General features: G+C 29.7%; 9 protein-coding genes and 1 non-coding gene across 15 annotated transcripts; 6 read left to right on the top strand and 4 right to left on the bottom strand.

The window, feature by feature from the left end:
• The first annotated feature begins 4,462 nt into the window (after nucleotides 1-4,462).
• LOC127256437 (ethylene-responsive transcription factor 5-like) lies at nucleotides 4,463-5,816 on the top strand. The gene has a single exon (XM_051282451.1). It carries the CDS (start codon nucleotides 4,647-4,649, stop codon nucleotides 5,562-5,564), a length of 918 nt encoding a protein of 305 aa, XP_051138408.1. The 5' UTR covers nucleotides 4,463-4,646; the 3' UTR covers nucleotides 5,565-5,816.
• Nucleotides 5,817-17,181: 11,365 nt separating this feature from the next.
• On the top strand, nucleotides 17,182-17,946 carry LOC127256438 (ethylene-responsive transcription factor 1-like). Its single transcript, XM_051282452.1, has one exon. It carries the CDS (start codon nucleotides 17,236-17,238, stop codon nucleotides 17,758-17,760), a length of 525 nt encoding a protein of 174 aa, XP_051138409.1. The 5' UTR covers nucleotides 17,182-17,235; the 3' UTR covers nucleotides 17,761-17,946.
• Nucleotides 17,947-20,320: 2,374 nt separating this feature from the next.
• Nucleotides 20,321-25,346, bottom strand: LOC127256457 (ATP-dependent 6-phosphofructokinase 4, chloroplastic). Its single transcript, XM_051282475.1, has 14 exons — nucleotides 24,946-25,346; nucleotides 24,770-24,816; nucleotides 24,631-24,670; nucleotides 24,483-24,545; nucleotides 24,250-24,387; nucleotides 23,694-23,852; nucleotides 23,568-23,621; nucleotides 23,413-23,481; nucleotides 22,980-23,109; nucleotides 22,853-22,893; nucleotides 22,368-22,592; nucleotides 21,556-21,604; nucleotides 20,984-21,138; nucleotides 20,321-20,784 (listed from the first exon to the last, which is right to left on the bottom strand). Exons 1-14 carry the CDS (start codon nucleotides 25,219-25,221, stop codon nucleotides 20,620-20,622), a joined length of 1,611 nt encoding a protein of 536 aa, XP_051138432.1. The 5' UTR covers nucleotides 25,222-25,346; the 3' UTR covers nucleotides 20,321-20,619.
• Nucleotides 25,347-30,728: 5,382 nt separating this feature from the next.
• On the bottom strand, nucleotides 30,729-34,942 carry LOC127256464 (lipid droplet phospholipase 1). Its single transcript, XM_051282486.1, has 11 exons — nucleotides 34,406-34,942; nucleotides 34,136-34,203; nucleotides 33,469-33,539; nucleotides 33,143-33,385; nucleotides 32,860-33,023; nucleotides 32,702-32,757; nucleotides 32,550-32,602; nucleotides 32,340-32,463; nucleotides 31,910-32,007; nucleotides 31,016-31,144; nucleotides 30,729-30,941 (listed from the first exon to the last, which is right to left on the bottom strand). Exons 1-10 carry the CDS (start codon nucleotides 34,543-34,545, stop codon nucleotides 31,073-31,075), a joined length of 1,089 nt encoding a protein of 362 aa, XP_051138443.1. The 5' UTR covers nucleotides 34,546-34,942; the 3' UTR covers nucleotides 30,729-30,941; nucleotides 31,016-31,072.
• A 4,305-nt stretch (nucleotides 34,943-39,247) lies between these two features.
• On the top strand, nucleotides 39,248-43,141 carry LOC127256501 (uncharacterized). 4 transcript variants are annotated; one of them, XM_051282539.1, is made up of 8 exons: nucleotides 39,248-39,361; nucleotides 39,707-39,885; nucleotides 40,687-40,900; nucleotides 41,207-41,373; nucleotides 41,622-41,737; nucleotides 42,106-42,166; nucleotides 42,582-42,630; nucleotides 42,835-43,141. In XM_051282539.1, the coding sequence occupies exons 2-8, from the start codon at nucleotides 39,718-39,720 to the stop codon at nucleotides 42,918-42,920; spliced, it is 861 nt and encodes a 286-aa protein (XP_051138496.1). In that variant the 5' UTR covers nucleotides 39,248-39,361; nucleotides 39,707-39,717; the 3' UTR covers nucleotides 42,921-43,141. The 4 variants fall into 4 exon arrangements, with proteins under 4 accessions (XP_051138496.1, XP_051138498.1, XP_051138495.1 ...); XM_051282541.1 differs by having other exon boundaries at nucleotides 39,258-39,382; nucleotides 39,704-39,885; XM_051282538.1 differs by having other exon boundaries at nucleotides 39,263-39,382.
• Nucleotides 43,142-46,579: 3,438 nt separating this feature from the next.
• Nucleotides 46,580-48,349, top strand: LOC127256099 (F-box protein At5g07610-like). 3 transcript variants are annotated; one of them, XM_051281931.1, is made up of 2 exons: nucleotides 46,580-46,724; nucleotides 47,019-48,349. In XM_051281931.1, exon 2 carries the CDS (start codon nucleotides 47,020-47,022, stop codon nucleotides 48,271-48,273), a length of 1,254 nt encoding a protein of 417 aa, XP_051137888.1. In that variant the 5' UTR covers nucleotides 46,580-46,724; nucleotide 47,019; the 3' UTR covers nucleotides 48,274-48,349. The 3 variants fall into 3 exon arrangements, with proteins under 3 accessions (XP_051137888.1, XP_051137887.1, XP_051137889.1); XM_051281930.1 differs by having other exon boundaries at nucleotides 46,586-46,777; XM_051281932.1 differs by having other exon boundaries at nucleotides 46,591-46,724; nucleotides 47,016-48,349.
• A 7,899-nt stretch (nucleotides 48,350-56,248) lies between these two features.
• LOC127256057 (uncharacterized) lies at nucleotides 56,249-61,279 on the bottom strand. Its single transcript, XM_051281888.1, has 5 exons — nucleotides 61,220-61,279; nucleotides 59,871-59,950; nucleotides 58,531-58,663; nucleotides 56,807-56,938; nucleotides 56,249-56,727 (listed from the first exon to the last, which is right to left on the bottom strand). Exons 2-5 carry the CDS (start codon nucleotides 59,871-59,873, stop codon nucleotides 56,249-56,251), a joined length of 747 nt encoding a protein of 248 aa, XP_051137845.1. The 5' UTR covers nucleotides 59,874-59,950; nucleotides 61,220-61,279.
• An 11,462-nt stretch (nucleotides 61,280-72,741) lies between these two features.
• On the bottom strand, nucleotides 72,742-72,815 carry TRNAI-AAU (transfer RNA isoleucine (anticodon AAU)). Its single transcript has one exon. It is a non-coding gene; the product is annotated as a tRNA-Ile (tRNA).
• Nucleotides 72,816-85,405: 12,590 nt separating this feature from the next.
• LOC127256383 (acid phosphatase 1-like) lies at nucleotides 85,406-91,242 on the top strand. Its single transcript, XM_051282362.1, has 3 exons — nucleotides 85,406-85,900; nucleotides 89,623-89,832; nucleotides 90,901-91,242. Exons 1-3 carry the CDS (start codon nucleotides 85,500-85,502, stop codon nucleotides 91,076-91,078), a joined length of 789 nt encoding a protein of 262 aa, XP_051138319.1. The 5' UTR covers nucleotides 85,406-85,499; the 3' UTR covers nucleotides 91,079-91,242.
• A 3,870-nt stretch (nucleotides 91,243-95,112) lies between these two features.
• Nucleotides 95,113-97,844, top strand: LOC127256122 (putative kinase-like protein TMKL1). The gene is made up of 2 exons (XM_051281961.1): nucleotides 95,113-95,870; nucleotides 96,636-97,844. The coding sequence occupies exons 1-2, from the start codon at nucleotides 95,339-95,341 to the stop codon at nucleotides 97,223-97,225; spliced, it is 1,122 nt and encodes a 373-aa protein (XP_051137918.1). The 5' UTR covers nucleotides 95,113-95,338; the 3' UTR covers nucleotides 97,226-97,844.
• The last annotated feature ends 6,178 nt before the right edge of the window (nucleotides 97,845-104,022 follow it).

The raw sequence follows: 104,022 nt of genomic DNA, 5'->3' as shown, positions 1-104,022 counted from the left end.
TATAAAGATAATCAACATTCAGGCAACTGTGACATTTATCAGACTAAGATGGTCAGGCATCCTTGCGATGAGGAGTAGAAGAGGGAACTGCCAAGGCCGAATCAAGGATAAGAGCCTTGAGCATCTTGAGACGGGTGTCCTCAAACAAAATCTCCTTCATCGTTGTCTCCAAGGAAGCAAGGGATGACAATAAAGCAAGGAAGCACACACAGAATCATATTATGGACCAAGCTTCATTAAGAGCTGAATCAACCAAAAGTGCTCAATCTATATGTCTGTCTCATCAATGCGATCCCACATAGACTGTATAGTAGAGAGGAACTTATTCATATCTTGGCGTGAGTCATGTGTCAGTGCATTCAATGACCCTATAAGCTGATAATAATGCACGCCTCCAGTGGCTTGATATCGATGCTGCAAATAATTCCAAGCTTTCTTTGCAGTGTCCATGCGGCGAAGTTGAATCTGAATGGACTTGGAAGAGGTATTTCGAATCCAAGTAAGAATAATGTGGTTCTTACTATCCCACTCATCCAAGGCATTTTGATAGTCCGTGAGATCCTTATTGTTGAGGGGCGCCGTAGAAGTGACAACATGAGCAATCGGTGCAGAAAAGTCGTCAATAACATAGTGCCATAATATTTTACCAATCAAGAAACTCTTCATGGATTGAGCCCACAAATCATAATTATCATTAGAAAGACTAATAGTAATCCCGGAAGCGTCTACACGATCCATATTAAAAGCCATACTATGAAGCGAGAAAATCAAGAATAGTATAGCGCGCAAAAGAATCGTGCAGAAAATCAGACTGGACAAGCCAATCCAGTAACAGTCGCAAAATAAATTCAAATCAGATGGCAAAACCGACCATACCAAGATATCTGGGATCGAAGCAGGAGATGGCGGCCGGAAACCGCCGGACGCGGTGGGAAGGCGGCAGTCGCTAGAGAGATACGATGTCTATTTGCGTTGGAGGTGCGTGCTGCTGCCACGCGTCGGCGTTGGCAGCGAAAACAATAAGGATTAGTAACTATGTCTGTCCCAAAAGAAAAATAGGTTCTGATATCATGTTTGAATATTTGCAGAAAAGAGAAATTGTATAATGACCAAAAAAGGGGGTTTCAATGTGCATATATATATATATATAGACATATATATGTGGGCCTCAAACGACAATACATAAAAAAATATGCTAGCAATAATATTTTATTGGTTAGTAAAAGTATTTAAGATGTTTTTGATATTTTTGTCATTTAAATTTATGTATAAAGGAATTGTATGTTTATAATTTAGGTATTGGTTTTAAGTATATGATTGTTTATACCAAAATAGGAAAATAATACTTCGAAGTGTGACATATGAAAAAGGTAAAAATAATATTTTAAATTAGGACGAAAAAAGTATATACTTTTATTAAAATACAAATTAAACACAATCTATATACTTTTTATGTGTACTATTAATTTATTTATTTTTTTATTTTAGTACGTGAACTTTCAATATATTCATTTTGTTAGTAATTATACTTTTATTTTAATAAAAAAAATACTTTTATATTTTGCAATATGACCATTAATAAAATACACGAGTCCGAAGGTAAAAATATATTTTTTTATCATTTATAAATGAGTGTGAAGGTAAAAATATATATATTTTTTTATCATTTTATTCTACTAATAACTATAAAATATAATATTCTAAAATTTTACATAAAAAGAAAGTAAATAATTATATTTGCAGTGATTGAAAATAGTATTTTATCTTTTCGAATAATATCTTTTAAAATCGTACCCAAAACTATAAATAAACACATTCTTAATTTATTCTTCTCACGCATCATCATAGTTATTATATATTCTTCCGTCCAGATACAATGTCCACGTTGCCCATTTTATCCGTACCACGTACCATGTCTCTTTTTTTTTTGGAAAATGATTACACACTTTAATCTCATTTTAAATTTTTAAATTTTATTTTTTTTAATTTTAATTAAACTAATTAGTTATCTTAATATTAATTTATAATTATTTATATTATAAAATAATTATTTTCACTAATATATTCTTAATTATATACTAATTACATCCCTCCTAAAATACCGTATCTACAGTGTAGCCGACACAGTATCTGGGACGGAGGGAGTATATATTAACAAGAAAGGTCAAATTCATGTCGTAATTATCACTTAATTATTACATCAGTTCTAAGATCAAAATAATTCCCAAACCTTTTAAATAGGGTCTAAAATTCTATGCTCACATAATAAAATAATCTAGCAGCCTAAATTAATAGTAAATGGTATTTTTTATAATAATATTTTGAATTATTTTCAGAATAATAAAAAATGAAATTTTAATATAATATTTTTAAACAAAACTTAATATATCTAAATATATATATTATATGTAAAATAGATATACGCCAAAAATTTTATATTGCATGCCACAACAAAGAATGAATAAATAATGAAATAAAATAAAAAATAAAAAAAAATTCACAACTATTTATACTGTAAACACGTTTGTTCTTTTTATCTATTGTAAATTTTGAATTTTATTATTATTTAAATAAAGTAATAATAGAGGATAATATTTTATTTACAAAAGAAAACAATTTTTTGTTGCAAATAGTAAAATGCATAGGAAAAATTATGGTAACTATATAAAGCATAGAAAAAAATATATCAACAACGGGTACATTATTTATTTATTTATTTTATTTTATTTTTTTTAAGCTGTGTGAAATTTTTAAACTTCACAAGTGAGGACAAAATGCACTAAAATAACTTGTGTTGACTTATGAAATTATTAAAGACAAAGGGTGTGTTCTTTTTTTCTCTTTTTTATTTTTTATTATTTTTTTTTTATACATTTTTTTAAAAAATTAATACATAATACATATTAATTATATTTATCTTACTTACATAATCTTCTATAATTTTGAATGACATGACAGCGGGGGGTTACATCAATAATAATATTTATTTAGAAATATAAAATATACACTTTATATTTAAAATATTATATATATACCAATTATCTCATTCAATAATTATTTATATAATATCAAATATTATTGTTTTACTATTATTAAACTTTCCAAAAGACTTTTGAAAGATATATCAAAGCACAATCTTAAATATTAACTCTCAATAATATATCTCTGATTTTTTCTTTTAGCCGTAAACTAAACTTACGTATAACTAATTTGTTACTATTTTTTCTCCCTCTCTCGTACTATATATATATATATATATTTTATCATTTTTAATAATTTTTTTATAATATTTCATTCTACTTTAAGTATTTCATTTTAATATTAAAAATATTATTCCCTCCGTCTCAAAAATAAGTATTCTTTTGTTTTTTGCACGTAGTTTTAAAAATATTAGTATTATATTGAGATATAGTAGAAATAAAGTAGAAATAACTAAAATAACTTTATTAATATGTATGATATAAATGTAATGACATTTGTGTAATATATTGTAAATTGTAAAGATATTTGTAACGTTAGATAGATAGTACAGTTACTATAAAAGAAAATAAATACTTTGTTATAAAACAGAATAATGAGACGGAGGGAGTACTATTCTTACATAATTTTACCAAAATAGTTGATTAAGGGTTTGTTTGGTTTAAACTCCTATAATATATTTATTTATTTTTTTATAATATTCCATTTTAACATTAAAAAAATTATTATTCTTACATAATTTTACCAAAATAGATGATTTAAGGGTTTGTTTGGTTCAAACTCCTAACCCATCTTTGCATAGTGTATTTGTTCGAAGGATTTTCAAAATTTTTTCCTCAAAAATATCAAATTAAACACCTATTTTTTTTTATATTATAGTAAAAATTAATTTTTACATTCAAAATATTACATCAATATATATTAGTATCATATTATACAACTATTCAAATTCAAATTTTTTACTATCCAATCAATCCAAAATTCAAACCTCTAAACCTACAGTATCTAACTTGCATGGTTCTAAATAAAAATACAACATATTTTTTTATAAAATTATAATATCAAAATACTATTTAAATTAAGATCGAAATAAAAAATTAAAACAAAAACACAAATGGAAGTCTAAACAAACTCAAACATGCATACTTTCCTAATACGATGATTAAACTATTAGCATTTCACAGCAAGCAACGAAAAGCAAAGATTGGATTATGGAAACAGCCTGGAAACAGACGATGGAAGGATTTGCAAGTGTCTCTGTGGAGCACACAAGACTAGAACCAAACTCGAAAACGACGCCGTTCCAACTACCCCCCCCCCCCCCCCCCACATATATATATATATATAATCTAATCTGTATATATCACCATCAAGAAACGGCCCCCACAGCATTTTGGACATACCTGCCTGCAGTTTCAACCCAGCCCACATCGCTGAATTCCAACTCCTCCTCCATTGATATGGATTGAACGATGCTTCCCCACACCTCCCAAGAACCCTCCCACGAACCATCCTCCTCCCCCAAATTTCCAACCCTATTTAACCCACAATCCTCACTCCTCATCTTCCACTCAATCCCCAATCATCATCATCATCATCATAAACACAGCACTGCAGGTGATCGATCCACATTCAACAATTTTCTGTGATTGAAAAAGGGGAAAGGAATGGACACAGTGAGCTTACCTGATGAGTGTTCTGCGCTCGAACTCATACGCCAGCATCTTCTCGACGATGGCGCCTTTGCCGAAACTTATGGCAACATTTCCAGGACTTCCAGCAATTCCAGCTCTGTTATCTCCGAATTAACCATGAATTCAACCTCCTGTTCCTCGATTGACCACAGCAATACGCAATTCAACCCTAATTTCAGCTTCTCCGCTGTGAGTAGCCGCGCCTCGAGCATTGAGTTCTCGAGTAATTTTTATACCCCCAAATCTGAGGGCGAATACCTAGAATTCGAAATGAAACCACAAATTGGAACCAATGAGACCTCGATTAAGCGGAAGAACTTCACCGAACGGAAGCCTTCTCTCAACATAGCGATTCCAACTCCGAGCGCGACGGCGACCGTCGATTGGAGTCGAAATCCAGCCGCCGCCGCTGCGGCGGAGCCGAACGTGACGAATGAGGAGTATTCCGCTCAGCAGAGGCACTACCGCGGCGTCAGGCAGCGGCCGTGGGGAAAATTCGCGGCGGAGATACGAGATCCGAATCGGAAGGGAACTCGCGTTTGGCTCGGTACGTTCGATACTTCCATTGAAGCAGCCAAAGCTTACGATAGGGCGGCGTTCAAGCTTAGAGGCAGCAAGGCGATACTGAATTTCCCGCTCGAAATCGGATATTCGAATCCGCCGGTGACTCCCGCCGCACTCGGCTGCCGGAAAAGGAGCAGAGAAACTCCGATCGAACAGAAGCAGAAGAAACAGATCAAGCGAGAAGAAGTTAAAGCGGAAGGTGAATTTCCGTCGACGGCGGTTCCATTAACGCCGTCAAGTTGGACGGCCGTTTGGGACGGTGGAGACGAGAAAGGCATATTCGAAATTCCGCCGTTATCGCCGTTATCACCGATGATTGTTATTTAAAATTTTAGAATGGACCAACCAAATGCACCTGACAGTAAAAAGTCCGGGGTGGTTTAGAAAATTGCAAAAAAGTCCGTTAGGAAAAGATAATTAGTAGACTCTTCCCGGGTCTTAGAACAATATGTGGATATTTGCGATATGCTTGGATTTGTTTATTCGTTCGTTGTGACGACAGCACGCTTCTTATATGAGAGTAGCGACTTCTGTATTATTTTAATTTAATTTTTTAATGGAAAATACGATTTAGCCGAGTATATAAGCTTTTTTCTTTCAAAAATATTAATATACTATACATTTTTTAAAAAAATATTTTTTTCCAACAATCTCACAAAACAAACACATCCGTTAATATTTTTGAAATTTCAAAATGTTTAGTTAGAATATATTTTTAGCAAATGTAAGTAGTAATATAACGAATTCAAATCTTATACGAAATGAATATTGGATAAGGATATTGATATTGATATTGATAGAAATAACGTGATTAAAGACAAGTCACATTTTGAATAAAGTTTGTTTGTTGACTATAACTAGATTGAGACTAATTAGAGTAAGATTAGGTCTCGTTTCAAAAGAGTTTAGGTTTTTGGAGTTTTGTAATTTATTATTTAAAAAAAAAAAAATTAAAATATTAAAAAAATGAGTATTATTATAATGTATCTTTTTCAAAAAGAATGTAAGTTGAAAATGTTACCTTATTACACCATTTTTACCAAATGAGAAGAGCTAAAACTCATGTCATTCTTGTGTGAGTTTTGCCTCACCGTTAAGGAGATTGGTCACATATTTGAGGAATTTATCGAGTGTGAGTGTACGGGTGAAAGAGAAAGATGGAGAAGATGAAAAGATATTGTCCTAAATTAGAAGATGAAACAAACATTATCTACCATATATTGTAATAGACCCCATAGTTAATAAAAAATAAATAAATTGGGACATGTATTGAATTGGGCCATAGTTGGGCTTGAATTTGGGTTATGGGGCTTGTGGGCCAAACTCAATAAAATTCAATTCAATTTTAAATTAATTTTGATATTGTAAAATTTGACTTGAAACAATCTAAGTTAATTTGTTGCAACTGATTTTGCAAGGTGTTTCTAATACTATGGTGGTGGGTGAAAGACGTGTGATTTAAAATAAATATTTTCCTCTTCAATTAAATAATACATCCAAAATTCCTATAAAAGGAGAGCTTCTCTGTTTAATTTCAAAGGCATTCTAAGATTTTTTTAATATGTGATTTTCTGTTCCAAATTTTTTCTCTTGAAATTCCTACTTCCTGTTTCGGTTCCCGAAATATGTTATTCCATTTAATTCGTTCTATCTTGGAAGTTGATGGGTGGCGGACCGAATTCACTTCAAGGAAATTGTACGCGAGGCTCGGATTCGATTTCAATTGGATAATCGATTTCAGAACTTCTGATCAATGATTTCGGTTTTGTATTTACAATGGAGTTTATTTATGTCTTGAATAGATAAAATACGAGGCGAATTTATTTAAATTGGTGAAATTTCTGATATTTATTTGAACTTTTAATATGGTAATGTATGAACTTTGAAGCACGGGTATCTTCAAATTAGAAGATAATTTAATTTTATATACTACCCTATAAGAAGATGAGCTAGAGGAGAAATAGAAAAATAATTATATGAGGCGTGAAAATGTTTAATGATCTGTAGTAACTACTGTGCTGATCCCTACGTTATACAGTTTGTATATATTATTAATATTATATTGTTTAAGTTATTTATTATAAAAAAAATATGTATTTAAAAAAAAAATTAAATATTTTAGATCAATCAACCATTAATACAAAATTAATAAATTATTGATTTTTTTACTTCTTTTTTCTTTTGGATGACGTGCGAGCTGCCACTCGAAAGTGCGCATGGTAAACCCTCGGCCGAACCTAATACCCTGCAAACAAAAATGTTTGCATGACCATTTGCGAAATTATTTTATTAAGCGTTTAATATAATAGTTCCCCCGTCCTATAACTATAGTCTTAATTGGATTGAGCACGGAATTTAAGGAATATTGATATTATATTGGTAGGTGGTAAAAAGTATAGATAAAAGATTTTTTTGCCCTTGTGAGTGTATTAGTGTAAAACCAGTGACAATTGTGTAATAAAAATGAAAAAGTAAATGTAATTTTATCGGTGATATGGTTATTTATGTAAATAAGACTATTGTTTAGGGACGAAAAAAAATAATAAATAAGACTATTATATTGAAACGGACGGAGTATTAAGTAGTTCCAATATTGTTGTTAAATGAGTTGATGAATTCTTTTAATTTTATTTTTATTGTATTTTCCAATGACGCCTATAAGATTACAAGTTAGTCAATATTATAATATTTTTTTCGGGAGCTTTTCTTTATCAAGTAAATTAAGATTTATTATCAATATAAACAAATCAATTTTAGTAACAAAAAAAATAAATGAAAATCTCAATGTAAATATACATATTTAAAAAGACGGCGGTTACAGTGCCGATTCGGTCATCGTGCTATTTTGACCAAATTAGCAAACTAATCTGAAATAATCAACAAATCATCAAACGACGGATAGCATATTATCAAGTTAGGATATTAACCTGAAACAATTAGCAAATTATCATACTGAAGATAACATATGTTGTGTAATATAATGTGTTATATATTATATGAATATTTGTTAATTTTTTTTTTTTTTTATAGATATTTGCTGATTAGATCAAGTTACTATTTTGCTAAAATCATAATATAGTTTGTTAGAAATCAACATATATTTTGCTACATATAATTATATAATGTCCTATTCAAATATGTGTTTAATAAATATTTGCAATTGGATCAAATTCGAATCATGTTGATTTGATTCAATCACCACGGTAATCGAAACGATTTAAAATTTATTTATTTTCAATATTACATACCAAATTTACATTAAAAAGCACTCACGCCTTGTAAGCTCTACAGTCTAGAATATATATATATATATATATATATACCTTCAATCAATTGGGCATGCCTATTATTAACAAGCTTACGTCGAATACAAAGCAATGGAAATATTTAAAAGCATATACTCCCTCTGTTCCGCAAAGAAGGTCGTCGTTGATTTTTTTTTTTATGTTAATATTTGAATATTATTATTACATTAATTTATAGTATAATCAAAAGAAAAAAAATAAAAATATATTTATTAGTCTTTTATAATACAAATATAATGATATTTGTGGACTAAAGTATTCAAATATAAAAATATTTTTAATGTCAAATACAACGACGCAAAAATTAAATAGCAATCTTACAACAGGACGGAGGATGCATTATAACTAATTAGCAACGGTCTAATAATAATAATAATAATAATAACCTACTGTACATAGATTCATGACTACTTGGTCTTTCTACTAAACATAGATTCATGACTACTTAATCTTAAAAGACTGGTTGGTTGTGTTGAGATAACTAAAATGTACCACTTGAGTTTGAATCTGGAAAAAATATTGAGATATTTTAAACATTCAATTTATATTTAAATTTGATCTTATCTATAGATTAAATGGTTTAGATTTGACTTTATCTAAGTCTATTTTATAGTGCTTATATACAAACTTAACAAACCCTTATTTTAATGATTAAATAATGTAACGTTTGAGTTTTCGCAAAAATAAACTAAAATGTGAGTATTTTACGAAAATTCGAAAATTACATTATTTGATCATTAATACAAGGGTCTATATATATGCACTATAAAATAGACTCGATAGACTGAAATCTAAATAATAATATATGAATAAGATTAAATCTATATCTAAACCGAATATTTAAAATATTTCATCATTTCCTAAAATTTAAGTGATATAGCAAAAATCAACTTAAATTTAACAAAAAAAATTGAACACAAACGCAAAATATGCAAACAAAAATAACAATTGTTTGTATGTCATTGTGACCGCCGCTCCACCGTATTAAAGCCATAGACGATGCTCTCAACTGAATTAGAGTCAGAAATAATAAGAGTCTCAAAGAAGTTGGAAATGGCAGGACTCTCACCGAAGTCGGAAACAATAGAACACTCCACAGAGTTGGAAACAACGAGACTCTAAATGAGACTCTAAACAAAGTAAAAAATGACGAGACTCAATGCAGTCAGACACATAGTTCTGGAGAACCATGAAAGACAGATCGCAAATAGATATACAGATAGGACTCTCAAATTACACACAACTCTGAAGAAACACGAAAGGTGGATAGCAAACAAGACTCTCAAATTCAAGCGTAGATGAAAACCAAAACTCTAAGCGGAAAGACAAAATTTTAAATTTTGGAGACCTCCAATACATTCCAAGTTGAATGTACTCAAGTTGAATGTACTCAAATAAACGCAATATATTGTATTAAAATAGACTTTGATATCATGTTATAATATTTTATGAAGAGTAAAAATTGACATTATTTGATCATAAAAATAAGAGCCTATATATAAGCATATTTGATAGACTCAAATCTAAACAACGTATTTATGGATAAGATCAAATATAAATTAAATTAAATATCTAAAATAGATCAATATTCACTCAAACTCAAGTATATATCTAAAATATTTCAATACGTTGCATTCTAGTTAAAAATAGTGTGTCTTTTATTTATTTACTTTTCTTACAATATGAATTATTATTTGGGTTTAATCAGAGGTTTATTAAAAAAAAAAAAAAAATTGCTTCGGAAAATTATAGATGGTGAATTTTACATTATAAAATAATATATTAATTATGACTATTCACAGCTAAATTATGATTCATTCATTCAAATTGATTATTATTATTATTATGATTATTACTTGCTTTTGGAAGTAATAACAAAATACTTAAGTAAAAGCAAAAACTTTTAAGTCCCCGTAAGGGATGGCCCGGCGGTGTAGAAGTTGGATTTGTGACCGTAGAATTATGGGTTTAAATTTTTCGGAGATTCACCCAGTGCGCACTTTCGAGTAGCGGCTGCGGGTTCCTACGTTATATAGAAAAAAAAAAAAAAAAAAAAAAGCAAAAACTTTCAATCTAATTACTTTTTAGAAAGGTAAAAATCAATGTAAAATCAAATTCAAACTTCCAAACTAACTTTTTGACAATAGAACTTGACCAAATCCTTAGCTACATTTCTTTATTTACTATGTAAGCCAATGGGACACCCATAGACTATATAATTAATTAGTCGAGTTGAAATATATATATATATATATATGTATAATTATATTATTGTCATCATATTATAATTCCTATTCATAGAAAATTTCACTTAATTAATTAATATGTCTTTGTAATTGTATTTTTATTTGACTAATTATTATAACTTGGTGTTTTTTTTAATATATTTTATTTGAAAGAGTGGGATTGCATAGGTTTTGTTTATTTGAAAACTTTGACCTAAATTTTAATTATTCATAATTTTTCTTTTAAAAAATTCAATTTAAATATATTTGTTTTATTTTTTATATTATAATAAAAAACAAATTTTCAATATCATATGCATCATACAAGTATTATAATTAAAAAAATTATTATTTAAAACCAAAAAACCGAACATTCAAACTCACAAACAACACACTCTGTAGTTTTTTTATTTTGTTTACAAATTATATTACTATACGGAAAAAAAAAAATTATTATTTTTTATATAAATATTATTTCAAATATTATTAAACCTTTTCCAAACGAATAAATTCAATATCATTCATAAGAATTTAAAATTAAAAATAATAATAATAATAATTTCTTCCTCACTTATTTGATGTAGCTCTTAGTTTTGAGGTGCCATCATTTTAAAAAACAAAGCCGTTTTATCGTTGAAAATAATATGCCGGAAACTGAATGCACTATCAAGACATAACTATTTGAAAAGAAAAAATTCTATTCGATTCGCCTAACCGTCAAATTTATTTATATATTCTCGCATATTTTCTAATAAATTTTAGTTTTGATATAATAATAATAATAACAATAATAATAATAAGTTAGTAAGTAATGTATGTATATCTCTTAACAACAAATTTCATTTATCAACATAAGATTGTTTTTTTGTTAAAGGTAACAAAGCATACAAAAAAAAATATAAGTATGTTCACTTTAGTGTTTTATTTTTATATCTCTTATATAATATGATAAATATATATAACAATATAAATTAATAAAACCACACAAAATATTTTTTTCATATATTTTCATGATTCTTTATGTATCAAAATAAATACACCTAAAGTTATATAAATTAAACAAGTAATATTTATATGTAGATGATGGAAAGTTGGATAGAAGGGGAAAAAAATTCCGAAAGAATGGAATTTAAAATTTATGTGAAACAAGATGAAAATGAAGAGACTAAGGATTCCCACATTCGAAAAGTAACGGTTGCGAGTTCCTGCTTTATGAAAAAATGACAATCTTAATAAATTTTTTAAAAGCCTAATTTTTTATTTTTTATTAATTTCTAAAGAGAACAATACTATTTTTTATTTCAAACAATATTAGAATAAAATTATGTAATATGTAGTTCCTATGGTTATAGCTTGTTATTTATCGAAATTTTAAAGACGGGTATATTAGGATATTGAACAATATTATATGTTGTGTTTCAACGACAGTTATGTATTATGTATATTATTACATTGAATGAGTATATTTTTAAAATATAGCAACTTGAATAATATAATTATATGAAAATAAATAGATATGTATCCCTCTATGTATATAAATAAATTGTATTATTCGACGCAAATTATTACATCTACCTCAAATTCAACTATCATACATATATCTTTGTGTTTATAGTCAAGTCAATAAGGGTGTGTTCGTCTATGGTTTGAGTTTTAAGTTTGGATTTTAAATAGTAAAATTTAAAATTTAAAATAGATATTTGATATAATATATATATATATAGATGTAGAAAAAAAAAATCTAAATAGTAGAAAATCTATGAAGAAAAAAACGAACCAAGAAAAACACAACTTTACCACAAATAACAATCTTATATAAAAATTTATGGGTGTATAAGTGAGTTTGTAGAGATATATATATATATATATATCTTATTTCTTCAATTTATAATTTATATTAAAGATCCATTTTCTAAAAAAATAAAATTAATAGTATTCAATAAATATCTTTTTCATTAATACCTCACACTCAATATATATATTTTTTCATATGTGGTTAGAATGTTAATTAGGGATAAATTAGTATTGTACAATTAGTCTATATAAGACATAAGCTGACAATATATATTAATAGTCAATTACATTACTTGTCGTGATTAATCTTAACACAATAAGTATATTAACATAACACATATAAAATATAAGTTCACAATATGTGGTAATAATTTACACATTATATATTACAAATAATAATTCTCTCCGTCCGGCTCTAAAGGTCTCATTTACCTTTTGCGTCATTGTACTTAACATTAAAAATATCATTATATTTTGTGTAATTTTTTGAACAAATATCCTTCTCCTAGTATTATAAGACACTAATGGAAATATTTTCACAATTTTTTCTTAATTTGTACTACATTTTGATATAATAACTGATATTCAAAAATCAACACGCAAAAAATAAATTAGACCTTTAGAGCCGAACGAAAATAGTATAACCTAAAGTGTATATTAACATAACAAAAATATATATTATAAATTGATAGTATATAACAATAATTCCAGAGTTACACACAATGCATATTAATTAAATTCAAGTAATGTGATGAGAAGTAATTGTTGATCAACACCCAACTGTCTTCATTTTTTATGTATAATTTTTTTTTTCAGTGTTTTAGTTCAAAGTTTATATATATATATATATATATATAAAATTGTGTAAATAATGTAATAGATAATTTTTTGTGAAAAAATATAATACTCTATAGTCTACTTTTTACGCGTAAATTTTAGAATATTATTTATTATTTTATAGGTAATAGCATAATAGAAGGATAAAAAAAATTTATCCTTAAATCAATTTACTTTTTAATGAAATTTATTGTAGTATTGTGTAAAATATGTGAAATTTTTTTTATTAGAGTAAAATGTATAATTATTAAAAAGAAAAAAAGAAAACAAATACATTGAGAATGGACAAACTAAAATAATAAAATGACTACATTGAGAATTGACAAAGGAATATACTTCCTCCGTCCAGCTGGGACGTCCAATTACAAAGTAACCATTTTATTAAATACCTCATTTTTTCCACAAATAACTTTACTTTACATCACATCATTAATTTTATACCAAAAAAATAAAAGTAAAAAATATCATTACACTACTTTTACCTACCCACTATAATTAAAATATTATTATTTCTTAAACTCAGCGCCAAAAGTAAATGTATATTTTTTGCTTGGATGGAGTGAGTCACTACAAGAAATTATCAATTTTGTAATGAGGTTTTTTTGTTCATAAATTCATTTTTCTCATTACTAATGATATTTGAGACAGAATTGGAGATGAAATTACGTTACGTGAACTTTATGAATGGAATTTCGTTACAAATATACTATTTTTTTTTTTTTGTAGTAAGTATTATATATATATATATTGTGAATTATGTTTATGAGCAAACAAACCATCTTCTTTTATATAGTTATATCTAAATTTTATAAGCAGCAATGGTTTATCTTTTTTTTTTTTTTTTAATGAACAAGATTAAAACTGGAATTCTATAAATAGATAAATAAAAGGATAAATTCAGATCATCTTCAAACTTGTGAGTTGAGTTCACAAATTTTAGAATACATTTGTTTGGTAGTTTGCTTTATAGGTCTGTATTTTGAACTTAATAATTTTAAATTTGAATAGTTATTTGATATAATATATATATAGATGTAATCAACCTCCAAACTTCGACATGTTGGAACATCAGTCCACTTCTATCCATTTGACATTCTTTTTCGATTTTCCTTAACAAAACCTTAAAATGTGAAAAAAAGAACTAAGAAAAAGTGATAAACCTTAATTTATTTTTTTTTTAAAAATGGACAAATTAGTATAATCATATAAAAATTCTATTTTTTACACTAAAATAAAAATAAAAAATAAAAATTGGGGGCTAGGGGCTATGGCAAAATAAGCAAGGTCCGAAAGTTCGGTTTGAGCACGGCACAAAAAAATCATGCTTGGGCCTTCAAAAGTAGGCTTGAAAATTTTCAGGCCGTGTTTGGCCTAGAACTCTAATGAACCGGGCCGTGTCCGAGCTCATAAAAATCAGACCGTGCCTGGCCCAGTCTGATTTTTTAAATTAATATTTAAATTTTAATAAATTTATATATATATATTAATATTTGAAATAAAGATAAAAATGACAACATGATTCTTGATGGTAAAGGTGGGTTGTGGGTTCAATTCTCCACTTCTACTATTCAAATATATTTTATTCTAAATTAATCTTAAGTTAACAAAATAAACAAAAAAAAAAAAAAAAAAAAAAAAAACATGCTCGGGCTGGTGCAATCCGACCGTGTTGGCTCAGCACAGTTTGAAATCGGGTTAGACTAGCCTTAGACTAGCCTGGTACAAAAAAAATCAAACCAGTCCAAATTGTCATCTCTACTAGAAACCTTGGGGTAAATTTGTATGCAGATATGATATTTTAAATTTAATATATATATATATATTTGTATAATATAAAAAAAATAATTAATTTAATAATTTTGGGCAAAAATAATAGTAAACATTGTTAAATTAAATCTTCAAAAAAACCAAATATGTCCAAGGTGCAAATATGAAAACTTGCTTAGAAGTCTTTGTAAGAGAATCATCATGTGGACTAAAGGGTAATAAATAATACTCATTCCGTCACCCAATTGTGTGTTTATTTGACCGAATACGAGTTTTAAGAAAAATAGGTAAAAATAAAATTTTTATTTTGTGGTAAAAAAAATAAAATAGAAAAAAATAGTATGTTTTTACTAAAAAAAAAAACGAAAATATATTTGGATAACAATCAAAAAAGAAAAATGAGAATATATTTGAATGTCCGAATAAAGTATTTTGTATGTTTTTTTTTTTTGTATTATTATTCAATGCATTTGTGTAAACACAAAACAAAGTTGTCTTAATAACTTTTGACATTTCATCCACATTGCATTTGATTATATATTGCTCTTAAATTTGAAAATTTTAACTAAGGGTTTGTTTGTTTTGTGTTTCAGTTTGAAGAGATTTTTCTTAATGTGAAATATAGAAAATTGTGTAGATAATATAATATTAATAAATATATGTAATATTAATATTTTTTGGGAAATATGTATTTGTTTTTTCACAAAACAAACAAACCCTAAGACTATGCAAACTTAAACAAATTGAATCACAAAACTCAACATTAGTATGATATTGTCCGCTTTGGGCTGAGCCCGCACGAATTTATTTTTAGATATTTTTCAAAATACCTCAGACTAGTGAAGTTCACTTGAGATTTATAAGGTATGAAATTTTCTTCACAACTTATAAATAATAACAAAATAATTTGAAATCAAAACAAACAAACTTAGAAGGTTTGACATTTATAATAAAAATTTAATAGATGTCCGATCTCGACCGTTCCCAAAATCAATTTTCTTAAGTCTTAATTCCGCACCACGTCACCTTAACAACCTATTAATAACTCATCTAATTATTTATTACGTGATTTATTTAACACAATTTATATAATAAAATTTTTAATATAATATATTATTTATACATTATAGAATTTTATTTAATAAATTAATTTTAATAATCAATTAAAATAATTTATTAAATAAAACTTATATATTACATTTATATTATTTTCTGATATGAATTTAAATGTGTACTATATATATATTTTTTATGTATGATTTTAGGCTAAATTGTACAAAATCCACCCGTGGTTTCACGAAATTGCGTCAAATCCTCATACTTTTAAAACTGCGTCAAACTCCTCGTGGTTTTATAAACTCCGCATCTAACCCCTCGGCGGTCGCTCAAATTGCGAATAAATTTTAGAATTTTAATTTTTAAACCTCTAAAAATTACAAATATATTAATTTTTATATATATTTAGCCTAAAAAACAGTAAAAATAAACTCTTGAGAAAAATAATTATTATTTTTAGTATATTTACTATTTTTTTTAGACTAAATATAAGAAAAATGAATATATTTGTACTTTTAGAGGTTTAGAAATTAATATTCTAAAATTTATTCACTCTTTGGACGCATTTATGTCAAATATCGTTAAATAAGGACCGCTGAAGGGGTTAGACGCAACGTTTATGAAACCACGGGAGAGTTTGACACAGTTTAAGAAGTATAAGAGATTTGACGCAATTTTACGAACAATTTTACGAAATCACACGTAAATTTTGTACAATTTAGCCATAATTCTATTGATAATTCACATTGTGATTTTTTTTTCCATACACATTTTTAGATTTTACTATTTTTAAAAAAAAGAATACTTTTTTTTACCTTATAAAGCGTTCAATGATAATATTATTTTAATTTTATATAAAATATAAATCAAATTTTGCCAAAACCAAATAAAAAAACACATCACCCATTCCTTAAATGCAGAAATATATAATATAATATATATATATATATATATATATAGTTATGGACGATCTGAATAAATATTTAAGCTCAGAACTCATAGGCAGATAATCTAATGGAGGATTTCAGTTCTGCAGATCCTTCCATTTTATTCCCAAATCTCAACCTAATTTGCAGTTTCTCCGACAACATCGCCGGCGAGCCAATTTGGCGACCGGACGCCGCCGCAGCCGGCAACTCGCCGTCTCCGGAGCTATTTGAAGAATTTACCGGGTCGGATTACCCGACCCATTTCGCGCCTTGGGTTTTGAAAACGGAGCCCCGACTAAGCTACTCGAATGCTCAGAAGTCGGCCGGACCCTACCCGGGAAATGGCATCGGGAGGAATTACAGAGGGGTGCGGCGGCGGCCATGGGGGAAGTTCGCGGCGGAGATAAGGGATCCGGTGAGGAAGGGGTGTCGGGTTTGGCTTGGGACTTACGACACCGATGTTGACGCCGCCAGGGCCTACGACTGCGCCGCCTTCAGAATGAGGGGTGCAAAGGCTATTTTGAATTTTCCGATGGAGGCGGGGCAGTCAGGGCCGCCGGAGAAAGCTGGCCGGAAGAGAAGAAGACTGGATCCATCATCGGACGGTTAATTGTGAAGTTGGATTAATCCTCACCGTTGATTAGATCGTATGCACGAAAACAGGGGTTCGAACACCTATGCAAACATGTAAATTTTCTAAATAAACTTCAGTGCTTGGTTAGGAACGTGTTCTAATGTAAATATATAAATAATTAAGGCTGTGTTCTTTTGCCTCAATTTTTCTATAGGTTTTTATTGTTCAGATTTTTTATTTTTTTAAATATCATATCAAATAAATTTTTTATATTATACTATAAATTTATTTTATATTTAAAACATCACATCAACCTCTATTTATATCATTCTAATAGTTTATATTATTAAAATAATATTTGATGAAATATTTGTGGAAAAAAAAAAAAAATTGTATACTTTTAGGGATCATAGGTAATGAAAAATTGGAAATTTTGGGTAAAGAAACCACACCCTATGTTTACAAAATATTACATACTATTGTGTCGTAAAAGAAAAACATGGTGGTGTGAGGTTGAACATATGACTGTAAGGTCATGGGTTCAAACATGTGCCACAAATAATTTTTATATCACCAAAAGAAATTTTTCATATTATTTTAAACAATCTTTTATTTTTATAATTTAAAATAATTTTTTTAAAAATTTTAGAAAATAAAAAAAAAAAAAAAAAAAGAAGATGCAAAGCCTTTTTTTTTTTTTTTTGCGTTGCGTGCAACACTAGAATTGGCGTTGCACTTTAGCAACGCAAAAAAATGGAGCAAAATTTGGCGTTAGTTGAAGACAACCGACACCAAATCATCCAACCCAGCCCCATTTAATGACGTTGGGTTGGAGATGCCCTAAAGGAAGAAAACAAGTGGTTATTGATTGGAAAATTCAAGCGAGGCGAAGTCATCCAAGCTAGTAATGAACAACAATCTTTTGATGGTGTTGAACGAGAATATAGTGTAAGGATGAGATCTAAAGTTAGTAAATATTTCCTCCGTGCCACATAATTTGTCCCTATTTTCTATTTTCGTCCATCCCACATATCTTTTATTTTTTGGAAATATAATTATACACTTTAATCGCATTTTAAATTTTAAATTTTATAATTTTTTTATCTTAATTAAACTATTTAGCTATCTTAATCTTAATTTATAATTATTTTTAATATATAATAATTATTTTTACTAATACACTTTTTAAACTCTTTTACCTTTGTACACATGTATTGACGATAATTTTAGTAGACAAGCATGAGTTGGAACTCCAGACATAGACCAAGTTGAAGGCCAAACTGAGTAAACAAGCTGGATGTTCAATGTTTGTTTGGGGGATTGGATTGGATTTACACTATTCATCCAATTTTTTCCTCTAAAAAATATCAAATCAAACACTTATTTTTCATTTTATATATTATACTAACAATCAATTTTACATTCAAAATATCATATCACACCTATTTATATCACATCATTCAACTATTCAAATTTAAAATTTTTACTATTCAAATCCCAACTCAAAATCCAAACCCCCAAACAAACACACCCTATTTTATTATTTCTACGCAATTGTTCGTCTCGTATTCCACGGCTATATCGATTACTATTTGAATTTGAGGTTTTTTTTTTTTTTTTTTTTCTTGTTGAGTAACATTATTTTTAGGACAATCAATTTGGTGTGCTCATCTGGTTTATAATTTCGAGCATTAGTAATTCATATGCAAAGATTCTGATATTGCATTTTGCTGAATTGTTCTTGAGTATTAGAACCGTAAAACAAGCAAATAATTCCCGAACTTGACTCAGTTTGATTCGTTCGAGCTCGCTAAAAGCTTGTTTGTTAAGCTAAACGAGCCAAATACAAATATAAATTTTGGCTCAACGAGCTCAAGTTTGTTCGCGAAAGTTAGACAATATTTATTTAAAAAATTAAATTAATATTTTGATATTTAATAAGTATATATATCTTCATAAATGTTATATTTAATTCTATTTTTTTTATTTAAATTTATTAATAAAAAATATAATTATTATTAATTAATTTTATTTTTTAAAAAAATTAAGTAAATAAAATAAAAATTCTTTTGACAAACCGAACACGAACAAGAAAATTACTAAATAAACCAAGCTCAAACAAAAATTTCAACTCGTATCTCTTAACGAACAAACACAAACCAAACTCAAATATGACAAATTCGGCTCAATTCGGCTCATTTACAGCTCTACTCGACACATGACGAATTTGGAGCCACTACTAATTATATGTGTGTGGGGAGAGATTGGTAGATTTTAAGTCATATAAAAGTGGCAAAAAAGATTGAGCGACTCTTATATTTTTTAAAATATTGCAAGGAATTACATGCAATGCTTTCAAAAATACAGAGAGGCTTTCATGGAGTTTATAAATTATACGAAAAAATGCTGCCGATTTTTTAAAGAGAATTATAAGCAATTTTGCCTATAAAAGTAAGAAATCGGCAACAAAGACTAGAAGAAGGTTCATCCTTTTTCCCAGGATCAATTGGGAAAACTCCAAAATTTTAAAACAAGTAGGAAAATCAATGTATAATCTTCGAACCCTACGACATAGCGCGTCTAGAGCAAATGTCAATGACAAATGAACAAATGAACAATAATCAATGATGTAGAGTATATCATAAACAGATAAAACAGATTGCATTGCAGGTCAATCGAATAGCAGCAGCATTAAAGCTCATGACTTGCAAAAACAATCGATGTAAATTTTTACCGGGGAATATACTAAAACGGTAGTAATCAAATGTGATGGAAAGTACCTGTCTCCAGTACTGCTTGTGGTCATTTTGAATCGAAGAGAGCCTGAGTCGATGCATAAAAGACGAGCAGTAGGCAGAATAAAAATTTTCCGAGAAAATGATGCACTAGCGAATTCTAGATGGATGTAATTCTCAAATTGTTGATCTCATCGATGGTCTCTCTGTTAACTCTTTCCTGCACAACTTCACAGCCTAGAAAGCTTGGTTGATTTGTGGATGCAAGAAGCCGAGCCCACATCCTATCGGTCAGTTTCACCATGTTTGTAGCTTCAGTTACCCGCTGAAAACGATACAAATTGTAAATAGAAAAACATGTCATTGCCGGACGTCAGAGAATTACGAATAAACAAAAGCAATCTATCAACGGAATTAGGCAAAGGCGACAAACAAAAGTTTTAAGTAGCATTTCCAAGGATCCCAATATCTTATTCATTCCTACAACATTTACAATTGATTAAATGTTTCGGAAAGGAGCCTACCCCGATAGGAATATAGGCATGTCTGTTGTTCACAGGTCCGACGGTGAATCCAGTAAATCCTGCCATGGCTCCGTGAACTGCACTGTGGGCAAGAAGTGTGCAGTAGATGTTGTCTGAGGCATTACTAGGTATTGCCCGAATCATGTAAGTGGGATCTGCAGAAAGAGAAGGTAATAATAACCACAGGTGAGAAGAAGCTTGATTAGTAGTGGTACGAAATATTTTACGATTTCATTGCCAACCTGCAAATGAAAACTTCCAACACTTTAAGCATATCAAGTAATATATACTATTATTCTGTATTTCACAGCTCTTTGGTGCTAATTTATAAGGTGTTTATTCAATTATAGGAAGGAGAATTGATAAAGCTAAATTGCTAAATTACATGATAAATTTCTCTATACAAAAAAGAGATAAAAAATCAATTTAATATAAATAGTGATTGCATATGATATTTTGTGGAATAAAATAGTGTATTATTATAGAGAATCGTGAGGATTGCACAATAAAGAAACTTAAGAAAATATATCAAAGAGAACAAAACCGAAAATTCATGAAAATTTTCATATTACCAATGTATTTCATATAGACTGGCATGTTGCGGGAATTTGTAAAATGGTCCTGTGGAATAATATATCGATGATCAATAGGAAGTTTCCACTAGATAAAAAATTACTAATATGAGAGAATATTCCATCAAATCTGAAATACAACATATGGATGTAACAGTCGCCAAATAACACCTGGTACAGATTGTTCAAACACACCCTTCATTTGAATATGCAGCATTGCATAAAGGAACTATAGAGAATTAAGATTGACCAGAAAATAGACACTCAGCGGCATCCAAAGTTATATATCTTCAACTTGAACAAGATCTAGCATTAATATAAAATCATATCGTAGATGCGTAGAAAGATTGCTATTCTGAAAGTTAATGGTTGAGTGATAAGAAACAATAGGACATCTAATATACATACTTCTGCGAAAAAAACCAAATACCAAGCCACAGCCAAAATTACGGATTATTTAGATGTCTCCTAACCCTATCACACCCTACTTACACTTCATGCCAACGGGGAGCTCAGAATCTAAAATATAATCATTCTAAAGACTTGCGGGTACTTTGGGGGTTGCCTAGTATGAATAAATAATATGGAATATACGAAGCAGCTGACCATATGGTTTCATTTCAGCCTTTTTTACGAACAATTCTTAACTGGCAAGAAATTCACCATGAGCTGTTAACATGACAGCGTAATGGTTGAGAATAGAGTAAACTCGCAATGCATATTGATTGGCAAGAAAGGTTCTTTAATAAGTTAATTTGAATTTTGAGCAAACAAAAGATATGGAAGCATATACGACATTATCATTGAAATACCTTGATCTTTTGTGTTAACCAGAGGCCAACATCCAATAGTAGCCTGTTCCCTGATGCATCTTTTTCATCGGTTGCTTGCAAGCTTTTCGCCAAAAATTCTTGTCCAGCACCTTCAGCCAACACAATCACCATATGCCCATTTTCTTTAATCCTCTGATCGATAAATTCAAACAGCCCTCCCTGGCCTTCCAAGTAGAACGGGGACTCGGGTATTAAGCAACAATCCTGCCACAATAACAAACTGTAAACAGGACTCCATGGCCAGCCACAAATATTTGTCACAAATGAAGCCAGTACTAATTCCGACAACTCAAGCTAAAAAGAACACATTCAACAATAGATGTCTCAATTTTTTAAATATATGCATATATAAGAATGGTTGATTAAAGAAACTTCTAGCCCCCAATAGAAATATTAAAATGATTTAAGGGATTGAAAAGTAAAAATCGTAATAGAAACACAAAGGGTATTCTATGATCTCTCACCACATCACGGCTCGCCAAAGTTGCATGCATAGCGATGAATCCTGTGCAATAAATACACACTTTAAAAGTAAGTTCACAAATAAAGGAGAACATTGCTTCCTTTGGCATAAGCTTAACGGTTTTATACCACTGTATCGACCCATAAGTTTCACGATTCCAACTCCATTTTCTACACTCTCAACTTCAACATGTGCAGCATTTATTGCTCTCTGCGCCTCCTCTACAGCAGTATCAAAGCCAAAAGATTTGTCTATTACCTGTAAAATTAAAACCAGGATATTAACAAAATAGTTCCTTGTAGGTATCATCAAAATCACAATCCAAGAACATGAAACATACATGCATCTATAAATCCGAACATCTAAAAATCCTGTTAAAAATAGACAGGTACCGAACATTGGTTACGGAAAATTCTCTCATAGGATGCTTTACCTTAGTAATCTTAAGTTCTTAACTATTTCCGGATCTAGTAAAGGCCATAATGAAAGATGTCAAATTTTACAAAGTGAAGAGCGCCATTACTACAAATAAAAATAAGATAAAAATTTAGTAGAACTTACGGTAATGTCATTGTCAATTGTTTTGGGAATTCCAGCTACTGCAACTTTCAGCCCACGCCTCTCCACTTCCTTATACATTTTCCAGTCACCATCTCAAAGAAAATGGAAAAATCAAAATAATAGCAGAGATAAATATATACTATTTCTGCAACCACCTTGTAAATTGCGGCAGCCCCTTTTTGAGTACCATCCCCTCCAATTATGTAAACCTGATCATCACAGCTATAATCAAGAATTTTTTACTCAGACACAGAATTTAGAGGGAGAAAATTAAGATATACCTGGTTTATACCGCGATCCTGAATATTGTCAACAATCTTATTTGTATCATGACCTCCTCTTGATGTTTGCAAGACAGTCCCACCACGTTTATGAATATCATTAACAGATCTCGGCATCAATTGGACAGTATTTTTAGAGTAGAACCCTCGATAACCCCCCTGAAAATGTTGTCATCATTGTACTAGCTGATCATATTTTCAAGTACATTATATTCCTCATAAAGGACAAACTTGCAGCCCCTGGCAACTTGGGCACGTCACTTTAGCTTGTTAAAGATTGAAACCATAACTTTACTATTACTATAATAATTCATAAAAGTCATAACAGGTAGCACAAATGAGAAAGAAGACACCGATGTTTCATGAAAAAAAGAACACGAACGTTGCAAATTTGTTAGTGCACGAAACAAACACCTAAATAGGACAAACCAATTATTAACTATGCATATCTAAACAAACAAACATGAGGAAAGTGAAACAATCAATATAATCGATATCCAAGTTTCAATAAAACCAAACATCTGTTATGATTTTGTTCAAAGAAATTGCAGGTTACCTGAATGCCAAGTATCTGATCTACACCATACATATTACTCAAACCACAAACTATCTCTCGTATCACCGTATTAATTCCCGGGCATAAACCACCACATGTCACAACACAAGCCTGAACTTCCTCTGGCTTGAAGTATACCTAAATTGGATAGACCAAACTTTCGGAATCAGATTTCAGTACATTTGCTATATCTACCTAAAATGCTTACTACTCCTTCAAGGAATGTATTGAACCTTCTCACGGGGCCCTGCCCGCCGAAAATGTGTCCCCCGAGGACTTTCCTTCTGGACAACAATCTGAAGAGATGAAAACATAAGACGGTTTTAATTTTACCAAATCCAAACAAAACAGGAGAGGTTATGTATCTGCAAATGGCTTTACATTTTGTGCCACCACATCTTCAGGGCTCACAAATGTCTTCCTATAGACAAAACAGTTATGCAAATAATTCAGAAAATCATGTTATTCATTCTGAGATTCAAGGTAAAATCACGAACTGCAAGTGTAATTTTCGACTTACTTGACAATGGCGTAAGCTTGGGTTTTCTTCAATGGATTGGGAAATGACTGGAACATATCAAAATCATCAAAAAGTAAAGTTATGGATACAATATGAAGCCTCAATTTCATCAACGCCTTAATGTATAAATGGTAATTTACAGAATGAAATTGGGTCGATAACCACAACACCATTACCGGCAAATCGGGGAGGAAATCAGTCAAGTGCGGAACGTCTTCCAGGACAAAATCATCGTCGTGTTCGTCTCTGTTATCGATCGCGCTGTCGGAGTTCGCGCGAGCTATGAACGCACGCTTTTGGCGCGAAATCGACTGCCGCCTGAGATACAATTGCTTCGAGTGGGAGAAATTCGCGTATTTGAATGAAGGAAGTGAGGCGAACTGCGCGGAGAGAGAGGAGGAGTTCCTCGGCAGGGAAAAGGAGTGAGAAACGGAGGAGAGAGCGATTTCCATGGAAGAGCTCGAGCTTCACCGAGAACGATGGCAGACTGGAAATCGGTGATACACCATTAGTGTAACTGCACGAACTGTACACGGAACTGCATGGTTCTGCTAGTCAAATTTTGACCAGTGAGTTTGACTTTATGGGTTGCCTCTACATTGTTGGAACTTGTGTATATGGACACATTCTTATGTGTGTTAGAAAATTTTAACCCATATTTTAGTATTCATTAATTTTTTTCTAAAAAAAATCTTCAATTAAATATTTATTTTTCATATTTTATTAAATACTCTTTCCACGTATAACTTCTTTTCTTTTTTTCGTTCCATAAAAAATTATTATGTTTTATTTTTATAAATTTATTATTTTAAATATATTTAACGAATATAAATTAATGTAATTAAATTTTTAATTTTTTCATGTATGGCAACTCAAAATTTTTTTATTTTTATCACTCTTATCCATAAATAAATATTTTTATTTTTATTTATAAATTTCTCATTTTTTATAAAATTAGTTTTAAATTAATTGTAAATAAATAAATATATTTTTTATTTATATATTATATAAAAGATTATTATCTACAAAATAAGATCTAAAATACTAACAATATCATTCATATAAAAATTAATAAAATAATATTATAATTTATTATTAATAACTTACTAATTTATATTAATCTACACTATTCAAAATAGTGTGCTCCTAACAAAATAACTCATTGTTTGCCTGCACGAAAAGAGTATTAATTTTTTATTCAAAATATTGCATAAATATATATATCACATTATATAATTATTTAAATTCAAATATTTTATTATTCAAATCTTAACCTCAAAATTCAAACTCTTTACCAAACTTTTTAGAGCAAACACAATTTTAGATGACTTCTCTCGAAGCTGCTTCTTTCATGTCACAAAATTCATTTACACAACAATGCACATTTGGAGGGTACTACTTTTTCGGCACAGCTGAGAGCAGACTGGTGCAGTAGATGTCAAGGTCATTGGTTTTTTCTTTTCTTTTTCCTTAAAAAAGACCATTGCATGACTGAAAAATTAAAATCAAGCAGTTTGAAATAATTGGTTGGACACGTGTGTACCTCGTGTGTTTTGGAGGCTGTTTTATGAATATACCACTGCGTTTGCTCTAATGATTTTTCATTTACCACATAGATTCAATTATACCATTAAGAGAATAAAAATCCATGATGCCCGTTAAATAACTTTAAAGTAGAAAGTTCAATTCTCGTAAAAATTTTACTTTGTTGTACTTCTTCTAGAGTGTGATTGTTTGGGGGTTTGGATTTTGAGTTGGGATTTGAATAGTAAAAATTTAAAATTGAAATAGTTGTATAATGTGATATAAATAGGTGTTGATGTGATGTTTTGAATGTAAAAATAATTTTAATATAATATAAAAAAATAAAAAATTAATATTTAATTTGATATTTTTTAAGAAAAATAAAAATTGGATAAATAGTGGCTTTGGGGGAAAATCCCCCAAACAAACACACTGCGTTAGCTATGCCACAAATTTGAATCCCACCAAAGGAAAGTTTGGTTCAAGACCGCACAAGTCCTTAGTTTTTGAATTTTCAATTGGCGAGGCGAGAAAGAGTACAAAGTAAACAATTTGAAAACTCATCAAAGGTTCACAATTATAGACGTTTTCCATAAAACTACATTTTCTTTTCTTGATTCCACGTATATCTATTCTCTATCTTAATTCTCTTATTCCATATCATAATGTGAGTCTATGTATAAACCCAAAATATTTAGCCCATCAAAACAATACTATGACATTTTTCTCTCTACCTTCGAGTTTTAGCAATTCCTCTAAAATTCCTTAGCTTCTAATTTCAGGTCATCCGGCAGTGCTCTTAACTCACTTTAAGTATCTCAGCCTTCTCGTTCATTCATTGCTTGCTCTTTCTCAATTACTTAGAAGATAAAGAAGATCCCTATTTGGCTTAAAGACTATGTTCTTACAATTTGACTTCCACATATCCTCCAATCTTTCATTCTTGCATATGTGTGACACCTCAGCCGACAAGCCATGCAAAGTCGAGCGTGTCGGGATTGTAAATTGACCTCACAAGTCAACACGCACCTTGTGAGACTTTTCAGGGGGTCACTCATCCTTAAATTACTCTAGAGCATCATTCATCTTCAAATTACTCTAGAGCAAACACACTTAAATCTAGAGTTCTTTCAGTAAGGCTTCTGAAAAGGAATGTGCACATTGTTAACACAGATAGTCTATTCAATTCATTTAATTTATATTCAATTTTGGATGACCTGACATCGGCTCACCCACGCGAGTTGGCTTAGCACCGGCCCAACTCCAAAGGTATTATAATATGTGACATTGTGAAATTTCTACTAATGACATGTAGAAACCCACCTATTGTTCTTAAGCTCAACGTGATAAAGTTTGAAGAGCAACTAAAAAATAAATAAATAAATAAAAGAAGAAAAAGAACTAGATGCTTTATAGCACAATATTTTCAACAAAAATAAGACTAATTTCATGTAAATTGATATATGTGATCAAAAAGAATGTTTGTGATGGTATAACAAGGCATAAAGCCAAACATGTTGCAAAGAGCTATCTTTAAGTTAAGAGACGGACTACAAAGAATCATTTGCTCCGATTGAAAACATGCTAATGGTCAAGTTGGTAGTTACTATAACATTCTTGAAACAATGGAAAGTTCATCAATTTGACATAAATATTGTTTTTTTTACATGGGCATCTTAAGGAAGAGTTGCATATGACACTCCCACAAGGTAGTAGCATCTTTTCTAAATGTTGAGGACTCTCATTTGCAGCTATATAAATTAATGGTGCATTTTCCTAAAAGTGGTGAGATGATAATTCGGCATTCTATATGGTATTAGAGTTTGGCTAGGTCTCGAGTTCGAGTCTCACCGTCCTTATTTGCAGCATATGCATATGCAAGTTTCGCATACTCCCACTTGCACCTGAGGGAGCGTGTTGGAAATTCCCTTTTACAGATGTATAAATTAATGGTTACGTTCATTATGCATCTGACACTAAGAGAGTGGTACAAAGAGTTTTTTTGTGAAAATTCCAACTTTTGGCTTCTTTCAATCCTCACATGATATTGTTAGTTTAATGTCACTATGAACCATGTCTTCATCATTTTGTTGGTCTACATCGATGACATTACTTAACAAGGATTGATTTGTTGACAATTAAGAAGATCGAGACATTTTTATATCATAAGTTCTTTATAAAAAATCTTGGGCAAGTCAATTTACTTTTTGGAATTTAGATTACATCATCCATGGCCGGTCTAATAATATCTCAACAAACATATATTGGATAAAAGTTATTCTAAAGATATAAAACTAACTTCCTCAAGAACACACATCAACGGGAAAGTTTGCCACCTCAATGTCAGCTCTTCGCCATTCGAAAAATTTCTTATATATGCTAAACTTCAAGATGCAAATATTTGCAACACACCTTTCGTAACTAGTTAGAAACTATAGAGCGCGAATGTTAAGATAATGAACAATTCTAGACTCTATAGAAATTTTTTTGGAAACGTTTATATCTCACTTTAGATAGCCAATGCACTCTCACTGTATTTTGTGATGCAGATTGGAAATGTCTCTTGATACATACAAATTTTTCACTTATTTTTACATTTTTCTTAATTCGTACCTTATTTCGTAAAAAATTAAAAAATAAACTATTGTTGCAAAATCCTCAGGAGCATCGAGCTTTGATCTATATAATTTCAAATCTTTTATAATTATCCTGCATTCTAAGTGATATGTAGATTTCAACTATCTCTCTCATTGTCATACATTGTGATATCCAATCTACAATTTTTAATTTAAAAATTTTATATACCATGAGTACAAGTTTATTATTTTAAGTTAATAAATAATCACTAATTTAACAAAAAAATTATTTATTCAATTACTTTTATTAATTTTTAATAAATTTTACATAATATTTCAATTTTATTTTGTAATTATCATACTTTTATATTACAATATTATTATTCCTTAATCAACTATTTTTTTTTATTAAATTTTTAATAGTTTTTCATAATACTTTTTTTATTATCCTCCCAATAACGAGTAATAAAAATATAAAATACATATCATTGCAAAGATAACCTAAACACTACATCACATATTAAGTTTAAAAATCATTTCCTTTTATCCTACCACATTAAAATTTTAGCTAATTCATAATCACATTTTTTTTTGTGCATACATATTGAGAATATTTTAAAAATACTTGAAATTTATAAATATTTTAAAAATTAGTAAAAACTGAGATTTGCATCATGATTGCATACATAAGACATACACTAGTAATTCAACAAATTTTTTTAATTAAAAAACTTCTTTAAAATCCAACACCATTATAAAATCAACGATTGAAACCAAATGACATGTTATATTAGTCGATCATTCAACAAATTAACTTTTGTTAGCTACACAAAAATATCATCGATAACGACGGATCGATTCTGGAAGATTTTGATCAATAGAATCAAAGTGATTTGGGCCAATTTAATATAATTTTATTAGCGTCGGGTCTAAGTATCTAAATAAGATTAATCAATGGTGGATTGTGATTAGTGGATAGAGCTGTTAAACGAACCGAGCTGTTTGTGAACTCGGTTCGGTTAAAGCTCGTTCGCGAACGTTAACGAATCGAGCCGAATAACATAAATAAGTTCGTTTGGTTAACGAACGAAGCTTTGTTCGCGAACATTCGCGAACGTTCGTTTAAATAATATATTTATTATAAATGTTATATACATATAAAATTATAATTTATAAATAAATTAAATATTAATTTAAAATATATAAATAAAATAATTTTAAATTTTCTTTATAATTTATATATAAATTTAAAAAAAAAGACAAACAAACTCGAACGAACTTAATCAAGCCTAAACGAGCCGAACACGAACACAAGCTCAAATAACAAAAAAAATCTTAACGAGGCGAGCTCGAACACTATAAAAAAGATCGAAAGTTTAACAAACGAACACGAGCCTTCTTCCCAAACGTTAAAAAACACTTAAAATTCCAAAAGAATGCAAGTCCAATGAAAAAATCACTGTACTCAATAATTTTAAATGATTAACATTTAGTATGAAATAGTAGTGGAGTGAAGTAATTGCACAATTAATGAACGAGGTACTGAGGAAATTGAGTGCATTCACAAGACAATAATTGCACAGTCAAAATGAGGAAAATAAACTTGAATAAAAATGATTGAAATTGTATGTTTTTTTATATAGTTTAAAAAATTTTAAATCGAATTTGATATTAAAATAATCGTATGACGTATGATGTGATGTTTTGTAAGAACAAAATATATATATATATATTTTCTAAAAACGCATAATCCAAATTGTAAAAACTCTATTTAAAAGATGTTCCACAACCAAATTCAGTCAATGTTTTCAATTACCACTAATATATATCCAAATTCAGTCAATGTTTTCAATTACCACTAATATATATATATATAAATATTATATCACAGAAAATTAATGTTAAAAAGTGTACAGCCAAGTTTCAATTCAGATAAAACAAATTCAAACATTCTGAATAATACATTTACATTGAAGGCAACACAACAAACAAGTATTTTGGTTCCCCAAAACTGCACTTACTTAGGGATGGATGGATGGATGAAGGGATCTCTTGTAATATGACCCAAAAACCTGTCAAACAAACACACATTTCAACATTATTTCTATAATTTCCATGTCGAAACTCAATCCGAAAATGGCATTACCTTAAATATATCGTTTTATAAGACTCATGAATATGAGAGAGCCGGCCCGGCGCTCTCCTATAGAAGAAATCGATCAATCATATGCTGTATGACATCTGCACCGTCTGAGTGCATGCTAAGGTCCTTCACCTGCAACATATTCGGGCGAGACAGAGGGCGCCATTATATGGATTCCAAAGTAAAGACTCATATGAGCTCCCGAGTAAGGGAACTGAAAAGTGATTAGTGAAGAGAAAACATTACTGTTAACTGAAATCATAAATCGTACGTATGAAATTTAAGAGCACTAATAAAACCAAACCAATAGGAATGGAACACGCGCGCGCGCACACACATATATATATATATAGAGAGAGAGGAAGGTAAATTCCATTATGCACCATGGCTTGCAGATTCGACTGTTTATTCTGAAAACTTGGGGCAAAGGGTATATTCCGACTGCAACTCAAAATAAACAACCAAATATGCAATCGTAGTTGTAATCGTGAATGTTTTATTAGTTTTAATAGATGGGGTTTTTGTATAAAATTTACATAAAGGGCTCAAGCAATTTTCTAACAATCTCCGCATACAGATTAACAAAATTCAGGTAGGCCTAAAGCAATTTCTTAACGAAATGAAAGGTTCACTGTAAAGTTTTATAAAATACACATCGGCCTCAAGTAAAATTTTTAACTAGACAGAGGAGGGTTCAATATGCAAGATTTCATATAAAACAAATAGGCCTCAAGAAGTTTCTTAACTGGACAGGAGAAAAGTGATTGTTCATTACGGAATTTACCTAAAAAGGAAAGAACTCGTTGCATCATAAACATTTTTTTTGTTTTTATTTTCTTCAGTTGTATCATACGTAACATCAATAGTATCCGTAAGATGGGAAGTTTAGAGAGGGACCTGAATAATACTGTGGGCAGCAAATTTCAGTTTGCTGGTGTGGAAGCTTACGTCAACTTTCTCCCACGACACCCGGGAGAGGCCATTCACTAATTCCTCTGCACATAGAGCCACGACAGTAATTCAATGCAAGGCAAGTAAATGCGGGTCAGAAATGCATGGAGCAGGTTTCCGTATGCCCCACGACACAAAATGAAAATCCTACAATAATACGGTCTAATTTTGGTAAACAACGAACAATAACCAACAAAATAGGTGTTTCCCATGTGCATACGGTTTTCTACAAATAAAGTTCGATTAACGTCAAGTCATAGCATTTATAGTTCCTCCAAACAAAAACAGATGCATACACCAACAAGATCCGACAGAAATTATTGCTGCGTCAATCATAGATCGAAATAGTAAGCACGACACACAGAAAATCACAAACCTTCCAGCTCATCCAGACCATCATTTCCCATTGTATGCCCGTCCTCATCCTGATCCTTGTCACACGCCTTGCAGCGCTCTTCAAACACGACATGGGGATATTTTTCGTCAACAGCATCCTCCCACTGTTAGAACACAAAATTCATATCAGCACAAGAAGAAATAATAAAGCAATCACAAGCCACAACAGTCGAGTACACGAAGAGAAGACCTTGGGCAGTTCACTGTTGCGCCTAATTGATGAAGTTCTCCACCCTACAATATCTGATCAAGAATTTATATGTTAAGAAAACAAAGTACTGGTTAGGGTTAGGAGACGATAATTCCAAACTATAAGTACTGAAGCCTAAAAAGCAAGGATACGGTCGTAGCCAACATTAGAGTATGCTACCCTGCGCTCAAAAGATCGCAAAGCAGACCTGCAAAGTTAAGTTGCGATCATCGAAACGCTTGAATAAATTTCCATGTTCAAGATTTAGCCAAAATTCACGATTCAATGAGAGAGAATGGTGAAAGTGTACATAAAACTGCCTTCTTCGTTATCTTCTAACATGCGTTTCAGCAACGGAGGCTTTCCCTCATCATCATCTCGAAGAAAGAGATGTCTCCCGGTTCTCCTAAATATTAAATGAATTACAAGACCAGCTACTCTCTCGAATGCAGGCACCCCAAAAAGAAACGGTACCTGATAGTTGCATGGAAAGTGACTTGTCATTAAAATTAAAGTGAAATCGCCAATTTTAAAACCAGTTGATATTTAAGGTTTCCAACTGAAATACAACCACCAAAGAGGATGGTTCATACCTGCTTATTACCCCTAGAACCGAGATGAGGAGTGGCAACAGTGATAAAATTTATTGGTTCAAGACCTGCTATTGTACCCTTCGACTCTTCAACACAATCATTACCTGATACTTCTTCTCCATTTCCCCTTTTTGGAGATTCGTATAACTTCCCAATAGTATATCTGGCCACGAGCCCTCCAACAGAATGTGAAACAAAGGAAATTTTCTTCAAACCTGGCTTCCTCTTGATAACTTCGACAACCTGACATTCAGATCAATGAGAAGCAAAATTATGGCGGGTTTAGAATCTACTTTTCATGAAATTAAGCCATTGCAAAAACCAACCTCTTTAGCCAATCGGTCCCCCATCACATCCACACCATCAAGAGTCAGCTTCGATGCATTTCTTTCACTGCCTGCATAATAAAAATACTCCGTCGGAAGGGACAGAAGGAAAATTCCATAGAGCACAAGATTGTATATTTAGGAATGCTTTACCACGAAACTAAAAGGTCGACGTATTTTATTAGACAAATACAAGATTATCTCAGGATATCAATAAATTCTCCCGAATTTGGATTGACAACAAAATCATATTATTGTATGCTCTCTCTCGAGTAACCTAAACAAAAATGGAAACAGCTCACAATTCTCAGGATCGAAGCATGGAGAATTTTTACGGCAGAAAATATACTTTTGTGTATCTATTTACAGTCTTGAACTCTTAAGTGGACTTAAACATTCGATCTGATACCTGAAGACAAAAATCGATAACTTTTATTTCACATATTTTGCTTATCTCAGATATGCTAAGAACAAAATGGATCTAAACCAAAAATATTGGCTAACACTGAAACGTATATGAAAATTTGGTTCAATAAACTTCTGAAAAAAGTATAAGAACACCAAAAGATGCACCGAACCATTTCGTTCGATTGGTGAGAAGAAATTTCTATCAAATCGGGCGTTGAATTCATCGGCATGTTGCCATAAACAGAATGCCACAACTTACAGTGAACATAAACTTTGTCAGGAAGCGTACGAACAAACCGCTCAGCAGCAAATTTCCAGTCCAATGCACTGCAATGTCAGAATTGCGATAAACAATCGAATCGATCAGCTTCAGAAGCAACAAAATTACAGCAATTCCACCCACAAAATTAACCGAATTTCACAAATTTCAAATTTGGGGGAAAATGGAATCGAAACCTAAGCAAACAAGAACACCAAAAAAAAAAAAAAAAAAAAAAAACACGCGATTGATTCCATAGACAACTATTACCTTCCTAGAATCCCATGGACCATAACAACGAGATGATTGACAGACGAAGCATCGGAGGCCTTGCAGCTATACAAATCCTCGCCGCCGTTCGCCGTCTCCGCCGAGCAAACCACCGCGCCTCCGCCGACTCCGTTCTCCATGTCCTCAATCTCACTCTTTTCCGCCTAATTCAATTTGCATTCATCCACTCGACAAAAGTGTAGAAATCAGGAACACGCCACTATCGAGCAACAAACTCCCATGAAAAGGCGAGAACACCTCGAAACGAAGCGCGGCTGAAGCTTTTCCCGATCGAATTGGGAAAAGGGTTTAGGGCAAAATTGCAGAGAGAGATGGAGAGAGGGAGGGCAGTTGAAATTGGAAGGGAAAAAGAAAGCAAGCAAGGAGGGATGGGATGTCGACTATGGCGTATATACGTGGCGTGGCGTGACGGTGGAATTGCTTGCAGCAGCCAAGATCAAGAAAAGCGTCACTGTTTCGGTGCGCTCCCTACGGTCCGCCGATCAAATGCATCCACGCCGTTGATTCTCTGTTTTTTGAACGGTTTGGATTTCCCCCGGCGGTGGCGCGTGGGACCCACCCACAGTCCATGCGTTAGATTGAAGATGAGAAATTCCTTGAAATGGTAATATAAATAAGATAGTTTTCGTAACGCATGTTCATTTTTTCTGTTGTATTATTTGTAAGTAATGACGTAAATTGTGTGTTTGTTTGAAAGATTTTTGGGATTTATACTCTAAAAAAAATATATATAAAATTAAATGTTTCATTCTTCTCATAAAAATGATACTATTTTTTATTTTTGTCCATCTTAAAACAAATGATAATTGTACTATATTCCTAACTACTGTTACGCATGAAATTTAAAATTATGTTAAAGAGCTAAAGAAAAAAAAAAAAAGAAAAATGGGCCTAACAATTGAGATGATTGAGATGGTCGAGGGGCATTGCGGGGAACCCAGGTAAAGTAGATGCATTTCTAAGGAAATAGTGGGTCGGAAGATCCGCAGGTCGGAAGGTCCGTAGCTCGGGAAGTCCGTGGGTCGGAAAGTCCACAGGTCGGAAGTCCGCAGGTCGGAAGGTCTGTAGCTTGGAAGGTCCGCAGGTCGGAAAGTCCGCGGGTCGATTGGTCTATAAGTCGGAAGGTTTGCGGCTGGACCAAACAAGTCGGATGGTCTATCAGTCGGGGGAGGTTTGCGGCTGGACCAACAAGTTGGATGGTCTGTAAGTCGGGAGGTTTGCGGCTGGATCAAACAAGTCGGATGGTCTATCAGTCGGGAGGTTTGCGGCTGGACCAACAAGTCGGATGGTCTGTAAGTCGGGAGGTTTGCAGCTTGACCAAACAAGTCGGGTGGTCTGCAAGTCGGGAGGTTGGCAGTCGGACCAACAAGACGGAAGATTTGCGGTCGCACCAAAAGAGCGGAAGAGTTGCGTTCGGACCAAAAGGGCAGAAGGTCTGCGGTCGGTTCAGAGAGTTGGATATTGTTGACAGTGAGCGAAAATGATACTTCGGTCGGTTGAGGGCACGTGTCAGCAGTAGAAGGGTTAGCAGACGGTTGAAAAAGAGGCATTGTAACCGTTCGGGCGACGGTTTTCAGTACCGTTTCTGAAGAGTATTTAAGAATTAAAATTAACAACTGACAATTATCTTCAATCAACTTCAACAAAAGCGAGGTCAGATTCGGGGATCACCACTTTAAACTTCTAACGTTTTAATTTCCAGTTAATTTTCTTATGTACCGGTATAGTGTTCAGAGATTCCTAATATCACACACTAATTAATCAAATTTGAGGATATTTTCATATCTTTGAATTTTACTTTTGTTTGTTGAAAAAATACATCAACGCTAACATAATAAATATCTTTATAATTTATAATATATTATACAAATACATTTTTATAACACACCATACTAATATGAGCATTTTTACCGATATGATGTTTAAAACTATTGTAAGAATATTAATGTAAATCCATAAAAATATAAGTGTATTTTTAATATGTAATGTGATCCATATTTATTATAAAAGAAAAAACTTTAAAAAAATAAAAGGAAACATATGTTTTTGTTTAGACAACAAAAAAATAGTAAAATTTATCTACGGATTAAGAGAGTATTATATTTTGTAAAAAAAATATAATTATTTAATATAATACTTCATTGGCCTCCTAATAATTGTATACGGATGAAGAGAGTCATATTTTCTGTTTTTTATTTTTAAAATATCAAAATTGTATATATATTTTTTATTAAATTAATTTTCAATTATTTTTTTTAGTATTTATAATTTTAATATATTTATCAGTAATAAAAGAAAATTATCTGACAAATAATATATACTCTCTCCGTCCGTCAAATTTATTCGCATTTTCATTTTTAGTTCATCCATTAAATTTATCGCATTATTAATTTTGACAAAGTCAACGAATCAATATTTAATTATTATCATTCATTCAACACTTATTTACAACAAATATTTTATTACATTCTCTCTTCATTTTCTTTTATTTTTAATCAAAATTTCAAAAATACCCCCAACTATCTATTATTTTTTAATAAAATATTCATTTTTCTTAAATTCCGTACCTGACTCAGATGAATTATTTTTAATGGACGGAGAGAGTATTATATATAAATAAATAATAATTTCAATTATATCAAATTTATAAAAGTAAATTTAAAAGTCGACTAAAAATATATATTAACATAATTAATAAATATTACAATGAAACATATATTAATACGTGTAAAATGAATGATTTATTTTAAGGTTGAATAAAAAAATTAGAGTAAAACAGCTATTCTAACGCAACTATTCAAAAATTAGCTTTTTAAAATCAATAAATTATTTCAAAAATTAATTTACCAGACATTGAAATTAACTTTTTGACTGATGAAATTAACTAAAATTTGTTCAATAAACTAATCGCACTCTAAACAGTTGTTTAAAAAAAAAAAAAGTGTATACATGTATATATATATATTTATTACTAACTATTAGTAACCATTTGAGGTGTATTTGTTTTTTTGTTTTTAAAATTTAAATAATAAAATTATTATTCAATTTATTTATATAAATATTACATTAAAATATTATTTAAATAAAAATTTAAAAATTTTACTTCTTGATTAATTGGAGAAAAGCTCAAATATTTTATTTTTTAATTGTTGTCTTTTTTGGACAATTAAATTTATGAATCCTCAAATTAATATATTCTCTTAATTGGTTTTTTTTTTTTTTTTAGATCATCTATATGTATTTGTTGATTTTCCAGTCGAATCTAATTTGTAAAGTATTAAATTTAAAAAAAAAAAAATTGCGACCAGAACAAAAATAATTTGTGTTTGGGACCATTTTCTTGCATATTAATTATTTTAGATTATTGAAAACAAACTCAAATAACATAACAGAGCTAAAAGAAAAAGACAAGAGAAGAAGAAACAGATTTTTATTTTTTATTTTTGTATTATTTTTTAAGAGAAGAATAGAAATAAATAAATTAATAATAATCAAAGTGCAAACAACTTATTTGTAAATAATAAAGATGTATTAATTAATTTATTTTTTTAACCAAATCAAAAAGTGTCTTCCCTTTCAACACTTGTGTTTGCTCGGGTTTAAATTTTGACTTAGGATTTGAATAGTAAAAATTTTGAATTTGAATAGTTGAATAATGTGATATAAATATGTGTTGATATGATATTTTGAATGTAAAATTGATTTTCAGTATAATATAAAAAATAAAAAATAGGTGTTTAATTTGACTTTTTTAGGAAAAAAAAAATATGTTGATGAATAGTGAAAATCTTATAAAATCACTCAAACACATACACTTGTATTTGCACTATTCCTTGTAGCCGCTAAATTCTACAGTTAAAATTCAGTACTGTGCTGACAACATATTGCAGCATAAGGTATTACTATAGACATGAGGCAACACACTACATGTATTTATATAATACAAATACATCACAAAAACTAACAATACAAGTTATAGTTTTATACAACACAAAAATTAATTTCAATACAGCACATACTGTCATACAACACACTTGTAATTATGAACCAACAAAACAAATATAACACATGTTATAGTCTTATACAACACAAATAATAATTGATTTCAGCACCACCGCATACTGTTATACAACATACTTATAATTATGAACCAACAACACCTGTCTTTACTATACACAATATGTGTTGTGTATAATAAATCTGTGTGTTGTTTATATATATTACGGGTGCTGACACTGTATTTATTTTTTCAATTCAGCATCCTAATTGTTCCCTTCAAGTTATTACTTGTTTGTTTTCCAAACAATCAAAGCTCTACCTAAAAACACATATGAGTATGTTTCTTTAGCCGAGTTTCCTCAAATTTTACTATTTGAACTCTATATTTCTCGAAAAAAAAATACATTTTATTGTAGTTTTGTTGACTTATACTTCGATCATTTATTTTTTTCTTTTAGAAAAATTATTAAATCATATATAGTTTTTTTTTTTAATTTTTTTTCTCTAAATATTTAATCATTATCCAATATTTTCTTTGAAAGAAATTAAAAAGACAATATTGTAAAGTGACTGCGAATTTCCACGTAATAAAAAAAAAAAATTCATAATTTGATTTAATCCTAATTGAAAAATAATAAATATCTTTAATATCTCTATACCCATCCCAGGCCCAGCTCAGTCCAACAGCTTGCCCCTCCTCCAAACTATCTTTCCATTTTATTTTTATTTTTATTTTATTCTTTATTTTCACATCCACAGTCGCGGGTCAGATCGGATCCGATTCGGATCCTGTAATACTCGAAACCCGACCCATTTATTTCCCTATGAAAACTAATGCGGGCGATTTCTAACCGAGGGCAAAGCTTGGATCTACACCCGAGGTTTTGCAACCGCCACGGCGAGCGCCACCGGCGAGCACCGGCCTGAAAATTTGAGGTTCTTTTAATGTCTTTTGAGGCAAGCTTCGTGTTAAATTTAATTTTATTCTGGTGTTTGAACTGATTCCTTTAGCCGAGATCATGAATCATCGTCGGCGCATTTGTGCCAAGTGAATAGTGTTCACCCATTGTTTTCCTGAAGTGGTTTTTTGAAAATCTATTCGAATTTTCCTTTTACAAATTGCCATTTCACTCCGTGATATTACTGACAGGAACTCAATTAGGAATCAGCAATTTATTAGATTTATTTCGAATTGTTCACTTAGCTTCATTAATAGCTGGTATGTTTTGAGGTTGTATTGGAAATGTAATGATGTTTTTGTGGGATTTTTTTTGCTAGAAGTTCTGGTAGAAATGTTACCAAGGTGGAGAAGAGTTTTCAGCCATATAAATAGGGTCAGTCATTTGCAGAGCAGGAATGGGTCTGCGCTGAGAGATGTAGCTGTTTCTTCATATAGGAATTATTCTAAGGTGGCTGCTGCTGTGGAGCCAAATGGTAACGATGATAATATTAAACCTGAGGTATGTGGATTTTTGAAGTATTTCTTTAACTGGAATTCAAGAACTTGGGGATTTGTTGGTTGTGTTTTGCTGGTTAGGGATGTTTTGGATTTACCTATCTATTGTGTGATGTTTTAAATGGAATTTGTATATTATGTGATGATTTGAATAGAAAAATATGTTTTTTTTATTGTGAATGAAAATTAGGTGTTTGAAAGCGAAAATAAGCCTGAAGTTTGATTTCTTGTGTCGACTTCCTAAACACTCTTGCTGTTGGGTTTGGATGTCTGTAAAGTGCTGGCTACATTATGTGCTAAAAAAGAATCTTGTGGTTCACTCAAAGTTGGGCCAACACGGAGAACATTTGAATCTTGTGAGATGTTATGAAGAGGGATTTAGGGTACTTTCATTAACACAGTAAGACATCTATATGATATACTAATCTGTAACTAGAGTGTTTGATTCGTAAGTTTAAGGTTGGGCTACATTTATATGTTTCTGTGAATATTGATAGGTATGCTCATTTTTTTTCTTTTATATGAAGGACTAATTCCCGTTAGCTTGAGGGAACTGTTACGATTGATGTTTCCTTTGTTCAGTTTGAGTAGAGCATATAGCTGTCTAATACCTTAATCTCTGTCCCTTATGTTCGGAAGCAATTTTAAGATTAGCCACATGTCAAGCATGCCAAATATAGTTGTGGTGTGTGGTGTGCATTCGTATTTTATCGCAAGTTTTTCTTTTATATGATAGCTGATGCCGACTATTGCTAAAACCGATTGATTCCTTAACATGTTCATAGTAAAACCATGTCTTCTGTAGGTGAATCTTAACAAGATGTTTTGGTCAAAGCCATGCTCATTGGCATTGCCAACTGATTCACCAAAAAGAATTGAAGATCCACACTATGAAGGCGTTAAACGATTAATGCTGAAGTTGATGCTATTCTACAGCAAGCAAAGCCAGTTCATCCGTTGGGCCAATGTTATTTACCTCCGTATAAAGTACCAAATTGATAAACCACCTATATATGATGGTTTGTTTTTTTTTTCTCTTGGTGACTTTCTGATGGGTTTTGTTCCAATGGAATTCATTTCCTTGTGTTTCTATTTCTTCATACATCTTATTAAGATTGTTAAATTAAATTGATGGGTAGAAGAAATACTTGAGATTTTAAGATGGACATCTGGTATCAATAATATGATTGTTGTTAGTTGTTTGACGTCATCGAAATCTATTGATGCTTACATGCTAATTGCTGATTTCTGTGCATGTCTTACGTATCTATATGAATTTTTGTAAGTTAAAAATTTACTAATGGCATAATTCATTTGATATGCAGCTTTTAGCCTGGAAAAGACATTTAAAACGACATTTTCATTGCTTGTGCTCCATATGTGGCTTATTCTACGCCGTTTAAAGGAAGAGGGAAAGGAAGGCGTTGAGTTGGGTCAATATTTATACGAGATATATAATCACGACCTGGAGTTAAGGGTATCCAAGGCTGGGGTGAGTTGTAGATTCCTTTCTGTTGCCTGTATAACTTCTCAATTGCTGTTTTATTAGCTTTGGTGTTAGCTCCATTTTGGCTCTGATATAATTGCTGATAAAAATCTTCACTATGTTGCATAGTTGACTGATGGGACAAAATCATACATAATACTAAAGCTTATGACATATATTTTTAACGCCATCTGTTGTCTCTCTCTGATACGGTTTTTTTGGTTAACTATTCTAGACTATCTCTAAAACTGCAGGTAAATTTGTTACTGACCAAATGGATGAAAGAATTGGAGAAGATATTTTATGGAAATATTGTTGCTTATGATGCCGCCATCGGAAAGCAGGATGATATGCAAAATGTCATCTGGAGGTACATCATTCTTCAGAAAAATTCCATTATCTGTTGGTTTGGCATGCTTTCTTCTTACCTGCCAATCTATAAAGCCATTAAGCAAGTCTTTAAAATTGCCGAAGAATTAATCAATAAAACTCGAACTTGCCAAGCTTAGCCCTTTAGTTTCACACTAGGCTATAAATCGTGATCATCTTTTCTCTTGTGTTACTATTCATATGCTGCGTTTCGTCCATTTTCATTAGGAAGTATTTTAGCTTGATGATGCTGCCATGATGAAGGGCAAGCTTAAGTCTCTGGCAAACAAATCTTATTTATGATGTTACTTTTATTAATTTATGTTTTTTTCCTTCTAATATATGTATATATATTTTAATGGTCTTTAGGAATGTGTTCTCGGATGATGGTACATCAAAACCAAGTGAAGCTGCCGTACTACCGGTGCAGGCAAGTTCTAACATCTCATGTTTCATAGAACAGTTTAATAGTAAAAATTCTCCAAAATTCCCCAAACAAACACATACATCAATATATTCAAATAATAAACACACATAATGAGTTTTAATTTTTCTTCTGTAATTACCTTCCAACTAAATATCGAATCTTCTAAATACCAATTCCAGTTACTGGGCGTAGATAGATAATGGAAAAGACAGGTTACAGGATCGGGAAATAATAATTCTTAGGGGTTTTCCTGATTTAGTTCGAAGACTCGTGATTGATTCCTAAATCCCTCAAAATTTCAGTGTTGTATCTTTTTCTACAGACCATTTTGGGTGGATATTAATTCAACCTTATTGTTCCCAAACAGCGAAAATAAAAGAACATGGTAAGATGCTCATTACTTTCTTTAAATTTCCAGGCTATGACAAGGTACATCCGCCGGGAAGCTAGTTGTCTGTCACTAACAGGTATCGATGAAAGTTTGTATCTATGCATTGATTGTGCCTTTTCTCTTCGACAGTGCTCTCATTCTCCGTAGCTGTATCTATTATTATTATTATTATTATTATTTTTTTTTTTCAAATTAAGACAAATAAATGGAATCTGAAAATCTTATAGGAGAAACAAAACATGAACATTATTATCTGTATTTGATCTCTGATTATGTGCAGATAAACAAGCCATATTTTCGGGCAACTTTGCCTTCACATTGTTGGATCAGACATCGGCTACGGATAGAGCTGCAGTGAAAAAGTAGCGCGCTTGACATTTTTCGGACAAAATAATCATGCGGCATTTATAGGTAATGAATGTCACCTTAATATTTAGTTTCAGAAACATATATGATGGCTTTCTGTTGGAGGTAGTTTTTGCTATGAATTGTGATTATTTCATTGACATACGAATGTTTTAAGATTATTATTGAGGGTGGGTTTGTAAATTATATTATTGGTGAATAAAGTTTTTATATTTGGCGAATTTTTATGAATATTATTAAAAAAATACAATATATATATATATATAAATCTAAACATAAAATGAATAGACATATAAGTTTTCATATTAGTAATGTTTTACAGTATTTTTAAAAAATAATTTGTTTAGTTTAGAGATATATTTAATTTATACTTAAAATATATTATCTTATTAATTTTTATATAATTTTATAAAAAATCAATATTCAATGTAAAGTATGATTTTTTATACTACTAACAATATTCATCAAACCTAATGTAAAAAGTGGAAACATATATGAAATAATTTTTTGTCCACTTTTAATGTATTTATTTTGTTATTTTAGTTGTCCACTCTCACAATGTATTTATTATTATTATTATTTTTTTGTAATTATATTTCTTACTTCAATACCATAAAATATTATTCTCTTTGTATGCAAAATATATACCCACTTTTGTTTTTAGTCCCGTCATTTAAATTTATTTCATTACTAATTTTGGCAAATGGATATCTAATTATGGAATGAAAGAGTACATTCTTTCTCTTTATTTATTTATTTTTTAATTAAAAAATTTCTAAAATATTTCAAACTACTTATCATTTTTTTAATAACAAACAAATAATTACATTCACGTGGATGAAAAGAGTATAAAATACTTTTATACTACCAATATTTTTATTTGATAGGATTAGAGACTATCTAGATTATAAATAAAAAGAACATAAGTATTTATGTAAATAATAAATTTGACGTACCCATTGGAAAGGGGCACATTCATTAAATAGTTGGAATGAAATTAGAAAAGGGAAAAAATATTTTTATTTTCATTAATGTAAACTACAATAATTAATTTTCGTCTCGTTAACTTAATTTTAAATTAATTAATTTTAGTGTCGTGATAGCTTATACAATACGGTCATATTAGATGATCCAGAAAACAGACTAAATTTCGCATATAATTAACATCGTTGCACGTTCATGTTTATGACACTGTAATGAATATAACTGTATTCACGCCTTTATTTTAAACATAACAATGTTCATACTTATGTTCGAGACCATATTCTAAACATGACCATGTTTTAGGCAATGTTTACATTTTTATTTTGAATATGACCATGCTCTAGGTGACGATCCTGATATGAACATGACCATATTCTAAGTCTTGATTGTTGCCACATTCTAAACCATATTTAGTTTTCTATTCAAATTGTTAATTATATATTTTTTTTTTCGTAGTACTATTTTTATCATTTTTGTCTATTCCATTTAAACATTTTTTTTTTCTATTTGAGTAAAGATAATCATATTCAAATACCAAAGTATCCTTAATTTTTTATACTTAAATTATAAACATAATATTACACATACAATTACATTATATTCAAAAGACAAAAATATCAAAATATTTTATACATTTTCATTAATCAAGAAAATACTGTTATTTTTTAATTTATTATAAAATTCCGAAAAAGTAAATCAATACTCTTATAATAACTTTACACATCATAAAATAGTCTTTAGATACAAAACTATGAGCAACAACATATTAGACTAAAAATTTTCAATGATATCAAAATTAATTTATTGTCGTTTATAATTAGAACAGAAATAATTTTTTTCCCAAATAAATATTTGGTTGGCACATTGATAGTTAGAAATCATAAGTATTTAAATATTTATATTATATGCGATATTTGTTTAATTTTGATAGAATACTACTTTATTTATATATATTGTTTATTTATGTTTTGCAGAAAAAAATAATAAAATTGATAGAATGAAAGCCAATGATTACAAAATTAAGGCAAAAAATAAAAATAAAATAATAAAAAAAAAAAGAAAATAGAGGGGAGGTGCAGTTTTTCACATGTTGAGGAACACAATGCAGAACAATCCCGTAAAAAAATCGCCCAACGACAAAATGTAGAAAAACTCTTCCAAATAGATCTTGAGTTCTTCTCCGTCAATCCGATCAATTTAAGATGATGTTTATTTTTGCTATTTTTGTTCTTCCCCCACTAATTGATTAGCTAATAGTTTAATTTTTCAGTTTAGAAGTGAAATAAACAGTTTGATTTGGATTTATGAGATTAGATTTACTTAGATTTATACTCCTTCCGTCCCATATCTATATATTCATTTACTTTTTGTACGGAGTTTTATAAATATTAGTATTATATTGGGATAAAGTAGAAATAAAAGTAAAAGAATTAAATTAACCCTATTAGTATTGTATGATATAAAGGTAATGACATTTGTGTAATATATTGTAAATTGGAAGACTATTTGTAATGTTAGGCAGATAGTATGAAGTATTATATTTTTGTTCATAAGTATTTATGTGATTTCTCATTTTAATATTTAATAATATTTGATTTAGTTAGATATTGTGACCAGATATTTCAATTAAATTAAATGTTATGAAATTAAATATTTATTGATGATCAAATCCATTATCCAATTTGTCAATTTCAATTTGTAGGTCTTAAGTTTATTTTTATTGAAGTTAATTTGTAGATTTTTTCGTAAATTTTTAGTTTCATATTTTTCTACTTCCATTTATAACTTTCAATCCCCTATAATTATATTCATATATTAAACAATCGAAAATATATATATATATATATATATTTTAATTCCTAAAGAGACAATCTTATTTCAGCTATATTATTCTCTTCGTCCCATTGAGAGATTGTCATTTTTTTATTTCCGCTCCCACAAACAAGATTACAATTTTCTAATTTAGTAGTTGTACACATAATAAATACATTTCTAACTTACAATATATTTCACTAATGTCATTATTTTTATATTACATAATACTAATTGTATTTTATTTTATTTTATTTTTTTACTATAATTTAATATAATACTAATATTTAAAAATTTATGTACAAAAAGTAAATACAACCCTTTCGATGTGACATATGAAATATATTATTTTTATTATAAAAATATATTCATTTTATTTAATTTTGCAACGAACGATATAACATAGTGCAAAAAAGAATTTACTATCTACAATTTTTTTCCAATCTCAAAATATTTCATCAAACTTTATTTAATATAAAACCAAACCAAATTTTCTTAAATCAAATTGAAATAAACACATCTTTAGTCTCAATACAAACACAACCAAAATACTGTTCTTTAATTTTAATTTTATTTAATTAATTTTTTTAATGATAAAAATCCGCAATTGCTGTCCGAAAATGCGCACCGATAAATTAAAATAATTTAATATATATATATTTTTTTGTATGGTGCAGAATGTAACGAGGAGAAACTGATTTATTTTGTGTTCACATTGAACACAAATAGCAACAAAAAAAATATATATATAAAGGACTTTTGTTGGATAATTCCTATAAATTCTCCAAAATCGACTCTAAACATGGCAAAAAAATCTCAGAGAATAAGTCAAAACTGTAACCGACTCTCTCTCACTGCAAACAGAATTAACAAAAAAAAAAAAAAAGTAAAATAATAATAAAAAAAGATACCAAATTACAAATAAACCTAATAACCATTCTAACGTGAACAACAAAGCTTCCCAATTTCATTCCGAAAATCCTCTCGATTTGATCGCCGCCGAATCCAGTAAGCTTTCTGCTCGCAAATCAGTCAGTCGTTTATCCTTTCTCGTTTAATCGGTAATCAGATTTCATCGTTTCAAATTGCTCTGTAATTTATAGTTTGATATGCACGCCATCTGTTCGATTAAATGCCTCTTAGAAAGACCACACTTGATTGCACTTTATAGTTGATTACTGTTATTTCTGCTATGATTGAAATCGTTTTCTTCATTGTATGGTGAAAATTCCATGGCGTTTTGGTGCTCTTTTGTTAATTAATTACTGCTTTTGATGTTTCTGTTGAAATTCGATAAAGTAGGATGTCATCATCAACAGCAGAGTTTGTGGCCTCACTAGATGATCTTCTGGCAAAGATTTTATTACATCTACCTGTGAAATCTCTAGTTCGATTCATGTCGGTGTCGAAGAGATGGAAATCTTTGATCACCGGCGCTTGTTTCCCCTTCCCACATTGTCCCGCCTCCGGCCGGGCTGTTGGAATGTTTTTACTTGGCCGTAAGAAAGCTGCATTTCATTACATACATTTAGATGTCCGAAACCCTTCCAACCGCCGCTTTAACGAGCTTGAATTCCCGGACGATCCTTACGCATTTTGGATTCATCATGCTTGCAAAGGATTGCTCCTCTGTTGCAGCTACGGAAAAGTTCATCTCGATCGAAGAAATATAAAACCTCCTATTCGAATATGCTATGTGTTGAATCCGACTCTGAATCTTTTCGTCAAGCTTCCGCGACCTGGCGTGACGAACGGCGTTCCGAGGTTTGTGCTTGGAGTAACTTTAGCCTTCGACCCCGCAAAGCCTCCGTATAAAGTGGTTTGCGTTCGCGGGTCAGAGTTTGCCGTAAAGCTCGTTCAAGTTGAGGTATATTCGACTGAATCTGGGAAGTGGAGTGTGGCTGGGGAACCGTTCGCGGCTGAGTTCGATTTTTGGAATGGAGTGTATTCGAACGGCGCAGTTCATTGGCTTCATAACGAGGCTGACGAGCTTTTGTTCTATAACGTCGATGAGGACAAGTTCGGAAAGAATTTGCTTCCTTGTTCGAGGAGAGGAATCAGATACTTTGGGGAGTCGAATGATAAATTTCATATTGTCGTATGCAATTATTGGAACGAAATTACGCTGATGATCTACGAGATGGAGAAGGATCGATCGGGTTGGTTTGTAAAGTACAAAGTTCATATCTTGCCCCAATTAGCTGCTTTCCGCGGTCGGGCTTATGCCAATTTGGAATTTCCGTTGATTGATGCGGACTTGGCGCTCGACTTTTCTAGCTTTTCCGTGTTACGGTTAGTTCAGGGTGAGAATCGAACTTCTTTCTTGGTTGCCAAGATTTTTAATAAGGTTGTGGTGCTCGATCTTTCGAGCTATGCTTTTCGAGCGGGGAATGAAATTGTTGGGAGCGCGCCATCGGAAGAAAATGGATTCGAAAAGATACCGGATTTTGAAGTGATAGATGAACTTGAGGAGGAGGATGATCTTTTGTATGTTCCTTGTCGCGCTTTCGAATACATCCCGTCGCTTAACATGTTTACGACTCCTCATTTGTGTTGATATATGTTTAAACTTTAAACTCATGTCAGCAATGCGCATATTAAAGTGACACAATATTGTTTTGAAACGAACTTGCTTGTTGGATATTAAGTAAAGTAGTTATATATAGTTGATTAAACATAAAAATATATTTTGAATAATTTAAAAATTATATTTTAATAAAATATATATTTAACATTTTTAGATAATAAAGTTTTATACTATATAAATGAATAATATATATTTATATATTTAAGTTTACAAATAGGTTTAAAATATAAAAAAATAAATATTATTGAAAAGATTAGAAATTTTAGCAATAACTTGTGTTGAATGACGACAATTTGCTCATTAGTTCATAAATTTGAAATAAGTGTTTTTGGCTTATTCTTCTAAAAATAATCATATTTTATAATATTTAGGTTAGCTTTGAAAAATGCTTTTAGAAGCAGAAGCAACTTTGGAAATCTTAAAAAATAAAAAATAAAAAAATATTAATTTATAAAAAAATATTTTCAATTAAAATTATTATTTTATTCTTAATAATAATAATAAATAATAATAATAAAAATAAAAATACAATACTATAATATAATATAAAAATAATTAATTTATAAATGACAGTTTAATACAAATTTTAAAATATAATTATATTATTCTTTTTAATATATATATATTATATTATAATTGAATTTAAATTTAAAATTAGAATTGAGATATCAAATTTAAATAGAAGTATATACATTTTTAATAATACTAAAATTATTAAATATGATTTATAAAATTTTAAAATAAATTATAAAATAAAATAATTTAATATTAAATTGTAATTTTATTTTTAATTTATATATTATTCTTAAATTAAAATTTTAAAATATTAATAACAAAATTTAAAAAATATATTTTTCATATTATGATTTTAAAAGATATATTTTTTATACTATAATTTAAAATCTTTGAATATAATTAATAAAATTTTAAAATAAATTATAAATATTTTATATAATACAATTATATTAACATCTCATTTTGAGTAATTTTAATAATCTAAAGTATTTTTAACTCTATTATATCGAAACAATTTTTTTTTTTATTTTATAATAAAAACTGCTTTTTAAAAATATTCATCTAGACATAAAATCGAATTGTTTCTTCTACTTTTGGCTTGTGCTTACTTTGTAAGCCAAGGGGTTAAATTTAATATTGTAGATAATTGAATATTTTTAAATATAATTTATAGAGTTTAAAAAATAATTTGTAGTGTAAAATTTATTTAAAATTAGTTACATTTTTAATTTTCATTTTTATAAAAATAAAAAATACAAATATAATTATACATAAAATTTAATAAATACATTTTGAATTAGTTTAGATAATTTAAAATTTATAAATATAATTTATAAACTTCTAAATAAATTAGAAAAGTATAATAAAAAATCTATTCACATTATTATGTTCTATTTGGTAATTTTATCAATTCAAAACACTTTCAACTTTTTTATTTTATAAAAAAAACTGCTTTTGTGATTATTCATGGCTTCTATTTGTACTTTTGACTTCTATTTATTTTTTAATCAATCCGAATCCAATATTATATTAATTTTATTATATTATATTATAAATTTATGAGTTCAAAATGTTTTGTTACAAAAGCTATTTTTTTGTTTCAAATATTGCCGTAACAAATAGTTTTTTCGATTTGGTCAATATTTTTTCTTTTGTTACGGTATTTTTTCATTACAACTACAATAATTTTATTTTAAATTTATAAAATCTAAAATAATTTAAAATAATATATCATATTTACATATATATATATATGTATGTATGTCATATATAATACATACATAATACTTAGATATTAGTGTATACAAATTAAAATTAAAATAACTATTTATTTAAAAAAAGTATTATATACAATTAAAAAATAAAAGTATTTTATTTTCAATTCCGTTTTCGATAGGGATATTATAAAGAGACTTTTTGGGCCTATTTATACTACATTTTGGTTGATGAATTAATGTGCACTTTGTGTGCCACTTTAGTGCCTGTTTGGGTGCACTTTTATGTACCATTTTGGTGCTGGTTTGGGGGCATTTTTACGTGCCATTTTGGTGTCTTTGTGTGGACATTTGGGTAGTTTTTTGGGGCACCAATTTTTCTTCATCCATTTGAGAAATTGTACTATTATAACAATTCGATTATCTAGTAGAATGCGTCGATCGCTTTCTGGTGTTGCTTCTTATCTTGCTTCCCTTCCAGCTTCAGAATTTCCTTCCGGCCATGCAACTCCAAATTCGCAGCCAGATACTCTTCGATAAGCTCCAATGGTTGAATATACTGGCTGAAGAAGAACACAAAGTATCGGCACCAAGCGACTAATTTCTCCCTCTCAGCTCCCACCTCCCAAACCAACAAATCCACCAACATATTTATAGCCGAGGAAGAAAGTAGATAAAACCCAAGGGTTTAGGAACAAACCTTGTCGATCAACCACGAAGGTGTAGGAACTGATTTCCAATTTTGAAATCGCAAAGTTTTTGGAACAACGGGAAGAGGAAAGGAATGGGGAGAACCGGTCTTTTCGATTTAGATAGGGTTTGGGAAGAGGGATGTGACGATAATATATAAATCATATATACTACTGGGTCATGGCGATTCGGGTTTGTGAGATGGGTCGAACCGGAAACACAACCCAACAATCTCCCCTTTGTTTCTGGTCGACCATAATGGTTGCATTGAAGGGCATAACAAGAGTAGAAAACATTCTAACATCATCGCCTTTATACATGCAACTTACTACATAGATATTGCAAACAAAAGCATATATAAAGCACATAGCAAACATATATGCGAACACAAGTTGTAGCACATCAATTATTTCAAAAAGTTAACATATAACAACAAAAGCAAATTTCTCCAAGGACAATATTAGGTAACCATAGCTTTCCATTCCTATAAATAACTGTAGTAAGCTATAGACACCCTCCTCAGTCTTTCGCACAGATCAAAGCTTGGAGCGTTGCATCTTTCAGTGAAGTTTGATGCCTATCCATCTTCCGGTCCCTGGTGTCGAACACAGAGTCTGCGTAGGCTGTCGAAAGGGGATGGACAGAACGTCACAAGCCATCTTTGCTAAAGTCGGGTACCTCGACCTGTTTTCTCCCCACCATCCCAACACGTCGAATTCATGGACACGGGTTGGAGGAGATTCTTCGAGATACTGATCTAATTCCGAATCCATGTGCTGTTCGCCCATGATATTGGAGAGATATATGTCAAAATCCGTGAAACCAACGCTGCACGCCGTGAATAAATCGTTAGTTATCATATCATATAAAAATAACAATTCATGAAATCTTTATCTAATGGAATAAAAGTAACTGAATAAGAGTATCAAAAGAGAAATGCAGAACATATATAAAAATATATTGAAAGTAAAACATGGCCTTGATTTTTTATTCAACTCTCCTAATAATAGATGTAAAGTGTGAAATCTTTAATATCTTGACCACATAGGTAAAACATGTACAACCACTTCACATACAGCAAAAACAATTTTTATTACTTCAAATTAAATTATGACTAACATACTATAAAAACATCTGATAGAGAAGGAAAGAAATGATTTTAGGTTTTTGTTGTATATATCTCTAGCTAGTGTATCGAACTAACCTTGAGTATACCGAAAACTAGATCCTTAACACCAAATGAACAATTAATAATATATCAAAGAAGGAAAAGAGAGAAATTATAAAAATTGACTGAAAAAGAAACACTGCAGTGATTTTATATTCGACTTCAAAATAATTGTAGAGTGTAAAAACTTCAAATTTTCTTGACCACTCAATTATAGATTTGAGAAATGTGCACATCGAAAATGTGTCGGTAAAAGGAAAAGCGAACAATTATGATAATAGATAGAAAATAAAAATAAAAATCACCTTGAGTTTAGATTAAAATCTCGAGTGTATAAAAAACGAAAAAGATAAAAAAAAAAAAAATTGATTTTTCTATGAAAATCGAGTATATCAATATATCAAAAGTGTATCGAAAACCTAGATCTAGTTGAATCGTAGCTTATAAAACTGAATTACTAACTCAATCAACACTAAATCAAAGGAAAATGAAGTAATGCATATAAGAATAGATTTATAGAAGAACATCACCTCTAGTTAAGACGCCACTCTCCAAATATTGGATATAAAGTGCAAGATCTCCGAATTCTTGAGTACTCGATTCTATTGAGGGAGAAAACAATATTATATCACTTTGTTCTGAATTATGATTGAGAATCCACAATATTATTTTATCAAGAAGAAAATAAATGATTTCTAGTTTTTGTCGAACCTCGAGTGTATCGAAAAAACCTCGAGCATATCGAAATAATATCAGATGTTTCAAAAAAGTAACTTCAATCTAATTGTAGTTAAATCTAAATGAGTGACAACATCAACAATGTATCAATAGAGAAATAGAGAACGAAAATGAGGATAGAGTAAAAAATGAACATCACCTTGTTTAGATTCGGCTCTCAGAATAATAGATGTAGAATGTGAAATCTTAGATTTCTTTGCTAGCCAATTCTAGATTTAAGGCAGGTGTGTGGTTTACTTTATATAAAGAAGCAAAATAATACATAATAAATTTATTTTAGATTATGACTAACCTACAATTGAATTTTTAAAGGGATGATGTTGACAGAAATAGAGAAACGATTTTGAGTTTTCTTCAAACCTCGAGTATATCGAAAATCTAAATAGAGAAATAATTTTTGATTTTTCTATGAACAACAAGCATATCAATAAAACCTTGAGTGTATCGAAAACCTAGATCCAGTTGAATCGTATTGTATCTAAAAAAACTGAATGAATAACAATATCAACAATGCATCAAAGGAAAAATGAGAGAATGCATATAAGAATAGATTGAGAGAAGCATCACCTTCGAGTTTGAAAGCCACTATCCAAAATAATGGATTTAAAATGCAAGATTTCCGAATTCTAGACTACTCAATCATGTAGAGGGAAAAATAATATTATATCACCTTTTGTATAAATTAAGATTGGAAATATACAATATAATCTTATCGCAAAGGAGATAAATGATTTTCCGTTTTTGTCAATCTTCGAGTGTATCGAAAGAATCTTGAGTGTTTTATAAAAGTAAATTCAATTTAATTGCAGTTAAATCAAAATGTGTACCAACATCAACAATGTATCAAGAGAGAAAAAACAAACATCACCGTGATTTTGAATTTAGTTCTCGAAATAATAGATGTAGAACGTGAAATCTCTTATTCTAGACTACTCAATTCTACGTTAGGGCGCTTTGGTTTAGCTGAAGTAACAAATCATATTTTAGAAATTTATTTTAGATTATGAATATCCCGAGTGACTCAATACGACACAGGTGTGTGTTTGGTCGGTTCCTTGCTGACTACTTATATACGGACATGTTGGGTTCAACTCAGTTAACATCTCAGATCTCGTTAGATCTATAACAGGGTTTTTCATAGTTAGTTTTTTTACTATGAAATCAAAATTTGATTAAAATTGTTTATAATATAAATTTTTTATTTTTTATTTTTATAATGAGTAAAAATAAAAAATAGTCAATTGAAATCCTAATTTTTCACTTTTAGTCCCATTCAAATTTTTTTTTTATCAAAACTAGTCCCATTAAAACACTTATTCATCAATTTTGATCCTGGACAGTTAATTCGGATCCAACATGGGCGTGTTTTTATTCCTTAATGCCAGACCTACCGCCCAGCTGAGAAGGTTGCCGGAAAGTTTTTGATCAAAATTGACATTATGAACAATTCAATTTTTCTGTTCCTTGACGAGCCGACCTCCAACTAATGTGTGGTGGTTTTTGGTGTGCTTGCAGAAATACTTGAGCTGCTCCAGCTTGGTGCTGTCAGAAATACGCCGCCACTTCCTCGAACTTTTTCTGGAGATCGAACTCTATCTCCAATTTCTGCTCGCATCGCTGGAATTGTACGGTACCGCGGATGACGGTTATCTTCTTTGAAACCAAATAACAAAGGCTGTGGATCGTTGTCCGACGGTTCGTCGCAGGCTGATGTTCAGGGTCCCTTTCCTCACCGGCTGATCTCCGCCGCGAGACGGGAGGATGGGCTGCTGCCGACACGTCTGGAGGAGAAGGCGGTGGAGAGTAACGGAAGGGGGACATGGAGAGGGTGAGCATATTGCTATCGTGATCTACGGTGGGGATGTTATAGCCTATGGCGATGGGCAAATCTGTTATGTTAGAAATTGTCTGGCTCCATTCTCAATCAAGCAAAAATTGAAAAGCACATGGACTGGTCGAAGAACATAAGAATCAGACTGTGGAACTGAAATTCCGATGAAACTCGTAGGCGTTCTTCCTCCTTCGCAGGTGGGCAGTCTGGAAATAAAAACATGGGCGTGTTCTACAGAATACGCCCATGTTGGATCCGAATTAACTGCCCAGGTTCAAAATTAATGAATAAGTGTTTTAAACAAGACTAGTTTTGATAATTTTTTTTTTTTTTTTTTAATGGAACTAAAAGTGAGAAATTAAGATTTCAATAGGACTACTTTTAATTTTTACTATTTTATAATTGTATAAAAATTGATTGTTTTGAGTCTTAATAGGATTGTTTTTTATTTTTTATTTATTATTATTTTTTTTTCCTTTAGATAATTTTATAGAATTTCAGTATTAATATTAACTTTCAAGATCGATACTATTCATTGAGTTGGGTCTGGCAAGGAACACTGAACAAATTCAAAATGGCTAAATTAACAAATAGTGGATTATTAAGGGTTTGTTACTTATCTTTTGAAACTTATTTTCACAATTTTCAATGTACTCTTATTAAAAAGAATATTTCAATAATAGTATTAATTTTGTCTAATATTTCATTTTTAATGCAAAAAAAATCTTTCAAAAAATTTCAACATTTAGAATCACTGGGTGTTTAACACTATAAAATTTTACAAATATCAAATAAATTCAATATATAATGAGCCTCTATTTGTATTGGGCCGGCAGCCCTCTGGCCGTGCATATACAGTGTCGGCCAGGTCCATGTATATATTCAGTAAAATTATGAAAGACAACATCTTATTAAACTATATGCAATAAACTAATCAATTCACATTTGTAATATTTATGATTTATATGGTACATAGTAACATTCTTCCGTAAGGCGCGATTAAACATTTCCGCAATAATCTTGTTCTCAATCCCTGACATCTATTGTTTTAATATATCTTTCTCGTTCGAAGAAGAGCATAACACTAAATCACACAGCTGTTCTTTCTCAGATTTCTGGCAGTATTTGTTAGGAAATATGCGTTTAAGTTTTTTTTGGTAAGATGTAAGCACACACTTCTATTCTAGATTAAGTTTGCAGCTATTACAAAATTTAGGACAAGTTTGCAGCTATTACAAAATTTAGGACATATCGAAAACATTAATCATGGCCACGACTAAGGAAGCAGTTCTGGCATGAAATTAAATCTGCAGTCATGCATTCATGGCTCCATTTCATAATGACACCCTACAATCTTCTAACTAATTGTGGATTGTATTCAATGCATGCCTCCAAACTGAGCTGGTAAATTAAATCAGCTGCTTTCGCTACTGGGAGACTCACAATGAGCTTCAATCGCCTGCAAAAAGAAGAAGAAGAAGAAGTCACATAAACAGGGGTAGCTGCACAAATTATACCAACAGTTGGATGATTTTCTTATTTCTTACCCAAGGAGGAATTACATCCTTTGGATGAATCGCCACATCTTGGCAGTGGATACAATACAGTCCTTGATCGTCTTCCAATGTCAATTCATGCAGCCCTTGAGCACATGTGCCCTCTTGAGTTTCTTCCTCTTCCTCATCCTCCACTTGAACAACCTGCACGCCGTGAATAAATCATTAGTTATCATATCATATAGCTTTGTGAATAATAGTAGTGCCAAATTAGTTCTCAATCCGTGTCGAATCAATTCTGGTCTATTGTTTGAATATCAAAAAATGTTGAAACTGATTGACTTTCCTCCGCAGCGCAGTTGAAGTTCAATTCTTCGAACAAGCCATCCAAGTCCTTCGCCCACTCAGCTTCTCGCTGTTGTTCTTCCGTCAGTGGCATGGCATTGTCTTCTTCGAACCGGAACTTCTTCGGAAGAGGTGCGTAGTAGTCAACTCCATTATGCATTGTTCCAGACGGTGGTCCGAGAATGGATTCTTCTAAGATCTCGGAGATGTCAAATTGTTTTGGTTTCAGCTTTTGTGCTTTGGCCCCTGTCATGAACTTTGTCATCTCCTTAAGCCAATAGGGCGTGTCATCTCCACCACCGCTGCTTCTGCTAATTCGTGGAGCTTTGGCAGCCTTACTCCGAGGAGAGTTCACTGCAGCCTTAGCCTTTCGTTTTGGAGTTCCGACTATACGCTGCCCGCAAGCCTCCACGGGCGCGCTTTCCTCTGCAGTGTCAACTCTTTTATTATTGTTCACTTTTTCCTCTTCTGTGACAAAACAAGAAAACTAAAATTAAAACATCACCTCCAAATATGCGCTCGAACATGGCAGCAATCTTATTTTGAAGGGGTGTTTCCTCCGATTCTCTTCTCTCGTCGCTAACCACAGTAGCTCCATCGTACATTCCCATTATTGATTCGGAGCTCATTATGTCATCTGTTAATTGAAATGTATCATATCTTTCAGCTAATTTGAATTCAACTAGAACAATATCAAAACATACTTTGATTATCATCAGTGCAGAGTAAAAAAAAATTAGCGAGATAAAAAAAATGATCATTTTAGTAAGAATACTTGTACTGACATTTTATTTAAAAATAAATAAATTATAACAGATAATTTATGTAAAAATAAGTATGTTGACATTCTATTTTTTTTAAGAATAATGGTATTGACATTCAACTTTCATAATTTTCATGATCATTGCAAAAAAAAAAACCAACATCTAACATAAAAAATGTGCAGTAAATTAATTTCATAAATAAGAACAAACAAAATAAAATCAGAAGTATATTTGTATTTATATTTTGAAAAAATAAAATAAAAAATCAAGATACTATAAATTTAGTCGTACATAACATATAAATTGAATATAAACTCCAATTCTTGACAAAAGATTAACTAGAATATTCTAACTTCAATTTATACAGAACATATATTGGATAGACCGGACAAGCTAACAAATTTCATATAAAAGCTATGACATATGATAACAAAAAATTTATTGAATTTGTCAAAAAAAAAAAAAAAAAATTAACTCAGGAAAATAATAAATGTCTAAAATAATTTTAAATTTTTTTACAATAAATTACTAAAAGGCAAATATTTGAATATTCTCTTTCAAATAATATCCTACAAAAAAAATGCAATGTATTCATTTTCACTATACTATATTAACTGGTAGGGTATAAATGGAGTATGGATAGATATAAAACTATAAATAAATACAAATATTAAATCCAAAGTTTTCATTGAGCTTGACCACTTTGGATCAGAACCGAGATAGACAAGACAAAACTATCTAGCATATCTTTATGCACATTTAAAATTATGAGTTCTAAAGGTTGATCAAGTTCTGGGCTACAATTTAGACATGACCGACTAAACATTTTAATTTCTTTTCAAAATTTTTTATCAAATTTAAATTTAAATATTAAAATATTGCTAACATAAATTCAAAATTTACATATTAAATATTAACAATAGTAGTTTCAAACTATATTTCAACTATTTTAACATAAAATTAAATCATAAACATAATTATGGAAGGTTTAATCCAAAACCCAAACAAAACTCGAAAGTTATATTTGATGTTCAATCCCCTTCTTGAATAATTATAGCTGAGCCCAATTAAAATATTTAAGTCTAGATTAGATATACCATATATTATAAACCTATTGTCATCATTCCAAAGATTGAAAATCTCGGCGTAATCAATCAAAATGATTTAATGAAATATCTTCGTATGCATGTTTAATGAAAATTTTACAGAGATAAAATAGAAAGAAAGGGGAAAAAAATATCCTCCAACTGAAATGATGATTATTAGATAATCCCCATTAGCATAACATATAATGCATATGCAAAAATAATAGAAAATTGGTAAAATGAAAGTAACATATGTCTTAGAGATGAGAATATACTTAGTAATAATGAAGTAATGAAACTTATGCTAATGCTTATAAAATGTTACCACCTACCTCTACTCAACGAATGTGATCGACTTTTTCTACTCCTATGTTTATTACCTGAGTCATTGGAAGAAGTAGATGGTGCATCCTGACCACTAGGAGTATATAGAACCAATGGTTGTTCACTTTGAACATCATTTGCCGATGATGCACTTCCCTCTCCTTGGTAACTCAATGATTGGCTATTATCCTATATAATAAGATAAAGATTGTTAAAAATAATGAAATTCTTTAATTAAAAAAATATATATATCAACGGCCTTATATATATCTCATTGTAATTCACGATTAGTATAAGGTAACAAGAAATTCATTATCTCCAAGGAACATGCAAATATTAAATGAGCATCTCAATCTTTCCTTTAGACCCCATTCAATATGCTTGAGTGTTGAAATTTAACAACACGATGATGCACGTGAAAAAAAATCTTTCGAACAAAATATACTCTACAATCCCAAAAAGTTACTCTTTATAACACGTAAGCAAACATCAATCTTAACTAAATAATGAAGTTTTAAATGGAGAGTAAAGCTCATGCTTTGAAATTGCTACCTTTTCAAAATCACTATGCCTTTGGAATGTAGATTTAGACTTTATTAAAACACTTCTTCTCTTTTTGTTTTGAGGATTTCATGAATATGGTTTTTTACTATATTAATCCAATGGTAGAATTCCAAAAGAGCAACATAGATGATGATGAAGTCATAAAAATCTTAAATTTTTACACCACCAAATTGATCTAAGTGAATACCCTTATGTCAATCCACAAATCACCATATATACTATTGTCATACACGGATACCACTTTAATATTCAGATAAGACACAAGTCCTTTCTTTGTAAGATTAGTTTAAATCTAATAATTAACTAATTTTTTTGTTTTAATCACACTAAATAATCGACCAATATACATAATGCTCTCTCTCTTTTTTATTCTTTTCTACAACCAATATGCATATTTAATCCTTGAAATTTACATTTTGTGTGTGGGGATTTTCTTCTCTAGATGAATTCTATGTCTATTTAAGAAATATGAGGTTCTTTCTAAACCAAAGAACATCCCATTTGTGAAAAAAATATATGTAAAATGCAATAATATTTATTATATAGGAGAGCTTTTCTCTAAAGCAGAATAACCTAGTTGTATATGATATTATTATATGCGAAATCTGCTCTAATTTTCTTTATAAAATATAAAAGGAATCAGAACAATTTTAAATGACGAGGGAGTGGCATTTCCTTTGGGAAATAATAATAAAAATAAGATTTTATTATTATTATTATTATTTTTAAATTGAAGGATTGAGCAAAATGAGTCAAAATGCAATTATACTTATAAAGAAAGCGGCCCTAAAAAATACATAAAAGTAAAATAAAATAAAATTTGATATCTTACCATTTTGTAGAAATTGAAATTTGGACAAATGATAGAATTTGTAGTGTCTTTCCTGTGCCTTCAAACTTGCCGCAAGAATACTGCAAAAATAAAATATTTACATGTATCAAGTTGATAAAAATGTCAGTTGTAGTTAATAAAATATTTTGTTTTACGTCCGCAATCTCATTGATTTGAAGTTTTTTGTCAAACATCGAGTTTACTGAAAAAAGAGAGCTCAAGCATAACAAGAAACTAGAGCTAATCGAGGCATATCAAAAACAAATTGAATAACAACAGTGACAACAATGTTTCAAAGGAAAAGAAAACACAAATCTGAAAATGGATTAAAAAATAATCACCTTAAGTTTATATCCGACTCTCCGAGATATAAATGCAGTTCGATATATCCTACTACTCACCCAATGCTAGATTTCAGAAACATATAAAGAGTCCATTTTATATAGAGAGAAAACATAAAATAAAATAAGGTCATACTTTAATTCAAATTGTGGCGGAGAGGAAAAAATAATAATAGAATCATATAACCGGGAAAGAGAAAAAAATAATTAAGTCTATAAAATTCCTATACTACCATCAATATTTTTTTGTGGTTTCAAATATAATTTTTAAATTGTTTTACCTTCAAAACCATTTAGATCTAAATGTTAAAAATAAAGCTAAATCACAACGCACCCTAGAATTCATCTATCAAATAAATAAGTACTTTTCTATTTTAACAAAATCTCATACTTAGCAATGGTAACATTTTTGAAAAAAAAATAAAAAAATTATATGCCTCGTGAATCAAGATTAAGGTTTGCTTAAAATCCTCCTTTCTCTTTTGTTTTCATGATCTCAAACTTTTTTTCCCTACAAAAACGAGGATAGATTTGGGCATTCCTTTTTTTTTTTTTTTTTCAATTTTGATACCCCAAAATTTATCCAACGAAATGCTCTTACCTTAAAGCTGTTTTGATGTTTTGAGCATAATTATTCTTATAAGTTACAAAAATCCACAGTGAATGGAAAACATAATTATTCTTATAGATTTGTAAAATGTGCACATAAAAAATGGGTCGGAAAGGGAAAACAGAACAATTATGATAATAGATAGAAAAAAATAAAATAAAATAAAAATTACCTTGAGTTTAGATTAAAACCTTGAGAGTATCGAAAAAAAACCGAAAGAGAGAAATAATTTAGATTTTTCTATGAAAATCGAGTATATCAATAAAACCTCAAGTGTATCGAAAGCTAGATCTAGTTGAATCATAGCTTAAAAAAACTGAATTAATAACTGTATCAACAACAAATCGAAGGAAAATGAGGGAATGCGAATAAGAATAGATTTATAAAAGAAACATCACCTCGAGTTTACTCTCCAAATCTGGATTTAAATTGCGAGATCTCCGAATTCTTGACTACTCAATTTTGTTGAGGGAAAAATAATATTATATCACTTTGTTATGAATTATGATTGGAAATCCACAATATATCTATAATTTTTTTTTATCAAGAAAAGATAAATAATATTGAGTTTTTGTCAAACCTCGAATGTATCGAAAGAACCTCGAGCGTATCGAAAAAATATCTGATGTTTCAAAAAAGTAATTCAATTTAATTGTAGTTTATTCTAAGTAAGTGACAACATAAAAAATATATTGAAAGTAAAACATCGCCTTGATTTTTGATTCAACTCTTCAAATTATAAATGTAAAGTGTGAAATCTTTAATATCTTGACCACATAAATAAAACATGTACAACTTCACATACGGGGGTTTTATAACTTCAAATTAAATTATGACTAGCATACTATCAAATCATCTTATATAGAAGGAGAGAAATGATTTTGGATTTTTTTTGTAACTCTAGTGTATCGACAAAACTTGACTATATCGAAAACTAGATCCTTAAAACCAAATGAACAATTAATAGTTATATCAAAGAAGGAAAAAGGAGAAAATATAAAAATAGATTGAAAAAGAAAAAACGCACTGATTCTATATTCGACTTTCTAAATAATTGTAGAATGTGAAAAGTTCAAATTCTCTTGACCACTCAATTATAGATTTGAGAAATGTGCACATCGAAAATGTGTCGGAAAGGGAAATGAAAACAATTATGATAATAGATTGAAAATAAAAATAAAAATAACGTTGAGTTTAGATTAATAACTTAAGTGTACCGAAAACCGAAAGAGAGAAATAATTTTGTTTTTTCTATCACAATCGAGTATATCAATAAAATCTCAAGTGTATCGAAAACCTAGATCTAGTTGAATCGTAGCTCAAAAACATTGAAATACTGACTGTATCAACATTGAATCGAAGGAAAATGAGGAATAGCATATAAGAATAGATTTCTAAAAGAACCACCACCTCGAGTTAGATGCCACCCTCCAAATATTGGATTTAAAATGCGAGATCTCCGAATTTTTTACTACTCAATTCTGATGAGGGAAAAAACAATATTATATCGCTTTCTTATGAATTTTGATTGGAAACCCGCAACATTATTTCATCAAGAAGAAGATAAATGATTTCGAGTTTTTTCAAACCTTGATTGCATTGAAATAACCTCGAATGTATCAAAAAATTATCGGGTGTTTCAAAAAAGTAAATTCAATCTAATTGTAGTTAAATCTAAATGAGTAAAACATCATCATTGTATCAATAGAGAAAGAGAGTAGAAAAATGAAGATAGAGTAAAAAACAAACATCACATTGTCTCGGCTCTCCGAATAATAGATGTAGAATCCACAATATCATCTTATGGCGAAGGAGATACACGATTTTCAGTTTTTGTCAAATCTCGAGTGTATTGAAAGAATCTCGAGTGTTTTGTAAAAGTAAATTCAATTGAATTGTAGTTAAATCTAAATGAGTAACAACAATGTAGCAAGAGAGGAAAAAACAAACACCACCTTGATTTTAAATTTGGTTCTCGAATAATAGATGTAGAATGTGAAAGCTCTTAATTCTTGACTACCCAATTCTAGATTTAAGACATGCGCTCACTTTGCTTTAGATAGAGTAGCAAAATCAGATTTTAGAAATTTAATTTAGCATATGAATGAATATCATCTATGGGATAATGATAATATAATAATAAAATGAGCTTTTTTATCAAACCTAGATTATGTCATAGAATTTGTTAGAAATTTTTGGGGAAAATAGTGAAATTGTCTTATTGATTACTTTTACAAAACACAAAACACAAAAAACACAAATAAAAATAACAGTTGACTCTCCACCGAAGCCGAAAAAGAGATTACTTTCCACCGGAACCTAAAACAATATGATTCCACCGGAGCAAAAAATGAGATGACTCCACCGGAGTAAAAAATGAGATAACTCTCCACCAGAGAAAAAAAACGAGATAACTCTCCACCGGAGCCGAAAACAAAATGACTCTCCACCGGAGTAAAAAATGAGATGACTCTCCACCGGAGCCGAAAATAGTTGACTCTTCACCGGAGCAAAAAACACATGATTCTCCACCGGAGCCGAAAACAGTTACTCTTCATCGGAGCCAAAAAAGATAGATCACAAACACCAAACAGATCGCACGCAGGCAACAGACAAATGGCAAATCGCAGACAAATTTCATATCGCTCGCAGAAAACAGACAAGCAACGGACAAATGGCAGATCACAGATTAGGTTTCAGATCGCATGTCAGATCGCATGCAGGCAACAGACAAGCATCAAACAGATAATAAATCGCAGAGAAGTTTCAGATCGCACGCAGGCAACCGACAGATAACAGATAGATTTCAGATCACACGCAGGCAACAGAAAGACATTGGATGGATGATAGATAGCAAATAGATTTCATATTGCACGCAGACAACGAACAGATGACATATAGCATGATCTCAAAATCACAAGATCTCTGGGTACAATCCAGGTTGAATGTACCCGGAGAAACGCGGGTTGATAGACTATATCTACGACATGAGAAAAATAGGCTCTGATACCATGTTAGAATATAAAACTGAAATTCTCTATTTCAATCATAAGAATACGTATATATTTATATTGATATACAAATTGTCTAAATAAGGTAAGAATTCTACGAATCTCTTAAATAAGACAACTACCATAAATATAGTATATTTCTTCTAAATATATTTTAACACGCTTCCTCAAACTTAAGATATGATCGAACAAACTTGAGTTTGTCAGAAATGACCGAAAAAGATATAGCCGAGATCTTCCACGTACGAATTTGAATTCGCCAAGATTGACTGAAAGTGGTGTAGCCGTCCACTGGATCATAGTCAGAAGCAGAACTCTCAACAACGTTAGAGTTGGAAACAAGACTCACTCGTTCACAACATAACTAGAGTCAAAACAGGACTAGCTCGTTCACAACAGAGCTAGAGTCGGAAACATGACTCACTCACTCTCAATAGAGTTAGAGTCGAAAATGTGACTCACAACGGCGTCAGAGTTGAAAGTAGAACTCTGTCAGTGGAGATCAAAATAGTAGAGACGGAGACGGCATGAAAATGACAGCATGATTGTGGATATAAACAAATACATCAATAAAATATAAATATATACGAGATATAACGGATCATAGAGGTACCCGGAGAGAATTTGGCTCTGATACCATATTAAAAATTTTGGGGAAAAATAGTGAAATTATCTTATTGATCATGAAAATAAATGGCCTATATATAGGCAATACAAAATAGACTCGATAACTTTTGAGATTGTCTTATTGATCATCAAAATAAGGAGCATATATATAGACAATACAAAATAGAATGGAACCTTATGTAAGTGCATCGAAAAATTAGGTTAACTCGAATTGTAGTTAAAACCAAATGGTAATAGCATAAGCAATCTATCAAAAGAGAAAAGTGGAGAAAATGATAATAGATTGAAAAATATACATCACCTTGAGTTTAGATCAGACTCTCCAAATACTAGATCTAAAATTCCAAATCTTTAAACTCTCAACTACTCAATTCAAGATTTGAGAAATATGTAGGCTTGCTTTCCGTAGAGGACAAAAATAAATATGGCTAGCATACGATTAATTGATCTGACTAGAAAAAAAAAAAAGAAATGAGTTTTTATTCAATTCCCCAAATACCTGATGTAAAATGTGGAATATTTAATATTTTGACCACTGAGTTATGGGTTTAAGAAACATGGGGAAAATTGCAAAAAAGTATCCCCTATGTATACCTCATTATCACTTTTGTTCTGTATTTATCTCGATGGCAAAATATATCTCAAATGTTTGCAAAAGTCACTATTTATATAATTTGGCCGCGCGTGATCGCGCGTGACCGCACATGGTGTGAAAGTCACGCGTGGCTAAAGGACATAAATAGCGACTTTTGCAAACATGTGGGATATATTTTGTCAACAAAATAAATATATAACAAAAGTGATAATGGGGTATACATGGGGGATATTTTTTGCAATATTCTCAAGAAACATGTACAACCACTTCACAAACAGTGGAAACAATTTTATAGCTTCAAATTAAATTATGACTAACATACTATAAAATCATCTGATGGGGAAGGAGATAAATTATTTTAGATTTGTGTTTATCTCCAGTATATAGCTGACTAACCTCAAGTTTATCGAAGTTTATATTCCTTAAAACCAAATGAAACACATTTAACAATATACGAAACAAGAAAAGAGGTCAAATATAAAAATAGATTAAAAAAGAAATACAACACCAAGTTTATATTCGATTATATAAATAATATCTATAAAAGGAAAAATGTAATATTATATAGATTTATTTTAACTAGGAGCAAAAAATGATAAAATCATTTGGCTGATCCACTACAAAAAAAAAATAGTATATTTGTAACGGAATTCCATTCCTAAAGTCCACGTAGCTAAAGTAATTTCATCCCTAATATCATTAGTAACGGAAAAAGTGGATTTAAGAATAAAAAAATCTTGTTACAAAATTGATATTTTTTTTGTAGTGTGAGAAAGAGATAAATGATTTTTAGTTCTTTTGGAAGCTTGAGTGAATTGATGTAACCTTCAGTATATCGAAAATAAAAAGAGAAATAATTTTGATTTTTCTATGAACAATGAGCTCACGAGTATATTAATAAAAACCAGAGTGTATCCAAAACTTAGATCTAGTTGAATCAAAGCTTAAAAAAACTGAATGAATAACAATATCAACAATGAATCGAAGGAAAAATGAGGGAATGCATATAAAAATTTATAAAAGAAACATCACCTCGAGTTTATATGCCTTCTCCAAATGTTTGGATTTTAAGTGTGAGATCTCCGAATTCTTGAGTACTCAATTCTGTTGAGGGAAAAAAAAACAATATTATATCACTTTGTTATGAATTATGATTGGAAATCCACAATATTATCTTTTCAAGAAGAAGATAAATTATTTCGAGTTTTTGTCAAACCTCGAGTGTATCGAAAGAACCTCGAGCGTATCGAAAGAATATCGGGTGTTTCAAAAAAGAAAACTCAATCTAGTTGTAGTTAAATCTAAATGAGTAACGACATCAGCAATATATCAATAGAGAAAGAGAGAAGGGAAATGAGGAAAGAGTAAAAAAACAAACATTACCTAGTTTTGATTCAGCACTCTGAATGGTAGATCTAGAATACGAAACCTCTTAATTCTTGAGTACCCAAGTCTAGATTTAGACATTTTCTTGTTCTAATTTATATAAAGAAACAAATAATATTTAATAAATTTATTTTAGATTATGACTAACGTACGACTAAATTTTCTAAGAGATGATGATAAGAGAAAGAAGTTTAAGCTTTTTTTCTTTTCGAACATAGAGTGTCATAGTACCGAACCTCAAATGTATAAAACAAAAGTAGGTTCACTCAAATTGTAGTTTAAAAAAAATAGTAATACCATCAGCAATCAATCGAAAGATCATAAAAAGTGGAGAATATGAAAATTTACTGAAAAATAGGCATCACCTTGACTTTAGATGGGACTCTCCAAATACTAGATATAAAATTCCAAATCTTCGAACTCTCAACTACTCAATTCAAGATTTGAGAAATGTGTAGATTTGCTTTCCGTAGAGGGAAAAACTAAGTATGGCTAGCATATGATTAATTGATCTGACCAGGGAAGAAGAGAAATGGGTTTTTATTCAACTAACCTCAAGTATATTGAAAACTAGATCCCTAAACCCAAATGAACAACAATTAACAATATATTAAAGAAGAAAGAGAGCACTTTCAAAATACTTGGAGAATGTAAAAACTTTGAATTCTCTTGACCACTCAATCATAGAATCTAGAAATGTGCATATCAAAAATGTGTCATAAAGGCAAAAAAATAATATTATGTAAATTATGAACAACAAATGATAAAATCATTTGGCTGAGAAAGAGAGAAATGATTTTGAGTTTTCTTCGAACCTCGAGCATATCGATATAACCTTGAGTGTATCGAACACCTAAAGAGAAGTAATTTTGATTTTCCTATGAACAATGAGTATATCAATAAAACTCCAAGTGTATCGAAAACCTTGATCCCGTTGAATCGTATCTTAAAAAAAAAAGTGAATGAATAACAATATCTATTGCATCAAAGGAAAATGAGAGAATTCAGATAAGAATAGATTGATAAAAGAAGCATCCCCTTGAGTTTAAATGCCACTCTCTAGATAATGGATTTAAAATGTGAGATCTCGGAATTCTCGACTACTTAATCATATAAGGAAAAAAAGTAATATTAGATCACATTTTTTATAAATTAAGATTGTAAATCCACAAGAATCATCTGATATTCTCAGTTTTTGTCAAACCTCGAGGGTATCAAAATAATCTCGAGTGTTTCAAAAAATTAAATTCAATTTAATTGTAGTTAAATATAAATGAGTAACAACATCAACAATGTCTCAAGAGAGAAAAAACAAGCATCACCTTGATTTTGAATTCGGTTCTCCAAATAATATATGTAGAAAGCAAAATCACTTAATTTTTTACTAGCCAATTCTTGATTTAAAACATGTGCACACTTTGCATTATATAAAGAAAAAAAATAATATTTAGTAAAATTATTTTAGATTATGACTACATACGACTGAATAATCTATGGGATAATGATTAGAGAAAGAATTCATAGCTCTTTGTCGAACCTAGAGTGTCTCATATAATTGAACCTCAACTACATCGAAAAAAAGTGGCTTCACACTAATTGTAGTTAAAACCAAATGTAATAGCATCAGCAATCTATCGAAAGGGATAAGTGGAGAATATGATAATAGATTGAAAAAACCACATCACTTTGAGTTTAGATGGTGTTGGGATATGAAGTCTGGTTATATCTTAAAATCTAGGGATATAATTCAGATATGATTTGATCTTATTGGCATGGGCCTACGGTTTGCTAGGCTATAAATATACATGTATTCTCACTTTAACATATGTGCTATGCGTATTCTATAGTAAAATTTCTGGTTTGACAGAGCTCCTAGACGTAGATCATTCTGATTGAACGGGATAATTCTTGTGTTCTTGTATTCTTGTTTGTTTTTCTTATTTCCACAACAACTTGTATCAGAGCCCTAGATTTATTTGAGTGGGAGTCAAGATGAGTGATCGTCATGCTATTAAGGTATTTGATAGAATGAACTTCGGTTTATGGAAGATGAAGATAGAAGATTACCTGTATGGTAAAGATCGAGAGGCAGCGTTGAAGGAAAAACCGAAGACATGGATGAAGCCAAATACAAGAAAATTGACAGAAATATGATAAGTACGATTCAACTAACATTTTTAGAGAATGTCTCGTTTCAGACGGTTCAAGCAAAATCGACACTGGAGATTTCAAGAATTATATCGTATATGTATGAACAATTGTGTGTTGCAAACAATTTTTACCTGATGTGAAAACTCTTTACCCTGAGAATGCTTGAAGGAACTCTTGTTGATGTGCATCTGAACGAATTTTACCTCATTACTGTCGGTGAATCTTGAATTGGGTTAAGATATTAAAGCTGTAATCTTGCTATTGTCTAGTCATCAACTTCAATTTATCTAAAGTCAGCAACTTAGGTTGCCTCTCCTAGGATTGCTCATAAATCAGTTCACTACTCACATTGCAAGTGCTTTCTAATTTCTAAAAGTATCAAAAGCATCAGATTTACACTTAATGAAATATATTCATACCTTTCTTGTAGCATCGTTAATGAATGTGATGTAGTACGGTGAGCCTCTAAGGGACGATATAGGAGTTGGTCCCTACAAGTCCGTATGGATCAACTCCAATTTCTCCCTTTGTAGGTCTCTCCCACCTTTTGAGAATGAAACCTTTCTCTACTTCCCAAAGATACAGTACTCACATACTTCAATATCGACGGATTTGAGACCTGACAATCTTCTATTTGAAACAATCTTCTTTATCCCCTTTTTGTTCATCTGTCCGAGACAAAAATATTATAAATTTGTGTCATTATTTATGGTTTCAAAACTGATTCCGTCTCGCATGTTGTTTGCCATGTAAAGAGTGCCATTTTTTCTCCTTTGAGCCACCACAATGGATCCCTTGGTTACCTTCTATGACTTAGTTTCAAAAACTCTCGAGTAACCTGCTCATCCAATTGGGAATCAGATTCTGTTTCAGACCCGCGACATGCTTTACGTCATTCAGTCTTCACTCGCCATCATTCAATGTTCTAATTCGGACCATCTCCTTATCTAAAATTTTCAGTGGCTCATCATCTGCAAGATAGATAACAACAAAATTAGTGGAATGATGCTCCTGACTCTAAGATCCATGACTCCATTGGACTGCTGACACTCAAAATCATCGCATCAAATATTTTCTCCGCTGGGTTCGCCGAACCCTGATCGTTCTTCGGCGCCCTCCATTGTTGTTTCAAGTGCCCTTTTTTGTTGCCCTTCTACCATACCACATGACTTGCATCTCTCTTGTATATTCAGCCATTGGAGCTGATCAAAGAGTATCCAACTGATCAACGCATTCAATGATCCAGATGACGATTTGAAGATCATGCTGGCATTGACGAGGTGCTGCTCCAAGGGCATAAGCCTGGTAGGGGCTTCCAGGGTCATTCTGCTCGACGTTGTCTGGAATCCATCAGTGCAACATCAGGCGGTCTGTCGGGCTTATTGGATGGGCAAAAAAGGTTTGTCCATACCTATCATCTTATGACTGCTGGCACGACTGAGGTGGACAAATACTGCCGGCAAGCTGAGAAAGAGCGGCTCTCAGAATTATTGTTCTGCTCTTCTTCGGACGAGAAGGCTATGTCAAAGCAGCAGAAGCCGGGGACAAATATTGAGGACTGGATTCTCGAGGAGATGGTCAAGCATAAGAAGACGAAAGATATATTTGAAAAGATCATCCACCAGCCGAAGAATGCCGACTTGACACAGTCCTTAGGCCTCTGAGGTTGAGAATGCTCCCAGGACTATTAATTAAGGTACGTCATGAGTGAAATTAGTATTTTGGAAGAAACAGATTGATGTGTTGATTGATTCACTTTTTATTGAATTGTTTGGCTGATTTGCTGAAGGAAACAGATTGTGATGAGTATAGTCAAAGCCGTTCCTGACTTTTGGAAGGGCCCGGGGCGAAATAAAAGTTAAGTGTCCTTAAATATATATATATATAATATTTTTTATCTATAATAAAATATAAATAAAAAAAGCATTTTTTCTAGCATAAATTTTTTATCACACTATTTTTAAAGTATATAGAGAATTTACATGAGTTTCGAAATTATAAATGAATTATTGATAATTTTGCCTAATAACATTAATAATAATTTTGTCTAATATTTATTATCTTTTTAGTGCAAAAAAATAATTAAAACAAAAATAAAAAACCCCTAAATACATATAAATGATCTACTCCGATTTTTTTTACCTATAATAGAATATAAATTATTAAAATAAAATATTTTTTTTAGAATTTTTAGATAAAATATCAATAATAGTATTAATATTAACAATCTTAAAACAAAAATTAGGGGCCCATAAATATGTATAAATAATATATTTTTTTATCTATAATAAAATATAAATAATTAAATAAAATAAATTTCCTAATATTTTTATATGCATAAAAAAATATTTTTAAATTTTGAAGGTACATAGATAAAACTTAACCACCAAACTATACTCTGATACTAATATATTAATGTCAAATAATTTTTATATATAAATAATTTATACATAACATAGATAAATAGTGGACCCCAATTTAGATTGGGCCCTGGGCAGTCGTCCCTTTCGCCCGGGTCCAGGGACGACATGAGTATAGTTCCAATTATTTTGGAACTTTTTTTTTCTATTAATTGTTAGTTTTAGGTTGCTTTATGGCAGAAACAGAATATGATAATATTGTTGTTTAAACAGTTTTCTGATAAATTTTGGAATATTGTTCTTCGACTATTTGCTAGTTTGAGGGTTGCCCCATGGCATAGACATAATATGATGGTTGTAGTTCGTATAGATTTGTGATAAAATTCAGAGTTTTTCCACTCTTTCGACCAATTTTAATTCTAAACTATGCTTTTGGTTTGCACTGACTTTGTACTCCAAGAAAACATAACATAAATTCAATAAATAACAAAAAAAATCATTTTTGTGAAACATTTTCCATTTCCAAAGTGTTCTTTAGTTTAGAAGAATTTAAAGGTCAAAGAAAACTCAACAACAACTATCATTCGCCCAAATTTTACAGGGTTTTAAGAATGTTACTTTTTATTTTGTATATTGATGAATCATATATGATCATATATCTTTGTAGATAAATTATAAATTTATAATTAATGTTCTGAATAGATTTTTACTTATTTTGGTATGATTTTGATTGATGCTAGGGTGGAACGATTTACACTGTGCATGCCCATTCTTCGGGCCAAAGATCGAGGAAATAGTGGTTAAGCTCTGTTGGGGACTCCCGTTTGCGGGATATGTAACTAATGACTTAGTTTCCCTAACAAGTTCGAGCTTTTAGGTGAGACGGTCATTAGCATCCGACATTGTATCGGAGCCTTGCAAGTTTCGCAAACCCACTTGCACTTGAGAGGGCGTGTTGGGAACTCCCGTCTGTGGATATGGAGATGGAAAATTTTTATTTGAATTAATTTTTGTTTATTAAGTTGGTATTTGTGCAGTTTGGGTGATTCATACCTATAATTGTTTTATTAAATCTTTTATCACTGCGGATTTTTTATTATTTTAACAATTGTGTGTCAATAAAAAAGTTGGATGTTACCGTCAGTATCTAATCCATATAACCAATTTATCAATTGAAATAACATTATTTAAAATGATTAACAAGTCTTAATTCAGTTTCTTATTCACTTCTTAGACTAAAAACTTTATTTATTTATTTTTTTCATCACTTATTTTAATTGATTTAGTTGATCGAGTCGGTGTTGATCAACTTTTTTTTACTGCTTGCTACACGGTGATTGTAGTGTTCGAGCTAATAATAATAATAAAAAAAAAACAATTATCGGCAAAAATGAAGGCGTAAAATTGCATAGTTAGAAAAAAAAGAAAATGGCCCATGCTGGTTCAACCCATGCTGGTCTTGAACCTGCATGGGTAATTCATGCCTACAATTGTTTTATTAAATCTTTTATCACGGTGGATTTTCGATTGTTTTAGCAATTGTGTGTCAATCGAACATTTGCATCAATAATTGTGCACTTGTTTGATAAAATGTAAATAGGTTGACAAACTTATTTTATTTCTCATCACTTATTTTAATTGATTTAGTTGATCGAGTCGGTGTTGATCAACTTTTTTTTACTGCTTGCTACACGGTGATTGTAGTGTTCGAGCTAATAAAAAATTTTCTATCGGCAAAAATGAAGGCGTAAAATTGCATATATAGAAAAAAAAAAGAATAAAAAAATGTTTGGCCCATGCAGGTCTCGAACCTGCGACCTTCGCGTTATTAGCACGACGCTCTAACCAACTGAGCTAATAGGCCAATTCATTTTTATAATTTGATTTTCTCACTATATAAAGTAGCTTGTACATATTTCACAATTGTTGATTATAGCAAACAAAAATTCAGAAATATAGTGGGGAGTCGAATTTTAAATTCACTGTGAGATCGGAAGGTCTACAGTGGCAGAAGCGGCTACGCAGGACTGAGCTACGCTGAAATTCTACAGCCATTGTTCATTGCGATATTCAAGCCCAATCCTAACAGATAGTTAAAACAAAATTCATCATGGATTTTGTCCGCCTCAGTTTGATGTTGAATCCAAAACTTCTCATCTTCAGCCAGTAGTACATCTTGCCTTTGGAGCTGATCAAAGAGTATCTGACCGTGATCTTCAAGTGGCATCTGTTTTTTTTTTTTTTTTTCAAAGTTCAATACTGATGTACATTTGATCTCATTTTGTTATTTATAAAGTTACTTTAATGCACATTTATTAATGTTGGGTGTTGGTTTTTTTTGCAATAATCAGTTATAAAAACTGAATGTCAATACCATTATTCTTTAAAAATAAAATAAAATAGAATGTTAGCACATTTGAAATGTTAATATTTTTTATTTTTATCTTTTTTAAAGTTCTACTTTAGATATGCTTTTGATCTCATTTTATTTGTTTGTTATTTATGAAATTAGTTTGAAGCACATTTTTTAATATTTTATGTTGGTTTTTTTGCAATAATCAGTTATGAAAAAGAACATCAATACCATTATTCTTGAAAAACAAAATAGAATATCAGCATATTTTAAATTTTGATTTGATTTGATTTTTTATTATTTTTTTCAAAGTTCTAATACATATATACTTTTAATTTCATTTTAGTTTTTGTTATTTATAAAGTTAGTTTAGTGAATATTTTTTTTATGTTGGATGTTAGGCTTTTTTTTTTCCATGATCAATTATGACAACTGAATGTCTGTACCATTATTCTTTAAAAATCAAATAGAATATAAGCACATTTTAAATTTTGATTTTTTTTAAAAAAAATTTAAAGTTCTAATACTGATATTCTTTTGATTTTATTTTGCCTTTTTATTATTTATGAAGTTAGTTTGGTGTAGATTTTTTAATGTTCGATGTGGTTTTTTTTGCAATTATCTAATATCAATAATATTATTCCTTAAAAAAAATAAAATAGAATGTCATCATACTTTATATTTTGATTTTTTAAATTCTTCTAAAGTTCCAATAGATATATATATATTTTTTATCTCATTTTATTTTGGTTTATTTATGAAGTTACTTTGGTGCTCATTTTAATATTGGATATTGATTTTTTTTGCAATAATCAATTATGACAACCAATGTTAGCTTAAAACCAAAATAGGATTTCATTTTGTTATTTGTTATTGATGATATTAGTTTAGTGCATATTTTTTTTTGTATGTTGGTTGTTTGTTTTCTTGCAATGATCAGTTATGGAAGCTGAATGTCATTGTTTTTAAAAAAACAAAATAAAAAGTCGTACTTTGAAAGATGTACGTTTGATCACTTTTTTTTTGTTATAAATGAAGTTAATTTTCTGCACATTTTTATCGTTGGATGTTGATTTTTTTGCAATGATCAATTATGAAAACCGAATGACAGATCCATTATTCCTTATGGGCAAAATAGAATGTCAACACACTATAAATCTTTTTTTATATTTTGTTTTTCTCAAAGTTTCAATACTCATATACTTTTGATTTAGTTTTGTCTTTTTGTTATTTATGAAGTTAATTTAGTACACATTTTTTTTTAATATTGGAAATTGGTGTTTTGCAATGATCACTTAAAAACCTAATGTCAACACCATTATTGAAAAAAAAAAAAAAAAAACAAACAAACAAAACAAAACAAAATAGTTATTTAGTACACCTTAAATCTTGATTTTTTTTAATTTTTTTTTCAAATTCGAATACAGATATTCTTTTTATCGCTTTTTTTTTTTTTTTGGTTATTTATAAAGTTAGTTTGGTGCACTTTTTTTTAGGTTGGATATTAGTTTTTTTTTACAATGATCAGTTATGAAAACAGAATCGCAAATCCACTCTTCCTTAAAAACAAAATAGAATGTCTACGCACTTTAAATTTTGATTTTTTTTTTCAAAGTTCCATACTAATATACTTTTGATTTAATTTTGTCTTTTCGTTATTTATTAAGTTAGTTTAGTGCATATTTTTTAAATTTTGGATGTCGGTGTTTTTGCAATGATTACTTATGAAAATCTAACGTCAGTACCATTATTCTTTAATAAAAATAAAATAAAATAGAATCTTAGCACACTTTAAATCTTGACATTTTTTTTTCACTATAGATATACTTTTGAACTCGCTTTTTTTTTTTTTTGTTATTTATCAAGTTAGTTTGGTGCATATTTTTTTATATTGAATGTTAATTTTTTTTGCAGTGATCAATTATGAAAATCGAATGTCAATGTCAGTACCATTGATTCTTTTAAAATAAATAAATAAAATGTGAGCATACTTTAAATCTTCATATTTTTATTTTTTATTTTTTGTAATCTTTTTTAAAGTCCACTATAGATATACACTTGATATCATTTTGTTTTTTTTTTTATTATTTATGAAGTTAGTTTGGCGTACATTTTTCAACGTTGGATGTTAATTTTTTTAAAATGATCAATTATAAAAATAGAATGTCAGTACCCTTATTCCTTAAAAACAAAATAGAATGTCATCACACTTTAAATTTTGATTTTGATTTTTATATTTTTCAAAATTCTAATACTGATATACTTTTTTATTTTTTTCAATGATAATTATGAAAACAATCAGTACCATTACTCCAAAAAAAAAAAAAAAAAAAAAAGTCAGCACACTTTAAAAAGTTGATATTTTAAAAAAATTTCTTTTTTATATTTTTTAATATTCCACTGTAGATATACTTTTGAACTTATTTTGTTTTTTGTTATTTATGAAATTAGTTTGATGCACATTTTTAATGTTTGATGTTGGTTTTTTATGGTAATGATCAATGATAAAAACTCAATATGAGTACCATTATTTCTGAAAAATAAAATAGAATGTGTGCATACTTTAAATTTTGATTTTTTTATTTTTTTTAAATGTTTCAATACATATATACTTTTAATTTTATTTTGATTTTTTGTTATTTATGAATTAGTTTAGTTCACAGTTTTAAATATCGGATGTTGGTTATTTTGCAAAGATCAATTATAAAAACCGAATGCCGGTATCATTATTTCTTAAAAATTAAATAGAATATCAGCACTCTTTAAATCTTGATATTTTTCTTCAAAGTTTCAATACATATATACTTTTGATTTCATTTTGATTTTTGTTATTTACGAAGTTAGTTTAGTGCACAATTTTTAAGGTCGGATGTTGGTTTTTTTTGCAATGATCAACAGAATGTCAGTACCATATTCTTTAAAAACAAAATAGAATGTCAGCACACTTATTTTTACACAAATTATATATTATATTGTTCTAATTGAGTTAAAATTAGCTTAAAAATGATACATTTGAACGAACATATGACATAATGAGCTCCAAATCATCCATGGGAATATACGATGGAGCTATTGTGATTAGAGACAAGAGAATGGATTCTCCATCGAGTCACATGGGGAAAACAGAGCAATGGTACTAAGAGATGAGAGAAGGGAATTGGCGTCTCCTGCAACACTAATGACGGAGGAAACACCAATTCGAAATAAGATTGTTGCCATCTTGGAGCGTATATTTTTTGGTGATGTTATAATTTTAGCTTTTCTTGTTTGGTTATCAGTAACAACTTCATGGGAGAAAAAATGTAACATTATGATTTCTCAAACATGGTTGCTGATTCTGAAATGGAGAGTGGTCATGTTCTGACACAACAGGATGCGGTGACCAACCCAAAAAGGACGTGGACAGCTTTTTCGAATAATTGAACTTCAACTGCACTGTGGAGGAAATGGGAATGATTACCAGTGGTGAGGTAAGTCAATCAGTTTCAAGATTTTTTATATTCAAACAGTAGACATAAACAAGAATTGATTCAACACGGATTAAGAACTAATTTGGCGCTACTATTATTCAGAAAGCTATATCATATGATAACTAAGGATTTATTCACAGCGTGCAGGTTGTTGTTGAAGTGGGGGACGAGGAAGAGGAAGAAATTCGAGATCTAAGGCTCTGATATCACGTTAGATGATGTAAATGTCCGACTCACCTAATAGCTTAAGCTATTAAGGATACGCATCTTTTTTCTTTTTGTGGATAAACTTCAAAACTTTGTTTTATTCAATGGGAAATGATGCAATGACAGTGAAACCACTTTCTGCAGTTCATGAAGATGACCTCCTCCTTTAGAACAGCGTTGGTTTCACGGATTTTGACATATATCTCTCCGATATCATAGGCAAACAGCACATAGATTCGGAATTAGATTAGTATCTCGAAGAATCTCTTCCACCCCACGTCCATGAATTCGACGTGTTGGGATGGTGGGGAGAAAACAGGTCGAGGTACCCGACTTTAGCAAAGATGGCTTGTGACGTTCTGTCCATTCCCCATTCGACAGCCTATGCAGAATCTGTGTTCGACACCAGGGACCGGAAGATGGATAGGCATCAAACTTCACTCAAAGATGCAATGCTCCAAGCTTTGATCTGTGCGAAAGACTGAGGAGGGTGTCTATAGCTTACTACAGTTATTTATAGGAATGGAAAGGTATGGTTACCTAATATTTCCCTTAGAGAAATTTGTTTTTAATGTGTAGCTCTATGTCCCACGCTTTTGTTGGTACATATGATGTTAGTGTAAAGTTTTTTTTATATGTTAACTTTTTGAAATAATTGATGTGATACAACTTGGTGTTCCTTATTGTGTTCACATATATGTTTGCTAGGTGTTTTATGTATGCTTTTGTGTGCAATATCTATGTAGTAAGTTGCATGTATCAAGGCGATAATGTTAGCATGTTCTGCAACCATGATGGTCGATCAGAAACAAGAGGGAGATAGTGTTTCTGGTTCTATCCATCTCACAAACCTGAACCGCCCTGACCCGGTATGATTTATATATTATCGGATCCCTCTTGCCAAACCCTATGTAAATCGAACAGACCGGTTCTCCCTATTCCTTTCCTCTTCCCGTTCCGATGACTTCGCGATTTCAAAATTCGAAATAAGTTCCTACATCTTCGTGGTTGATCGACAAGGTTTGTTCCTAAACCCTTAGGTTTTATCTACTTTCTTCCTCGGCTACAAATATGTTGGTGGGTTTGTTGGTTTGGGAGGTGGGAGCCGAGAGGGAGACATTAGTCGCATGGTGCCGATACTTTGTGTTCTTCCTTACTTAGTGCTCTCCGAAGTGTTGTCGGATCTCCTCCCTTCTTTGCCTTTGTGCGCTTCTTTGTTCTTTATGGGATTATAGGTTACTCAGTGTCGAAACCCTTGATTGCTACCCTTCGTGGTGTTGCCTTATTGGAATACTTGGAGTTTGAGCGGAGTGGACTATGATTTGAGCCAACCAAATTACTCCAGATAATTCGTTTATATTATAGCCCACTATTTTCCTAGTTTATTTTTAGTTATTATTCTGATTATTAGCACTAACCTATTAATATTCTTAGTGAGATTATTTGGTTGCACGAATAACCGGAGTCAACAATCCTAGAAGAAACAAATTCCTAACAAAATCATTTCTTTTTTTTCCTTGTCATATCAAATAATTTATTGCCCCCTACAGAAATTAGCTTAGATATTCAAATTAAGCAATAGACAAGAATTGGTTTGACACGGATTGAGAACTAATTAGGCACTACTATTATTCAGAAAGCTATATGATATGATAACTAACGATTTATTCACAGCGTGCAGGTTGTTCAAGTGGAGGATGAGGAAGAGAAAGAAACTCAGGAGCCAGATGTGCTCTAGGGCTGCATGAATTGACATTAGAAGACGATCAATGACTGTATTGTATCCATTGTCGACATGTGGCGATTCATCCAAATGATGTAATTCCTCCTTGGGTAAGAAATCAGAAATCATCCAACTCTTGGTAAAATTTGTGTAGCTACCCATGTTTATGTGACTTCTCCTTCTTCCTTTCGTAGGCAATCAACTCTCAACGTGCTCCGGGAAAGAAAAAGAAGCAAGAGAAAGGGGAGCTCGGCGCCGTCAGTCTCCCAGTAGCAGAAGCAGCTGATGTAAGCAGCTGGAGTAGCGGCTCAGTTTGGAGCATCACTGATGGTGTGCGGGAAGCTATGGACGAACACCAGCGAGAAGGATTTGAGTTCCTCTGGAAGAACTTGGCGGGCAGTACTGATATTGCCGGGAGTTAAGGAACTCAAATCCACCTGGGGTGGGCGGATGCATTATTTCTCATGCACCAGGGACCGGAAAGACACGCCTAACGTGCATTCCTTGAGACGTATCTAAAAATGTTTCCAAACTGCCTGCCAATGATCATCGTCCCAGCCACCATACTTTGCACCTGGGAAGAAGAGCTCAAAAGGTGGAAGGCTGGATTTAATTTCCACAACCTCAACAGTCCTGTGTTCATCGGCAATGAGAGGGAGACTGCGGACCAACTCTTCCAAGGTGTGAAAATCGGACGCCGGTATTTGGAGGCAATCCGCACAGTGAAAATTTATACGTGGAAGAAGGGGGGAGGCCTTTTGGGGGTTAGCTACAATCTTTTTGAGAAGCTAACGGTGCAGAGTAGAGGTGTTGAAAAGAACTTCGAGGTTCTGCGGTCGGCACTTCCTGAGATGCCTGGATTGGTGATTCTCGATGAAGGCCATACTCCTCAAAACAGCAATACTAAAATTTGGAATTCATTGGTTCAGATCAAGACTGAAAAGCGCGTCATATTGTCAGGGACGCCATTCCAAAACAACTTTAGAAAGCTGTTCAACACGCTGAAGATTGTAAGTCCGACAGTAGCAAAAGCGACTATGCAGGACCGGACTTTTGCTGAAGTCCTGATGCCATCAACCGTGCAGTGGAGAGGCTTAAAACCTCCAAGTCACCATTTGTGCACGTGTACAAAGGCACTATCCTGAAAAATAATATCCCCCGAATAAATTAACTCTACTAGAAATTAGAATATACAATAATTTGCTGTTTTTCTTTTGGTCCTATTTTTATACAATTGTAGAATTTTATTTTAAGTACTTACTTGTAGGTGCAATATTATAAATTGCGTTGATGGTTAGTAGTTTATGTCCTAGTTTTTTTTTTTTTTTCTTTTTTTTTTTTAAAAAAAAAATCTAAGATTTAATCAGCCGTGGATAATTTAGAAGTATATCAATAAAATTTAGATTGTTTTCTTCTACTTTTTCAACCAATTGTTACTCAAATTTTGCTCTTTGTTTGCACTAAATTTGTATATGGATAAAATAGTGCACTTGAAATATATTAGCTACACATTTTTCATATAAAAATATATAATAATAACTATATAAGTATTTTAATTATTTATTTTGATAGTGATTGTTTCATTGTCAATCATTGGTAGAGACGGAACTATATAGGGGCTAGGAGCATTTGACTCCCAACCCCTAAAATATAGGATTTTTTAATGTAAGAAATAATAAAATTATGTATTTTTTTATTATTTTGCTTCTCCTATTTTTCAAATATTTTTTTTTTTTTATGTTATAGTGTAAAACATAAGAATTTTTTTTTTTTTAATTTTGTTGAATTATACTTTTAAGTTTTAATTTTTTTTAATAGGAATTATTGAATTTTATTAAATATTTTTCTAAAATTTTAATTTTTAGCTATTTTTTTCCTTATTATTGTTTATTAGGTTGCATTGGGAGAAATCGAAATAGACAATATTAAATAAATAAATAAATAAAATAAATTGACATTTTGACCCCTCTAAGTTTTAGAACTGGTTCCGTCACTGATCATTGGTATAGTGTATTATTAGTTATGTTGTTTTCAGTTTCGATAGTTACAAGTAATTTTACTTCGATTGTTCTGTCTTTTACAGTAAATAAGAGTTAAGAAGCAGTTTCTAGTAAATAGTATAGGGAAATTATGCCATATTTTATTCTTGAAATTTTTGATCTTTGTACATTTGTTGTAGCAAAAATGTTATATTGATTTTGTTATTTTTGAAATGTGTCTATTTGTTTGTTTTTGGCTTGGGTAATATTAGACAATTAAGTTCTACACATAATTTCCACATAAGGACATATATAATTGGCAAAATTGAACTAAATTCGAATTTTGGAACTTATTGAATTTCTACAATTTCCCCTCAACCAAATTTTATGCTCAAAGAAAACACAACAATTTGCTTTTATTTGTTCAATTTCTATACAATTGTAGAATTTCATTTTGTATATTTATGTATACCCAATATCTTAAAATAGTGTCTCATGGTGTATTTTCTTTACTTATTACTGGTATTGGTTAGTGAATTTTGAGGTATGGTCTTTCATGGGATACACTTTTTTTGAAGACTCAAATGCGATGTTTCTTTTTCAATTTTTTTTTCCCCCTCATTCGATAATTATGGAGCAACTATTCATTTATTTTGAAATTTGATTCAACTAGATGCAAATTTTTTATATGCTAAAAATTTCTTTTGACACAGTTTATATGCTAAATTTTCGATAAACAAAAATATAGAAATAGAATAAATTTCACAATTTAGTTGACGACTAAAAAACAATAGTTACGTAACTTTGGCAGGCAGATAGAGGTAGTATTATATATATATATATATATTTTTGCAATTTTTAAAATGATGTTGATGGTATATTCAATTTAAAATATGAGGGTAATAATAAATTGTTCACAAATTTAACTAAATCTCTTTATAATTTGATTTTCTCTCTAAATAGCAGCTTGCACACATTTCACAATTCTTGATTAGAGCAATCAAAACTTCAGAAATATAGACATTATAAAAATTGGTTAGAGAGTTGAATCTAAATTCTGAAGATTGGAAAGCCTACCGTTACAAAAAAGTTGAAGTTTAGCTACAAAAAAATTTGTAGTAAAAGGTAATGATTTCATAGAAAAAAAATCTTTGCAACGGAACTCATTTTGTAGTCTGTACCGCATTAGTAAATGTCTTGACGACAAATATAAATTTTGTAATGAAAAATAAATTTTTCCAATAAAAATTAAGAAAAAAGATATAACTACAAAAATATAATTTCGTAGCTAAACTCTTTTGCTATAAAAATAAAATTTATAACAAAAGAGTTTCAGCAACAAATTATACATAAATTTTATAGCCAGAACATTCACTAAAATTCTGCATTTAAAAAAAAATTCTGCATTTACGTTGAAACGCCATAACTCTTTATAATAGTGAGACGGTCTTTTACATCATCTAACAAAGTCATTCAACAATCCAGAAAACAATTTGAAGATCATGTTGTGAGTGCATGCCAAACACAGAGCGCCGTGGCTACCATAAAACGGTATGCAATTCCATAGGCGCGGCCCTCTGTATTCTGCACTTGAAAGTATTCAATTTTAATTATAATAAAAATAATTATATTTAAATATTAAAATACTTTTTAATTTTTTAAAAACTATTTATTTGATTTACTTTGAAGACAAAAATATTAAAAATGTTTACAAATTTCTATCTATTAATAAAATATTATTATTTTTTAATTTATTATAAAACGAACAAAAATACATCGAGGACGAAAAAATATAATTAATATAATTATTTTAATTATTTTTTTACCATCAACACACATGCTGAAGTTTGAATTTAAAGTTCAGCATGTGATCTATGGCCAAACAAATTTTTAATGTTGTATCATATTTTAATTATAATTCTAAATTTGTTAGTTTTATATTTCTAATAAATAATCAATTAATAAGTTTAATTCAAGTGTACTTTTCAATTTATTTTTTTTTCTTTTCAAATTTTATACCGTTGTAATTTTAAAATTTATATTGAACCACAACAAAATTTTATGAAACCACACACCAAAATTTGTGTACCACATTATTCAATCATTTTTTATTTTTTTCACCAAATCCACAAAATAATACAATGAATCTTCCCACTTTTAGGAAATTAAATTATATATTTATTTTTCACAATTAAAAAAAAAAAAAACACATTGAAAAATTCCTCCAAATTTTTAGGTCTTCTCTTAACTAAATCTCTACCTAAAATTACCAAAAACTCTCCCAATTTCCTCTAACAAAATCAATCCAACCCCAATTCTACATCTTCCCTATTGTCTCTCTATATATAAACATGCAAGAATTCCATTCATTGCCAAAAAAAAAAATTCATTCCAATAATGTTGTCCTCACAAGACATCATTTTTTTCGAATACTTCTTCATCTTTGTCTCGATCGTATTTCCATTAACTATTCACGGATTTGCTCAATCCCCGTCGTCGTATTCTCCCCTAATCGAACAAGTATGTTGCAACACATCTTTGAGTTTTAACTGCAATACGTGCACTCATGTCCTCGGATCAGATCCCCAAATCGCATTTTCCAAAAATATTTACAATCTATCGATCGCGATCATGAAGGCCGGGCAAGCAAACACTACGGGCACCCGGGCTTACATCATTGAAAAGCTCGCGAATCCCAAGATTAATCCCAAGGTTAAGGCTGTCTTTAAAGAATGCAAAACATCGTACGAATTGGCTGTCAGATCTTTCAAATATGCGATTAGTGAGGTTGAAGACGACCATGATCCTCAAACGGCGACTTATGATCTTCTTGTCGGATGCACGGATGACCTTCGCCCGTGCTTGGATGCGATGAACAAGGAGAAGGTTCGAGATAGGCTTCTTTTAAATGGAAATGATGCGTTGCAAATTTATGGATTTTCCGCATATGAAGCTCTTAATCGGTTGTGAAATAAAGTATCATTTTTTTTTTATGTATTCTTTTTCTTCTTTCTCTTTTCTATATACATGTTTATTTTTAATCTCTTTGGTTGTGATTTGAATTTCAAATCTGTATTATTTATTCTGTATTTTTTTTTTATAAAAACAACATGTTAAAGCATAAGGGTAAATTATCATTTTTTAATCTCCTAACTGACCTCTTAGTCTCCTAAGTGGAGCCTCTTACAAACTAGTCCATTACGTCGAAAATTTTCGTTGTTTTAATCCTCCGGCGCCGGAGAGGTCCGCGTGGCTCGCCGGAAACCACGTGTCTGCCAAGTGTCCTGTCAAGTCAGCGACACCCGGCAGACAGATGGATTTTATTTATTTTTTTTTTAATTTTTTTTTTTCAATTTGATCAAATAAAAAAAATTAAAAATAAATTTTTATAAAATTTAAAAAAAATTAAAAAAATAAAATAAAATTCATGTGTGCGCCAAGTGTCGCTGACCTGGCGGACACATGACCTCCGGTGAGCCACACGGGTATCCGGCGCCGAGGACTAAAACAGCGAAATTTTTTCACTTATAGGAGTAGTTTACGACTGGCTTCACTTATGCGACTAAAATGATAAGGGATCCAGTTATGAGACTAAACAATTTACCCTAAATAAAAATTGAAATCAGTATTTTGTTTTAAATCGCAATCAAACAAAATGAAGCGCGATAACATTATTTCTTATTATATTGATCTTATGTTATATATTATTTATATTCCATTGGAAATTTTTGTTTATGAAAATATCCAATGTATATTTTTTAGATTACTGGTTTATAGAGAATATTATTGAAATATTCATAACGTTGATGAAATTTATGAATAAGCAAATACATTGGTAATAGCAATTATTTCTTCTATTTTTTTATTTTCATTCTCGGAGTGTGTGTTTGTGTTTGAAATATTTTGTATTGAATTTTGTAATTAAAAAATAAAATTTTTAAATCTAAGATTTTTACTAAAAATATGTACTGATATAGTATATTTTAAATATTTGACAACAATAGAACCTCTTAAAATATTTTTAGCTCTTTATTAAGCAATTATCCCAATTTTTATCAAAATATATTATTTTTTCGTATAAAATAAAATATGATATTCAAATGATCTTTTATAATCCAATCTATCAATATTTCAGTATAAAAATTAATATTTTTTCGGTATTTTATTTAAGGGTCATATTTAATTTTTACAATTTAATATTAAAAATATTTTTATATTTATATATTTTTTTTTACAAATATCTTTTTATAAGTAACTCTAATGGAAATATTTTGACATTCTTTCTTAATTTATACTAATAATTAATATTCAAAAATTAACAAAAATAAATAAATAAATATAACATTAGAGCCAGAGAGAGAAAGTATTTAATACTAATATTAGTTAAAAAAATAAAAAGGAAGGTAAACAAACATTTATCCAAATATAAAAATGGCTAATTCAAAAAAAAATCAACAAAATCAAATAATACAAAAGACCTCATGGAAGCAAGCTCCAGGGGCTTCACAACCAAACCAATCGTGACCGTCAATTTTCCAACGACTTTAATCCCAACGGCAAAGATTCATCTGGCGTCGGAAACCATGGAACTTTGCCAAACAACAAATCCAGGACCACCTGGCGCAATCCTATTGGCCGCACGGCCGAGCCGACCGACCACCAAGATTTCAATAATGTCTCCCCACAGACAATCTCCATTAAATTACTTAACTCGCACGCCGACGCCGTACACATTAAACCCCCAAACAACAAAAACTCTCCAAAAATCCCCAATCCAATTCTTCGTCAAATTCTCAGCAAAGTTCTTCGAAATCCGATGAATTCGCCTCAAAAAGTTTTTGTAATTTCGTCGATTCTCGTCCTCGCCGTCGCTGTGTCGGAAGGATTTCCCAATTCCGAGGACGATTATTGGTCTGCAAACCCTAGGTTGATCGAATTGCCCCAAATTGAAGGCGAATCGCACTGCGCCGCCTGGATGACGGCGGCGGACAATGCGGGGCGTTGGTGGAGGACGGTTCCGGAGGAGTGCGTGGAGTATGTGCAGGAGTATATGCTGAGTGGGAAGGGGTACGACATGGATGTCGGAAGGGTGTCCGATGATGCCGGAGCGTTTGCGAGAAGTGTGAACCTGACCGGGGATGGGAAGGATGTCTGGATTTTCGACGTCGATGAGACTCTCCTTTCTAATCTTCCGTACTATGCACGCCATGGTTTCGGGTACGTCATTTTTTATTTTTTATTTTCTGGTTATTATTATTACTCTCTCAGTCCCATAAGTACCAACCAGCTTATCATTTTTTATTTTCGTACTAGGTTACTATTTTTTAATTTAGTAATTGTACTGCCTATTTAACATAATAAATATTCTTTCAACTTACAATATATTACACAAATATCATTATTTTTATATTATACAATACTAATAGAAATATTTTTGTCTTTTTATTACAATCAAATATAATAATAATATTAAAAATATTCGTGCAAAAAACAAACGTTACCCTTCCAACGGAACGGGGAGTATTAAAATTAGGGAAAAAATCATAGTCTCAATATAACAAAAATTCATTAATTTTGGTCTCTATATAAAAAATTTATCAATTTTAGTCTTAATATAACAAAAATTCATCATTTTTTATCTCAATATAATCAAACTTTATCTTTTTGGTCCCACCGTCAATAAACCGACGGAGGGAGTATTATGTTACGGTGCTAAATTTTACTTCCTCTGTTCGCCTTTAAGAGTCAAATTTATATTTTATGTCATTGTATTTAACATTAAAAATATTTTTATGTTTATATAAATTTTTTACAAATGTCCTTTTATTAATATTATAAGACACTAATGGAACTATTTTTGTAAAAAATTTTTCTTAATTTGTACTATATTTTGATATAATAATTTATATTCAACGATGAATACGCAAAAAATAAATAGGACCTTAGAGCCGGAAGGACGTAGTATAATTTATTGTGGTGCTGCCAGCATATAGTGCTAGCAGACAACAAGTTATATTACAATGTACGTTCTGTCATCCAAATTTATTTTTATTTTTCTCTTTTAGTTGTTCTTCAAATTTATTGTCGTTTCTCTTTTTTAGTAAAAAAGTACCAATTTTTGTACTTTTTGTTTACTATAAAGGAAAAAAAAAATTATTTTTTTCACTTTTTTAAAAATTTATTTCCGATCAAATTGACATATTTTTACATGACTAAGAGAGTATTAATTAATATAATATAAATAATTAACATTATATAGTTTCACATATCACATTTAACGGACATACTTTTATATAATATGCGAACAAATATAATGTGTTTTTATTAAATCCAACATGTGTTTAAACCCTTCCATTATTATTATTATTCTCTCCTCCCGGCAATTGTAGTCCGTTTTACCCCGTAGAGGATCTAGAATTTTGAATTTGGTGGGTCAATAAATTAATATAATTAAATTAAAATAAATATATCAACAAAAATTTATATTATAAAAATACGAAATTTGAAATTAACAATCACTTATACATCAAAATAGTTATAAGTGTTCACGACGAAATCTTATATTTTGGTATCGGCTGACAATAACATTTATAATAACTTTCGTAAACACATCTCTTTCTAAAAAAAATAATGAAACAATCGTTTAATAATTACTCTTCCATGCTATTCTGTAATTTTTTTTTATGATGGTTATAGTTGAAAATGATTTTTCTACGTTTGCAGTTGCTATTTTTCTTTGTCTCAACAAGTTTGATAGAAAGTTTATTTAAATTCTTCAAATCACATTAAACATCAATAATGAAATTACCTAATAATAATTCGAAAATCATCAATTTTGCTTCGGACAATTCTGTAGAATATAAATTATACAAGTAATTGCAATATTTTTTTATTAAAAGAGGAAAGTCGATTTGAGGGAAAAAAGCAAGATATCAATAATTTTTTTGGTGGGTCGAAACTGATTCATAAAATAAAAATAAAACTAATATTTAAGGATATATTTATAATTTAGTGATAATTAATATTATTTTTAATTTTTTTTGGTGGATCAACTGCATCCGTCTCTGGTTTTAAGTCACACATAGATTAACAAATATGAATTATTTATTAAAAAAAAAAATGTAAGTTATTAGGGTATTTTTAAAAATTCAAACGAGTAAATGATGTATAATAAATATAGAATGGAAATTAGCAGTAATAGTTAAACATTGCTATTTTAAAAATACAAATAAATAATATTAGCAAAACTAATTCTAAAATACAAATAAATAATATTAGCAAAACTATATTACTTATTAGTGAATTTGTTTTGTGAAATAGTTTGAAAGAATATTTTTTTTAAAAGTAAGTTAAAAGAAATTTGTATAAATATAAAAATAATAAATATGTATAATATATTAGTAATTTTTTTTAAAAAAAATAATGTTGGTTTGTTTTCACAAAACAAAAAGACAAAGCATAAATAATGACTTTCGCAAGCATATAGGATATCCTTTGACTCTGAGATAAATAAATAAAAAAATAATAATTGGATATACGTGATTATATTTTTATTTTTATTTTTTACAATTTTCTCTCGATTTATATATATAGTTGAAAATTTTAACATTATTCGTAGTAGTTTTTTTAACAAAAAATTATTGTGTGAAATGCACATTTACATAACTAATATAATAATAAATTGTATATGTTAAAATATTTTAGATATTTAGTTTTAAATTTAATAAATTTATATTTATATTTATATTTGATTTTATTCATATATTAGAGTCGAAAATGAGAGACTCTCCACTGAAATTGAAAACAACAGTATGATAAAGTTGTACTAATATAGTAATTTCTTTTTAAGATTTTTTAAAATATATTTATTATACAATTCTCATTATATACTTTGGTTTTTTTTATTTCAAATTAAAATTTATTATTATGCATTCAATAATTATTTTTTTTAATAAAATATTATATCAACAATATTATATCAACAATATAAAAATAAAATATAAATATAAATAAATTTATTTCTTTAGTGGAATTGTTTGCCCACAAATTCTTTTTCCGACACGATTCCAATATACTTATTTTATCTTTTCACAAAAAGTAACATTCAACATAAAATATGTATTTCTATATTACTTATACGATTTTTTTATACATACATTAAAATAATAATAATAATAATAATAATAATTAGAAGAACAAATCCGCACTTATAGAACTATTTTCAATATTGTCACTACAATTATGACTATATTCTTTTTTACTTTTTTAAAAGTTTGTTTCTAATATTAATTCTCACTATTTCTATGAAAAAAAAATACTCACAGTCCCAATAAAATAGTCTTATTTACCATTTTTATCTGTTTCAAAACAATAGTCTTATTTCCATAAATAATTATATCACCATAAAATTATTCCTACTTTTTCATTATTATTACACAATTGTCACTACTTTTTACACTAATATACTCACAAGGGCAAAAAAATTATTTATTCTTACTTTTTACCAACTACCAATATAATATCAATATTTTTTAAATCTCGTACTCAACACAATAAGATTATACTTTTGGGACGGGGGAGTAAATAACAATTATTTCATGGAAATATTACATCTAATTATATATATATATACTCCCTCCGTCCCATTAAAAGGGTGTCATTTTCCATTTTCGTCCATCCCAAAATAAGGTTACTATTTTCTAATTTAGTAATTATACTACCTACCTAACATAATAAATACCCTTCCAACTTACACTGTATTACACAAATACCATTACTTTTATATTACACAATACTAACAGAGGTATTTTTGTCTTTTTCACTGCAACCCATTATAATACTAATATTCAAAAATTTATGTGTAAAAAGTAAACGACAATCTTGCACCGGGACGGAGGGAGTATATTATTTGACTTATATGGGTTCTTGTTTTAATTTAGATCAGAAAAGTTTGATAGCAAAAAATTCGATGAATGGGTGGAGAGTGGAGCAGCAGCGTCGATAAAAGCAAGTTTGAAACTATACGAGGAAGTCCTAAATTTAGGTTTTGTGGTCATTTTGTTGACGGGCAGAAGTGAAGGCCACCGCAATATTACAGTTGATAATTTATTACAAGCTGGATTTCACCACTGGACTAAGCTCATAATGAGGTAATTTATAATAATAATAGTAATAATTATCCGTCACTTAACAAATTATTTATTTTTTAATTTGGTTCGTCTCATAACAAAGTAGTTACTCCCTCCGTTCTGATGCAAGGTTGTTGTTTACTTTTTGCAAGTAGATTTTTTAATATTAGTATTATAATGGATTGTAGTAAAAAAGACAAAAATACCCCTATTAGTATTGTCTAATATAAAAGTAATGACATTTATGTAATATAGTGTAAGTTGAAAGGGTATTTATTATGTTAGGTAAGTAGTACAGTTACTAAATTAGGAAATAGTAACCTTATTTTGGAACGGACGAAAATGAAAAATGACAACATTTCAATGGGACGGAGGGGGTATTTCTTTTTTTAAATAATTGTACTATTTACTTAACATTACAAATACCCTTATAATTTATAATATATTAGATAAATGTCGTTACATTTACTAATAAGGTTATTTTAACTATTTTTATTTTATTTCTACTATATTTTGATATAATACTAATATACTTTAAACTCCGTGCAAAAAATAAACGGATATCTACTTAAAGGATGAACGGAATAATAATAATACTAATAATTATAATAATAATAATAATAATAATAATCACTACAAGAAAAAATCATTTTTGTAACAAAACTTTTTTGTCTCTAAATCTATTTTTTCCGTTACTAATGACATTAAAGACGGAATTAGGAACAAAATTACGTTACCTACGTGAACTTTAGGGACGGAATTCCGTTACAAATATATTATTTTTTTATAGTGAATAATAATAATTATAATAATAATAATAGGTTGTATTAGTAAAAATATATATACAAAATCCTTACTTTATCAAGATTTTATGCTAGAAAACATTACTCCAACTGATACAATAGTAAATTATAAAATAAAATTTTACTAATTAAGTTAATGCTAAATTGTTACTATAAGCATATTTATTTCCTTTTTATTATTATTATTATTATTATTATTATTGAAATCATAAGTTATTTTAATAAACATGAGTTACTATGTTATATTCGTAAAATCTTTGAAGTTAATCATGCGTAAATTATGCAGATCTACGGAGGATCATGGGAAGACGGCAGTAGAATTCAAATCAATTAAGCGAAATGAGCTTGTCGAAGAGGGATTTCGGATATTGGGAAATTCGGGAGATCAATGGAGTGATTTGTTGGGCTCGGCAATGTCCCAACGATCGTTCAAGCTACCTAATCCTATGTATTATATTCCTTGAGTTACCGATCTTTCTTTTTTTTTTTTTTTTTTCTTTTCATTCATATATATATCGGTAGAAAACTTGTCTTCATCGAGTATCATAAATCAAAATGTGATTATTGACGAATTTCATTGTAATAACTGATTTAGATAAAAGATTTGTACATAATTATGGGTGTTTTTGGTTTTGTGCCTGTCATTCAAAAAACACACATAAATAATAATATTTCAAAATTTGTATGTTTTTTTTATGTTTAAATTAAAAATCTTCTAGATAAAATAGAATTTTATTTTAACTTTTGGGTGTATTCATCCGATTATTTTCATTGATGCGATTCTTTATATTTAATATAAAATTTTATTTATCCAGATTAAAAATTATTTTTTCTTATTGATGATTTAGTGCATTTTTCTATTATGATTTACATATTTATAGAGAAATAAAATAACTAATGATCAAGAATTAAGAGACAGAGACAGCACAGCCCTACAAAGACATATATCCTCTTATGTAAATGTTGCCATTAAATGAAATCAACCACAAAAAATTAAATATATAAATATATTGGCACACAACAAATATTTAGTTTAATTGAGACATGTCAATTATTATCCATTAAAAAATGAGAGGGGGAAAATAAGTCATATGTTCATTTATGTTAGTTCTTTTACTATTTTTTAACTAAAATCAATATTATTTATTTAATATAGTTTTAAAATAAAAAATATATATATACATTATTTTTTCTCATAGAATATTATATTAAAATACTATTTAAACAAACATATTAATCAACATTTTATTTCAAATCAATTCCAAATCACAACCAAACAAAATTGAATTGAAACAATTGATTTATATAATATATTTGATATGAGATTTTGAATATAACTTTTTTTTATTTATATGTAATATATGATATAAATATTTTTAAAGAAACAATAATAAATTACTGTATATAAATACTACTCCCTCCGTCCAAGCTAAAAGTATACAATTACTTTTGGCGCGGAGATTAAGGAATAATAGTATTTTAATTATAGTGGGTAGGTAAAAGTAGTAAAATGACATTTTTGTCCTTACTTTTTTCGTATAAAAGTAATAATGTGATGTAAAGTAAGGGTATTTGTGAAAAAAAAATGGAGTATTTAATGAAATAGTTACTTTGTAATTGGACGTCCCAAAATAAAAATATGTATACTTTCTAAGTGGACGGAGGGAGTATAATATACTTTCCATGTCATAATAATAATAAAAAAAAATACTCAGAGTAGTTAAAATTTTATTATTTTAAATTTTATTATTAAATAATATGTTTAATTGTAATTAGTTGTTAAACATCAGAGCATGAGTGCTGAATATTTTTATTGAGGCTGTACTCTTTTCTTTTTTAATCTGTTATAAATAATAGACATTCTTTTAGCAAAAAATTTTACTAATTTTTACTCTTTTCTTTCCAAATATTCTTCAATATTTTCTTTTTGTTCTATTTCAAACATCAAACAAATATTTTTAAAATAGAAAATAATTTAATATATTTATGGTATGTTTGTTTGAAGAATTTAATTTGACAAATTTACGACTATTCATACAAATTTTTTCTCTCAAAAATATCAAATCAAACACTTATTTTTTATTTTTTATATTATACTAAAAAAAAAATTAAATTCAAAATATCACATCAATACTTATTTAAATCACGTCATAATACTATTTCAATTCAAATTTTTTACTATTCAAATCACGATCCAAAATTCAAACTCCCAAACAAACACACTATTAATTTTTACCTCACATTTTATCTCATCACATCATCAAAATAAATAAATAAATATATACATTTCTTTCTCATTATATCACATAATTATCAAATTATTCTACTTATTACTATTATCCTAAATTACCGTGTCGAAATCAAATATTGTGCAACATTTGCAACGGAGGAAGTACTATTTTCACCATTTTTTAGTTTTCTTACTATAAAAAGACAAAAAGTACACATTATATTAAAATTCGTATCCAAATCAAATAAATTTATTTTTGCAGAATAGAGAATCGTAACTATTTCACCACAAATATATATATATATTTGTATAATTTTTTGTACAAATGTCATTATAATAGCATTATAAGACACTAATAGAAGTGTTTTTGTCCATTTATCTTGATTTCTACTATGTTTAGATATAATAATTAATATTCAAATATTAACACGTAAAAAGTAAATAGGACTCTTAGAGGCGAACTGAGATTATAAAATTCTTAAAATAATAATAAATAAAAAAAAAATTAAACGCTTGGGTGGGGATCATTATTTAGTCACCTAACTACCATGCAATGTAAATAAGGTAAGATATGACTCTATCAAAATTATTAGTTGGCCTTATTAATAATTATTTATAATAAAATAGTATATATTTTTCCACTTTATTATTATTATTATTATTATTATTATTGACGCGCTTATTGTTTATTTTAAATTTTATATATTGAAAGTCAATGATATAAAGTCAACCTAATATAGTTATAAATGTATTGCTCAAAAGCCTTAAAATTTTGTGGCGAGCCTCGTGATATGTTTTATTATTATTATTATTATTATTATTATTATTATTATTTCGACATAATTTTGTCTGATTTTTACAAAATTTAATAATTTTTTAAGCATTTTTGTAGCTGCATGTGCTGTATAAGAGTATTTGGTAAATTTATAAAATAAAATAAAATAAAATAAAATAAATGCTATTTCGTGTGATATGTTAAAAAAAACTCTTTTTGTTCATTTATAATGTATTTATTTATTTTTTATATTATTTTATTTAACATTAAAAATATTTTTATATTTGTATAATATTTTATACAAATATTATTATATTTGTATTATATCATACTAATTAAAATTTATTTTTATTTTTTTTCTTTTGATTTTTATTACCAATGAATATTATATTATATTATTATTCAAAATTTAACACATAAAAATTAAATGGATATTCACTCAATGAACATAGAGAAGATTATAATTATTTTTTTTAAAAAAAAACATAAAAAATGATTTTGAAACGTATTTATACATAATAATTAGTTACTATACAAATATTATATTCAATGTTTAGTTACGTCATAATTAAAGACTAGTTAATTTTTTACTTCCTCCGTCCCCAGATAAATTGTCCACGTTATTGTAGATATGAGAATTTATATAATATATAATCAGTAAATAAGAAGTGTATTACTAAAAATAATTATGATATAATTAAAATAATTAAATAATATAATTAAGATTAAAAAATTACGGATAAAAATAAAAATTATAAACAATTTATTGTATATGAAATTGAAACGGTGTGGTTTGTCCAGGTTAACTGTAGCAGTGATTCCATTATGATCATATTGTCAATTTTAATTGATTTTTGAATTGAGATCAAAATTTAATAAAATTATTTATAATAAAGCTAAAAGGATCATTTTTATATTAGGATCAAAATCAATAATTTTATTTATTTTGAAACTAATATTAATTTTTTTCCAAATATTTATTTGCCAAGAATATGTTTTGAGTAAAAACTTTAAAAGCAAATATTTCACCTAAGATTCTTTTTATATCGCCTTTGTTTAAAAAATACTTTTTACAATTTCTAGAAAACTTTCATTTGAAGTACTTTCATAAAGATACTCAAAACACCACTCCAGGATCCGAACACCAGAGTTAATCGAAACCATTGATTTTCCAGGCCCGAAAACCAACGGTCCAGATTATACCCAAGAGTCGGGATCCCGGGAGTCGGCTAAATCTCTCCAAGAAAAGGTATAACAGAGGCATGGTTCTAAAGCTGTCAAAATTGCAACAATAGAAGCTTTCAAATCAGTCAGAATTCATCCAAAATATTTCTCAAATTTCACTATAAAAATTCAGAAATTGTTCTTGTTAAAATCCTGCTACAAAATTTTAAAAATAAAAATAATAAAAATTCAATCTTGATTGCGAAATATACAAAATCTTCACATAAAAAACACCACATGGATCCACCTGTCAGTGGTTTTCCCCTTCGTCTCCCTCCACCACTCTTGTCTTCTGTAACTCTCTCACTCCTCCCCTCTCTCTCTCACTAAAACATTTGTCTCCACCCCCAACTCCAAACCCACAACTTTTGCAGTCAGTATTTTCCAAAAATATAAAATAAAAAATTCAATTCTTCGTTCCACAAATTTTCCCAACCAGATTTCGTCGGCCCCCTTTCTCCAAACCCCTTTTCGATTTTCCCAAATGCAAAAAAAATGAAGTTCAAATTTCATCACAACACACTGATCATCATCATCATCGCCGTTATTACAGCCCTATTTCTAACAATCCTCATCGTCTCAACCTATTGTTGTCTGAGAAGAAGGAGAAGAAAGGGGGGAGAAGAATCGGGTCGGAAAGATCTAGAACGTTCGAGAGATTCCAAAATCGGTGAAGGGTTAGAGAAGAATCGTTCTTCAGGGGAATATTTCATGAGGTTTGAGGGAGGTGAGAATCTCAGCGTGGAGGAAATCTTGGATGCTCCTGGCGAGGTTATCGGGAAATCCTCGTACGGAACCTTGTACAGAGCGTATTTATTGCATTCGAACTGGTTTGCATTGCTGAGGTTCTTGAGGCCGACTTGCAGTGTGAGTGGGGAAGACGATGTTCTAAGAGAGGTCGAGGTTTTGGGGGGTGTTAGGCACCCCAATTTGGTGCCTTTGTGTGCTTTTTATGGGGGGGCGAGGGGGGAGAAGCTCATGGTTCATCCCTTTTATAGGGGTGGGAATTTGGCTGATTTCATACGAGGTTGAGAATCGAATCTTGATCTTAATCTTAATCTGAATCTGAAATCTTTTGTTGGTTTGATGATCTTATTGCATCCTTGTTGTTTGTGGTGTTTGATGTTTTTGTGTGTAATGAGATGATAATGATGATGATGATGATGATTATAGGCTTGATTTGTTAGATTGATTTGGGGGATCTTGGATTGGCTTGATTTGGTGTTCTTTGAATTCGAATTCGAATGTGATTGAATTGTTATATATATATATATATATGTATGTATGTATATATATTGTGTATGTGAATGTGATTGAGTTATAGAATGTTAGTTAGATCATATCGAAGCTTGAATCGAAATGGCCGTTGTTGTTATGATCATTTGTCGTATTCGATTTATCGACAAACCTTGTTGGTGAAAGGTGAGAGTTTTGGGAAGAGTAAATTTTTTTTTTTGACTAAAATAGTTACTTGATTTGATGTAATTTAGTATTGGATGCGATATTTTGTATAGAAAATATGTTTATGATATTCGATGTTACATATTTTAGAGAGAAATTTGCGCGCCAAAAAATTGAGTCACAAAATGTAAATAGAGCCTTAGAATTTTGAGATTTGGTTGTTGTGCTTTCGATCCTTCTACGTGTAGTTTTTGTCGCGCTTTTGTTTCCATATCTTGATTATTATTGCATTTATGTTTCGGTTTCTTGTTTCTATTCGTCGCTTTGGTGTGATAAATCCAATTTTTGACTCGAGTTTTGATTTTAATTTTTTTTGGTTTTTTCCGGTCAGATGGGAATGTCGATGCACACAAATGGCCGGTAATCCGAGCGATCGCACTCGGAATAGCTCGAGGAATTTACCATCTCCACACGGCATTCGAGAATCCCGTCATCCACGGGAACCTCAAGTCGAAAAACGTGTTCTTGGACGCTAACCACAACCCGTACGTCTCGGATTTCGGATTACATCTTCTCCTGACTCCGTCGGCGGGGCAAGAAATGCTCGACGCATCAATGTCGAACGGATACAAACCGCCGGAGCTGATCAAAATGAAGGATGCGAGCGAGGAGAGCGACGTCTATAGCTTCGGCGTGATCCTTCTCGAACTTCTGACGGGGAAAGAACCGATCGACAAGAACCCGCCTCGGGGCCACGAATCTCATCTTCTCGATGAGGCGAGCACCGCGATTCTCGACGATCGCGTCGACCCCCTGTTCCATCCCGGAATTTTTTCGGGACTAACCGACGACGAGCGAGCGGTCGTTCGGGATCGCGTCTTTAAATTTTTCCAGCTGGCAATGGCTTGTTGCGCCGCGACTCGTCTCCTACGGCCTCATATGAAGCAAGTCGTCGACCGGCTCGAAGAGATCGGGGCGTGAGTAAAAAAATCCCTCAAAAAAAAAAACGAGAAAAATTCGCGATGCGAATGTAAAGCTTCGTGTTTTTTTTTTCGATCAATGTGGTTGAAAGTGACTCGGGGGTTGACTTTTATAGCGCGTGGACTTAGCCAAGGTCAACTCCATCGAAAAAATGTAGATCGATTGCGATTGAGTAGTTCTCTTTGAGAAATTTTCAACCATCCTGGAAAAAAGGGAGGTTTTAGATCTTTCGAGAAATTGATGTGTTGTCGAGCGACCCCATTAGTTGGGGGGGGCTCTCGACTTGCCTTCTGGGAGGCCCCCATTAGTTGGGGGGGTCTCGATTTGCCTTCCGGGAGGCCCCCAATTGTTGGGGGGGTCTCGACTTGCCCCCCGGGAGGCCTGGGGGTCATCAAGGAGCGTACCGGGGCTATCGACTTGGCGCCGGCCGGCCGGAGACATCTTGTATGGTGAGAGTTTTAAGGTTATTACTACCTAAGTGGTGATTATATTGATCGGAGAAAATTGTAAGAATTGCATAGTCGCATTGGTAAGTGAAAAATTGTAAGAATTGACGGAGATATGAAATTCATGCATTTTATTATGTAACTTTTGAGTTATTGAATGCTGATTTTGGACCAATTGCTCACACCTCCTTTTTGCCTCAAAACATTATGTCGACTTCTCCGTGGGTTTTAACAAAGGTTTTTATTTTTTATTGTTCTGATTTTCTTTTCCCTTCAAAAATATTAAATCAAACTACTAATTTTTTTTAAAAAATATTATATTACAAATTTATTTTACATTTAAAATATCACGTTAAACAACTATTCAAATTTAATTTTTTATTATTCATAAATCCAAATCCAAACCCACAAACAAACACACCCTAATTAACCTCTAAAACAACTATACACTAACAAACTAACTAAATGGGTATCAATTGGGTTTAGGGTAAGGGTTTGTATTTGAGTTAAAAGGGTTGGGCCGATTTGGGTATCAATTGGGCTTAGGGTGAGGGTTTGGATTTGAGTTAAAAGGATTGGGCCGATTTAATAGACCAGACTAAAATGAGCCCAACTCTCTATTATTGTTATGAAAAAATTGACCATACAACTATGCCAACAAGGTAAATGACATTTAGAGCATGTGCAATGATGATTAAAAAAAATAAAAAAAATAAATAATAAAAAGTTTCACAATGGTATGTTTTGACAGAGTTTGAACCAAAATCGATAACTTTACAATCACAAGTCAACCATATACCAACTCCGAGATATCTCACGGGGCTATTCACTTTTATTTTTAACTCTATCAGCAATAGGCTTGGTCACATGGTTTGATTATTCGTTTTTTTATTTAATAAAAGATGAAAACGAAATAAAACTTTTTATGTTATAACTTTTATTTACATTTGTCAGTTTCAATTCAAAATATGTCAATTTCAATTTGAACCTTCAATTTATATTTATTTTTTTATTTTTAAAATTATTATTTTTTTATATAATTTCAATTTGATGGCTAAATTTGGTCCCAAGACACACATTTAGGGGTGTATTCAATTGAAATTTTAATGGATTTTTTTGAATTTAGAAAATCTTACACCGTGTTTGATGGATTTTAGTAATTGATTTAGAAGTATTTCTACATATTTGATTGAATTCGTTATGGATTTATATGGATTTTGTAGGATTCTAAAATAATTTTTTATAAATATATATTTATTATATAAATTTATATCCAACGCAAATTTTATAAATATAATATATAATTATTATAAAATAAAATTTAATATTAATAAATAATATAATTATTATAAAATAAAATTTAATATTAATAAATAATATAATTATTAATAATATAGAAATATTGTAACATTTGTAACACTATTATATTGTAAATTATTAATTTTAATTTTATAATTTTAGTATTATATCGTCAAACTAGTTTATATTTATTTATTAGTTATTATTATTATTACGTATATAATTTTTTTACATAAAAAATAAATAGGTATATAAATAAAATAAAAAATATATTTTACAATTTTTGAAAAAATATTAAAATAAATAAATAAATATTAATGGTTCAATAAAAAAATATATATTTAAATATCTATTTCACCGTCATCGAAATGATAATATAGTGTATTCGATAATTGAAAAAAGAGAATTACACTGAAATGACAATATATTATATTCGATAATTAAAAAGAAAACACGACGGTAATACATATTCCCTCTGTCCCAAACACCCTGCAACGTTTCATTTTTTGTTTATCCCAAACTCACTGCAACATTTCCAAATTTAGAAATAATTAATAATATTTATATATATATATATTAATATACACCTCACTTTATCTCATCGCATCACTCAAATAAAAAAAATAAATAATCATTTCTCTCTCAAATCACGTCACTTAATGTTCAAATTATTTCAAATTACCATACTTAATACTTCCCGCCTAAATTCCTGTGCCAAACACAAATATTGCACGGTGTTTGGGACGGAGGGAGTATTTATTATGATAATAATATTTTTTAAAATTATATTTATAATATAAAAAATATATATTTAAAAAAATTTCATAATAATTTGCTAATATATTTTAATTTTAAATTATTATTCTTCGATTGAATACACCAAATTTTGAAAGTTTAATAAAATCCTACATAGTCTACATTGAATACACTAGTTAAACAATTATAGTATATAATAATAATTTAAAATTTATAAAAATAAGTAAGTATTTAACTGACAATACATTTAGATTTATTTAAGGGGGTGTATTCAATATAGATTTTATAGAATTTTGTTGAACTTTCAAAATATGAGTGTGACTTTTAAATTTTTTTTTAAAATCTAGAGGTATTTATTCAAGACTTTTAAAAGTCTTTTAAAATCCCGAGGTATTCAAACGTAGACTTTTAAAAGTCTTTTAAAATCTTGAGATATTCAACAATCTATGGATTTTAATGGATTTTTGTGAAAATTTTGTATAGATAAGAATCTCTTTTGACCATCCCAAATTTTGATGGATTCTTAAAATTATTATTATTATTATTATTGTTGTTGTTGTTGTATATGTGATCAATAATACGATAATATTTATTACTATTATTATAATTTTTAATAAAAATAATAATTTAAAACTAAAATATATTAGCAAATTATTATGAATTTTTTTTAAAATATATATTTGTATATTATACATATAATTTTAAAAAATATTATTATTACAATAAATATGTATTACTGTCGTCTTTTCTGTTCAATTATCGAATATATTATATTATCGTAACGATAACGGTGAAATAGATATTTAAATATATATTTTTTGTTGAACCGTTAATTTATATTTATTTATTTTTTTAAAAAAATCGTAAACTATTTATTTATTTATTTTAATATAATATTTTTACATAAAAAAGTAAATACGTATATATTATTTATTAATATTAAATATTATCTTATTAATAATTATTTATTATATTTATAAAATTTGTTGTTTGATATAAATTTATATAATTAATATATATTCACAAAAAAATTATTTTACAATCCTACCAAATCCATATAAATCCATAAAGAATTGAATCAAATCCGTAGAAATTCATCTAAATCAATTACTAAAATCCATCAAATTCAACGTAAACTCTGTGGATTTTCTAAATCCACATAAATCCATGTACTTTTTAAAATCCAAAAAAATTAATTAAAACCTCAATTGAATACACCCCCCAAAAATTATAATTTAATTATTCAGCTATATAAAATAAATTAATTAATTATAATTTACATTATTATTTTGTTTCTATGAATTTGTTTATTATTTCATATATATAAAAAAAAAAATCAAAATCAAAATAAATACTTCATCATTCCACACCGGTTGATAAAAATAAAATTAATTTTGTGAAAAATATTATTTTAAATAAAAAGAAAACACTCAAATCATAATCTCACATTCAAATAAAAACAAATTATTTATTCTTTTGTAAGTTTAAAGTAAAACTCATATCAATTTCTATAATTTATTGCTATCATTTTAAAAGATCAAAGTGATGATTCATTCTTCCAGCCATGTCTGCACCAGTGGTCGACACTTGACAGGTTGTTATGAACATTGTCGAAAATTATTTCTCTTTGCAATATTATTGCATTGGTGGTATCTATGTCTTAGGGTTTAGGATTTAGGTCTATACATGGATGTCTACGATGCTGAGAGTGGGGTAGAGAGGGGATGACGCTGAGGATTCGTTCGCATGTCTTAGATATATTTTGGGGGTAATGTCGATTTTCCTCATTGGTTGGATATTTTCTTCATCATTATGGAAATGATTCATGTTGATATCAAAGTTGTATGCATATTTGAGTTTTGGTTGATGCTGTTCACAGGTGGTCCGATCAACGTATGTATTTTGGTGAAACAAGTGATCCATTTGTTTCGGTCCAAGTTAATCAATCCGGCGTTTCTCAGAAAGGAATATCGATTTTAGAGGATTTGATTGAGTTGAATTAGTAGATTTTAGGGGATTCGATTGAGAAAATATCGTAGAGTCAATATATAGATTTATTTAGAATGATTTTATATACTACCACCGTTCGACTCTAAGGGTCTCATTTATTTTTTGCATGTTGATATTTGACTATTAATTATTATATTAAAACGTAGTACAAATTAAGAAAAAATTACAAAATGCTTCAATTAGTGTCTTATACTACTAATAGAATGACATTTGTAAAAAAAAAATAAATTATATAAATATAAGATTTTTTTTTTTTTTTAAATTTTTGATATTCTTACCTTTTATGTCAATTATATTGGTGATGTGAAGACTCTGATTATGAGGATATATAACTGCAAGAAGAATTAATTGGATATCAATTTTGAGTGTAATTTATGTCTATATTTTGAAGTATTGAATTGAATATTTACTAATATTAAATCAAATGTTAATATTTTATATTTATATTTGAATCATATTTGGATCAATATCGAATTCGAATTATAAACTTTTAAATATGAATACCAAAATTTTGAATTAAATATCAAATCAAATAAAATGATTTAATTTATTTGCGGCCATACTATACTAAGTACTATTGTTGAATAAAAACGAACTAATTAGTTTTATATTAAAAAAAATAAAAAATAAAATTGTTTGGATATATGTTTGAGATATGGATTTGGAATTGGAAATATTAAAATTTTTAAATCGGAAAAATGGGTTGAGTCCGTCGGGTGGCCCGCCCCGTCTCATTTTTTAAGAGGGTTGAGTTGTGATTTTGTAAGCCCGTTAAAATGCGGATCTAAACGGGCCAACCCATGTAGGCCGTGGGTTGAGAGTGGGTTAGCCCGCATGCCAGTAAATATAATAATTAGTACTCACTCATATCAACTAAATGTATTTTTTTATTATTTTTTACTGTCACATTAAAAAATTATACTCACTTCGTCTCGTATTAGTATTATATTTGATTGTAGTAAAAAGACAGAATTACCCCTATTAGTATGGTGTAATATAAAAGTAATGACATTTATGTAAGAAAGAGTATTTATTATGTGAAGTAGGTAGTACAATTACTAAATTAGGAAATTATAACCTTGCTTTGGGATGGACGAAAATAAAAAATGGTAACATTTCAATGGGACGGAAGGAGTAATAAAAGTACTCAAATATTAATATCAGAATATATTTTAATTTTATATAAATTATAAATATGTCATTATATATACAATTAATTTATAAAAACGTAAAAAAGAAAAAAATATCAAAATTATCTTGTACATTTTATTTAATAAATAACATATTATTATTTTTAATCTACTGAAAAGATATATATTTTAGTTAAGACGAATAAAATTAGCTTAAATAAATTAATCAACTACACTTTGCTTTTATTTTCTTACTCTGCTATCAATTTCACTATTATTTATTTCGTTTTTTCATCATTTTTTTTGTTCGTCTTTCATTTTATTGTTTTATAATATTTTCTTTTTTATTCTAGAATCTATAGATTCACAAAATTAATTATGATTTATTTGTAAAATATTTCTTATTATTAATTTTGTTAAATACACTAACTAATAGTATTTAGAATTGAGAATTTTTATATTTGTTATTTATTTTAAAATATTTATTATTTAAATTCTAAAATAAAACTATTTTTTAGTTATTTTTAAATATTAATTACGAAAATATTTATAATATTAATATTTTTAAAAAGTCCGTGGGCTAGCCAGCTTAGCTCGCCACCCGTTGGTGGATTGGGTTGGGTTGATGAAATTTTGATCCGCCCCGCGACGGTTGACCCGCAAACAATCCGCTTATTTGCGGGTTATGGTGGGTTGTGGATCAATCCGCCCCGCTAATCAGTTTTGACAGATCTAAAAATTTTGAATTAAAAAATTATATTATTTGATATAAATAATTATTTATATAATATTTTTAAATTATTTAATTTTTTAATATAATATAAAAAAATAAAATTAGATGTTTTGTTTGAGATTCTTGGAGAGAAATATTTTGCTTGTAGGTTTTTCATTAAATTTTTATTTATAATTTTTTAAACACAAAATATCAAATTAAATATATATATTTATTTTTTTATATTATTTTAAAAATTAATTTAACATTGAAACATTAAATCAGTTTATTTAAATAATTTTAAATAACTATAAAAATATAAAATTTTATTATTCAAAATTAATCCACTCTAAAACATACAACCTAATGTCCAAAAATAGCTAAAACTCAGTTCCAAAAACTACAAATAAACATGGCCATTCATTTCTCCATTAGGTCACTTCC

The sequence above is a fragment of the Andrographis paniculata genome, unplaced genomic scaffold (genome assembly GCF_009805555.1).
Source record: "Andrographis paniculata isolate CXL003 unplaced genomic scaffold, ASM980555v1 Contig55END, whole genome shotgun sequence".
NCBI lineage: Eukaryota > Viridiplantae > Streptophyta > Magnoliopsida > Lamiales > Acanthaceae > Andrographis > Andrographis paniculata.
This window is presented reverse-complemented; position numbering and strand designations above follow the sequence as displayed.

Coding starts and splice junctions, on each gene's coding strand:
- LOC127256122 (XM_051281961.1), top strand. CDS start 95,339: ATGAAGTTCAAATTTCATCACAACACACTGATCATCATCATCATCGCC. Junction 95,871..96,635: donor TTTGGCTGATTTCATACGAG/GTTGAGAATCGA, acceptor TTTTCCGGTCAG/ATGGGAATGTCGATGCACAC.
- LOC127256464 (XM_051282486.1), bottom strand. CDS start 34,545: ATGGAGAACGGAGTCGGCGGAGGCGCGGTGGTTTGCTCGGCGGAGACG. Junction 32,603..32,701: donor CTCTAATGTTGGCTACGACC/GTATCCTTGCTT, acceptor ATTCTTGATCAG/ATATTGTAGGGTGGAGAACT. Junction 31,145..31,909: donor CTGCCCACAGTATTATTCAG/GTCCCTCTCTAA, acceptor AATATGTTGCAG/GTGAAGGACCTTAGCATGCA.
- LOC127256501 (XM_051282539.1), top strand. CDS start 39,718: ATGTTACCAAGGTGGAGAAGAGTTTTCAGCCATATAAATAGGGTCAGT. Junction 39,886..40,686: donor ATGATAATATTAAACCTGAG/GTATGTGGATTT, acceptor TGTCTTCTGTAG/GTGAATCTTAACAAGATGTT. Junction 42,631..42,834: donor TAGTTGTCTGTCACTAACAG/GTATCGATGAAA, acceptor GATTATGTGCAG/ATAAACAAGCCATATTTTCG.
- LOC127256099 (XM_051281931.1), top strand. CDS start 47,020: ATGTCATCATCAACAGCAGAGTTTGTGGCCTCACTAGATGATCTTCTG.
- LOC127256437 (XM_051282451.1), top strand. CDS start 4,647: ATGGACACAGTGAGCTTACCTGATGAGTGTTCTGCGCTCGAACTCATA.
- LOC127256383 (XM_051282362.1), top strand. CDS start 85,500: ATGAATTCGCCTCAAAAAGTTTTTGTAATTTCGTCGATTCTCGTCCTC. Junction 85,901..89,622: donor TATGCACGCCATGGTTTCGG/GTACGTCATTTT, acceptor GTTTTAATTTAG/ATCAGAAAAGTTTGATAGCA. Junction 89,833..90,900: donor TGGACTAAGCTCATAATGAG/GTAATTTATAAT, acceptor TAAATTATGCAG/ATCTACGGAGGATCATGGGA.
- LOC127256438 (XM_051282452.1), top strand. CDS start 17,236: ATGGAGGATTTCAGTTCTGCAGATCCTTCCATTTTATTCCCAAATCTC.
- LOC127256457 (XM_051282475.1), bottom strand. CDS start 25,221: ATGGAAATCGCTCTCTCCTCCGTTTCTCACTCCTTTTCCCTGCCGAGG. Junction 23,853..24,249: donor ATCAGATACTTGGCATTCAG/GTAACCTGCAAT, acceptor CAACATTTTCAG/GGGGGTTATCGAGGGTTCTA. Junction 22,593..22,852: donor CTTTGGCGAGCCGTGATGTG/GTGAGAGATCAT, acceptor TTATTGTGGCAG/GATTGTTGCTTAATACCCGA.
- LOC127256057 (XM_051281888.1), bottom strand. Junction 56,939..58,530: donor TACTTCTTCCAATGACTCAG/GTAATAAACATA, acceptor TTCAATTAACAG/ATGACATAATGAGCTCCGAA. Junction 56,728..56,806: donor GTTCGAGCGCATATTTGGAG/GTGATGTTTTAA, acceptor TTGACACTGCAG/AGGAAAGCGCGCCCGTGGAG.